Source organism: Nelumbo nucifera, chromosome 1 (genome assembly GCF_055504915.1).
Source record: "Nelumbo nucifera cultivar China Antique chromosome 1, China Antique-T2T, whole genome shotgun sequence".
Classification (NCBI taxonomy): domain Eukaryota; kingdom Viridiplantae; phylum Streptophyta; class Magnoliopsida; order Proteales; family Nelumbonaceae; genus Nelumbo; species Nelumbo nucifera.
The window spans coordinates 131,788,049-131,889,233 of NC_142649.1; the positions used below are offsets into that span (position 1 = coordinate 131,788,049).

Genomic DNA, 101,185 nt, shown 5'->3' on the forward strand with positions numbered 1-101,185 from the left:
TGTATTGGTTAGGAAGTTGGTACTTTTGGATGTTCAACCGTTATAGACCAGAATTGTGAGGGTAGGCCTTCGTGCAAGGGTTGGGTTGCTCCATTGCGACCTGGGTGACCGTGGTTCAAATCATGGAAACAGTTTCTCTGTATATGTTCAGGAGTAAGGCTGTATACATCTGTCCCTCCTAAACCCCGTATTGGCAGGTCCTCATGCACTCGGCTGCCCTTTCCTTATGGTTCAGATTGGAAGGAGTACAAAAACAAATATGTACAGTGCAAAACCTTGTATTTTGAACTATTTTGTGTATTTGCACTGTACATGTTTGCATCTGTACTCTTCCCAAACTGAGCCTATAGATCAGAATTGTGAGACCAGGACTTAGAGTCGTGATTTTTTTTATATCAGAAGTCATCCTTGTGATTATAATATAGTGAACCTGTGAAGGGGCAGGGATTTTTCTTAGTGGATTGCTTGGGGAGGAGGTTGGACATTGGCATGTAAATTGATTCAGCATAGTATTTGGCATTGATTTGAATGCATATGAGCATGTCGAATGATGTTTCATTCACTTGTTACTGGATGCATTTTGGTTGAAAGTAGATATGTTCAGGTTCCTTCCATCTGAATTAAGGTCTTTATAGGGTATTCTAGAAGCTCAAGATAGGTTAGGAAATTGGGCCTACTCTTTGATTGCTCTGGGTCTTGGCAAGTATCTTTGTTAAGCTGAAGGTTTAGTATAATAGAGAATTTGGACAGTTAGTGTGCTAGGAACCAATGAGACCATCAAAGTATATTTTCCCCTTGCTTTATCACTTGTTTATTTATATGGATGTGGGTAAAGTACAATATAAGTGCATTGCTAATGTGTTGATTCTCAATTTATGGCCCCAAGGGTTGGTTTAGATGGTTCTTCAAACTTTGTTCTACATTATGGAAGTCAGCTAGCATTTGGATAGGGCAAAAGGTAAGAAGTCTTAATTATGGATGTTGCTTTGATCTGTTTTAGCCATGTGTTTTCTATGCAATTAAGGCAGAAAGCAAGTTCATTCCTACACCTCTGCCTCTATCCTAAACTAGTCTAATACTTTAATATGTGATCTGTTTCTTTTTTTTTTTTTTTATTTTTTAATGTTTTTTTTTGCATGTCATATTTGACTTTAATCTTAATTTAAGCATTTTATTGTCATAAATTTGACGTACTGGTAAATTTAGCAATGCAATAGGGTGAGGAAACCTTTTTATAGTGTTGCAACATTTTATGTTTCTGTTTGACTGGACGTATAGACCTGGATGGAAATTAGTTTTATTGGCATTGAAGGGGTGTTTTGAGTGCAGGATCATGTCTAAGCCAGTGATAGCTAAGCTTATTCAAGGACATTTTGTGTCCTATGGGATTGCATGGTTTGAGTAAGGTTCCTGTTTGCTTCAACCTGAAGTTCTTGTTTGCTTTGAAAGCAGCAGCTAAATTGTTGATAATATTGGTTTGAGGATTGAGTTTGTGAAAATGTATTCTTTAGTTTTGAATCTGCAACATTTTCATGTAATGTTTTTCTGTTATTGTTATTTTTTTGATGGATTTCTGTTTTTGCTATAATTATGTTCCCTCTGACTCTGATAATGGCACATAATGTGACAATATATTAGGGTTTGCAACACCCCTTTTTAAGAACGTATATTTAATGCTTGGTTACCCTTGTGTTTATTATGTTCGTTTCCCAGATGTTAAATGTGCACGATAATGTTTCATGTGCTTGTTAGAGTAAAACAAATATAATCGATCAGTTTATTATTTATCTATCCATTCTATAGTGAATAATTAAAAATGATTAAATAGCAAAAGTCAAATCCAACATTCCATGCATCCCATGTGTAATACATTTTTTAAATGTTAGCAATTTTAATTAACAGTATTTAATATAGCAGTTTATATTTTAAAAGTTTACACCACATCAATTGGTAGCATTCGATTTAAAGGTGTATTAGTAGGGTTGTTCACAAACAGTACCAAACCGACCAAACCGGCTCGATCCAACCTGATTTAGTCGGTTTTTCTTCACCACTGATTAGTTTCGGGTTGTGAAGAGGGATAAACCGATAATTCGGTTCGGTTTTGATTTTCATGTGTGAAAACTGAAATTGAACCGAACCGAATCGAGTTAGTTTTTGATTACCTAGTCTTTCTCTATCTAGGTAATCCCTATCATAGTTTCTTCTTTTTAGTTACTTATTAACATTAAAGAACAATAAAACATTAGTTAAATGGGAATTACTTTTGTCTTTAGGATTGTTTTCCACTTTTGAATAAGAAATTTTACACCAAAATAGGGATGTTTACAAATAATGCCAAACCGACCCAAACTGACTCTTCATGTTTGGGTTGGTTTTGTTTAATGGCAGGTCGGTTTCGGTTTGCTCTTTAAGTAACCTGATCAGGTTGTATTGGTTGAAAAAATCTATTAAATCAATCCAAGCCGACTCGTGATTTCTTGATAGTTAATCCATGTGAAGTGAACCCTTTTCAAATGTTTTATGAGGTCTCCAGACTCCAATAGACTTTATAACCCTCTTAGGATCTGCTTTCAGGCCCCAAAATTTCCATCAGCTTATAGTCTTACAAGTAAAATTTATCATGACTCAAAGGATATGCACATTGAAATGACTAGAAAATGTGATTTGTTTTGATAGGTGGCTAGAAATTTAATCAAATAATATTCGAAGAACCATTCTAACAAGCGTTACTGCAAGGACAAAATATAAGCATATGATCCAGGGTTTTTTCAAGGGGCCATTGTTTGGCCAGGGTCTCACTTTTCCATCCAATCTGGTACAATTTGAGTCCATTATAAATGGACCAGGTCCAATCCAATTCGATGAATGCTTTATACCATTTTGGACTTATCTGGACCATCCAATCTATTCAAATTGTTTTTAATTTAGATTTATTCCAATCAAAACCTGGTCTAATGAAACTTGTATTCTTATCTTCTATCAATGGACCGGATATTGGTTCAATCTGACTCGATACAAAATAAACCCATCATTGATGGATCAGGTCCAATCCAATCCAATAAATACTTTGAACCATTATGTCTGGACTGTTTTTTTTGGTAGGATGTCTGGACTGTTTTATGTTTAGTAAAATCAATCCTGGAGGATATTGGTGTTAGTGGAAATGCCGGTCATCCAAATATAGAAAACATGCTAGAGATGTTGGAAATATTGCAAAAATTATAGACATGGCTGAACATTGTAAAATATGCAAAATTATAGAATGATATTTTATTAGATGATAAAAGAAGCATAGGCATACATTTTTAAATTATTATCTCATTCCAAATCATTAAACAAAGTTAAAAAATGAAGGTTGTAGAGAATACGTTCTGAAGTTGTCCAATTTAGGCCCTGTTCGCTTTTTGGTAAGTTATTTATCCGGGTAAATGCATTTACCCATGTTCTTTTATTTCTCAGGTAAATAAGGTATTGACCATTTGTCATAAAAATCCATTACTAAAAGGGACATTTTTGTCCCATTCAAGTGTTAGTAACTTTTCTCCTAGGTGGGAAAGTTATTTACCCACCTAGGGGATGGGATACCCAGGAAAATAAACTTTCCCTGGTCCCCACATTAATCTGAAAATGAACATGTGATTCTTGGTCAATGGGAACCAAAATCCCATTGACCAACTTCTCCCCTCTCAAAATCCAATAAAAGAACCCCTCTTAAAGTTACATGATAGAATGAGTTAAAGTAAAAAAATGCAAATGGTTTTAATAGATCAACTAAATAATCGATTAGACAAACAAAAACTAATATTCCACTTAATGTTTGAAATGAAAATCGAGCTGGCTCAAATAAATTATTATGTTAAGTGGACAATAACATTGCTACTCTACATAATATTGTCACCAACTTATGTTATAATACCATCTCTTGTACTTTGCATAGTATTGGTAGTGTTCGTCGGTGGAATATGTTGATTCTAATAAAATTTTTGAAAACGGAAATATGTCGTGGGAATTCTCTTGTACTTCACATAGTGCTAATGGTGTTAACTGGGGAATATGTTTATTTGAGTAAAATTTCATGTTGCTATCCATGGAAATTGAAATATGTCATGAAAATATTAAAAAATTTAGGGACAGTTTAAACCATGCTTCTAAACTCTCAGTTACCAAAACAAATCAAAGTCATTTGTTACACGGGATTACATTACCAGGATTTAGGGGTGCAACTTTTCTAGGTTAGGGTTGGGATTTTTTCAAAATTTCAATGGGCCCAAGCCAAAGCCCGAGCCCATAACAGTGTAAACTTTTAACTTGGGCCAACCCGACTTGCACCCCTACCAGGATTACTCAACTCAGCCAAATGACTCAAATATACGTACGTTTTTAATCATCCATTCTCAAATGAATGTATAATCTTCTCTTTCGACCTTATGAAATTATGAAACTTTTTAATCTACTAGGGACGGAAAATTTTTAGCTCTCATTTTATAGTGCAACCTTGTTTTCTATGACGTAAACAAATTAAATTTGGCGGAAGAAATAGTTGAAATATGTCTGAAAAAAATACCATCACTTTTTAAGCATTAACTAGAACTAATTTGAACTTACGGCTCTGTTTGAGAAGAACATAAATACAAAATGTACAAAGAAAATCAATGTTTTAAAAACTGACCCAGAGGCCGAACCATTTTTGTCTCTGGGTTGCGGATCACCGATTCAACTGGTTGGGTTAAACGGTTCAGACTGTGCCACATCATCGCATATATATATATATGTATATAAACATATATTTTAGCAATAAATTATGTATAAATATGTTTTAGATATATTATATGTTCGTCACCCCAATAGTATATCGGAGTGCAAAGTTATGGCCTCCGAAAGTTTGTATGCATTGAGTATGCAACTTGTGACCCAGTCATTGGGTTGAACAGGTCAAAAGTCGAACTGACCGGTTAAATGGTTCTTGACCAAGTCAACGGTTTTTGACCATCTAGTGGATCATGACTGAACCGGACCCATAATCCTGGCCGGGTGTTGGTTCAAACAGTTTGACCGGCCGAGCTGAAAAAATTGGCAAAAATAAATACAAAATAATATAAAATATAAGATTTTGCACTTCACATATTTGCAAGGCCCAATTTGGGAAGAGTACAAATACAATGCAAAATCTTGTGTAATATTTCTAAAATTTGCACTTGCACAAGTTGCATTGTATATATTTGTATTTGTAGTGTTTTCAAACTGAGTGGAAGGAAATTTTAGTACTATTTGACTATTTGTTGTTGCAATGCTTGCACTTCACCGGGATTGTGGAGTTGTGAGATTGGATCAGCCAACCAGCTAAGCACTTCGGGCATTGCTTAGGTGCTCAATGCTCTGTTATTATTTATCGGTTTGGAAAGCAATTATTGATTATTACTATTATTTTACAAGATAAACAAAATTGCTGGGTTTTGAAATCCAGAGGCCAAATGCACATCATACTCCAGCGTGAGATGAGATTGATAACCAAGAGCCAATATTGCCATATTCGAGCTGGATGGAGGATGATATCAAAGACCAATGGTGTACGAAACATTTAATAAAAATAAAGATTAAGAAAATAGAATAAAAAAGATCCATTAAGAGCAGCCCAATGCACGATGACACTCCCGCCAATGTGGGGTGGTCTGTGGAGAGATAGATATCCGCAGCCCTATTCCTGCATATTTCTAAGATCCGTTAAATGATTCATTTTACTTGTCGATTATATATTTTTGTTGAAGACTAGTTTATAATTGGATTAAATATGGAATCACTCAATCCAATCCAATCTGATATGATTGAATCCATTCAATAGTATTTAATCATATAGGGTTATAATATGAAATTAGTCGGTTTCATACATTCAAATCTAAGGAGTTATTTTTAGTTCGTTTCTTTGCCTTGTCTCATTTTGTACCTCAGCGGCATTTAATGGTTTTGATTGATTATATTCTTCTTTCTTTCTTCTTGTATGTATGTTTGTTTGATTAACATGGACAAGAAGAAAAAGAAAAGAAAGCGGAAAAACGGATTGTGGTCTACAAAATGTGGATTAATTCTGATGTTGAACGAATATCTGAGTCAATGCCTTTCTCATGAGAAGTCTTCACGTGTTCCTTATTCTTTGGTCCAGTTCATAAGGGCCCACCTAAGTTTGTCTTTTAATTTTGGGTATTAACCCAACAAAGTTGTCTTATTGGGGCTAAATCTTTGACAGGAACCGTTCAGCCAATTTGTAGGATCCAAGAAGTAAAATAACTTGATTCTATTCATTTTCATTATAGTTTTCTTGGAAAAATCTATGCTGCTGAAAATGTTGTGTGTTTACAGGCTGTCTGATTCAGAGATTTGACAATGTTGTGTGTTTCATTTGTGAAAGATGAAACATCATTTAGGCCTTTGGTGGGCGCAGTTGGTTGCTTTGGGACCGCAAACCTTATGGTCCTGGAACCACAAACTGACCATTTTGAAGACCCAAAATCTAGTGTTTTCACTCATAAAATAACAAAATCCAGTGTGTGTTTTCAATTATGAAGAGATTATTCTGATGGGGCATGATGTATTAGAGCCTCATATAAGGGTTCCTTGATATGTATTAGAGCCTATTTGACACCTGGTCTAGTATTCAAGTTAGAGAGGTAAGTTGGAAACCTCCTTGGCCAATTCCTATAACTGCAAAAGAAAAATCAACATATTTATGGGGTTTACAAAAAGATAACATGGTGGTGAGATTATCAATTAGGTTAAATTAGATTATGGGTGTAGCACATTGGGTTGGGTGAAGGTTTGATCTCTGCATTAATTAACGATTAATGGTCTCTAATTAACCTCACCAGTCACCACTCACCAGGGTAGTTATCTCATGGACGGACGGGACCAAGCCCATAACCTACGGCAGGACTGACATCAATTATTTTCTCTACGCCGTGACACAAAGGGCCCATAGCTTTAGGGCCTGTGCATTAATGGCCAGCCATTGGTTGGTGTTTCAAGGATCAATAGAATAGACCCAGAATCTACAGCCTAAACTTATCCTGTCACTTCATGAAAATGACAAAATTTTAATTCTAAAAGAAGCGATGGGTGTACTGTTAAATTTTAATTGGTTGCTTTTGATATCGAGAATCTCATAGAATGTGATAGACCGGATGACTATTGCCATACAATTACAATCTGGAACTTCGTAGCGACCCATTGGTTCATTGGTTGGTCTCACTTCTTTCAGAGTTCAGTTGCAGGACCAGAAGAATGCGTTGGATTAATGGAATTGGACGGACAAATATAGAAAAGATTAAAGTTGTGGTGCAGGGAATATCCTGCCGGACTATCACTCCCCCCGTGTTGGACTCATCTCTTCCATGCAGCCCACTGGTCGTGGTTTGTTTTCTTTTCTTTCTTTTTTTTTTCTTTAAACAATTCTAATCTGTTAGCTATTTAGCTTTTTCATTATGGGTTCTTCAATCCAAGGGAGTAATAGCTAATAATAGGGCCACAGCCAACTTGGGGCCTTCAACAGGTGGGATATGGAATCAGTGCCGGTATATCTCAAGCAAGTCTGGTAACATTTATTGGATTTTGAGCTCATTCTAGTATTTTAAAGCTTAGATTTGAATCAAATTCAATAAGATATACGAGTGTCTGAATTTGACTAGATTGAACAGAATTTGACAGATAAAATATGATGACATAAAAACAAAACACACAAGTACAGAATTACTTTTGGGATTAAATTAAATGGGGTGTTTTATTTTGGCAGAATTCTTTCTGGAGAATAACAAAATAAGTTATGAAGCTTGTTGGTGTGTAGTTGAGAAATTATGTGGTCCATTAGAAACCAAGGAAACAGGAGTTATTCATCTTGACTTTAGTCAAGATTTTATAATTGTGCACGTACGCCCAAGGTTTGAGAAAAGAGAGAGAGATAGTACAGGGGGGCTACAATAAGCCCAAACCAAATTCCAGGGTCACATGTATCGATGGGGGTAAAAGTCTGATCCACACTCTCAAACCAGCCTTTGGTTTGGTTAGGTGGTGGAATTGCCAATTTCACTCCAAGCCCCATGGAAGTTACAGTAAAATGTTTTAGTAATTGTTGGTTCAGCGGGGTTCCAGCTGAGCCAAAGCAACTTGCACCGATGCCCACATTCACCAAACTGCCCACCCTGGTCCCCCACCCCAGCCCAGCCCATAATAATAATAATAAGATGAGAATAGTAACAGTGATGGTTGGTAATTAGACCGAATTAACTGCATTTGATGAATCTGGATCATGGATTTTAAAAATGACCCGGAGACTGAATCAGTCAGGGGTCCGGTTACTGGGTTGAATGGTTTGATCATTCGAATCGAATGATTGGCCTGTTCTGAAAAAATTAAAAAATAAAATAAAAACGGTCAAAATCATTCAAACAGTTTGAACAGTTAACCGCTCGGGTCAGCGGTTTACTGACCAAAATCAACAGTTTTGGACAAATTTTCAATTATGGGGAAAACCAGGACCAAAACCGATCACCTGACTGGTTCCTAGTTTTTCCGGTCCAGTCCGATCCAGTTTTGAAAACCATGGTCTGAATTTGCTACCCACACTCTATCCATAATACATTACAGTCGCACATTGGGAACATCTCAACATCAATTGAACTATAACATACACGTGTATGATTGTATTGTATTGTGACTATGTTAGGGGCTGTGTAACTAATAATAATATAACCCCATGTCAACCATCAAGTGTATATGCCCCACAATCACTCCAACACCGTTTTTATTGGTCACATGTACAACCCTAAAACAGCTACAATAAAGTGGAGCTAATCTAGGTTCATTGGAGGCATAGCTGTCTGGGTTATAAATTTTAGTTATTTTTATCTTAATTTTTTAGGTTTATACAGGCCGATGCCCCTTACCTTTAAAAAGTTTGGATATGGACAAAGTTTTCAAAGGGCCATTACTTGGAGCAATGATTTCAAAACCAAACCGGACCAGACTGTTGAATTAGAAAAATCAGGAAACGGCCACTTCTGTTTTACCACAAAACTGTTATTTAGCTAAAAACCGTTGATTTGATCAATAAATTACTGATTTGAGTGGTCAAACCGTTCAACCCAAGAACAGACCATCCATTTGAAAATTGAACTATTCGACCCAGAAACTAAACTCAAAATGGTTCCGTCTTATCCGGTTTTAAAAACCTTGACTCGGAGCATGTCCCTAAAAATTTAAGCTTTGCCTTGAGGGCTTGCTCCCGAGCACACTAGAAAAGAAAAAGAAAATTGGTCAGGGATCTTCTAAACTCTTCAACTCTCAACTTCCTTCCATACCAAGAAAGTATGTAATGTTAACTTGCCGGTGAAATATAGAACTTTGATATGACTAAGCAGTCACGACTCACGTCAATATTCTTCTCTGCTCTACATACAAAACTCTACATCCTACTTGTTTGGCTGGCTGATTCCTCTGCAAAATTGACTGCCTGTTTATATATTCTGTTGTATGCCATATTCATTTACCTTCTCTCACACTCAAAAGGATGCATGGATCATTAATTTTCTCATTGTCATAGGATTCAAAAAACTTTTGTTAAAAAAAAAAAAAGTAACTGACATTAGCTTCTAATTAATTATAGTGTCCTTTCAGTCCATTGATGAGTTCTATTAAAAGGAGAAGCTATACCATCCTTTAGTTTGCCTTTTTCTTCCCTTCCTCTCAGGACTTAGTGGGCTTTATAAAAGTTAATTATATAATTAATTCTATTTTACTATCTATGGTTTAGATAAAAAACGATGACCAGTCATTTTGCTGGTTTGAATATCAAGGTTGTATAACCTAAGAGAAGTGTTTGACTACTCTTTTCTTGATAAGGACAACACGGTTGAGATCATAAATGTAGCTCACCTGTGCATCAATTTGAGGCACCCCAAACTACATTCATATACACTACTGTATAAAGGGTAGCAGTTGGGTCAATTGGAGCTAGTATTCCAATCTGAATAGGGCTGGCTTGCTTCTCATCCTTGTATTTGCTTATTGAGCAATGGTCCAATGTTAATAAAAATAAAGGTATTTAATTTTTTTTTTTCTTTACATGGAGAGAGACTAGGAATTAACAATTGCTACTTACCTACTTTTCTAAAACCACTGAATGGAATCTTTTGTCTTAAGATCTAATATCAAATAGATCAAATCCTAACATCAAAAACTTTAGACATTGTGGACTTTATGCAATTTTGGGATCCATGCACTAAGGTAAAAGAATCAAATTCGCCAGTTTTATCATCTGTTTGCAATATTGGTTTAGAGTCTTGTTACATTGTTCACTCTCAAAATAATTAAGTTAATGCTTAAAGAGAAAAAGAAAGAATAAGTAGAGGTAGAGATTATTAGAGAGAGGGAAAAGGTAGCAAGTGAGATGAATGGATAAATGAAATTGTTGTTGTTACTATTATTAATCAAAAAGGTGCCTTTGTTTGGCTTTTTAAACACCAAAGGAGCAACATCTAAGAAACAAATCAAATAAAAGAATCAGTTTGGGTTGGGCTGATATATTTTAATTTGGTGAAAAAAGACAAAACTATTGAACAGAATAATTTAATGAGGAAAATAGCATCAGCCATCCAATTCAATGTTGGTTCAGCTTTCAAACAATTTTCTATCTCTTTATTGGGAGGCACTTACATGAATAAATGGCAAGACTAGTAAAAACAGAATCACAGATTAATTGCTCTATCCTTGAAAACTTACTAACAGCTAGGGCATATGCTTACAAAATCACCTACTACACTGGTAATAATTAAATACTGATATAGAATTCAAGCTAAGAGCTATTGGAGCTAAAGTAAGAGAGTAGAATTAAATAGCTAGGGCATGTGCCTAACTAGATGACTACCTATGCACCAGTAAGCAGCAGTTACTTTGAAAGTTTTGTGGTTCTAATAGTAATACTTAATAGGGTTAGAATATTGCTATAAAGGCTATAAATTGAGATCTAAACAATTTAACAAATAGTGGAATTAGGTAAAAAAAAGCCATGGAATAGAAAGTAAACCTCATTAAATTGATAGGTTCCTATCTTTGAGTAGGTAGAAGACATGTGGCAAGTCATGAATCCTACATTGTTTTACAGGTCCTATGAAGAGAACGAGGCTGCTTTTTTGTTTTTCCGCCCCTGCGTTGTTTGTAAAAGCTAAATTATTGTATAGGAAGAAATTAATTTGAAAAAGGTAAATTTTTTAATTAATAATTTTTAGGAAAAAAGAATTTACTTAAATAAGTAGAAATTTATGGATAATAATATATTTAATTTAATTTAATAAAATAATAAATAAATTTTTTAATTTTGAAGTCAATTTAATATAAATAAATAGATTTTGTTGTTAAATAAAGAATACAAATCTTTTTTTTTCTCAATTTCTTGGCTGAGCTTTGGTCTTTATATGGGGGGTTAAGCTTGAACTCAAGATCTATGCTCGATGTTCTAGTTATGCTCAAGCTTGGGCCTGAATATGTTCTGTTGATATATATAGGTTTAATCCCAACCTCAGGGCAGAGACAAGGAGACCCCAAGGAGCCACGGCCCTCCTCTAGCCCAACAAATCTCCACTCTTCATGTATATTTTTCCACTCCCCCACTCCTCACCCCAATGGTTGCCCCCCCCAATGGCCATCCGTATTTATTCCCCCCAAGGTTCAAAGTATCGATACATATCGACCTGTATTGATCGATATGTATCATGTCGATGGCTTTCCGATACGCCCCTCCAGGGGTTGTATCGGGTTAGACACTGGTTCAAAGGGTAGCTAGGCCTTAAACCCCTTTGAACCGATTTCTACAAAAATAAATAAAACCTAAAAAAAGTATCGATAAGGCCGATATGCCCTGTGTTGATACTTTGAGCCTTGATTCTCCTACCCCCCAATCCACTTAGATTTTGGCACCCCTCATAATTCCTAGCTCTCCTCCTGCTCAACCCAGACCTAACCTATTGATAGCCCTAAATTACCCCCCTCCCCCCAATCCACTTAGATTTTAGCACCCCCTCGATAAAAAAAATTCCTAGCTCTGCCCTTGCATAACCCAAAGCTAACCTATTGATAGCCCTAAATTATTAGTCTCGAGGAAAAAGTGAAATAATTTGTTAGTAAAATAAATTATTAAATAATTTAATAATTTAGTAAATTAAATAAATAGAAATATATGGATAATAATTTACTTAATTTTGTAAAATAAATAAATAAATTATTTATTGTAATAAAATAAATAAGTAACTATTCATTTATTATTGGGACATGATTGGTCCAAGTTATCTAGAACCAAACTCGGCCCATTGACAACCCTAAATATTGGGTGCATGTTAAATTAAATGAATAAAAATTATGGATAATAATATATTTAATTTAATAAAATAAAGCAATAAATAATTAATTAAAATTTTCACTTTTGAAGTCAATTTAATATATATAAATCAATTTTGTTGTCAAATAACGAATACAATTTTGTTCTCAATTTCTTGGTCGACCTTCGAGGTTTATATGGGGGTCGGGCTTGGGCTCAAGATCTAGGCCCGATGGTTCGGTCATGCTCAAACTTGGACTTGAATATATTTGATTGATATAAAGGCAAAGGTCACATCCCGACCTGACCTGTGAATAGGTTTAATTCCAACCCCAGGGATGGAGACAAGGGGACCTAGGGCCCTAAATATAGGGTCAGGTCTGGGTCGAAACCAGTTGGAACTGGAACCGACCTAACATGAAATGTTGAGGACCTGGATCTGGTCCCGAACCCAATAGGGTTTGTAATTTTTGGACCGAAACCAAACTGATCAGTTCTCAAGACAATCAGGTTTGACCCAACATACCCGATTATAACAAATAAAAAATAAATATTAATGTATAATATATATTAAATATTCTATATATATTATATGTATAGTATATAAATATAATTTATTTATTTATTATATTATGCATTATATATATTCTAAATCGATGGTAATTGGAACCCTATATCTGGACCCAAAATCGACCCGTTGGTTCCAATTCCTGGAATTAAAATCGGCCAAATTGGTTCGAGTCCATCAGGTTGGACCTGACCCATTGACAACCCTACTTAATAATAAAATAAATAAATGTCTATTAAAATCTTCTCTCAATGTCAAATTTCCTTTATTTTACTGATTTATGAATAATTTATTAACTAAATAAATTCTAAGGTAATAATAATAAAATGAATAAATTAAATAAATAATTTAATAAAATAAACAAATAAATATCTATTAAAATCTTTCTCTTAGTGTCAAATCTCTTTTATTTTATTGATTTAAAATAATTTATTAAATAAATAAATGTTTAGATAATAATAAAAAATAAATAAAAGTTGAGATAAAGAATAGGAGGAGAGAGAGAGGGAGAGAGAGAGAGAGAGAGAGAGAGAATTAAGCGAGAGAGAAGATGGATGACATTTTATTTTGTAGGATGACATAATCATAAATAATTATATATGGCATTGTTGTAATTTTGGAATATCATAGAGGCATTGCTGTAAAGAGAGTAATTTGTCTTATATGTGGCAATCCTATAAATTTTGAATGCCTTAGACTCAATTAAATTAGAAGACTTTTCTTATATGTGGCATTTTTATAATTTTTTAATGTCTTAGAGTCAATTAAATTGGAAAATTTGTCTTATATGTGGCATTTCTATAATTTTTGAATGCTTTAGAGTCAATTAAATTGGAAGAATTGTTTTATATGTGGTAGTCTTGTAATTCTCGAATACTGTAGCGGCAATTGCAAGTTGAAAGGTTTGTTTTATATGTGATAATCATGTAATTTTCGAATAACATGGGGGCAATTATAAATCAATCACATAAGGGGGTTTGTCTTTATGTGGCATTCTTGTAATTTTAAAGAAAAAAAGGCAAAAGTTACAATTAGATTCCATTTCTTGCATCCTTACACTTTCCTTCGTATAGATTTCAGCTTAGTATATTTATATAGATAGTTTAGTATTTAATTGTAAACCTTTAAATAATTTACATAGAATAATCCTATAACTAAGGGGATGAGAGATCCATCATATGGATGGCCGAACCTTGTAGGTAGGTTGGGCGAAATTTCAAAAATTTCTCTCTTTTCCAAGAGTGAAAAATTATGGCTGTGAACAACCCCCATCAAACCACAGATTTGGTCCAATCTGGTTCGAATGGGTCTAGGGTTTGATCTTTAATTCAAGATTTAATTCAAGATTATGATCTAAAATTAAATTACTAATAAAAGACATTCAAGAATCAGTGGAAGGGCTGTTCGTAGATCTGCTACCCTACAAAACAGAGGTTAGTTTGCAGTTTCTCAAACTGCAAATCGCAGATAGTCGAACCCTAATCTACGAAACTTCTTCCATCTACGTGATCTGCTTCGAATTTGAATGAAATAAAATAGAAAAACCCTAATTTTCTATTAATATTCCATCAAATTGAATTCCTATACATTATGTCTAAAACTTAAAAAAAAAATAATTACAGACAAGAATGAATAGAACAGTAGGTGCGCAATTTTCTTGTGCCAATCAAGAGTTTGATCTCCACCGTACGAACAATCCATAAATCAAGATAAATATAAAGAACAATTCTAAATATATATCAGATTTAAAAAGATTTAATTTCAGATCAAATGCCCTTAATCTGGGAACCGATTTCCCAGAAAATCAACAATCTGCGCAAATCGGGTAGAACGCCGTCTGCCCATTTGCATAGTTTCATATCTAACCAATTTCGGTTCAAGATTTGAACCTGGCTCTGATACCATTGAAGGGAAGAGAGATCCATCATATGGATGGCCGAACCCTGTAGGTAGGTTGGGCGAAATTTCAAAAATTTCTTTCTCTCCATGTGGGAATCACATTCCCTCTTTTAGACAACTGCATTTTCAAGGATCAATCTTGAACCCAAACCGAACCAGATCTGAAACCAAGAGGTAGGAGAGGGATATACCTGATATGGAGTAGTAGTAACCCCTAACGAAGGTGTTCACGCCTAAGGAGAATACCAAAGACTGCTCCCACTGAAGATGACACATCGTAGGGTGGAGCAGAATCAGCAGGATGGTTCTTCAGTAAGAAACAAAATTTTCAACAAGAACTTGATGGAGGGCAGGTGAGCATGACTTATGATTATCTTTTATCCCAAAAGATAATATCAAGAACTCTTCTTGATCGCTCCTACAGGTGGAGATCGAATTGGTAATGGCGGCAATAGCAGGAGAAGGCAAGAGCAGAAGATGGCGTCCGTCCAACTGTATGTTGTCTTCTCTCTTGAATCAGTAAGACTGAAGGATGATTTGGGGTTCGCCCTTCCGAATCCCATTAGGAATTTCCTAATCCAAATCTTGTATTTGGATCTGGACTCTCTTTAAGAGATAAGGATAATCCCTTATCTTATCTACAGATAAAGATCATCCCTCCTAATCTAATTAGGAGTTTCCTGATCCAAATCTTTATTTGGATCTAGACTCTCTGAGTGGATAGGGGCAATCCCTTATCCTATCTGCTGATCTAAATCCCAGAACCGCCCGTCTTTAACTAATCTAATTAAGCCAATTCGAATTGGGCTTTAGGCCCATTAAGTCCATGTGCTCACTTATCCTCCAAACTGTTGCCCAGTTGGATATCCTTGTATGGCGTGGGACCCAAACATTGATCTACACATCAACCACATGGGTTCAGCCCAGCCTTTGTTACAAGGCCTGGCCGAATTCACTGTAGAAGAGAGTGAACCCCTGAGTCCATCACCATGGGCTCTTAATGGGCCCAACATTTACACTAAATGGTCCTTGGGTCAAGCCACCTTATAAAAACCCAAGGACTGTGGGCAGATGCAATATTAGCCCATCAGGTATTACCCTCAATGGTCTTACACTTAACCTCTTAGCCGATAATGATCAAACACTGCCCGACAAGAGAGGACCTCTCCCTCGGATGCAAGGCACAGTGCTGCACTCTCTACTCACATGGATCCTGAGAATTAAAACCTTTTGTAAACATTTTGAAACCATAATATATATATATATATATATATATATATATATATATATATATATATATATATACATATATATATATAAAAAATTTCAACGGTTGAAATTGGCTGCCGACAACTTTGGTTTCCATTAGAGAGAGTGCATCCCTGATCATTCACTTTGTCCGACAAAGGGGCTGATCCTGTCACTATGATCACCCACTCAGATGAATTCTCGGACTGTCCCAACATACCCAGGTTTTGACCCCCTCTAAGGATCTCACTGATTGACATATGAAAGACAACCTAATCCAACACATAGTGCAGTATCATAATCGAGTCTAGGAGTCAGGTGTAACATTCCAGTTTTGGCCATTTATCTCCAAGGTCCAGGGCAATATTGGAATTCTGGTCCGGTTCTGGGTTTCAAGAAAACCCACACTACATGTACCTAAGGTCTCACCCTAGCAGCTGAGACAAGCCACCCCAACCAACTTGGCGGCACATCAGTATCAGCCTTAGCAAGATAAATCTCCCAGATCTATCCAATGGTTGTGAAGATTCTAAACTAACACAAATCTCAAATGTGTCTAATTTAAGGGTATTACACAGAAACACATCATAATAACATGAATCAAATATGTATTTTATTCATTTACATTAAATGTCATAATGTACATCATTATGATTGGATAGTGATACTTAACCCCCGAATTTGTTTTATGACTAAACACCACATTGGAAATTTTAGATCCCAAAACTTTGCCCCCACATTTAGTATTTTGTAAGTTAAGTTATTGGATATTGTTTTAAACGTTTCCAAAACCCTCGAAATATATACCGTTATATTTTTTTATGAGACCATATATTTTCTCCTATTAACTTAATTTTTCTAAAACCCTAACTCTCACATGCATCTCTCAACTATTTTTCAACGAACTTCATCTTGAGATCATCGTGAGAGAGCGGTTAATTAATTCTGTGAGAACATCTTATACTTGAAAATTTTGATATTTGTTGCTACTAGTCCATAAAATATCAAATGAACAATTTAGTAATTTTACTTTTAGTGTCAACCTGTCACCTGGTCAAGGGGCAACAATTGGGGAAGGGGCTAAGGCTATAACCATGCATCGGCTGAAGATCGGATTGCTCCTCACACAAGGCGCCTCATACTGATCTCACACGTACATTCTACCATGCATTGGGAATATCTTTCGTATTTATAAAATTATTATTTATGGGAAATATTCCCAATGCATGATGGATGTGTATGAGATGCCCATGTGTGAGGAGCAGATCCCGTTCCCCTAAGCACAGGGTGGCTACAAAATTTTGCCTTAAATCTTCCATTTTGTAAAGACTAAACAGACAAGTGACACTTCAGGGTGTATGGAACCCTGAACTTTTAGATTAAGTTAACTTATCTAATATTCCCTTAGAAGTTTCTAAAACCTCAAACTACCCTTATCTTATTTCTTTTAACTTAATTGTTTCAAAATCATAACTCTCTCATTTTACTTAAAAATGCTTATTTTCCATCATTTTGTTATTTGTTATCATTAGCCCATAAAATCTCAAATAGACAATTTAGTAATTTTACTTTTACAGTCAACCCATCGCCAAGTCAAGGGCAACAAAGTTGGGAACCCTCTAAGTATAGGGTGGCTATCAGTAATTTAGCCTATATCTTCCTTTTTGTAAAGATTAAACACAAAGGTCCACAACCTAGCTGTAGTCTCTCTAGATGGACTTCAAATAAGATGATAGATTGAAATCTTTTATGCCATCCATTACCAGTATGGTATGGCTATAGCATGGAACATTTGATTCAACACTCTAATTAGGGATGGCAACAGGGTAAGTTTGGGAGGGTTTTGTAAATTCTAGGCTATTTACCTCCTTAAACCTCTTAATGGGTCAGGTTGAATTTTGAGAATTCAAACCTTACTCAAAATACAAAACCCTCTCCGTGTTCAAGGGTAGAGTTGATTGGACTTAAATCCCGCATCTATTTTTCTATTATTTCTTGTCATATATAAGCAATAAATAAGTAAAATAACACAACTAAACAAAAAAGTTTCCAAATATTTGACTAAGACATGTAGAAACACATGAACCGTAAAATTTAAAATATTATTAAATTTGATACTTGGTACATAAAATTTATATGCTTTCCAATAATATGCGGGTTGGAGAGGGTCGAATTTAGCATAATACCGCACTCTACCTACACCTTATGGGTTGTAGAATCCTAAAACCTGTACCCGCCCCATCGGGTAGGGTAGAAATTACCATCCCTAACTCTAACCCTCAGAGAAACAAGCTCGGTCTAATCCTTTTAGTGTTAAGGCATATTTTCTTCATCCTGTTGTTCTACAAGGGTTTATGAATAGGGGTGTCATGTCAGTGGGTTGAGTTAAGTGGTAAACCCACATTGATCCAACTCTATTAGTTAGGTTATCTAGGGTCGGGTCAAACTTAATCGGGATTCCCAGGTTATGTTTGTGTTGATGTCGTCTCATACCAAACCCGACCTTTTGGCATTTAACATTGAAGCTAGGGCTGTCAATGGAGTGGATATTGGTCCAATCCGACCCAGCCCAATATGACTCCATTAAGATGGATTAGGTGCAATCCAATCCGATAATTACTTTGCACCATTGTGGATTGGTCTAATTTAATGTCTGGACCTGTTCAAATTGGTTTTAATTTAGATTGGGTTCACTTCATTCCTGGTCCATTGACACCCGTACTCTTATTTTCTATTAATGAACTGGATATTGGTTCAATCCAATCTAGTCCAATATAAATTTATTAGGGATGGACCAGGTCCAATCCAATCAAATAAATACTTTGGACCATTAAGTCTAGACCGGTCCAATTCAATATGTCTTATTCCTCTATCTAACCTACTCAAATTGATTTTAATTGGAATGACGTCCAACCCAGATATGGTCCATTGACATGAGAATATATCATGAGAAAAATAAGCATTAGTGTATTACTACGTATATCTTTGTGCATAATTACATATAAATTTCCATATAATGCGAGAAAGACAGAAAAACTAATCAATCAAATGGCATTATAAAAGCCAATCCGGTGGACTTTCATCAAAACTTACAGGGTTTTTTGATTGGTCAAAGTCTTTTTGATATATTGTCTTTCTGGCACCATAGATTAATTGGTTCAGGTCTTAATTGATTGGGTACAATTAGTACCGATCCTAAACAAATCATAATATGTTATATATAGATAGATAAATAGATAGATAGAGAGAGAGAGAGAGAGAGAGTGGAGGAAGAAGGGTTCAGGCAGAGGGTTGGTTAGAGTAAGAAAAATGGAAAATAATAAGGTTAATTTGGTAATGGAGAAGATTTTACCAAAACGATAAGGGTAAAAGACTTAAACATACCTTGAGTTTTCATACATTGACTAAAACGTAATCCTAAGTTTTTCAAAAAGACTAAAACATACCTTGTGGGGTAATCACATAGGACTTAAACATATTCTCCATCAATGAAAAAGATCATTTAAAATTTTAAAAATCCTATTTTGCCCTTGTGAGAAGAAGAAGAAGAAGGAATGTGGGAACAGAAGAGAAAAGGACTCAGTACTTAGTCATGGTGACCAGCAGCTCGTAAAAGACGATAAGGAGCTTGATCAGTTTTATATTATTTCTTACTCTTCTTTCTGTTCTTTTTTGCTTTTGGATTTTGTTTCAAATTGTTTATTATTTGTTTTTTGACGGTGGATTGGTTTTCATTAGTGTTAATATTCTTTGAGGGCTTCCAATCACCTAATTATTTTGAATTATTATAATTAAATTGAGATTTGTTGCTTATTAGGATGGAGTTGTTTGTCTTTTGGGAAAAAGAAATTGTTTATCATGAGTATAAACGAATTTTAGATGAGGATACTGATATTATTATTAAATTTTGTATTCTATTTTCATTATAAATAAAAATAATTTTATTTTAACAATTTTTTATTTAATATGATGAATATATAATATTAGAAATGTCTCCAAATATTTTCGACAAAATTGTATAGTTTTTACTTTTTGTGTTCTATATTTTTTAAATATTTATTATTCAATTATGACACCACCATGAGTTTATTCGAAAAGTTTGATCATTAACCCACCATCTAGATAGGAAAATAGCATTGCTTTCGGATCAATTTTAAATTATATATTTCATCTACATTATATAAATAATGTTTGTTTGTCATATTTTATTTTTATTTGATATAATTAATATATAATATTAGATATGTGTCCAATTATTTTATAACTTTTATATTTTTGATTCGTTGTGCCTTTTTTATTTATTAAAAATTTATTATTTTACTATAACATCATTGCTTAATCCATTTGACCCAAACCACTAACCCATCACTCAAACCATTTATTATTGCTTTTTCATCATTGATAAAATTATATATAATACTTATTTTTGTTCAATATAATGAATGTATAATATTATAAATGGACCCAATATTTTATTTATTTTATAAATATATAACATCAAATATGTACCCAAATCGTTCTCTAATTTTTCTTTATTTTTGTGATTTTTTTTGTATTTTTATTTTAAAAATTTTATTATTTGACTATAACATCATTTAATTTAATTTTAAGGTTTATTTTAGATTTGTAATTCCATTTTCATCGTTAATAAAAGTATTTCTTACATTTCATACTTAATTTTATTTAACATAATGAATATATAATATTAGAGATATGCTCAATTCCTTTTTATGTATTTTTATATATTATTTAATTATGGCATTATTGTTTAACCCATTTTACCCAAATGGTTAAATTGCTTACCTACCACTAGAGGGAAGAAAATAGTTTTATTTTTAAATTATTTTTTGAAATATTTATTTTTATACTTTTAAAATCAATATTTTGGATTTAATTAATAGAATTTAATGATAAGAAAAATATATCTTAAATATAGGATTTAATGAGAGAATATACCTTAGATATGAGAATTAATGAGAGAGAATAAGAAAATAATTTTATTTCCAAGTGGTTTTAAATTTTGTATTCAATTTCCATCATTAATGAAAGTATTTCTTATTTATCATATTTATTCTTGTCTAATATGATGAATATATGATATTAAAGATGTTTCCAATTTTTTCTTTAATTTTTATATTTTTTGCATTTTATTAAGTTTTAATTTTTTATTATTTAATTGTGGAAACAATGCAACATGGGTTGGCCTATTTGACCTAAAATTGTTTAGTTTTTATGTTATTAGAGTTATTTATGTATGGATTTAATTAGTGAAATTTAGTAATTAAAAGAAACAAAAAAGCCTTAAGTGTATGATTAAATGAGGGTGAATGAGAATTAATACCTTAAATGGAATTTAATGAGAAGGAATTAAATGCAATAAATAATAATATTCAAACTACTCTACCCTCAAATACAAAAGGACCCTATTTCAAAAAAAGAATATTTTAATTTAAACCCAATTCGTACTTTTTTATAGTAATATAGATAAATCAGATTGGTTATCTCATGGTATTTATTATGCGTCCAAGGCATCAATCCATTTTCTATATTACTATCTTCTTGGAAATGTTGTTCAGATGTGGCCATGTAGAGAGAGGGGAAAGAGAGGGAGGCAATTCAATATACCCACCATCTACGAGTTTGAAAGAATTTAAGGCATATTTTAAAAATATAAGAAAAATAAAGGATAAAATAGTCATAAAATATATTTAATTTTTTTTTTAAATTTAAGATATGTTTAAGTCAATTTATAAAAAATTAAGGTATGTTTTAAGTCTCTTACCTAAAGTCATGGTTTTAAGAAACGACTCGAAAATGGAACCGTTCTGGCCACTGGTTTCTTGGTCGATGGTTCGATCATCCGGTTCGATCAAATAGTCCGTTTTAATAATAAAAAAATAATAATTAAAAATAAAAAACGATCAAAAACTATTGAATGGATTGACGGTTCTACCACCCAGGTCAACGAGTTGTTGACCGATTCAACGGTTTTTGGCCAGGGATCGGGTTTGGGGTAAAACAGAACCAGTTGGTAGGATGGTTCTTAGGTCGAACGGTCTGACCGTCCGAGTCAATAACGGTTTGAAAACCATGACCCAAACAATAATAAAAGAGAAGATGGTTTTGGAGGACTTTTTGAATTAGAGAATGAGGGGTTAATTAATCAATATATAAAGGCATGGTTTTCAAAATCGGATTCGACTGGAAAACTGGGTGATCGGTTCCGTTTTACCTCAGAACCGTTATTTTATAAAAAACTGTTGATTTGGTCAATAAATCACTAACCTGAGCGGTCAAACCATTTGAACCGTCTAACGGTTTTGACCATTTATTATTATTATTATTATTTATTTTTTGTCAGAACATACTGTCCCATTCGGTTCGAATGATCAGACCATTCGACTTGAAAACCGGACTTCTGACCGGTTTGTTGTGCGGTTCGATTTTAAAAACTTTGTATAAAAGTGGTCCCACATGGAGATACGGTGATGAGGAGGAGGCCGAGGCCACGGGCGGTCAATGCGGAGGATGGGATCTGATCATTTGTTGTTTTGATGATGATTAGGCGATGGATGTCTCGTGGATGGGGCACACTATCCCGCAATCCATGCAGTCGGGCCCCACCCTTCCTTTTTTTTTTTTTCTCTCTCTCTCTTTTATTTATTCCTATTTTCTTTGTTCACTCTGATTTAATTAATTAATTAATTACATTCAGCTCTTACAGTCTTACTCTTACGGTCTTACCTATAAAAGTATAAAGTATAACCCCAACCCAACCCGTCCTCAGTCCTCCCCTCTTTTCTTTATGGTTAACGATGCACCGACTCACTGCCACCGCACGTGGCGCACGTGATACACTAAACCCTAAACCCTTCAGACAGACAATCTACAAAGTTACCATAATGCCCCTCACACCCACCTCTCCTCTTTAACCCTCCTCTACTCTTTCGACTGACACATTTCAGTATTTTATGTTGGGGCAAATGCTTGTGTTTTGATACTTAAACCAAATCTAAAATCCTCAGAAGTCAGAACCCCAACCCCGTCTTCTTTTGACCAGTAAAGATTCTATACCGTCTTTTTCTTTTGCCTACATTACCCTTCATCTTTTGCGTTAAAGACACCAGGACACGTGTCATCATTCCACAGAAATTTGCCTGCCCTAGTCGGAGGAATAGCCTGTCCCGGCCTACTTCTACTCGTACCCTCTCTCCTTGGTCCTTCATCCTTGCCCTAGTCTAAACTCTAAAAGCTGTGGGTTCAGACTTCACACACTGACTGACCCACCAGAACCAACCGTTTTCTGCGGCCCGGGTTAGCTTAATTCTCGGCACATCTACTACCTGTTGCCATGAATCTAGCCAAATTCAGCGGTTCAGCCCCTAATTCTTTGCACTTGTCAAAGAATTGCTTTCTGATTCTCTGATGGTCGATGCATTTGGCAGAGACGCGCCCAGAAGCCAGAATGATGGTCGTTGGGATTGGCCTAACTACCATGCTCTCTCTCTCTCTCGTGAATGAATGATAGCTGCAGCCCCAGTGTCCCACCACCCCCACAGCCACCGGACCACCAGGCCCACCACCACCACCACCGCCACCACCATGGGTGGATGGTGGACCTAGGCAGGCAGGCCACATGGTCAAAGTAGAGTGCCCAGTGGCCCCAGTGGCCAGTGCCCACCCAACCCCTGTAGCCTATTGCAGCCAAACGTCAGACGTGTTCTCTGAGGACTAAACTAGTCTAGAATTAGGTCTGATCAGCCAAACAAATACTGCAGTCCGCCCAAAGGATAAGAAGGTAATTTGGTTCTTTAAACCACCCCCCTCCCCCCTCCCCCAGTCCCCATGTCTTTTTCTTTCCAGTTTCCTCCTTCACTGTCACTGTGCTGTGCTCTGTGAGAAAGAAAGTATAAAAGCTGTCTTAGAGATTGTTTTATTTTATAGTCAAATATTGACAACTAGAACAGCTATCATCATCTCTCTTACACACATTTAGTCACACACAGCACAGACACGGTTTACACATGAAATCTCTCTCATACAAACCAAACCAATTTATTTATTTTTTTTAACTTTTTTGAGTTTACCAAACCTGATTACTTGGGAGAAGCAAAAGGAGAGATGGTAAAGAGAGAGTGAGAGATGAAGAAAGGGTCTTCCCTGAGGACAGTGGAGATGCTGAAGAAGATAAAAGGCCTCGGTTAGCGAAATTCACTTACGTTGGTATTATTGGAGGGCATAGAGAGATAGAAACAGAAAGAGGAGTTATTGTGAAGTGAAAAAAACAAATAACGGAGTTGGGGGCGGGGGGAGAGATGGTGGGCTCAGGAGCATCAGATAGGAGCAAAGAGGCGGTTGGGATGATGGCCCTGCACGAGGCCCTCAGGAGTGTCTGTCTCAATTCAGACTGGACTTACTCCGTCTTCTGGACCATTCGACCACGCCCGTATGTTACATACACTCTGTTTTTCTGTGGAAATTAACTAACCTCAGTACTTCATGTGCTTTTTTCCCTAAGTGGGTTTGTTTCCTGATTGTAGGAGAAGTAGAGGTGGTAATGGTTGCAAGGTTGGCGACGACAATGGCAGCTTGTGAGTATGATTTTTGCACTTGCAGAAACAGAGGGCACAGAACAGGGAAATAAAAGACGAAGATGGATATGTCGATAAAAATGGGCCCTGAGGATTGCATGATCTGGGTTTTGCTTTTTGAATGTTTTCTGAGATGGGTTTTGAATTTTGTAGGATGCTGATGTGGGAAGATGGGTTTTGCCGGGGAAGAGTTGCTGAATGTCTGGAGGATATAGATGGGGAGGATCCAGTCAGAAAGGCCTTCAGCAAAATGTCCATTCAGCTGTATAATTATGGAGAAGGGTGGGTACTGGGTAGGTGTTTCTTTTATTTTTTTTTTCAGATTCTTTTTCCTCTGTGAAAGGAAAAAAATAGGAAGTTAACCCAATTATCTTATGTATGTGGTTTTGATTGGTTCATTGATTTGAGCAGGCTGATGGGAAAGGTTGCTTCTGATAAGTGTCACAAATGGGTTTTCAAAGAGCCTTCTGAATGTGAACCCAATATCTCCAACTACTGGCAGAGCTCTTTTGATGCTGTATGTAGAGAACCCTTCCTAAACCATGGAATTTCTTTGCTTTATTAGAAGGTTAACATTTTAAAAATTTGAAGGCGTAGTAGTTTTTTGGCATGGTTACCTTGATTCTTTCCAATAGTAAATTTGATTCCAGGAGAGAAAAGGTTAATGGCAATAATTTTTACCCGCATAATCTCCATGCCACACACACACACACACACACACCATCCTTTGCTAGTGCTTTATTGTAACCATTGTAGTTATTGTTAATGTACTTCCTCTACTTGATGTAATTGCAGCTTCCTCCTGAATGGACTGATCAGTTTAACTCAGGAATTCAGGTGAGGACAGAATCGTGTTTGCCACTGACATTTTTTTTTCTTTTGTAATTTGCATTTTTTCCTTTAATCATTTTATGATTCTCCTCTGTAATATCTCCTAAACAGACCATTGCTGTGATTCAAGCTGGCCATGGCCTTCTACAACTAGGCTCCTGCAAGATTGTGAGTTTCGTTTTCTTTTTTTCCTCCTAATTGTACATTTGTACCTGCTTGTTTAGCTCATTTTATGATTAAGAGGTTATTTTTTTTTTGTTCTTTTGTTCAAAGACTATTTGAATTTTGAAAACCTTTTATGTCTATAATTGTTGGATCTCACTGGGGCTAATGGCATCTATCCTCAGATACCTGAAGACCTGCACTTTGTACTGAGAATGAGACATACCTTCGAATCTCTTGGCTACCAATCCGGTTTCTACCTCTCCCAGCTCTTCTCTTCAAACAGGAATGCTTCCTCATCCACTGTCGTTCCTTCAAAACAAGCAGCAGGGCCAAGCAGACCTCCAGCTCCCGTTTTCAATTGGAGCCAAAGGCCACTCACACCTGCAACTTCTGTCATGGGTTCCCCCAATTTTCTTAATGCTTCTCGACTTGGATTCCCGCAGACAAAGGATGAAACCCAGCTCTTTCTCCTTCCCCATTCATCTGAGACCCAAATGAATGACATGATTGCTGATCATGATTCTGACATAAAATGGCCAAACGGGCTTTCCTTCTTTAATGCTCTCACCGGCCGTGCTGATGATGCCAAGCTCCTATTTGGGTCTGAGGGCTTAGGAAACAAACCAAACCAACAGCACCACTCAACCGTTCTTGGAGGTAAGAATTCTGTTTCTGCCATAAACCTTTGTGTGAAAACTGATGAATCTAAGGCCATCTCTGAAACTTCTAATTCACAGAGCCAGAATGGGAACGAGAATGAAAATCCTGGTAATGCAAACACCTATGAGTACTTGAGCTTGGAGAGCCAGTCAAACAGTGCAAGGAAGATGGAAAGCAAGTTCAAGAGGAGTTTCACGTTATCCGCAAGAGTGGCTTCATCGTAGTCTTCATCTTCTTTAGATCATCGTCCAAACCACCTAGTGGACTATAGGGGCTCTGAAGCAGGCGTTTATTCTGATATCATGGAAACCTTCCTAGAATAATTTGTTAACGATCTCTGTATGGAAGGACTAAAGGTCAGATGTTGTATTCTGAAGCAAATTTAATGCTCTTCTCTACTGGAATGTCCTGTTGTTATCTCCATGCCAATTTACTTCTTCCAATTTCTGTCATTACATAGAAGTTTTCCTTCTTATGTTGTTGTTGATCAATAAACTTGATCATCAAACCAAATTTCCTCTTCAAGCTTTAAGACAGTAGTAGTAGTTCTCTTGGAACTTCAATGAATATTTAAACAGATTGTCTGCTCTTGTTTTCCCATCGATTTGAAAGAGTTGGGAGGGACCTTTTGATAGAACCCATGATTGATATTGAACAGATGAGATTTCTAAAATACAATGAAAGCAAAGAAGGAAAGGCATAAGAAAATTGCATTAGAATATGTTGGGCTACTTGTATATTTGTAGTAACAAAATTTAGGTGCAATTATCTCTGGTTTCATTTGTACTCGGGAAATTTAAGAGAAATTACATGTGAAAATTTTCGAATACTATGTAAATTGGCCCCATTTGGACAGAGACAACCATGAACATACTTTACAATCTCGAATTTCTAATATAAATTCATGAATACCTCACACATTCAAGAGTTTAAAATTCCATTAGGTCTCGCTAGTGGCTAGCTTGGCATCTATCGTTGGATTGGCAGATGTCCGGTCGTTCATGATACCATATTGTAAATTTATTAGCAGGATAGAATCTGTCGAATCATGAAAATCTGAACTCCTTGCTTTGGTGAAAAGTTTACTGTAATTATTGGAACAACACTGAAATGGAGTTTTAAGAATGTTTTGACCCAGATTCTCAAGGTATTTAATTGAACTTTCGAACAAGTTCATCAACTTAAAAGGCAATTCAACATGGAGGATGAGGAGGAGATAAAATTTTAGAAATCTCTTAGTGTACCATTATAACTCTTGTTCTTGTCGACAATTTAAAAATTTTTATCATGCAGTCCACAATCTATGCATGTTGTGGATGATAATTAAGGAGAGAATTAACGTTATATATATATATATATATATACATAATTGCCATTGGAGGGACTCCAGCTTTTGTCAGTACTCTTCTTTGCTTGAATTCTCACGTAATACTCTTCTTCTCAATGATAGCAGCATGTGCTGGTCTCAAGCTTTTATTATTTTATTCTCTGGTAGAAAGAAAAACACGGGTGAATCATGGAAGCCAAGATTAATCTGTATTGTGCATGCAACGAAGAAATCGCACTGTATTCGCCATTCTCTGTTCATTTCCATCATCTATTTAATTAGAGCGTTTCTGCAAGTATTTGATTGACGTTTGAGAAGAAAAGCTAGCTACCATAATTGATTCCACGATGGCCCTTTAGATTTCCATGCATGGATCACTTAAAGCAACACAGCAGGTTTTTCACAAATAATTAATACTGAAATACCCACCACCACCCTCAGATAGAACTTGACGAGTCTGCTGAAACTGAGGAATTGCGTTTCGGCTGAAATTGAGTTAATTAGAAGCTGGTCTTGATCTCTTTTGGTTCGTGCTGTTATACTGACAGCCCATTATTATTGCTTCCTGGTAATAACCATTTAATAATTACAGCCGTTAAGGCAGTTATTAACCGTTCGTTTGAAGGGGCCGGAGGAAATTAAGAAACTTTTAGGTAAAATAATCAACGTAACTGTGCGATATTGTTACAGCGGGTGAAGATTTTGTTGCAGATTAGTAAACTTTGTTACCATGGAAAAATGAGATCATGTGTCAACAAGAAAGGAGGAAGAAATCATTACAAACCAAATCAAACGAGAATTCACGTAAGTAGTAATGAGAGTTTTGAGTCCTCAGAACTACAAATAGCTCTCAATTAAGATGGATGATCTCTAGTTACCGATCCTCCTCCATGGACGTTTGGAGGGAGTGGCATTCTCTGCAGGATGACACAAATGATCGGAAAAATCGTCGGGCAAACGATGAGCCACCAGTCGTCCGATCCTTAACTTTTTTCTTCGGTTTCGGCTCTTCCTGCACCCTCACTCCGGTTTTCTTTCTACGGGAGATTTCTGTGGATGGGGTCAAAATTGGTGCTGGCGCTATGAACTGCCATCTTTGCGTAGAAGTACTGTATGGTTGAGAGTCTTGAGACCCGACTGGCCTATTTATTTGGTTTCTTTCTCCCGCAATTGGTGATCGAGCTGCCATTCTGTCGGAGATCGATGGTCTTCTCTCGCTGGTTTCGCTAGAGCTGGTTCGCGCACTACAGCAGCTGCTGCTTCTACTGTTGCTGCTGTTGCTACGTGACGACATTAACGAGTCTTTGCTACTAATGCTGCTGGTGCAACTGGTGAGTAGAGACAAATCAGACCTCTCATTTTTAACTGGTTGAAATGGAAAAGCATGTGGTAGAAGCCGACCATTGTAAAACAAAACGTCAGCTGGAGCTGGGTAATTCTTGTTAGGGTCATTAGCCGGAGAGCCTGGGGTAATACAACCAAACTCAAAATCTGATTCCTGATCTTCGGTAGTTTCTGTAGCTGGGGATTCAGGAATGGCATGGCCTAACTCGAACTCTGAGTATCGGTCCCCATCTTGATCTTGCACTTTCACGGCGATGCCCAAGGTTGAGAAGGTATCACAGAAATCTGTCTCGGTGACAACGCTGATAGAATCTTCGTGCCAGAGTTGTTCCATTGAATTCTGTGACAACTTTGCTTGCAGGAAGAGATGATGGGATGGGACCTCTATATACAAGCTTAGGGAGAGCAGAAATGCACAGGCCAAGAGGCCGGGAATAGGCTCTTTGCTCCCCCAAAAGGGTTACACGTTGGGTGATCATCTGGGTCAGTTTGGGACCATCCGAGCAATCTGGGTGGTATGAATCATATCTTCCAATTAACTAGTCAATCTCACATGATTCAAAGAATATATACCTCTACAGTGTTCGAGCTTCTAGTAAACCATTAATGGATCAAGCTATATACAGTAGATAGGGCACCAGCACAGACATCCAAGCATTTGAAAGACCTGGATAGTACGATTTGGTGGGTTATCACCAAAACACTCAAACCCTACTTCCCTTTTCGTATAATTCACCAAAAAAAAAAAAAAAAACTTCCTTTTGGTATAATTTTGAAAAAAACTATTGGATTAACAATCCCAAATCCTTGTTCACTTGCACATTAATAAATTCTGGGAATCTTTTCACCATTTCTGGTCTACATTCCTTTTCCATGTTATAAAAATGAGAGTTGCACCAAAGCAGCTACAGTCCTAGCTTGTAGCTTTCTTTTGGTCTCTCACAAGGGCTTGCAATGATGGAATCAACTTAGCTTTCTTCATTTTCTGAAACAAAGGAATGGTAGAAGCCTTTTAAAAGGAGCTGCCCTAATTATATTCAGCTAGTCACCTTTGATCCATCCCATTTATGCCGACAATGAGTATACTTTTACACATTTTCTGTAATTTCTCCTGTCACCCATTAAGGCCTTCTGTAGGACCATAGATTCATATCTTATGGCATCATGCTCTTGGGACCACAAGATCACCATTTTTAGCTCCTTCAAGCTTAGTAAGGAATTCAGACCTGTTCGTGTGCCCCAAAATGCAGTGTGAATTGTGAATAGTACAGGATAAGTGTGTAATGAAGTGTCAAGATTGTGTACCAAAAACTATCTACTTTCTCCGTTGACATAGTCTCCCAAAGGAGGTTTCTTTGGCAAGTCTTCCTGAGAATTCTATAGATTGGATGGTTATTGTTATCCAATTAAGCTGGAAGTTCCTCTTCATGAGACCCATCAAATTAACAATAGGCTCCATCTCTCTAGCTACATACAAATGCTCCATTTATGTACAATATTGTTCTTATCCTAAAATTCAGTCTTCCGTATTTCGTTTTGTAAAACTAAAACTAGAGAAAATCATGAAAGCAAAGCAACAGAACAGACATAGACACAAGATCTACATATATAGTTCAGCAACAGATAAAACCCTGAAAAATTCACCATAATCTCAACTGGTATTACAAAACCCTATCTAGCTAGCTTCCTCCTTCCAGCTCCCAAGTTCTTTTCTCATAAACCCTAACTCAAAACGTATGTATGGATATTTAAATACCCTTTATGAACACCGCTTATGGGGTGCTACATGCTAAGCCAGACGCTTTGCCATACTCAACTACGCTAAATTAAGGAGGTTGCATGTAAATTAAAATGAAGTTTTTCTGGAATTTGTCACTCTACCGTGATTGAGAAATTTATAGAGCTTTGAGTTGACATCCAATCTTGGATCAGTCAAGAGAAATTCTAATTGGTAGATTAATTGCATAGATGTATCATCAATTATTAATAAATTAAGAAGACAAATTAAAGAAGAATGTCTGTCGATCCAGCATGTGCTTCCAACAATATAATTTGCAGAGTTTGAGAAGTATGAAGTGATAAAAGCATAGCTCCAATTACTCAACTCAACTGAGCCTTTTCTCGAATATATCTGCTTATCTCGACAATATAATTTATAGAGTTTGAGAAGTATGAAGTGATAAAAGCATAGCTCCAATTACTCAACTCAACTGAGCCTTTTGTCGACTATATCTGCTTATCTCGACGATATAATTTACAGAGTTTGAGAAGTTTGAAGTGATAATTTACATCTACGTGCTTCCAACATAGATGTATCATCAAATATTTTGCTGGCATGAACCAGTGAATTGACCATATAGCCAATCCAGAAGGTCTCCTCTAGATGTTGAGAACCCTAGAATGGCCAGAACATGCTTAGCTACATGAATCCAACTCCACCATTAATTTCACTTTTTGTTTAATTAGTGCCCAAATGCATGTTTGGCCATTCTAGGGTTCTCAACATATCTAGAGGAGACCTTCTGGATTGGCTATATGGTCAATTCACTGGTTCATGCCAGCAAAACTAATAATTTATTGGAACATTCCTTGATTTAATTAAAGTTCAATTTTTTTTTTTTTTCCTTTTCTTTCCGAGGGAGGGGAAGACATGGAGCCCTAATGGAACGTCACGTGAAAGATTCCCGGGTCAGACAGGACTAGCAAACTCCTACCCTGTTCATATAAAACAGCCTTAGAAAATGTAAAAGCTAGCTTATACTTTGGACTTCTGTTTATAAGAATAGAGCATAACAGATTTGTCTGGCCGTTTCATCTTTTTGGAATTCTTTCATTTAACATAAGTTTTTATTAATTAATTTATTCATGTGGAGATCGTAGACAGTTTTGCAGGGACGGTGGGTCATTCTTTTTTTGTTTTTCAATGTAATAATACCTTATATATATATGATATACTATGGCGGGAAGCCATGTGACAAGATTGTTGAGTTGCAGATAATTACGCAACACCATTGAAGCGATACACAGGCCCCATGACACTTGTTTCAACACGTTTACAAATTTTGAAGGTCGGCTAGCTAGCTAATATACCCCTTCCCTTCATACAATCACCAGCCATGTGAGAGTATTTTGCATTTTCTTTGACCTCAATTGGCCTCACTATTCATCAATACGTAACACCACCACCTCTCATTTCCATCTCATAGTGATTATTGACATGCAACCTTAGCCTCTGTGTGTGTGTGTGTGGGTGGGTGGATTAGAGAGTAGATGGACGAGGACAGAGAAACTCTTATTCCCAAGCACACGGTTATAAAGTTACGTGCACCCACATGGAAGAACAGCTAGCTTCACTCAACTGTTACCGCATGTTAGAAAGCTTTTTGTGTGCCATTTCAATTGAGATCGATGGGGAGTTTAATTAGAGAGTAATAGAGAATTAAAGAATATTGAAGGTATGATGAGCAGATTCAGTCACTGTCACACCCCATTCTTCTTATCTTCTGGGCGGAATGGAACTAATGCTAGCTATATTATACATATTACATCATGATATATATAGCCTAAAAAATGATGAATTCTTACACAAATTAACAACTAATTAATTGCAAAGCCTATGATATTCCTAATTATATATAGTAACTAATTAAGTAATTAATAGGCACAAGCTTGGGTCTAGGGGGCTAGCTAGCTAGGCTCTCCATATATTATAATTTATCAAGTATTGCATGCTCGATGGATTAGCAAATCCCACGGTGCTATGCCACGTGTCAAGTTATGGCTCCAGACTTCACAGTAGTGTGTCCCATAACCCTAAACCCATGAAACCATCTCTTCCAACTATTCAAAGCACTGTTAATTTTAAAACCCGGCCGGTTCAGTTCATTTTTTTGTTATATCTCTTCTATATATATAACTACTGTACAGCACTAATTAATTATTCTTGTGTAGTTATGTGTATTGTTTGTGAGCGCTGATGTTCTCTACTTTCAGAGGCATCTCGATCCTCTTAGGTTTTCAGATTTTAATGGTTGAAGTAGATGAATTTAGGTCTGTTTGGATAAGTTTCCTTCTGTTGTTTTTTTCCCCTCTCATAAGTCACAAGGATAAGCTTCAGAACTTGTGTTTTTAAAGCCGAAAGCACAAATCCCCAATTTTGGGGATTAATTAAAAGTGTTTTGGCTTCAAGTTGAGGCAACTCTTACCAAAAGATCAAATTAATTCATTTCTGTTTTCTAACAGAGCCTTAATGCCTTATTGCATTATCTTTTAATGAATAAATTAATAAATAAAAAAAGAATATATATATATATATATATATATATATTCAAGGGTATTGCGATCAATCCGGCCAACTTCAGCTTTATCCAATATTTTAAGGAACTTTGATGGCAGCCTCCTTAATAGCTTATTCACTAGAAGAGGGAGGAATAAGTCGTTCAATTCAGCCATTTGAGCTGCTATTAAATGGCCCCCAAGTTACACAAAAAAACAAAAGAGCGAGCCAATTGTACATGCCTTGATAAATAGGCAAATTCAGCAGAAGTGCATTAATTGCACGAAAAGTATTCATAGAATGAGTAAGAACATGCACCAAGCCACCAACAGACAGACAGACTTAGGGTTAGAGGGTCTTTGATGGAGTGGGGGAGGCCATCAATACAAAAGCTAGATAGAAAAGTCCAACTCCTCTTTTTAGAGCCCAAAAGCATAAAGTGAAAAAGCTAAAATGTCCCCTAGCTATAAAAGGGCTTTGTCTTGCTAAAATGCTATAAATGTTGTACAATCGGAGCAAAAGTGCATCTCTCTAAGCCCTACAATACAAAGAGAAGTTATAGATAATAACGTTGGAATTTGCAAATTACAGGCGTAACCAACAATTATTGGGGCAAAGAATGGACGATTCTGATACTAGGAAATGCCAACTGACAAATAATGAAGTTCCTTTTTTTATAATCAATTGCATTGTTTGTTAAGTTGAGCTAGTTCACAACTTTACTTGTTTTAAGGATTGGAAAATTAATCAAAACCCTCTCTGTCATGTTTACTTTCTTTCTTCTTATTTCCTTTCTATAACTTGTCTTATCTCTCTCTTTTCCATAGCTACCTTTCTACTTTATTCCATGTTTCTGAACCTTCTCTGTAGAGGCTTAAAAGATGGATTGGTTTGGTTTGGTGACATGCATGATTATACAGCCCAATTACCATGCACTTACTACAGAGAGCAGTACCGAAATCACGTAAGACTCGGTCTTTAATTTTGTAACCTGGGATTCTGTCTTACTAAACCCCTGTACATATGCTGTGATAGTCTTTGTGCAAAATTATCTTAAGACTAGCTAATTAATTAATCCCATTTCTCACTTATGCACCTACTAACCAAACCCAACTTTTAAAGGGTTGGTTTGGAATAACCCAGATAGGGCTGCTGTTGGGTGGAGTCAGGTTGGGTTGAAGTTCAGGTTGAAAAATATGAATTACACTTAACTTTAATTATTTATAAATATGTGTTTATGCTTTTTAAGTACAACCGAGCCTAACTCTAATCACAACTCATCAACCCAATCCCGCCAATACAAAAACTTCGGATTGGGTTAGGGTTAGAGTTGGGGTTCAATAGCTCAGGTTGAGTTAAGAATGACTTCAATCAATCAGACCTCCTAACCCGACCTAACCCGGACCATGTTGCATTCCTCCGATAGTGCCTTGATCCAAGTAAAATTGCTACCATCGTGTTGAGCTCTATTCCATAATTATATGACTTAATAGCTAAATAGGCTAGCTTCAAGTTATTGGCCATTCTTATTTAGATGTCAGAAAATGACCATGAAGGCAAATTTGGACCGCTAGATGCGTTAAGGACGTTGAATCATTGACAATATGGGCACAATCACTCAGACCATCATATCCATGATCAACTGACAGTAGTGTAGCTTGTCCTAACCCCTAATTCTATTTTCTGCTCTTTGACTCTTTATTTTTGATCATGATAAAGGTTGTTTTAGTGGCTTTAGAGTCAAATGGATTAATTTCTTGATTCTCATGGATTATGAAAATGGTTTGAAAATAATTCTCAAAAGCAATTTCTTTTCTTTTTTTTTTTTGAGTTTTTTAAGTCCTAATTAATTTCAATAGAGAAAGATCAATTAAAGGTTTTGATCATGGCCTATTTTTCTGGTCAAATTTATATTAAGAACAAGGTTTTTAAAACTGGACCAAACAGGGAATCGTTCTGGGGGATCAGTTTCTGGGTCAAACGGTTCGAACGGATGGCCCATTCTGACAAAAAATAAAAAACAAAAAAAAAGTCAAGAACCATTATCCGGGTCGATGGTTCGACAGTTTGATCGCCCGGATCAACTGTTTGCTGACCAAATCAATGATTTTTGACCAAAAAACAATTTGGGGTTAATGAAACCAATCAAGTGACCGGTTCCCAGTTTTCCCAGTCTGATGGTCCAATGAGATCCAGTTTTGAAGACACTGATATATCGCAATTGGTCATCAAATTAACTTTGCTTGCTATTGGCTTAAACCGGGAGAAGGAGAGTTGAGACGAAAAGCGAAGTAATGGTAATTAGAAAGAGGCCCAACTCGTGGGCTACACCTACAACCCTCAACTCTCTGCTGCTAAAACGTAGAGTGGACATTAATTTGCTACAACCAAGCACTTTTGAATTTTGCAATGTAAATCTACAAATTTTGCACTCGGTTTAATTTTACATTTATTTGTTTGAAACTACGATATGATTTACACTCCTACCCAACATAAAATTTGTACAAAATTTTGCATTTCAAAAATTGATGCAAAATTTGCTCCATGCACCTTCCTCCCAAGTCATTTAAAATGGAGACTGCATCGTCTTGCTTCTTATCTCACTCCCAAACAAGCTGAGTAACATTTATCTTACCTCCATTCTCTTTCATATAGAATGCACTTCCATGCATTTACATCAGCGTGAATGAAGTTTGCAAATTAAAGCAAATAAACAATGCCTAAGGCTAAAATGCAAATCACAACATTTAGAAATGCCTATAAAAAATTCATCAAAACCTTAGAAATCATTCCATAATTTCCCAAGTGTACTTGTGCACGTCTCTTAAATTAAATTGCCTTGTTACACATAATGCAATTCTGATACTTTGAACATTGCCCTTATTGTAAAACTACTTTATCGTCCTTATCCTTTTCTATACTTTGGATTGGATGGGGTTAGTCATCGAATTGGAGATTTCAGATTTGTTTTAGCAGGAATAGAGTTAGCGTGGGAAGGATTCTGTGCCTAAATTTCATGAGTTGTTATATCCCACCTTTGGATGGGGTTAGTCATTTTTCCATTTTTCTTATTGGGTGCATGGGGAAAGCACACCTGGGTGTTCCATTTCTAGATTTGGGATATCATCCATTTCATGATCTACCGCCCAAAATTCATCAGTCTCTAAACCTCCTTTGGCTCTCCAGATAATAAGTTTCATTATGTGGAATTAGAAAAATTATGAGTTACAAATTTACAATTTCCATTGATTTTGATTGTGGTTATGATGCGTCTTCACCGAGGCTCACTTTAGCTTTTTACCTAATTGCACTGATCAATCATAGATGGAGAAGATGATCCATTGCAAGTTAAAGGGATTAGAAGGGTTAAGAGCAAGGTTTTAAAAATAGATCCAAAATTAGAACTGTTTTGGCCATCAGTTTTTAAGTCAACGGTTCAATAGTTCCATTCAAATGGATGGTAGATTCCAATTAAAAAATAATTAAAATAAAAGAATGGCCAAAACATTGAATGGATCAAACGGGCCGATGGTTTGACCACCTAAGTCAATGAATCATTGACCAAATCAGCAGTTTTGGCCAAGGACCGGGTTAAGAGTGAAACCAAGGTTTTAAAAATGACTCAGAAACAGAACCGGACAGGGGTCCATTTTCCGGTTTGGCGGTTCAACCGTCCGGGTCAAATGGTTTGACCTGTGACATCATAAATCGATTAAAAATAAAAAAATATCTATAAATAATAAAAATAACATAAAATTTAAAAATATATATAAAGAAAATAAAACTATCTAAATACAAAAATAATAAAGTACAGAACACAGAAAATATAAAAAGAAAACACACAAAAATGCAAAAAATAAAACTATTTAAATACAAAAGTAATAAAGTACATAACACCTAGAAAATACAAAAAAACAAAAATAAAAAATTCTAAAAAACACAAAAAATAAAAAATACAGAAAAAATAAACATAATTAGGATGTGTTGAGTCATACTCATACATGTACAGAAAATACAAAAAAAAAATCCAAAAAAATACAGAAAAAACACAGAAATTGTAAAATATATATATATATAACAGAAAATTGCAAACAAATACAGAAAAAAAAAACATAAAAAAAAGAAAGTAGAATGTTTTAGTGATATGTGTTCAGTCATATGTTTGCAGAAAATACAAAAAAAAAATCCAAAAAAAGGGATTTTATCATTCTTTGACATCATCATCATCATTCTTTGACATAGAAAATAAGCAAAGAATTGAAAAAAAAAATTAATTAAGCAAATGTGAGTATGTGACTCTATGTAACTAATTAAGCAAAAAATTCAGAAAAAAAAATTAAGCAAGATTAATTAAACAAACAATTAAGCAAAAAAACAATAGAATCAATTAAATTCAAAGAAGTAAGCATTTTATACCTTCAAGTCCTTCCCGGTTTCACTGTCGGTAATGGTGGTGTGACGGCGTTAAGCTCCCAAAAATCGCCGCAAGTGGGCTCGGGCTTGGTCGTTGGTGATTGCTGCTGCAACTATTTCTGCCACTTCCAAGCTCCAAGTGTTGATGCAACTATATCTGTTGCAGCATGTTAGAAACCCCCGTCCACTGCTGCAAAATCGTTGGCCACCACTACAAATCGTTGATAAATAGAGTAGACTAAGACTTTAGAGGTTACTGCTAGACTTGCTGCAAAATCTACGTTGGCCACCATAGATGAAGCTCACCACCGTCACCGGTTTCCATGAATAGTTGTTGGTCGCTGTGTGTCACTGTCGATCGTGGCTGCCACAAAGCATCAGTCGGGTGTGAGGGCTGCTAAGAGGAGGGAAGGCTTAGAACGAGAATAACTTTCATTCTAACCCTAAACTTTTGTAAGAGGTGGGATCGATATGGGGGCCTTTTTTGTTTTTATTTATTTTTTTTAAACCAGCAAAAATAAAATTGGTAACTCGCGAACCGTTTCTCGGGTCGAAAGGTTTAGCGGTTCAACCGCTCGAGTTAACGGTTTTCTAACTTTTTCAACGGGCTTTAAGGATTTACCGATTTACAGTATAACCAGACTTGGGAGGCTGAATGGTTACCATTTTTTCTGGTCCGGTTTTGAAAACCATGAGTGAAACGAAACCGATTGCCTAGATAATTTCCGGGCCAAACAATCCAACCATCTAGGTCAATGATGGTTTGAAAATATTGGTTAAGAGTGTACAAAAAATGATAAGTATTTGAAATTTAATTATGAATATGACATTAAACAAAACAAAAATGGCAAAATGGGATTCATATAACCAACTGCATATAATCGGGATTAAAAATGCAACTTGGTATGGTTTGGATGATGATAATTGATTTTGTGTCTTACCCCTACAATAAAGATGCAATGGAATCGAATTTTAATCAAACAATTTATACTCAAATTCAATTAGTCTCGAACTCAAACTGGAATATAGAAATTTTAGTCGAACTGAACCAAAACCAAAACATGCCAAAATTGAATCGGCTCGGTTGCAAATTTGCAATGCACCTCCAACTGACCAACCATACATTTTGATTCATTCTCTATCCTAAATCAGCTTTTACTTTGATTCTTTGATTCTCTATATCTTTCACGTTTTGCACATTATAAGATTAGCTTAGATTTCATTTCTTAAAAGATGACCTCTTACCTAAATAACAAGTCATCCATTTTTTTTATAAACAAAATCCCAAAAGTTCTTTTAAAAAGACAAAAGTACCCTTGTGCCCATTTTACAGCTGGGACCCACCTGTATTGACAGATGGATTACCCACCAGGCACCAAGTGCAGCATATAAAACAGATTTCTATGCTTCGTTTTGTTTTGAAAAGAAATCCAAATTCCGCCGTTGAATCCTCCTCATACGTGGAAATGGAGACGTGGGATTTCACAATTCCTCCTCCACTCCCATTGTGTGTTTGTGTTGTCGGTGCCGCCCACCCCAATTAGTTGCCTATAAATCACTCATATCCAAAATGGATTTGCCCAACTACCAACGGGCCGTTGTTATTGGTTGATGCCAACTAACCGATACGGCGATACCTCACTCTTTCATCTAACATCGATTGAATCAAAGATTATTGGGCCCCACCCTTTCTCAAAGATCCCAATCGCGACGCGGACAGTCTCAAGTCAGCGCCACCGTCATCACCATCATTTAAATATTAATACATGATTACATAATGTCATTAACGCTTAATCAAAGCACTAAGAGAGAGCGAGATGTGATATATACAACAAGTTAGACCTCTTCTCTCGTGGTCGTGGGTCCTACATCTGGAGGCTGTTGGCTTCATCATTTTTCGAACGAACTCAAACTTCATTTTCGTGGTCGTGGTCACGGTCAGCAGGGGTGAGAAAAAAATCGAAAAATCAAACCGATCAAAACCGAACGGAAATTTCAATTAATTAAATTGGTCAGTTTGGTTTTGACTCAGTATTTTAAAAAAAATAAATCAAAAGTATTGGTTCGATTTCGGTTAATTAAAATAGAGAACTGATGGTTAATCGAACCAATCGGTATATATTTATATATATTTTCTATTTTTTATACATTATAAATTAATAAATATGTATTATATATAAATATATATATTTATAATATATAATATATTATTTATTATTTAAAATATAATATTATATATTTCTAGTATTTTATTATATATTCATATATTTTTCAATAATAAATTCTGTAAATAATAAAAAACCGCAAAATTGACTAATTGAAATAATCAATCGATTAACCCATCGACTTCAATTCAATTTCAGTTGCTGATTTTTCAAAAACCGGTAACCCCAATTCCATTTCAAAAATTAGCCCACGGTTCAATTAACTGAACCGTGACCACCCCTAAATTGGTCACCGCGGGTGGTCTTTCTGTCAATACCGTCTGATTGACACAAATCTCTGTCATATGGTTAAATGATGGTACAGTCACATAGAATCTCTGCCTTTAATAGTATCTCAATTTTTAAAAAATAGGGTAAATTATAAAAGACCCCCTGCACCTGTGATAATTATACTATGAACTATTTATTTGCAACAGTGACCTCCCTCTATTATGGGGTCAATGATAATTACCCCTTAAACGTTCGGGCTCATTCAGCCTAGCTTTCAGAATGGAATCATGGAATCGAAACCCAAATTCCAACCTAGGGCTGTTCACGGGTCGGGTTGGGTCGGTTTATTGTGGTTTTTTCAACCGACCCGACCTGGTCGGGTTACCTGAAATAGAAATCAAAACCGATCTAGTGTTAAGAAAAATTGAGTTGGTTGGTTTGAGTCGGGTTGGATCGGTTTCGGTTGGTTTCGGTTCTAAGTTCATCCCTGTGATAAAATATTGCTAATTTTAAAAACAGTCATAAATTGAACATCATTTCAGCCATCTCCTATGATAAAATTTAAATGAAAAGTTAATCACAAAAGTTGTTCATTAATCACTATTCACTAATCCAAAGTTTCTTGCAACCATTCAAAAACTAAGTGGCCTAATGGGCTTTGGAACTTCATGTTTGAACTAGGAACTAAGTCGGTTCGGTTCGGGTCGGTTTCAGTTTTCTTGTGTGAAAACCGAAACCGACCCAAATCATCAGTTTAGGAATTTGCACAACCCGAAACCGACCCGTGCTGATGAAAACCCAGCCGACTCGGGTTGGATTGGTCTGGGTTGGTCGGTTTGGTCGGATTGGGCCTTCTTATGAACAACCCTACTCCAACCTGCATTTTGATGAAATCCCATCGGTATTCAATCTCATTGTGAATTTGTAGTGAGAAGATGAAATCGACAAATTAATTTTGGAAAACTCCATAAAACCTTCATGAAAACTCCCAAAATCTACTCAAATGGATCTATCTCAAAGGAAAACCCAAGATAACTCCCTTATTGCGGATGAAGTTTTGATACAGAGGGAATCGGGTGTTTCAGTATGTGTCAGCCTCACGGTTACACTTACAAGCATGATTTTCAAAACCGAACCGGATCGAAAAAATCGGGAACCGGTTCCATTTTCCCCAAACCCGCTTTTTCCCCCAAAATCATTGATTTTGGTCAGTAAACCGCTGAACCGACCGGTTAACTGTTCGAACGGTTTTGACTGTTTTTCAAATTTTTTATTTTTTTAAATTTTTTAATTTTTTTGTCAGAACAGGCCAACCGTTCGGGTCAAATAGTCGGACCATTCAAACCAGTAACTAGACCCCTGATCGGTTCGGTTTCAAAAACCATGCTTACAAGTTGTACCTCGTCCCTGTGTTTGTATGGGGTTCTACCAATTAATTGCAGTTGTATCAGTTTTAAGGCATGCAAGTAAATACAAGGACAACTGTTAGCTACAAGCAGTTATGACAACATAAAAATCTTATGGAGTTATCACTCAACTTATTTTTAGCGGCAGGATTTGACGCTCATCATGCGTCTGTTTGGCATCGTTGCCGTTTTCTGGAGCAACGACATCAGATCAGCGCCACATTGGAAAAAACGGTGCTCCAGGAAACGAGCATTTGTTTGGAATCATTTTTTCATAAAAAATGGTGCTCTAAGCCATGCCTTGAAAATCGGGAAGCCATGGCTTAGAGCAATGCCAAATTTGGTGTTTCCTGGAGCTACAGCTCGTTGCTACCAACAAGACACTGATGTGGCACTGGATAATGAGTACCAGTGCTGAAAATGTTTCCTGGAGCATTGGTTCCAAACAAAAAAAAAATTGTTGTTACTCTAGGAAACATCCTGCCTGGCAACAACAATTCCAAACAAAAGTAAAGGCACCATTTTCTGAGAAAATAGTGCTTCCAACGACACATCAATAACACCATTTTCTCAGCATCTACAACATCAATGCCAAACATATACCATATCTTCCTCTCAGAGGAGAGGTTTAATGCGACACTCTTCATCATCTAGGACACGTTGCACTTATGTCTCATGCAAATTCAACAAAACTAAAGATCATGAAGTATCTCAAACCCTTTATTTTGGTTCTTGTTGCATGTTTTTGTTACTTGTTGCAGGTTCTCGTTACTTTGTTATTGTTACACGAACTAGTTTTTCAGGCTTCAAATAATTCTCTCCGAAGTAGACAATTTACTTTCTTTTCTTTATTTCTCATCACTCTTTACTTTCGTTATCAAGAAGATTATAATCGAATCCACAATGAAGGTCCTTGGACCCTCAACGGACAGTGAATTCTCATGGAACCCTGGGTTCCTGGTAGGCCCCAATATTCTTAGAACATCCAGCAGATAGAAATTTGGGTACAACTTCATGATCTATCGTTTAAAACCCTTTCAGTGGATGTTGGTCGACCATTGTTTGAAAGTATAGGACCCACTAGGCTTATTTCAATGGTGCAAAATTATATTCGTGCAAAGGTCACCATCTTAGTAGATATGCCTCTCAAGTCTAGTTGTTTTGTTGGCATACATCAATGGGTTACCTATCGTTATGAAGATCTTTCATGGATCTGTTACATCTGCAGAAGGATTGGACATCAATTCCGCCGTTGTTCGCAACCTATGCCCCACACAAACAATCTGTCCTATGATCGGTTTTTCAATAGAAGGACCATGAATCACTTTGGACCTTGGCTAAAAGATGAGCAAACCTTGCGGTGCACCTAGAAAAGGCCTCTGTTCAAAGACTTTGTTGAATTGCCACCATCCACACCTCTTCACAATACAAACCTTCACCAAGAAGATTTCTCCACACCGCCCACTAACTCTGTTACTCTTGCTCCAAACCATGAAATTCCAACAACCCAGTCACCAAACCATTTGGCGGTAGCCTCCTCTTCCAACCCATCTCATGTCAGAGTGTTTATAGCTACTTTTCACTTGGAAGAAAACACCCAATCTCTTCTAAATCGTATTTTAGATGATCATCCATTCCAACCCATCTCATGTCAAAGTGTCTGCAACTACTTTTCACTTGGCAGAAAGCGCCCAATCTCTTCTAAATCGTATTTTAGATGATCATCCTAGGCTTTCATCTGGTATACGAGGTAAGAGACCTTGTGTAGATCTTTTAGGCCTCCAAATTGAGTCAAACTGAAATTTTATCCCAACTTTTGATCGTCCTAACATGTCAGATCATACCGACTCTCTTGATTGAATCATAATTATGGGTGGAGGTGGATGGCCTGATTCAGCCCCACCTGTATCCATGTTAATCATTAGTTGGAACTTCCGTGAGGCCTCTCATCCTAAGGCAGTTTAAGGACTAATGGATTTGGTCTCCCGATTCAATCCAGATATTACTTTTTTATGTGAAACCAAAATCCATGAGTCTAAATTAAATTCTATAATTAATACTTTACGCTACCCTAACTCTTTTATCATTAATCCTGAAGGCCGAGCAGGAGGATTAGTAGTTGTTTGGAAAGTTGCTTTTATGTTTCTATTTTTTGCTCACATGAAAGGTATGTTTTTTCTGAAAATTCACTCATTTATTCAAAACTGGATCTTAGGCTTTATTCATGGACCTTCAGTTAGACATAAAAGGAATGCTTTTGGAAAGTATGAATAGTCTACTACAAATGATTAACTTTCCTTTCCTGTTAATGGGTGATCTTAATGAAGTTGCATCTATAGATGCTTTTGCTTCTTCTTCCAGTTCTAACAGTCATCACCTTACCTCTTCTCAATATAGAAACTTAATTTTTAATCATAATCTATTAGAACTTAATCTCCAAGGGGGAGGCCTTTCTTGGACAAACAAAAGGACAATAGGCCACATCCAAAGAACCCTAGATAGAGCTATCTTATCTCCAGATTGGCTTCAACTATTTCCTGATACCTTTCTCTCCTTAAGATCAAAATGGGGGTTTGATCATCATCCTTTAATCTTAAACCTGCACCCTAAAAAATAGAATTTGCCCAAACCTTTCAGATTTTTTGAAATGTGGCTCTCAGATGATTCTTGTAGACATGTTTTAAAAGAAGGGTGGCAAATTCAAGTAATTGGATATGCAGCTTTTTGTTTCACTAGGAAGATAGATGAGATTAAAAAAAATCTAACCCAATGGTAGAAAGTTCATTTTATTGATCTTAAGACAATAATAGATAATTTGGAGAAACAAATTATTCAGGCTGAACAATTAGAAGACCACCTGTAAACAGTTAGAAGAAGCATCTTGATAGTTAGAAAGCTTTTGGAGACAAAAGTCTCGCCACACATGGTTGCATTTGGGAGACAAAAGACCAACTTTTTTCACAAAAGCACTTTTTGTAGAAGAAAAAAGAATTACATTGAAGGAATCAAGGATAGTTCCAATCAATGAAATCAAATCACTAGGAGATAGCTAAAATTTTGTGGATTATTGTTTGAATCTTTTCTCTTCTCAAGAAACCCAAGAAATTGAAGATCTGCAATCCCTCTTTCCACCAATAATCTCCCAAGAAGACAACACCATGTTACTAAACATCCCCTTTGAAGAAGAAATCAGATCTACTCTCTTCAATATAGGAAGTTTAAAATCCCTTGGGCCAGATGGGATGCCAACCTTGGTCTTTAAGGAATGTTGGGACTTCATGGGATTTGAAATTGTGCAGGTGGTTCAAGAATTTTTTAGGAACAAGAAATTACTCAGGAGATTAAATCACATTTATCGTCTTATTCCTAAGAAAGTTGATTGTACAAAAGTACAAGATTATAGGCCTATTAGCTTATGTAATGTCACCTATAAGATCATAGCCAAACTGATAGCTTCTATGCTTCGGACTATTCTCAATAAATGCATAGCTCCTAATTAGGTAGCTTTTGTCCCTGGCCACCACTTGTCTGATAATACCATTTTAACTTAGGAGGCCTTTCATTACCTAAAACATAAAAAGCAGGGTATAGGCTACATTGTTGTTAAACTAGACATGTCAAAGGCCTATGATCGTCTAGAGTGGAGCTTTTTGTTAACTATTCTGTCATCATTAGGTTTCTCTGAGGATTTCTGTCACCTCATTAAAGAATGCATCTCCTCAGCCTCTTACTCTATCCTGCTTAATGGTACCTCAAAAGGTCATTTTTGTCCCACTAGAAGCCTTCGACAAGGAGATCCTTTATCTCCCTATCTTTTTATTTTTGCCATGGAAGGGCTGAGTGTCTCTTATATCAACCTGAGGCTGAAAATAAAGTTCAAGGAATGACATTATCTTCTCACTCTCCCACTTTTCTCGCATCTCTTCTTTGTAGGATGATATTATGCTTTTCTTAAGAGCCCATAGAGATGAGTTGGATAATTTGAATTTAATTCTTTCAAAATTCCAAAATGCTTCTGGTCAACTAATAAATTTGGACAAGTCTAGGATCTTTTTTAGTAAAAATATCCACCCTCGCCACCAAAGAATGATCAAAAGACAGCTCCATATAGGACCCCTTAATCAGAAATCGAAATATCTTGGAATTCCTCTTCTGTAGTTCCGTAATAGACATAACCAACTTAGCTATATTTTGGATAATTTGAAAGCTAAGTTAAACAATTGGAGAGCATTAGCCATAACTCAAGATAGGAAAAAGGTTTTGATCCAATCAATTCTACAAGTTGTTCCTATCCGTTCAATGAGTTTAATCCAATTCCCCCATAAATCTCTTCATCAAATAACTAAGATAGTTACAAACTTCTGGTGGAAGATTTTAGACTCTCGTAAACACTGCCATCGCTAGTGCTCTTGGAAGACATAACCTTACCAAAAACTTTTGGTGGATTAGGGTTTAAAAATCTAACTATGGTTAATCTTGCCCTATTAAAGAAAATTGCTTGAAAATTTTTGAATGAACAACACAAACTCTGGGCACAAGTCTGGAAATCAAAATACCTTAAACCAGAGAATATTTTCCCTTACACCACGTCTTTTAATGCTTTTGCTTGTTAGAAGTTAGTCTATGCAAAACTTCGCGAATTGGTGTATGAAGTAGGTTATCTGGTTAATGACAACTCTAACTTCCTAATTTCTCAATATCTCTGGATCCAAACTAATTAGAAATTCCACTGGATTCCCTTTCCCATCTCTCTTCAGCTGAGGAATCTTCCTATTCCTCATTTTTCTTGGACAACATATTTTTCAGAAGGTCATTGGAATCCTCTCATAATTCAGCAATACTTTGATAAGGAAGAAGCTATGAAAATTTTACAAACTCCCATCTTCCCCTCCTCTAATGATCTTCATTGGATTTGGTTACATCATAAGCCAGGAATCTTTTTTGTTAAGGAGGAGTATAAAACCAAACAAGCTCTCTTTATTCCTACAGTTTTTGATGATTTTAAATCCTGCCTATCCAAAATTTGGAAGCTACCAGTTCCGCCAATATACCAACTTTTCTTGTGGTAAATTCTCAACAATTTTATCCCAGTCAGAAGTATTCTTTTTTCTGATCCTGCAAATAAACTGCATATTCTTTGTGACCAATTTGAAGTGACTACAAAACATCTGTTCCTGCATTGCTCCTTTGCTCGTGTTGTCCTCTTTGGCAATCCTTGGAATCTTGATCTAAGCCTTATTCCTCATTTTTCTTGGACAACATATTTTAATCATCTCTATAATCAAATCCAAGATAATCTACTTTTTCTCAAATTTTTAAATTGGTTTGCAATTGCCTGCTATTACATTTGGACTACAAGAAATAGAAATATTTTTGAAAATAAACAGATCCTTCGTATGCACATCCTATCTACAGTTAACAAAGTTTTTCAAAAATCTTCTTAGCCTACTACTATGACAAATCTTTTGTCCTCTCCCTCTCCTAATGATTTAAATCTTTCTCTCAATTGTACTACTGATCTAATCATTTTCACGGATGCTATAGATCATGCTGAACTCTTTGCGATTTTACAGGTCTTTTTGAAGCTACAAGAATGGAATCACAAAAACATTTGTATCTGCTCAGATAATCTTCAAGTGATCTAGGCGCTCCAGAAGGATTCTCAGTTACCTTGGTTCTGCCGTTGGCTTTTGCAAAGAACCAAGTTTTTAATTTCCAATCTAGAGTTTACTATATTGTTTAAACATATTAACCGTACTTTTAATATTCTTGCTCACAAGGTATCCCAACAAGCAAAAACTCATTCTCTATCTTATTTTGAATATAATAACTTATCCTGAAGGGATCCCAAAGGTAAAGCAGTTTGTAAATATTTCTTTGGTTTAATATATATTTTGTTTATCTTCCAAAAATAAAATGTTTATTTGCAACAAATACTTCCATCCGTTCAAAAAAATTCATATAATTGTTTAAATTCTTTAAATCTCCAAATTATGATTTTCTTATTTATTTGAATAATTTATGATTCTATTAATTTTTTAAATATAATATTGAAATCCTCTCGGGTGCTCTAATAGATCTTTATAGATTTTTGGTTGGATTCATTATTCAAATGAAATGGTAGAGATTTCTTTTTCATGGATGTAAATTTAAAGTTGTCTTTTGTTTGGTTTTTCTTAATTTATTGAAGAAAGAAATAGATAATTTTTATATTTTAAGAAAGTTTTTCTTAATTCATGTCAATAAAATGAAACATGAATTAAAAAAAAAACTTAATTTTATATATCAATAAAATGATTCTTTTTATTTTAACTAATTTTCTTTGTAGAAAATGAAGATAATTTGGATTGATTAGGGTTTAAGAGAAAAGTGTGGAAAAAGGAAAATAAAGAAAGTTCAAGTAGATAATTTCAAGGTTTTTAAAACCGACTCGAACAATGACCCAGACAACCCGTTCTGACAAACAAAATTAAAAATTAAAAAAAAATCAGCCAAACCGTTGAATGGTTCAACGGTTCGACCACCCAAGTCAACAATTTGTTGACCAAATCAACGGTTTTGGGGGAAATAACGGTTCTAGGTAAAACAAAACCGGTCATCTGACCGATTCCTGGTTTTTCTAGTCCGACCGTCCGATCTGGTTTTGAAAACCATGGATAATTTAATGCCTCCCATCATCAGACTTAATGCCAGGTATTTGTATTTGTCACAGATTCACAATGTCTTTGTCCCAAATGAAATTTCAAAGGGGTAATTATAAGCGAGTTCCGATCTACTGACCACAACACATTGATGGCCATGCTCATCCAATCACGCATTGAGAATATCAGTGACCACAACACAACCGATGTTTCGCATACATGGCTGTGTGAACGCTGCCAACAATGTATTGTGGTCAGCAGATCCGGACTCATTACTAATTGGTAGGTAGGAGTGACAACGAGTCGAGCTTTTTACAAGCTGTTCGAGCCCAATTCATTGGCTCGATTATTAAACGAGCCGAGCTCGAGCCTACTAAAGCTCGACTCATGAAGCTCGTAAGCCGGCTCGAATATATATATATATATATATAATAAAAATATTATATATATAATAATTATCAATTATTATAATTCTTAATTTTTTAAATATCAAATAAAAAATATTTTTATATATAATTTTTTATTTTTATAAAATATTTTTCTTCAAAATCGAACTCAAATTTAACCGAACTCGAACCTCGTAGACCAGTCTCGAGCCGAGCTCGAACCTGGTAGTATTCGGCTCGGCTCGAATCCCCCTATTGTACGTGGTGGTATTTGTCGCAAATGAAATATAGCCTAAGAAATATATAAGGCAATTTCTAGTTTCTACGATACCGGAAGCTTTGACCAATCGGAGTGATGACTCACGACTCACGAGGCACAATTTAAATGTGAGTAAAGGTGAAGGAAAAAAAAAAAAAAACAGTAAAAGAGAAATGGAAGGGAGAAAAGTCGTCGGCGGGGTCGTCTAATCGTCTTGGCGTTCCGCTGCCTTTACGGCTGGCTGTACGAAGTTGATGATGATGATGAACCTCAACCTCGTCTATTAATAGACACCTGTCTCCCCTTCGCCGTCCATTTCGCCCTGTGATCTCGCTTTTGACGATCGTCTTCCCGATAGCAACCATGACTGGAAGGGAAATTCTCCACAAGATGAAGGTCAGTGAGAAGACCCCTTCTCTTCCGTTCCTTTGCTTTTTTCTGTAAAATTGCGATCCAATTGATTTTTGTATCCTGCAATCTATAATTTGAGACAAATTATGGGTGTTTATGCTCTGATCCGATCGCTTATCTGGCCTTTCCACCAGATTGTTGATTGCTCATAGTTAGAGTTTAACTTCTAGTGTGTCTGGATTCTTGTGGATCGGCATGAGAAATAAATTGGGATGAGAGTAGATAAAACGTTAATTATTGAGGGATTCTACAGTAGTTATTTTCAACTACTTAATTATGGTTCATCTTTCATTCTCCGATCCCTCCATTTTTTGAGTTGACTCGGAAATGGGTTTTGTTGGAAAGTTGTGACCTCCCAACTATCATTCCAAGTAGTCAGACATCAAGCTATATGCTACTCTTCCAGAATTATGAGTTGACTTAGGAAGAAAGGAACAGCCTTCATGGCTTGAGTATGATGAACCTGAGGCCTAATACGAAGCTTCAACTTATTCTCCTCCTATCTGTTGTGGAAGTTACATGTTATATTATACTATTTAAGATATGTGATTAGATTGGATCGGGGTGTATCCATATTCAGCACAATTATAAAAACATCTGCAATTTTCTGTCAAGTTTCAATTAGAGAGATATATATATAGGGTCGAAAGTTTTACTTATTTGGCTCAGATTTACATGTTGTTTTGATCCCATTGGCATCCCTATAACCAACTATTGACTTCGCTACCTGTAAATTTCTAGTATGTCCATTTTGTCCTTCTACTATTTGTATGGTGATTGCAAACTAATGGGGGCTTTTGCAATTCATGAAATTGATGTCAGTTTCCATGCTTGTTGCATTGATTTTATTTTTTTTCAGTGACTACAATGCTTGCTATACTATCTCATCCTCTAAATCCCAATTCTTGTATTTAGAAATACAACCTTGAAATCCATGCCTTCAAATGATTTCATTTACAGATTCTAGGTCATTGATTATGATCTTTCCACACGTATCAGATTGATAAATGCTAATGACAACAGGTCTTAGTATTAATTTTGATATAATCAATTTTCTTGTGTCAACTTGTTCAGTGCTTTATTTGTTATATGAATGTTACTCCATTGCAGGTTTTATCGGTGGTTTTCTGGAATCTTCTTAGATTAAGGAATCATTCCTTTGACCTGGGTTTCATTTTACTTAAAGAGTTGGATAATTCTTCAGTATGTAAAATTTCATTTATATTATTTGGCTGTTTTATGGCCAAAGTGTTGTTTTCCACCCATCATAATGGAAAAAAGGAAGCTTTAATGTTTATTTGTCCTTCAAATGTGAGCGTTGTGGTAGAATGCAACTAGAGAAATAATTAAAACTCTAATTGGAGAAGGCCATATCAGGTACCTTATAGGAAAATTAAACTTCTTTAAGTTAAGATAAACAAAGGGCTCTAGTGAAGTTTTGTATATGGATAAATACAAATCAAGAGGATTAGATTTATTCTTTGGAACAAATTAAACTTCATGCTTTCTGGGACGTTAAACAGGTCAGTTACTAATTTAGAATTAGTGAAGAGGTAAGACTCCACGTATGAGAACTAAAGAATCTGGTCTTAAATGTGTTTGGTTGCAATGCGAATTTATTTGCATTGATGCAAAGCCATTGTAGTGCAAATTATGATTTATTTTTATTTCAAAATTTACCTTATTTTGTTTGATTGCAGTACAAATGAAGTAAAACAAGACGTGAAGAAAGATAAAGTAAAACCCAAAACCAAATTAAACCAGAATTTGCATTCTTTGCATTTGCACTCCCATGCATTTGTACTAGTGCAAACAAAATTGCACTGAAAGCAAACACAGCCAAGGAGGAGCATCAACAAGAAATGTAGAACCAAACTGATGGGCAAAAGCAGTAACTACTAACCAATATTAGTGTAAGTTAATTACAGCTAACTGGGAAACCATGCAGATCATCTCATCAGTAAATAAACTCTTTTATGGAGACTTAAAATGAGAGAATAATGGTTGGCTTAACTGATAGTTTTTGCTGAAAATGCTAATAAACTTGGTTGATTTCTTTTTTTATAAGGAACTGTAAATCTGGCTGCATTTACTCCTGAAGGAGTTAATCATTAATCTCTTTTTGATAGCAAATTGATGCATGGATTTTACCAATGTTAATATTTTTGCAATTAGTAATGCATAACATCTTTAACCGAATCTCACTTGTTTCACTGGTTTCTTTGGCTTACTATATTTCACATAGGTAAAAGCTGGTTTCGGTTCATCTGCATCAGATACAGGGAAAGGCAAGAGCAAGATGTCTGGAAGGCACATTACACATGGTTTCCACTTGGTTAAGGGAAAATCAAATCATGCCATGGAAGATTATGTTGTTGCAGAATATAAGAAAGTACATGACAATGAATTGGGGTTATTTGCAATATTTGATGGTCATTCGGGTCATAATGTTCCAAACTACCTGCGTTCCCACCTTTTTGACAATATTCTAGAAGAGGCAATATACTAGTATTCCCTTTCCTGTTCTTATTTATTGATGGATAATTCTATTGTGTTGCTATCATAACACCAACCCTTTCATTGAAGTTTTACTTTATGAATATATTGTGACCTTACATCATTGTCTCTTGTCTTTCTGAAATCAGCCTGACTTCTGGACTGAAACAGAGACTGCAATCAAGAACGCATATTCCAAAACTGACTCTGTGATTTTAGAGAGATCAGGTGATTTGGGAAGAGGAGGTTCAACTGCAGTTACTGCAATATTAATCAATGGTAAGAAACTGGTGGTAGCAAATATTGGAGATTCTCGAGCTGTGATCTGCAAGAATGGTGTAGCCAAACAGCTGTCAGTTGATCATGAGCCAAGTAGGGAGCGAAAAATCATTGAGAGAAGAGGGGGGTTTGTGACAAATATTCCAGGTAATCAGAATTATGTTGTTTACTCCCTGCCTCCCTCAACAGTGTGCTGAATCTGCAAAATTTCCATTCTTTTTTAATTGATGTTTGTATTGATGTAATTTTTGGAAAACAAATTGGTATTAGTAGTGAAGACAGTAGATAAGCTTGTCTAGTCTAGACTCTAGAGTAATCTGTAGTGTCATATCATTACTGTTCTAAGTTTGCCCATAGGACTATAATTTCTACTTTTTATGGGTTCAGGAGATGTCCCGCGAGTTGATGGACAGCTTGCGGTGGCAAGGGCATTTGGTGATAAAAGCTTGAAGGGCCACCTCAGTTCAGAACCAGATGTTGTGACAGAGATAATTGAGGATGACACAGAGTTTGCTATATTTGCAAGTGATGGGTTATGGAAGGTTGGTCTTGTTTAAAAGTACCATTTTCATTCATTTTTTTAATTTTATGGTTGGAGAAAAATAGAAAGAAAAATTTTTAATTATATGGGACTAAGAAGGTGAAGGATCCAGGCGTTTAACAAGCCATTTTCTATTTCATTGCCTCTCCTTTCTTTTATAATATTTGAATTAAGATTATAATTCATGGTTTCTGACTTATCTCGCAATGTTTCCCTAGGTTATGTCAAACCAAGAGGCTGTGGATGCTATTGAACAGACAAAGGATGCCCAATTGGCAGCCAAGCGTCTGACTGAAGAGGCTCTTTCTAGGAAAAGCAAGGATGATATTTCCTGCATAGTTGTGAGGTTCCACTAGCTAATCCTTTTGGTTTGGACTTCTTTTTTTTTTGACAAAGCTGTGCTTCAGAAATAAGAAGGAAACCCAATTATCCCTCTTCTTTGTCCTTGTAAAGGTTTTCATGGTATTGTTGTTTGTCTTGTTAGTGGTAGAAATCCGCATGGATTGTAACAGTCTTTGTAAGTGTAAATGCATTGAAAATACTACTGGTTGGATGAGCAACTATAATTGTAGTTTACATGCTCTCAATTGGGCTTGTCTTGTGAACAAATGAGTCCAGAGTCTGGTTCAATTAAGCAGGATGAAGCACTGTGAATGAACATTTGTGGTTCATTTTCTTAGTGGGTGGTGGGTATAAAAATAATTTTGCTGGCTTCTCTGTAGAATGGTGAACAGGATTCACTAATACAGTTACTTGAGGGACAATCAATGACTCCCAAAATCCATTGGGGTTCAAAGGAACAGGATATTCCAATCCAAGGAGCATGAGCATCCAGTTACTGGCAAGTGGCAAACATGGATCCCCTAGGCTGGGTCCAACTGGCCATTGCAGGGGATAAGAGACCTGCTTACTAGTTACTACTTCAAGACCACTACAACTGACAGGCTATTGGTAGAATCCATGTTCCCAAATCCCAACTTCTCAGTGGCTCTTTCTATCCGTTTGCCAATTCAGCAATCGTTCTTATGATGGATTCAAAACACTTCAACTACATTGGGCTCAGGCCTTTAAGCCAAGCCCATTCAAAATATAACAAAAGCTCAACCCGAGCCCGTTCAAGTTACACTCCTAGTTCTCTTTGGTTCATGTACCTGATCAAGATTCACAGTGGCATGCTGTCAGGCTCAAATCAGACCTGATTCTTAGACATGTTGACTTGGTTAATGGATAAGCTTATTTTGATGTAATCATATAAAATAACTTTAAAATGAATTGAATATGGGCAACTATAAACAATTCTCTTCTACACGCATTACTAGTTGAGTCATGGGTGGCACATGATGCAAGTGATGAGAATAGGAGGGAAAGATGAACAGAGTGAGGAAAGATAGAAGAATATAATTTTTAAATTTTTAAATTTTAAAGTTTTAAAATTTGAGCCGCTTTTTATGAAAGCAATTTTGAATAGTTCTTATTTTTTGTGGAAAAATAGAGTCCTTTTTAAACCACGTGGAATTATGATATTAAAAAAAGAAAACTCATAAGTAGGGGCGTCAATTGGATTGGATTTGGTCTAATCCGACCCAGTCCAATGTGAGTCCATTTAGGTCCAATCCAATCCAATGAATGTTTTGAACCAATTTGGACTGGTCCAATTCAATGTCTGGACTGTCCAATCTGTTTAAATTCATTTTGATTTAGACTGGTTTCAGCCCAAACCCGGTCCATTGACACATATATTCTTATCTTATATCAATGGACCAGATATTGGCTTAATCCAACCCAATCCAATATAAATTTGTTACTGATGGATCAGGTCCAATCCAATCTAATAAATAATATTTTGGACTGGATTGGTCCAATTCAATATGTCTTGTTGTCCATCCAATCTGCCTAAATTGATTTTGGACTGGACGGAGTCCAATCCAAAACTGGTCCATTGACACCCTTACTTATAACCGATCAGCCAGAATTTTGCTGAGATCTGCTACCCACAATACATTATAGCCACACATTGGGAACATCTTGCCATGAATAACAATATACAAGAATCATAGAAGTGATAAGAAATTTGCTGCTTGTGGGTTGTGTGGGTAACAGACCCTGAGTCCAAGAATCATAGAAGTGATAAGCAATTTGCTGCTTGTGGGTTGTGTGGGTAACAGACCCTGAGTCCAAGAATCATAGAAGTGATAAGCAATTTGCTGCTTGTGGGTTGTGTGGGTAATAGACCCTGAGTCCAAGAATCATAGAAGTGATAAATAGGGGTGTAAATAGATCGAATTTGAATTGGATCAGGCAATATCCGAATTCGAATCCGATTAAAAAATTCGATATCCAACGGATATTGAAAATTAATATTCGAATTTAAATTGGATTATATATTTGAATATTCAATTTGATTCAAATTTGACTAATTAATTGTTTTAGGTAATTAATAAATATTTTATTTATATAAAGTATATAAATATATAAATTATTTATATACTTTTATTATTATATATATACATTATATAAAACATTTAAAAATTTTATATATTATATATAATAATTTAATAATTGATCGAATTCAGATATTTATCGAATCGAATCAGGTCATATCCGAATTCAAATCCGATTAGCTATTCGGTATGAATAGGATATCCAAATTCGACCAATTGGATATTCAAATTATTCGAATTTGATTCGATTATATCGAATCTCGAATTTGAAATCGGATTTTCAAATACTGTTAACAGTGATAAACAATTTGGTGCTTGATTTTTCAAAGTTCTGCCAATACATAAGCCCCCCCACAAGAAAAAAAAAACCCTAGCGTAGGCTGGATTCAATCTCAAGTCTTCGCTACAACCAATTGTTAACCAACTTGTAGCAAAGGTGTAAAACAAGTTAGACCAGCCATGGTATGGCCACGACTCATGTCAGTGCTAGGCATAGCATGGCCTACGGCCCGGGATATGCCATGTATAGCCATTATAAGGGGGTATAATGGCAATAATACCCCCCCAACAACTTAAACAACTATTTGGGTGGGTATTTGTGTATTTTACCAAAGGGATGCAAAAAATGTAAAATGCCCCCTAATAGCTATAAATAGCTAGTTTATGGGGGACTTTCAAGTAAAGTGATAAATACTTTTGTAAATGACTAAAATACCCTTCTTAACAACTATAAACCACTAGTTTATGAGGGTATTTTGGTTAATTCAATTTTTCTAATCCCTATAAATAATCTAGCCCTTACTCATTTTCATCACAACAACAATTATTCTCATTCAATCAAATACAATCTCCCATTCTCACTCTCATACTATACTCCCATACTACTCTATAGTCTACTCACATATACTCTTTCTTTTTTTTTCTTTTAGTTTCAACAAAAAGGAAGGCTTAATCAACTGTCTCAAGTTGAAGTTGGCAATTTGGGATGCTTAAAATGTTTGCATTCAAGTTAGAATATCAAATCAACAACCAGACTCCAAGGGCTGAAGTACAACTACCAAGTTAGTTGAATTTTTTTATATAAATTTTAGGTTTTAATATTTAATAAAATGGTTGGTTCCTATTAGACCCCCTCTCAAATCCAATTCAATGCTGGCCCTAGTAATTTTAGGGTACCAAGAAAGCAAACTAATGATGTTTGGAATTATTTTACCATGAAGGATGTACCGGAAAAGGGCATGAGAGTAATTTGCAATAAATCATGAAAATGTGACTTTTACTATCAAAGTATTAGTAGTTTGGGCACTAACCATTTGAGAAGACATCTAGCAAATTGTTAGATGTCCAACATAGAAAATTTTAATATTTTAGCATGGTGGAAAGCATAGCAAAATAATTATCCTATGCTTGCCACTATGGCACGTGATCTACTCACCCCTATAGTGTTTTTGATGCAAAAGATAGACCGTAAGATAAAAAGAGGACATGACATGCCATCCAATGTATCACCACTTAGTGGGAGTTGGAAAAAAAAAGATTATTTTAAAATTTGAGATTTTCATCAAATTTATTTGTACCTTGTAAGTTGTTTGTAATTTTTTTTCAACTTCATTGTAAATTTTTACGTTCTATTTTGTTATAGCACTTTTCCAATTTCATTGTAATTTTTTTCAATTTTATTTAATCACTCTATATATTTATTGTATGAATTGATTATTCATATGGAATAAAAGTTTAAGATGATCTTTTTAAATTGTTGTTACAACTTACAATCATTGAATTTGTCATTTTTTCCTTTATTTTTTTTTTGTTTTTTGAGTTTTTAATTTTTATAGTGAAAACAAAAAGAGAAAGGAAATGAAGAACATGAACCAGGGCTTGTGGGCCACGAGCCCAAGCTCGTGTTGGACCCCGCCCTCAACCTTTATGGGCCGTATTGGCACAACCTGCTACACTAGAGCCCAAGGTTTTTAAGGTCTAAAGGTGGAGGCAAGGTGATTGGGTCTCTTAGAGGCGACGTGTAAGCCTCAAGGCATTTTGATGTGTGCCTCGAATAAAAAAACAAGGATATAATTTATAAACAATAAAGAAATGAAAAATATAAAATTAAGATCTTATATGGCTTGTTTGATATATTAGACACAAAATTAGTATCAATACATCTAGTACGTCGAAAGGGGTGTATCGAATATCAACACTTTGAACCATGCACATCTTTGTTTTTTTCAAAATTTGGACCAAAAGCATGGTTAGTTTTATGTTAAAAAAGAGTTTTTTAAATGCCTTCAAAATGGGTATTGGTACCCCCAAGATACGATGGCATATCATATTGATACTTTGAACCTTGTATGGTTAGAATCTTAAAATAATAGTTTTTCCCCTAAAATCTAAACAGTAGAACAAAGCCATATAATCAAACCTTTCAATTCAAGGTTATGAATCAAAAATATTTAAGAATAAAGCGTTCTTGTTTCACTTCTTGCACTTGTATGCATTATTGAAGAATGACCACCTATGTGATGCAAAATAGATCATCAAGTATGGGGTGAGTGGGCAAGTGGGTAAGAATAAAGTATGAGCAATATAGATTATGAACAATAAGGCAAGTTATTTTCTTACACATTTATTTGTTATTTGTATGTTTATTTATTTGTTCAATATGCCAATCTTTACAAAACAAAGCATTATTTTTTCTTAAATTTCTACCCCTATATAAACCATCATATTTAACATTAGTATGCTAAACAGTTGAAGGCCAAAGGCCCAAAGGCGTAAGCCTCAAATAACTCAAGGCCTAAGCCTTGCTAGTGGGGTGTGAGGCTATTGAGGTTAAGGTGGCGTTTGATTTAACTTTTCAAATGTCTGAATCTAAAAACGTTGCTTTTCAAATGCCACCTTCGTTTGATATGCCCTCTTATTACAAATCTGTAATTGGATTTCAGATCTTAATTTCTAAGAGGTGGAGAGGCTGCTTAATGCACTCAAACGTAATTGAGAGGTGCGTAAAAGACATAAATTCCCACAAAGAAATTTTAATATTACATGTTTTTGTCCTTCATGTAACTCGATTTGAACCCTCACTGCAACCTAACGAAGATCTACCACCACCATTGCCGCTGCGCTCTCTCTCTGTCTTGTATTCCCACCACCACCACCACTGCAACTTGCAGCGGCAGCGATTCCTTCTCTCTCGCTCTTTGTCTCTCTCTCTCTCTCTCTCTCCCCTGTCTTCCTATCGCCACCACTACAAGTTGCAATGGTAGCGGTTCCTTCTCTCTCTCTCTCTCTCTCTCTCTCTCTCTCTCTGCCCCATGTCTTCCCGCCACTATTGCTGCAAGTTGCAACAACAACGGTTCCTTCTCTCTCTCTCTCTCCCCTATCTTCTCGCCACCATCACTACAAGTTGCAGCGGCGGCGGTTCCTTGTCTCTCTCTTGCTTTCACTCTCACTCTCTCTCACTCTCGCTCTCACTGTTACTCACTTACTCACTAACTCACTCTCTCTCTCTCTCACACACACACTCTCTCTCTCCCCCTCATATCTTCTCACCACCGCCACTACAACTTGCGGCGGCAGTTCAATGAGTAGTAATAATTATATTATTATTAATTATGAATTATTTTTATTAATTATTAATATTTAATATTTAATAATTATTTTTATTAAACATTACTAATTATTAATTATTTTAATATTTTTATAGTCATTAATTATTTTTTAATTTTAATCATTTCATTTATTAATTAATAATTAATAATTAATATTTATTTATTTATTATTTTTATTTGTAATTTTTCAATGTTATTTTCAGGTTGAAAATTATTTTTTATGAGATAATGCAAATTTAACTCAACATTTCCAAATAGTATGTTCTAGGGGTAAAATAGTAAAACCAATAAATTTCAGATGGTAAAGGATTGATCCAAAACAAACAAACTTATGAATTTAGAGCCTCTAAAAAGTAAAGAAAGCACATATGCTTCTTTTCAGATTTCAGACACAAAAAATACCTTTTTAACTTTTTTGATCTAAAATTTCAGATTTATCAAATGTCACCTAAGCCTTCTTTTCATAGTCCGGCCTCTGACCTATTGGCTCCATGCCTTTTAAATAATAATGAGGTTTATATTGGTCTTCTAAGGCATAGACAATACATGCATATTTTAAATCTTCTCCCGTATTGGCAACCTTGAATACCAATCAAATGTATCATATCAATGATGTATACCTTTGATACATTTTTTTTTTTGTGAAATTATACCTTTGATATACAGTTGTACATACAAACAAGTGAAGTCAGGTACATACAAACAAATGTATCATATCTTCCTTTAAGTTGAAAAAGATCACTTCTTATGTACATACAAACAAGTGAAGTCAGGTCCATGTTTTCAACCCTATCCCTAACCCAACTTTTGGGCTAACCTTGCCCAAGTTTCAGGTTTTGCTCTTTTAAAGCCCAAATTTCAGGCATTAGGCAAAAAAGTGTTATGGCTTTTAGATCATCATGACTATTAAAATCAACCTTTTACCAAAATGCTCACAATATTCAGGGTGTTTGGTTCCGTTTACGTTTATTTAGTAAATGTTTATTGGCGGTGCCACATAGGCACCATCTCAGCATTTTCTCTCTCTTGCTCTTTTGCATGCATCGAAAATGTAAAAAGTGAATTTTGGATTTTGTGCATGTCAGCCGTTTGTGAAAGTTATTTTTTAAAGCTTCCACAAATGACCAGACGTTTATTTACTATTACGATGGTGTAACGCCTAGTTGTCATAAACAGTTGCAATTATTGCATTTCATAGTTTTATCAGCAAATAAACTACAAACGTTTATTCAATAAACATAAACGGAACCAAACACATACATTATTTTGCCCAATTTTAGTTTTTCACAACCCAAAGCTCAAAATAAAAGCTTGTCCAAACAGAGCCTTATTTATTTCAACTTTCAAATAATATATTTTTTCAGATTTACCAAAGTTTTAATGGATATATATATATATATATATATATATATATATATTAATTTCTAAATATATCCTTGTGTTTCTAAAGTTTGGTCAACAGTCAACCAAAAAATCTATACATCAAGCAGCTAAATTTTTAAGCCATTTTCATAATGATTCAATATAACGAATGACAAGGCAACCAGTTTATTAGAGGGCCTTTTCGTCTATTTACACGAATGAAATATTCGGGGAGCGTTCGGACCGTCAGATATAGCCGTTATAAAGACAGACCTCTAAGCAGAGTCGCTTTGACGCCTTCCTCCTTAACGCCGTTTGTGTGGGTTGGCCCCCTTTTCAAATATTTGACCGTTGGCATTGTAACGTTTGATACTTTCGTCTCTTCAACCTCCGAAATAGAAACTTCCAAGAAGCTGACCGTTTTTCCTCTTCCCGCTCCGTTCCTGTTTCCGCTCCCTCTCCGCGAAATCCTTCATCCATCAAAACTTACTCTGCACTCGATCCATCAATGGCAGTAGAAGACCTGAACGCCATGATAGACGAGACCTACGAGTTCTCTGCGCCTCGTTTCTATGATTTTATTAACGGCGAATCTGAAGAGGAGATGCGAAATGCAGAGCTTTGGTTTGAGACCGCGCTAAGCTATGCCCCCTCGCGTATGTTTTCTTTTCTTGTTCAACTTTCTTAGTTTCTGCTGAGAAGGGAGTCATGAGCCTTTTTGACAAGAATGGATGCTTGGAGAAATATTTCTATATTTCTTAAGGAAGAAGTGAATGAATTTTCTTCATGTTATCCCCCGCCGACCTTGTTCCAAGCATGAAAACGAAATTCAACCGGAGAATGTGATCTTTCATAGTCTTATTTGCAATTTCAGTTCCTCCTGGTAGGTTTTAATCTTTCTGGATTAATTAATGCAGCTTTCATGCCAAGAATCAAAACGGGTAGATCCATTCAAATTGAAACCCTCTGTGATCTTAGTAATGAAGACAATTCTCAGAAGGTAAAATCTTCCTCCTCTACATTGAAACTAAATCCTTGAAGATTCTTAAAGTTTCTGATCACTTTTTACCGATAGGGATGAGTGAAGGAACAACTGATCACTCTTTTGTATGCTGGTTTAGGTTTCGGGACCATCATCAGACACTACAACTACCTCCACTCCCACTGAAGATACAACTTCGGTACCAGCCAAGGAAGCAAACAATACCGAGTTCATCACTGAGCCAACTGCAAAAGGAAAAGACGAGACCCATCAGCTTGAGGAAGAAAGTAAAACATGCCACATTGAACAGGTACTCAGATTAATAACGGAAGCAATGCACACAGACTTCAATTGCTTTCTAGTTCTTCAACTCCTCTAACATCTTTCACTTGATTTGATTCCTCTTGCTGAGCAGATTAGTGAAGACAAGAATGGTGTAAGCAGCACTCAGAATAGTGGAGGGTTTGTTCTCTGTTATTGCCAAATTATATTTATCCTGAAACTACTTAGAATAGAGGAATTGAATTGTTAATTTAATTCGTATCTCTTACTCTGGTTCTGGCTTGCTGTTGATTTCAGTATTCTGACTGGAACTAAGTCTACAAGTAAGGAGACCACAAAAGACTGTGCCAATGAGACTACTTCCTCTGTGGCCTCTGTCATCCAAGGTAATTCATAATTTTTTTGAGCAATTACATTTCTCCCAGAATTTTTAATGGGATCACAATTTTAATTTCTTGAGTTTTTCAACAGGTTCAGAAGCCTGTACTCCCAAACCACAGACAATATGTAAGAAAGCAGAACCACTGACCGCGAATTCAAAGAAGAATTTGACAGCCAAAAAGATAGCTAGCTTAGTTAGAAATCCATCTGCCCTAAAACATAAAGATCAATCCCAGTTACCACACGCTAAAAATGTAAAACCAGCTAGTTCTAGAAGGTTGGTATTCTATATTGCCTTGTGGTGGTTATTTCCAATTTCTTAACCACTATCTATCTAATTCTACCACTCATTCCGAATTTGCAGTGTCACAAAGGCCAAGAGCACTGCTTCAGCACCAGATTTCGCCCAAGAAAACCAAGCAATTAAGAAACAGAGGCTAGAAGGTGGAAGATCTAGACAGGTTATTGTTGCAACTGTTCTCATCTTCTTTTTTTTTTCTATTTTGTTTCTTAATCTGCAATTTCTATGGACGAATTGTCAAGGAGTATTCTTAAAGGTAACTGATTTATTATTTAAAATTCAGATTCTTAGTATCAAACCCCAGAATCTCCCTCACAAGTCAAGAGCAACTTTAATTGGTGGAGATAGTAACTTACGCTCCTCAACGACTAAAACTTGTAAAGGGGACAGAAAGGTCTGCATTATAATCAAGTTGTCTTAGATTGTAAAGTCAAAATCGTCTATTGTTTACTGACTCAACTAACTTGTTCTTATATTTGTTTAGATCTATGTTCGAGAAGTGGCTACCCCTTTTGTTTCAATGGCAGAAATGATGAAGAAATTCCAGTCTAACACAAGAGTTATGGAGATTCCACGTAGCAGCAGCATATCCCATGTAACAGGATTCCTCTTCTCTTTTAATTTTCCTTTATATTGGATCATACAATGTTTAGCTAAATTTTGCGGATGTTATATTATAGGACGATGCTGGTTCTATCATTCAAAGAAAGCCAAAACTGACTTTGACAAGGCCCAAGGAACCAGAATTCGAAACAGCCAATCGGATTCGTCCAACAAGGGTGAAGAGTACAGAAGAGCTCGAGGAAGAAATGATGGCAAACATTCCAAAGTTTAAGGCCCGGCCTGTAAACAAAAAAGTCAGCTTCTTGCTCATAATTCTTGATTGTATTATTTTTATTTATATATTCAGATTTATGCTCTCTAATTGGTTGAATATTCATTTACATATACTCTTTGTTTAGATCCTGCAAGCACCAACTCTGCCTGCATTGCCAAGAAGCACCCCTCAACTACCAGAGTTTCAGGTAACTAGATTTTGAAATATAGGAGGATGATTAGAACAAAAACACTAATGTTAATTACACTAACACTTGAAAATTTATCAGGAGTTTCATTTGAAGACAATGGAGAGAGCAAACCAGCATGCTGAAACATCAACAGTTGTATCCTCAACTGAATCTTCTTGTCAGGTTAAGAAAAGAATTCTTATTTTGTTAAACTCATTTTGTTTTTGTAACCATGGTGCTCTAGCATGTTTATATTGGGAAATTAATAGTAACCTTGTTTTACAGAATCTGGACAGACCCCATAAACTCACTTTACCTAGGACTCCTCATCTTGAGACATCGTTACGAGCTAGGCCACCAAAGTAAGTTCTGATTTTTGAGTATCCGTTTCTTCTTTCCCAATATTTTTGATATCTTTTGATCAGAAAAGAATCTGTATCACTGATTGGAGAGCATTACTGTCACAGGGTTAAGAGTTCCCAAGAATTAGAGAAAGAAGAACTTGAAAAGATGCCAAAGTTCAAGGCAAGACCATTTAATAAAAAGGTAACACTTGTAATGGCATTTTGTTTAGAATACTATATCCATGGTTGATTGTGCCCAATGAACACTCGAAATAATGTTTCTTCAGATATTTGAAAGCAAAGGAGATTTAGGCATATTCTGCAATCCAAAGCGCAATGTAACGAAACCTCAGGAGTTCCATTTTGCAACTGATGAACGGATACCACCAGCATCTGCAGTCATTGATCTCTTTAACAAGGTAGGTGCTTCCAATACAGAAAGATGTTTCTTTTTTTCCTCATTGTACGGTTACTGACCTGTTATTTATGTTTTACAGCTTTCTTTGAATTCAGAACCTAGCCATGAAAATCAAATTCCAAAACTGACCACACCAAATCCATTCCATCTCCACACAGAGGTAAATCATCCATCTTCACCTACCTTACACCTCCTCCCCACAGACAATTTTACTGCAGACTAGATGATTTACTCTTTTTTATGTTACATTACAGCTCCCTCCTACAGACAATCTTACTGCAGACTTGATGATTTACTTCTTTATGTTCTATTTTCCATTTAATAGGAACGTGGAGCAGATAAGGAGAGGGAGTTTAAACAGGAACTTTTAGAGAAACAGTGGGAAGAGGAGAAGGCTAGAATCCCAAAGGCTATGCCATACCCTTACACTACTGACTATCCAGTGGTAACAAAATATATTTGCTTTCCTTGTTGTCTTCCTTTCTTCACATTTTTTTAGCTTAAGATTACGCAACATAATTGTTTCTTATGCCAGATACCACCAAAGCCTGAGCCAAAACCATGCACTAAGCCAGAACCTTTCCAATTAGAAAGTCTTGCAAGGCATGAGGAGGAATTACAAAGAGAGATGGAAGAAAAACAGATGAAGGAGAAAGAAGAAGCTCAGATGAGGATTTTCAAGGCACAACCAATCATGAAAGAGTAAGATTTGAATGAGTTTCAGTCTTATATAAATTCTCCTACAAGTACTTTTACCAAAGAAAGTAGATTTGTAACTTGTCTCATGGATGAATATGCAGTGATCCACTTCCACTTCCTGAGAAGGTGCGGAAACCCCTCACACAGGTGCAGGGGTTTGCACTCCATGTTGATCATAGGGCTGTTGGTAGAGAAGAATTTGACAAGAAGGTAATAGAAAAAAGCTCCTTGTCTTTACTTGGGTAAACCGTCAACATGTAGAAAAAAAATACATATACTTAAGAAATTGGACATATCTGAACAATTGAATCATAAGTTTGCCAATATTTGCAGATCAAGGAGAAAGAAATGATGTACAAGAGGTACAGGGAGGAGTATGAATCTGCTAAAATGGTAATAGCAACTGTAATTCTCATATTATTATTATTATTATTATTATTATTGTGATGATGATGATGATGATGTATGTGTTTTACAGATGGAAGAAGAGAAGGCACTCAAGCAATTGAGGAGGACCATGGTACCCCATGCAATACCGCTGCCAAATTTTGATAATCCCTTCCATCCACAAAAGTAAGCGATCTTTTTAACAACAACCATGTTTATTGTCTAAATTTTCTTCATTGCTAATTGATTTGTGTTTTGCACACAGATCATGCAAAGAAACAACAAAGCCAAAATCTCCTAAGTTGCGTGTACTCCAGAGAAAGGAAAGAAGGCAACTGGTCTGTGTTGCTACTGCAATGTCCAGTGCTGCTGCGAATATGAGATGATTGAGGCTCATGGACTTTGTAACGTGTTCAAGAATTCTTGAACATAATCGTTTAATTTTTTTGATTTATTCAGATTATTTATACCAATTAAAGAAAGATCATCAGAAGGCCATGAGTCCACCATCATGACTTTGTCTGCATGATTTGTCTTGGATCTCCATCGAGATGTGTCAGTGCTTCCTCAACGCCAAAGAACTACCAATAATGCTTGAATCAGTAGTGGCTACTTCTTTTTTGGTCTTAAGCTCAATTGGTACATGTTTCTCAATAACCACCGCAAAAATGTAGGATGTCTGTGCACTGCAATAAGCCTAAATCATCAGGCCCCACTGCCTGAAATTATTCTAGGCATATTGCATTCCCATTTTTTTTTTTAAATGGACACTGCCAAACATTTTTTTTTTACATAAATGATGATGTGGCAAGTTTATGTTTTTGACAGCACCTGTGCTGTTGGGGCTCTCTACAATGCCTCTCCTCCTCCCTGTGTGACACGTTGTAGAAAGCAATAGTAAACCAGAATTTACATTCAGCCCATTTGCACTCCCATGAGAGTGGCTCTTCATTTTATTTTGTAGTGTAATCAAAAATAAAATCCAAAACAAGAGTGGAGCAGGATTTACACTTTCTTAACCCCTGGGTGCTGGCTCTTCATTTTTGTTATCTCAAGGATCAGGTCCATATTGGGCCTAGCAGCCCCATATCAATGCAGGTTGGAACATGGAATGGGCCACGACAAAGAAATCAAGGCACAATTCAATACCTATCAATCAAAACAGACCATATTAAGAACCCAGTGGATGTTGAAAGTTGAATAGCATCAACAACAAACCACCAATTTTGCAGCTTTTGGTGAAGGACTCTTTTCTAAGAGGCTCTCCCATACTTACAATGACTAGTATTTCAAGAATCCTACTACTAGTTTTGACCATACTTCCCGTAGAGAAGCTTAGTAACATAACGTGGCCCATGACCTTTCATGGGAATCATCTATATTATAAAATCAAGTGCAACTTCTCTTTATCTTTATTTATAAATGCATTAACTCGATTGCTTTGGGGAAGTCAGCTATGATTCCATATTTTGCAATATTTATTGGGTAAACATGTTTAGGCATGTTTACTATTGTTGGGATGCACGTGAGTGTATGGAATGAGAGTCCCCCACATTGGAAAGAAATAAGAGGTTTAAGGGACTTGCTTATATACAAGAATCGACTCACAACCTAGTGGCTTAAACTTTTAGGTTAAAGGAGGTGGGGTTTAGCTCTTGCGTGTATTTCCTACAAACAATGGTATATGAGCTTTGGCAACTCCCCTTAATGCACAACAATGGTATCAGAACTAGCCAAAAGTTTGGTGGGGTTTAGCTCTTGCGTGTATTTCCTACAAACAATGGTATATGAGCTTTGGCAACTCCCCTTAATGCACAACAATGGTATCAGAACTAGCCAAAAGTTTGGTTGGGCTCAAATGTTGACAGATGCACTAGTGATTCCCATGGCTTTGTTGGCTTCCCCATGGTCAAGTAGTCTCCCATGATGGTGCCATCCATGGGAATGGGATCCCTATAGTTGGCTCCCCTATGGTCAGCAAAGGGCTCTTGATTGGTGTATTCCAAGCTTTATGATCATAGATTCTATTCAAGGGATGCATATGTGAGTGTGTGGAATGTAGAGTCCTATATTGGAAAGAAATGAGAGGTGTAAGGGGACAGCCTAATGGCTTAAGCTTTTGGGTTAAAAGTAGTGTCCAACTCTTGTGTGTAAGTCTTATGCACGTATATGAACTTCTCAGTTTTGACAACTCCCCTCAATGCACAATTATTAATCGAAGCATGACCCTTCCTCCTTTCTTGGGATTGCTTCTATGTAGAATAATAAGACTAAACAATTTTTTGGTGCCATTAATTTATGCTTAAGAATAGAATTAATAAGAAAACAAACAAAATGAACCACTTAATTTGTACAAAAGGGAGCAATGCAAAACAATTAATACAAATGGTTCAAATTTACATGGAAATAATAGGCATCGATTATAAGCATCAAGAAACACAACCATAATAAACCATCTTTTCCAAGAGGAAGAAAGGAGAAGAAACTTAAGAAGAATTATAAAAAATATCAGAAGTAATATTTAAGAAATTCATACTTTACAAGCAACCAAAAGTTTCTGAATTATTTATGTATAAGCTTACATATAATCAACTTGAAGATGCTTTTTTTTAGTCTTCAGTCATCTACTTTTTTTGTAATTCTTGAGTAGGATTTTCTCCTCTGCCCTATGTAGTAGTAGTTAGTGATACACACGGCACCTAATGTTTTGTATCTGATTTCCATTTTAGAAAAACTTCTATAACAATAGGGGCTATTCTTTATTGCATGTTTTCAAACATACTCACCACACCTGAACATACTGTGAAGAGCAAGGGAAAAGAACTTATAAACATTTATGCACACTACATTGGTTGAACACGTTTGTATGCATGAAGATGTATGTCTAGGGATGGCAATTTTATGGGAATTTTAGGGTATTTGATCTGTTTTGTTGAATGTGTTTATCAAAATCCTATAGGGTTTGGGATGTTATATTAAAACCCTATAGGGTTTGGGTTTTAACCTTATGGTACTCAGTACCCAAATCAATTATACTTAACGCTGATACCCGTTTATCTATCTATCTTTATGAATTTTATATAATCTACAGCTGTAATAACTCTATATATACATAAGAAAAATGTATTTTAATAGTTTATGACTTTACGTGAAGTGTAATTTCACCATAAAAGTGGGATGTATAACCCATCAGAATGTCCCAAGGAAACATTGATATACACATATATGTATAGCTTAACAAACTAATACTATAAATCTCATTAAAAGGTTACAAGATTTAAAACGAACAAAGTTTAATAAATAAAGGTGTTATTTGTAGTAGAAAAAGTACATTCTCTTAAGAAATTAGTCATCAAAACAAGTCTCTTAAATAGATAATTGAGATTATAGAGACAAAAGAATTCAGAATTGGTTTGATTATGGGTATTAGTTAAGGTAACTAAATTTGGTTTTAAAATTTGAAAAAATGATAACAATAAGGAAAGGCAATTTTCACGGGTGGGACCGGTCAGGATGGGTTAAATGGATTTGAAAAATTGGGAGGAAAAGGTAAACAAGTTTGGGATGGGTTTAGGATCAAGGGTACCTAAACGGGTTCGGGAATAAGAAAGGCAATTTTCACGGGTACCCTACCTGTTGTCATTCTTATGTATATCCAAATGTATTTGTCTGCACGTTTGTATACAACTAAATTAATGTATATATAGAAAAATACAGTTTAAGTTGCTTTACAGATCAAGGAGATCATGGACCTGAAATCTGGAACTTCTGTATGAGCACATCCAAAATTGTAGTTGCATAATGGTTGATCAGAGAGAGTGTGTGTGTGTGTTTTGTACAGGTGAGAAGAGAAGGAACTCAAACAATTGAGGCTAGGGGTACCTCATGCAAGGACCCTTGTACAATTTTGACAACCCCTTCCATATCCAAGGAAGCAAGCAATCTGATATTACATTAATAACCATATTTTCATATCAAGATAATTTCAATATGGTGGTGGTGGTTGTTTGGTTGAATGGAATAACAAAGTTAAAGTGATGTAATATGCTTATGGTTCATAGAAATGGTGGTGCAGATACAAAAGCATCCAGTACCAATGCTGTCAGACTTATGGTAGATAAAAAGCCATCTTGACCACTGAATTTGGGATTGAACGGTTTAAATTTTCAACACAATACAACCAATACGGAATGCATTGTATTGTATCTTTGAATATATTTAACCGATATGGGGAATGGTAAGCAATGATGGGGTGTTTCTTAATTTCTCCACCGTATCTCCCCGTATTGGTGAGTAATGAAAGCATATTACCTACAAAAATGGTACATATACCGACAGAAACTTTTGCTGATGGTCGGAATCCGGAATTTTACTGATGGGTACATATATCTATCAGTAAAAAGATTTCTCTTCAAAGACCCTAAAGGTGACCTTAATGAACACATAAAACAATAGAAAAGAAATTTATGAAAAAAAAAAGATTAGAAGAATTCAGCATATCATGATGAGGCAACTTGAAGTATCTTGTATATCTTGATTTTTCTCTGATAAACATAAATATTCAAGGTATATCCGGATACGATCTCTTAAAATCAAGTTTCCAATTCCCACATATACTTTAAGCCTTGGTCATGCAGTGCGCAAATACATAGTCTTTGACCTAACGAGGACACTGTTTATTTATACAAGTGTGGGGTTTTGTACTTTAATTTGGGGTTTAAAAGCACAAATCTTGAACTTATCCAAACAAAACCTTAATGTGTAATTACTTCAATTTCATGAGCAAATAGACCTGGTAAAAGATTTACTTTCTAATAGTTCCGAGACACAGAATGACTATCTTAAAAAACAAGAAAGGAAAAAACGAAGAAGAAGAAAAAAAACTAAAAATTAAACAACAACAACTGATCGAGAGCAGTTAATATAGTTGTCAAACGGATGTAACGGCAGTAATCAAGTGAAAGAGAATGATGTCCATGGATTGTTGGTGAGCCATCCATGCATGTAAATGTAATGGCCTTGTTCGAGGATAAACCGGGGCAGCGGCCTGCATTGCATTTCAAAGGAAACAACTGATACGTAAACACCATGGTCCAGCTGCCGCATGTAGCCTCTAAACTAAAGCATTCAGTAAATTTAATTATGATGGATTACATACATAAACAAGTGTCAATAGGTCAAGGATAGGCCTGAATTAGAGAGTGCATAGATGAGTTGATTCGTTCCATTGTGCAGCGCCTAAACCCAGCTCGTTCAACCAGACTCTGCCATTCTTTGGCAGTCCTCTCTTTACCCCCGAACAGCAACATCATTTCCATGTCCATGATAAGTCTACAAGGTGTAAATTCATCATCATGGATCTCCGCTGCAGTTTCATCATTGTGATCACCCTCCATCACAGTTTCAACGATTACAACCTTTCCTCCTCCCCTTTCTGGCAGTGCTTCCTTGCACCGTTTGAGGATAACCAGACAGTCTTCGTCTCCATAGTTATGCAGGATCCACTGCAACCAACAAATTAAAGAGGATATTATAATTATTAATATAGAGACAGCACAGACAGACAGAGAATCACGCGCCAACCTTTAATAGAAGATTATCTGCACGAGGGATGAAGTTGAACATGTCGCCGGAGACCTTGGCCACACCACCAGAGTCTGATTGATCGTCCACTACCACATGTGGATGGTCAAAGACGGTGCACTTCACATTTGGAAAGGACTTGGCTATGGCCATAGCAGCCGTGCCAGTCCCCCCACCAACATCTACGACTGAACTCATGTCTGCAAACACTTGATTGAATTGTTGGAGTAGTGTAGGCATCGTTGAGCTTGTATCACAAGCCATGGCCTCATTCAGCTTCTCACCAAACTCCAGATCCTGCCCTGCATAATCCCAAAATTTTGTCCCATAAACTCTCTCAAATGCTGTAACGCCGCTTGCTCTGCCATCCAAGCTCCATGTCAAGTGATACCATGGCTCCATTAACACCTTGAAGTCCAACATGGAGAATGGAACCATATTGTTCTCCAGCTTTCGTACTAGAAGTTTTGATAGACAAGTTAGTCCAAACTTGTCTTCTTGATCATCTTCATCATCAGCGCTACCATGTTCTCGACTGAAGATTCCTATGCTCACCAGATATCGCATTAAGCGATTCAAGCGATCTGGGTTGGCATAATCGATCGGGAGACATGCAGAGAGCTGTGATAGTGTGATGGGACGCCCCTGACTATGTATGATGTCTGGGATTCCTAGTTCAACTGCAGACCTCAGAGTAAAGGAATCAACAAAGGAGAAGATGTATTTCCATATCTGAGCCTGAGCCTCCAATTCCATCTCGTCGCCTTGCCCCATGTCTTCCGGCCGGCCGCCTGAATTTCACTTAGCTCTCTCGTTATACTTATTATTGGCCAATTTTAAATTTTTGCATAGCTTAGCTTGCACGTGGGCATGAGATACCATTTTGTCTAAGCCCACGCTTTCCATGTGGCACAACGGCTGTGGCTTTGTTTTTTAATTAATGCTAGTTCGTCGCTAGAGTTAATTATAGCCGACTTTACCAAATACAAACTTGAACGTATCATATGGATGGTCCAACGTTATATGAAGGTTGGGCGAAATTTCAAAAAAAATTATTTATTGTCATCCGGGAATCCTATTCCCAATTTAGAAAACTATATTTTCAGTATTCGTTCTTATAATTAAATTGGGCCAAATCTAAAACCAAGAATAGGGAGGGATATACTTGATACGGAATCCATGCAAGAATGCTCCTCCCAACATAGGTTTTCACGCCCAAAAAGTGTACTAAATCTTCCCTCTACTTAAAATGACACAACTTAGATGAGGCAGGATCAATAGGTAGTTTTTCACTAAGAACTTGTGATTCTTCAATAAGAATCGAATGAGATAGTGAGCACAACTTCAAAATTGTTTCTTCTAACAAGAAACAATATCAAGATCAAATCTTGATCAGATCCAAGAATTGGAGATCGAACAGGATAGGGCGGCAAGAGCAAGAATAAAAAGAATTAAAGGCAAGACCAGTCTAACTAAGTCGCCTTCTCTCTGTGTTGTGTGCCTTTTTTAGGTTCATCATGCTCTCTATTTATTGCCTTAAAAAGACAACCTTCTAATTTGATTAGGAGTTTCCTAATCAAAATCTTTATTTGGATCTGAACTCTTTAAGTGATAAAGACCCTTATCTTATCCGTAGATAAAGATTAACTATTCCTAATCAAATTAGGAGTTCCTTGATCCAAATCTTTAGGAATAGTTAAGAGTTATCCTCTTATCCTTATCTGCTGATCCAAACCCAGATTCGCCCATATTTAATTAATCCAATTAACATATTTTGAAATGGGCTTCAGGACCATTAAGCTTTCAGGCTCACTTCATTTTTTAATGCTAGTTAGTTTGGTTCTCTTTGTATGGTGTGGAACCCTATCATTGATCTACACATCAGCCACATGGGTTTTGTTAGACAGTTTATGTATGCCCTTAGCTTCAATCTGATTTGATGTACTTGTTATTTAGTGGAAATAAATAAAGTGCATGTTTTGATTCATGTTGTTTGGTTTAATTCTGTGTAAAACCCTAAAACTGGACATTTATAGAGATTCATGTTAGTTTTAAATGTTCATAGCCGTTGGATAAGTCTGGGGAGATTTATCCTGCCAAGGCTGATGCTGGTGTGCCACCAAGTGTTGGGATGGCCTGTCTCAGCCATCAGGGTAAGACCCGAGGCACATGCAGTATGGGATTACTTGAATCCTTGAACCGGACCAGATTTCCAGTCTTGCCCTGGACCTTGGAGATAGATGGGCAAAACTGGAAAGTTACACCTGACCCCTAGACTCGACTATGACACTTCACTAGGTGCTGGATCAGGCCGCCTTTGATATGCCAATCAGTGAGATCCTTAGCAGGGATCAAAACCTGGGTATGTTGGGGCAGTTTGAGAATTCATCTGAGTGGGTGGTCATAGTGACAGAATCAGCCACTTTGTCGGACAAAGGGTAATGATCGGGAATGCACTCTCTCTGATGGAAACCAAACTGCCGGCAGTTGATTTCAATCGTTGGAATTTTGTTTTGCAAAATTAATATACTTATATTATATGTACGGTTTCAAAAATGTTTGCAAATGGTTTTAATTCCCGGGATCCATGTGAGAGGGAGGTGCGGCGCTGTTTCTTGCAGCCGAGGGAGAGGTCCTCTCTTGTCGGGCAGTGCTTGATCATTAAGGGCTGAGAGGTTAAGTGTAAGACCATTTAGGATAATACCTGATGGGCTAATCTTGCACCTGCCCACAGTCCCTGGGTTTTTATAAGATGGCTTGGCCCAGGGACCACTTAATGTAAGTGTTGGGCCCATAGGGTCCATACGATGGACTCAAGGGGTTCATTGAGCTTTTCAGTGAATTCGGCTGGGCCTTGTTTTAAAGGCTGGGCCGAACCCATGTGGCTGGTGTGTAGATCAATGCTTGGGTCCCACGCCATACAAAGAAGCCCAACTGGGCAGCAGATTGGAAACTAATTAAACACTGAATACTTAATGGGCCAAAAGCCCATTTCGAACTGGGCTGATATGATCACCCAAAAGATGGGGCGAATCTGAGATTAATGTTAGTGAAAAGGATGGGGCTTTTAACCTTATCCACTCTGGGAGACCAAATTCAAATCAGATTTGAATCTGGTAACCTCCTGATAAGATCAGGAGTAAACTAACTTTATCTGCAGATAGGATTAAGATGATCCTCTATCCAGATACTGATTTGAATTGGGATAACTCCTGATTAGGAGGTTTCTTAATCAAGAAGGAAAGAGGAGAAAAAAAAATACATCAGATTTCGAACCATCCTTTGGATACACAAGGGATACCTTATGCGATTTTCAGATAAGATCTCATACTCTCCAGAAAAGAGAAAAAGCAGTTCAGTTTTTTTTTTTTTTTTGTTTTGGTTCTCTCCTCCTGCCGCCGCCATCTGCCATTGCAAGATTGGATCTTTGCAAGAAAAGAAAGTCAAGAAATCTGTTCTTGACATCAGTCTTGCAAGAAAGACTGAAAAGGTTACAGTGTTTAGTTCTTCCAGAGGATTCTTGTGAAGGATCCTGTGTGTAGGACGCACCCTGCTGGTTCTGTTCCATCCACAGCTGTGTCATCTTCAGCAGGAACGGATCTTGGAGCGTTCTTTGGGCGTGAACACCAACTTTGGGAGATAGTGCTTCTCCGGATCAGGTATATTCCTCCCATTTACCTTTTTGTACAGAGCTGGTTTGATTATGGTTCAAGTAGGATCCTTGAATAATATATTCTAAATTTAGGGAATATGATTCCCAGTTGGGAGAAGGTAGGAAATTTTTGAAATTCACCCACCCATTCCGCAACCTTTATGGCGTCCATTGGATGGATCCTACCATTCTTTCAGTGGTATCAGAGCCATAGGTTCGAATCTTGAACCAAAAGAAAATCAGATCTGACCCTGCGCAGATGGATAGAAGGTGTTCTTTCAAGATTTGCGCAGATTGTTTTCTTTTTCAAGAAACTGGTTCTTGTTAAGGGCGATTGATCTGAAATTAATTTTTTTTTAAATCCAAAATTTTATTTAGAATTGTTCTTTATTTATTTTGATTTAATGGACTGTTCAAACCTGGAGATCGCAGTGCAGTTTTAGCGCAGATGGTCTGCGCACCCTTTTTCTTTTATTTATTTTATACAATTCGGTCTGTAAATAAATTTTTTTATTTTTCCTAGACTGAATGTGTAGGATTTGATCAAGAATGTAATAAATTAATAGAAATAGGATTTCTGTTTTTATTTTTCTTGATTAAAGAAGAAGGAAGAAGAAGGCGGCGTTGGAGGTTTGCAGATGGAGAAATCGCTTTCTGCGATTTGCAGTTTATGAAACTGCAACCCTAGTGATTAACCTCTGTTTTGCAGGTGGTGCGAACAGTCCATAATTGTTTTGTGTTTGTTTGAAATCAAAACTATTAATTTCAGATCTTTCAATAATTAATTCTTGAATTGAAAATCAGTTTTGGACCATTTCGGACTAGATTGGACCAAAACTGTTTGGACCGAATCTGGGGTTCGAAAGGGGCTGTTTTCAATCCAATTCTCTCACACTTATTGTTCCTAATCTGATGTTCAATTACAGGGATTAATTCGGCCCACCTGTAAAGCCCAGTTTTAAAGGGTTAAAACTGCAAAAGCCCATTATTGTGAGATGAGCTGTATGGGCCGAACTGCTATCCGCGATTCAGCCCATACACCTAGTAGACATTAATTGTTAATGACTTGGATTTTAAATGGGCTGTTCAATGGGCTTTACAGTAGTTAATTGATTAGATCAATTCCTCCTTTACATGTGATGTTTGGATGTTTGATGTGCTGCGACCATGGGCCATAAGTACTTGGCCCATGATGACTCGTTAGTGGCTCTTGCGCACACCATGGCTGAATGCACATCATTGCCATGGTGTCCCTAGAGGTCATTGGATGATCCCCTCTTTGCTTGGTGGGCCCCACAACCCTGAAAAGGGATGCGTACGGAACCCCTAGCCGATTAAGGCCCACCAGAAATCTGACTTTATGAAAGTCAGTGGGAGCCACTCTGGTTTGACCTAAATTAAAAATAGGGCGTAATTTTGTTCCCTCCGGCAAATTAAAAATAGGGCGTAATTTTGTTCCCTCCGGCAAATATGGACTCTCTAAAGGCCTTCCGTCATTAGCACAATGATAGGTCCTTTAGTAATGAGGAAACGCACCGTAAAATTGGGCTATCCATTTGCTGTTGGATCTGTTAGAGTGTTTCATAAGATGATAGGGGCGTCATAGACCGATGTGGGAGAGGCTTCACCAGAAAATGGGAACTCTCTCACGGTACCTTGGCGTAACCTGAATATGATGGGTGTGCACTCACTGGACAGAAAGGTTTACCTGAAAACGGCTCTGAACCTTGTTTGACAGAGGCCAAAGGGAAACTCATTTGATGAGTGGATATGATCCGTTACAGAAAGGTGGTGGGGTTATACAGCTGAAACAGTTGGCTTCACGCACCCCATGTGATTTCCCACATTTCCAGAGACATTTCGTCATCTCCGTCGCTGAGAAAGGAGGGAAATCTCAGAGATGAACAAATGGGAATGGAACATAGATTAAAAGCCATATCTATGTAGGTAACATGAATCAAACTAAGGTTGTGGACTAATGATTTTGCCGTTTTATCAGAAAATGGCAAACGGTCAATTTGCAAAGCTTCTAGACGATAACAAGCTTAAGGGCCCAAACTATGCCAACTGGTACAGAAATCTTATGCTGGTCATAACTTCCGAAAAGTTAGACAAGGTGGTGAAAAATCCTGCCCCGGAACGTCCGGGTGATAGGGCTTCTGAGGCCCGTAGGAGGGACTACCAAGATTGGGAGGATAAGAACTCCCTAGCCCACTGCTTTGTCATTGCCTCATTAGACAACTCAATACAGAGGCAGTTCGATCAGATCGAACTAGCCAAGGACATATTGGACAGTCTAAGGACAATGTATGAAGAGCAGAACCGTTCTACTCGACAGAAGGTCCTGAAATTGTTCATGACCGCGCAGATGACCAAAGGGCAGAAAGTTCATGACCATTGTCTTCGGATGATGGGATACATTAACGAACTTGAAGCCCTTGGATCCGGGCTAGATCTTGGCACACAAGTGGATGCCATCCTAAATTCTTTGCCCTCTTCCTTCAATGCGTTCACTATGAACTACAATATGAATAAGCTGAATGTCAGTGTCCAGGAACTCAGCAATATGTTGCAGAGAGCCGAGGATTTACTCAAGAAGGATGAGCCTGTGGTTATGCTTGCTGAAGCTAACAAATCGGGCAAGAAAAAGAGAAAGGCAAAGAAGCCTCAGAAGAAGGCTGCCAAACCTAAGAAGCAGAAGAAGAACAAGGCATCTGATGTCTGTCACTTCTACAAGCAGACCGGCCACTGGAAGAGGAATTGTCCTGCCTACCTGGAATCTAAGAAAGGTAACATCGAAACTTGTGTCATAGAAACTAATATGTTAGTTACTTTAGTGTCCTGGTGTGTTGACTCCGGGGCTTCCACTCATGCGTGTAACTCACTGCAGGGGTTCAAAATTAGCAGAAGGTTAAGTGAAGGTGAAGTGACATTGTTCTTGGGAACGACTGCAAGTGTTGCAGCTGCGGCCATAGGAACCGTAGAATTAGTTTTTAAAGAAGGAATACTTGTGCTTAAAGATTGTCTTTATGTACAGAACTTGAGAAGAAATTTAATTTCTGTTTCAAAACTGTGTGCTGATGGATATACTGTTTATTTTAGTAATATGATTACTGTTAAACGGAATAATAAATTCATCGCATGTGGAGAACTAGAGAACGGTCTCTATGTTCTACATCCTTCTCTGGAAACTAACTTAACCGAAACTACGTCGGTCGAAAATCCCAAGAAAAGGAATCGTGATACAGTAAGTCCCACGTGCCTCTGGCATTACCGACTTGGCCATATCGATAGACCGAATCACAAGGCTGGTAAAGGATGGTCCTTTGGATTTTCTAACCGTAGAAAATCTTCCCACTTGTGAACCTTGCCTTCAGGGTAAGATGTCTAAGCGGCCATTTGACGGTAAGCCTGAAAGATCTGAAGGCACACTTGACCTAATACATACTGATGTATGTGGTCCCCTGAGTGTTAGGACACGGAATCAACACGTGTATTTCATCACATTTACAGATGATTTTTCACGATATGGTTACGTGTACCTAATGAGACATAAGTCTGAGTCATTTGAAAAGTTCAAAGAGTTCAGGCAGGAAGTCGAGAAACAGTTAGGGAGAGAAATTAAGGCCCTTCGATCAGATCGAGGTGGCGAGTATCTCTCTGACGAATTCAGGGACTACTTGAGGGACAATGGGATAGTGTCACAACTAGCTCCTCCTGCTACACCTCAACTCAACGGTGTTTCAAAGAGGAGGAATAGGACCTTGTTGGACATGGTCCGGTCACTTCTCGTATGCTCACAATTACCCACATCCTTTTGGGGATACACATTAGAAACTGCTATCTACGTGCTGAATCGGGTTCCAACCAAATCAGTTCCGAAAACTCCATATGAGCTTTGGACCGGAAGGAAGCCAAGTGTAAGACACTTGAAGATTTGGGGTTGTCCTGCACACGTTAAAAGAACAAGTGCGGACAAGTTGGAATCTAAAACCAGCCGTTGCCTGTTTATAGGCTACCCAAAGGATTCAGAGGGTTATCTATTCTATGACCCAAGTGAGCAGAAAGTGTTCTGCAGTCGAAACGCCCAGTTCTTAGAAACTGATTACATCCTGGACACTCATCGTCAGGAAATAGTTCTTGATGAGGAGAGCTCAGGAGCAGTGGGAGATGTCCCACAAAATCCAGGTAATGACCGACCTAGAAGAACCACCCGGGTATCTACACCACCAGTCCGATATGGCTATGACCAGGATAGTTACCTGGTGGAAGCCTTGACTAGTGAAGAGGATCCCGTGACTTACGCGGAAGCTATGTTAGACATAGACTCCCAGAAGTGGGTGGAGGCCATGAGAGCTGAGATGGACTCAATGGAGACCAACGGAGTCTGGACTCTAGTGGATCCGCCCTCCGGGGTAAAAGCAATTGGTTGCAAATGGATCTACAAGAGGAAGAAGGGCCCCGATGGCAGGATTGAGACCTTTAAAGCTCGTTGGGTGGCGAAAGGGTATACTCAGAAAGAAGGCATCGACTATGAGGAAACCTTTTCGCTCGTGGCCATGCTTAAATCCATTAGGATCCTGCTAGCTGTAGCAGCGTGTTCCTGAATGGAGATCTTAGTGAAGATATCTACATGCAGCAACCGCAAGGCTTCATTGCTGCTGGTCAGGAACACATGGTATGTAAACTTAATAGATCCATATATGGACTTAAGCAGGCTTCTAGGAGTTGGAACATCTGTTTTGATTCTGCAGTCAAAACGTTTGACTTTGAGCAGAATCCGGATGAACCCTGTGTTTACAGGAAATCCAGTGGGGATAAGATCACCTTTTTGGTCTTGTACGTGGACGATATCCTACTCATTGGGAATGATGTAGGAATGTTGACTTCGGTCAAGGTATGGCTATCACAGCAGTTCTCCATGAAAGATCTTGGAGAAGCTTCGTACATACTGGGTCTTCGACTCTATAGAGATAGATCGAAGCGGATAATTGGATTATCCCAGGCTGCTTATATTGACAAAATTGTCAAAAGATACAGCATGGAAAACTCCAAGAAAGGAAACGTTCCTTTCAGGCACGAAGTCACTCTCTCCAAGAAGATGTCTCCCAAGACTTCTGAGGAGATTGAGAGCATGAGAGACGTTCCCTATGCCTCAACCGTAGGGAGCATCATGTATGCCATGCTGTGCACTCGCCCGGACATAGCTCAGGCGGTGAGTGTCGTAAGCAGATTCCAGGCAAACCCAGGGCAGGAGCATTGGACTGCTGTGAAGAACATACTCAAATACCTTCGAAGGACAAAAGAGTTTTGTCTAGTATTCGATGGTAGTTCACTGCAAGTTTTAGGGTATACCGATGCTGATTTCCAGTCGGATCCAGATGATAGAAAGTCTACATCTGGGTATGTTTTCACGATAGGATCGTGTGCTATTTGCTGGAAAAGCAGCAAACAGGGGTCCACTGCAGACTCCACAACCGAAGCCGAGTACATTGCCGCAAGTGAAGCTGCCAAGGAAGCCGTGTGGATGAAGAAGTTCATAAACGAATTGGGAGCGATCCCAACCAGCACATCACCCATCCCGTTGTTGTGTGACAACAATGGAGCGATCGCCCAGGCTAAAGAGCCTCGGGCTCACTCGAAGTCAAAGCACATCGAGAGAAAGTACCATGTACTGCGGGAGATCGTTGGTAGAGGGGACGTCCTAATTCAGAAAGTAGCATCAGCGGACAATGTGGCAGACCCATTGACTAAGCCACTGACACAGAAGGTGTTTGAGAAACACGTGGAAAGTATGGGACTCCGGCTTGTATCAGATTGGACCTAAGTGCAAGTGGGAGCTGTTAGACAGTTTATGTATGCCCTTAGCTTCAATCTGATTTGATGTACTTGTTATTTAGTGGAAATAAATAAAGTGCATGTTTTGATTCATGTTGTTTGGTTTAATTCTGTGTAAAACCCTAAAACTGGACATTTATAGAGATTCATGTTAGTTTTAAATGTTCACAGCCGTTGGATAAGTCTGGGGAGATTTATCCTGCCAAGGCTGATGCTGGTGTGCCACCAAGTGTTGGGATGTCCTGTCTCAGCCATCAGGGTAAGACCCGAGGCACATGCAGTATGGGATTACTTGAATCCTTGAACCGGACCAGATTTCCAGTCTTGCCCTGGACCTTGGAGATAGATGGGCAAAACTGGAAAGTTACACCTGACCCCTAGACTCGATTATGACACTTCACTAGGTGCTGGATCAGGCCGCCTTTGATATGCCAATCAGTGAGATCCTTAGCGGGGATCAAAACCTGGGTATGTTGGGGCAGTTTGAGAATTCATCTGAGTGGGTGGTCATAGTGACAGAATCAGCCACTTTGTCGGACAAAGGGTAATGATCGGGAATGCACTCTCTCTGATGGAAACCAAACTGCCGGCAGTTGATTTCAATCGTTGGAATTTTGTTTTGCAAAATTAATATACTTATATTATATGTACGGTTTCAAAAATGTTTGCAAATGGTTTTAATTCCCGGGATCCATATGAGAGGGAGCTGCGGCGCTGTTCCTTGCAGCCGAGGGAGAGGTCCTCTCTTGTCGGGCAGTGCTTGATCATTAAGGGCTGAGAGGTTAAGTGTAAGACCATTTAGGATAATACCTGATGGGCTAATCTTGCACCTGCCCACAGTCCCTGGGATTTTATAAGATGGCTTGGCCCAGGGACCACTTAATGTAAGTGTTGGGCCCATAGGGTCCATACGATGGACTCAAGGGGTTCATTGAGCTTTTCAGTGAATTCGGTTGGGCCTTGTTTTAAAGGCTGGGCCGAACCCATGTGGCTGGTGTGTAGATCAATGCTTGGGTCCCACGCCATACAAAGAAGCCCAACTGGGCAGCAGATTGGAAACTAATTAAACACTGAATACTTAATGGGCCAAAAGCCCATTTCGAACTGGGCTGATATGATCACCCAAAAGATGGGGCGAATCTGAGATTAATGTTAGTGAAAAGGATGGGGTTTTTAACCTTATCCACTCTGGGAGACCAAATTCAAATCAGATTTGAATCTGGTAACCTCCTGATAAGATCAGGAGTAAACTAACTTTATCTGCAGATAGGATTAAGATGATCCTCTATCCAGATACTGATTTGGATTGGGATAACTCCTGATTAAGAGGTTTCTTAATCAAGAAGGAAAGAGGAGAAAAAAAAAAGAAAATACATCAGATTTCGAACCATCCTTTGGATACACAAGGGATACCTTCTGCGATTTTCAGATAAGATCTCATACTCTCCAGAAAAGAGAAAAAGCAGTTCAGTTTTTTTTTTTTGTTTTGGTTCTCTCCTCCTGCCGCCGCCATCTGCTATTGCAAGATTGGATCTTTGCAAGAAAAGAAAGTCAAGAAATCTGTTCTTGACATCAGTCTTGCAAGAAAGACTGAAAAGGTTACAGTGTTTAGTTCTTCCAGAGGATTCTTATGAAGGATCCTGTGTGTAGGACGCACCCTACTGGTTCTGTTCCATCCACAGCTATGTCATCTTCAGCAGGAACGGATCTTGGAGTGTTCTTTGGGCGTGAACACCAACTTTGGGAGATAGTGCTTCTCCGGATCAGGTATATTCTCCCCATTTACCTTTTGGTACAGATCTGGTTTGATTATGGTTCAAATAGGATCCTTGAATAATATATTCTAAATTTAGGGAATATGATTCCCAGTTGGGAGAAGGTAGGAAATTTTTGAAATTCACCCACCCATTCCGCAACCTTTATGGCGTCCATTGGATGGATCCTACCATTCTTTCAGGTTTAGCCTAACCAAATTCACTATTGAATACAGTGAACCCCAGAGTCCATCACTATGGGTTCTTAATGGGCCCAACATTTACACTAAATGGTCTTTGGGTCCAACCATCTTATGAAAGCCTAAGGACTGTAGGCAGATGCAAGATTAGCCCATCAGGTATAATCCTCAATGGTCTTACACTTAACCTCTCAACGCTTAATAATCAAACACTACCCGACAAAAAATGACCTCTCCCTTAACTGCAAGGTACAATGTTGCACTCTCTGCTCACATGAATCCCGGGAATTAAAACCTTTTGTAAATATTTTGAAACCATAATATATATAAGTATATCTTTATATAAATATATTTTGCAAAACCAAATTTCAAACACATTTGAAATCCACTACCAGTAGTTTAGGTTTCCATCAGAGAGAGTGCAATTCCCCGATCATTCACTTTGTCCAACAAAGATGTTGATCCTGTCACTATGATCACCCACTCAGATGAATTCTCGGACTGTCCCAACATACCCAGGTTTTGACCCTCTCTAAGGATCACACTGATTGACACATCAAAGACAGCCCAATCCGACGCCTAGTGCAGTATCATAATCAAGTTTAGGGGTCAAGTGTAGTATTCCAGTTTTGCCCATTTATCTCCAAGGTCTAGGGCAATACTGGAATTTTGGTCCGGTTCAGGGTTTCAAGAAAAATCACACTGCATGTACCTCAGGTCTCACCCTGGCTGCTGAGACAAGCCACCCCAACCAACATGACGGTACATCAGTGTCAGCCTTGGCAGGATAAATTTCCCTAAATCTATTTAATAGTTGTAAAGATTCTAAACTAACACGAGTCTCATATGTGTCCAATTTAAGGGTATTATACAGAAAGCATATCATAATAACATGAATCAAATATGTACTTTATTCATTTACAATAAATGTCGTAATGTACATCATACTGATTGGATCTAAGGGCATACACTGTCTAACAAAACCTTCCCACCGTGCATTGGGAACATCTTCTATACTCTTATGTTATTATTTATGGGAGATATTCCCAATACACGGTGGATGTGCATATGAAGCACCCGAGTGTGAGGAGCAGATCTCGTCTCGTATCTATGGTTTATGGAGATGCTTGAACCGGGTCTATATATTCGATCGAAAACATTATTGATCGATCGTTAGACAATTGGGTTGAGTACCGGTTCTAAATTTGGTCCGTGTCTTGAAACACTGATCTAAAATATGGCTCTCTCGAATTTCTATCAAATATTAAGCTTTGTGGGTGCATGAGCCCCACCGGCCCACCTCACATAGCCAAATTAATTCACTTGTGAAGCCCTTCCAAGGTCCAAACGGGCACAAAGTCTTCTCCAGATCAGTTGCATGCATCTTGGTGAAGGATCATTAGTCCCCTCTCCTATAATCTGCCACTTGTCAAATGTTTTAAGTATCAAAACTCACAACCATGTTGGTCTTATTTAGAAGATCAATCCCGCTCAAGCATTTCCATGGATGATGGAGTAAAGTTCCTCCCACACCCCAATTGGACCTAGTACTCAGTTCAGATCCTTAATTATTGTGTTTTTTTTTTATTATACAAAACAAATGCTACTTATACTTGTGGGGAACTTTTGAGAGATCGGTCCTGAGAATCTGAGACAGAGACAGGTGGCTAGTTATGAAAGCCTTGGACTCATATGCAGCTCCCAAGTGTCCAAGAATGGCGCATAATCCCCACACCCAAAGACTCTAGAGGTTTCTTCAAGGTAACTTTTTAACCTCTTGGCTATCGGGACGCTTTTAAACTGCATTTGGCATTACTTATCTCTTAAAAACTCGTTGTTTATAGGGGCATGCATTTTAATGTAAAAAGGAGAGAAGTCCTTAAAATAAGAAATACCAAATGCAGCTTTGCAGCCTTAGTCAATCTATTGGCAGTTGGTGGCTGAAGTGTCCTTTAGAGAATGATCATAGAACGTTTGTGTTAGGTTTTTTGAGTTGGTAGTCTTAAAACATAAGAGAGGGAGAGAGATTACATTTAAAGAACAAAAAAGGGATAAATAGATTGTACTCCCCTTCATAAATTTGAAATTACAACCTGGCCCCTCTTACTCTATTAGTAGCCCCCTATAAATTCTATTCTACCCATAGATTTGGCATCGATCCACGGTTAGGATTTATTCCACCATACTGCAGTGGAATTAAGAAGTAAGATCTGTAGGAGTATACTGAACAGTAAAAACACTATAAGAAATATGACCTTTAACTATAGACAAAACCGTGGCTAAAGATTAAAAAAAATCGTAGCTATAAGCCTATAGCTAAGGTTTAGCTACGGACAGAAAACTGTAGCCTATGTTTGCATGGCTATAGCCTACAGCTATGGTTCAACTAATCCGTGACTATAACCCATGTATAGCTATGGTATCTGTCCGTAGCTAAAGGGCGAATGCAAATCATATGAACCTTTAGCCACGGGCTGAACCGTAGCTAAAAGATGCATATAGCTACGGTTTTTAAATTGTCCGTAGTTATAAACCCAAATCTATAACCACAGATTTTTATAAAATCGTAACTATAATTCTTCCATTTATAGCTGTGGTTTGCTACAAAACCGTAGCTAAATGTACTAACCTATAACCATGGTTTTTTTGCAAAAACCGAAGTTAAATACTCTAACCTATAGCTACCGTTTTTTGACAAACCTTGGCTAAAAGATGTAATACATGCCCACAATTTCTTGGAAAACCATAGCTAATTGTTTCAATCTATAGAAAAACTGTGGCTATATTCCAAATAAAATAGTAAAATAATGACAATTAGGACTGCTACCCTAAAGCAACACCTATTTTATTCATTCATCGCATAAATTTGAATACATCCATTGTTCTACCAAAAAAAAATACATCCATTGTTTAAAATGTATTAAAAATGTCAAATTTCCCTCAATACATATTAAAGTCTAGATGACTTTCAAAAAAAAAAATAAAGAAATTTTAAATATAAAAGAATTATGCATTGTCTTCAACTATGCTTTAAGAGTCGTTCATTGCATCTTTAACCTACAAAGGAAAACAAAAAATAAAAAATAGAACAATGATTATTTTGATGATCTAATTAAATATACAATATACAAAGAAAAAATGTAAAGAAAGATAGGTAACAAAATCCAATAATATTTTGTTTAATGCAAGATAAATTTTGAAATTCTAATTAAATGGCATGAATCTTCAACTACCCTTGTTAATGTTGTTTTTTTTTTTTGAAATAACAAAAACCTTACATTTAATATTATCATGCCACTGGAATGATTGGTATCAATCGTCTGGTAGTAGGTGAGGGAGCCGGAATGACACGGGAAGTCATGATAGTGTTATTGGATGGGATCTAGCTACATTTGCATCTGATCCAATTTCAAACCTTTGGATCCAAATCCAATCCATCCATCTCACTGTATGAATCCTCTGTAATGTGTATTAGGAAAAAAATAAAGAAAGAGAACTCCCACTAAGGTCCACATCCATAGGACATACACACTCATACAGGTACAGCCCTAGTGCGTTTGTGCAATGGGAGTGATGCCGAACAACAAGCTCAAGTGCTAGGACTTTTACAAAGTTTTAGAGAATGAAGCTAGATTCGGAGTTGCTGGTGACAAGGTGGCTTGATACTTTTGGTTCCAACAAAAAGCTACCCAACAAGTTACATTCCAACTCAATTATGTACTAAATGGACACCAACCCAAAAGAGGGAATTTCTAAACTTTGTACACAAGTTAAGGACAAGGGGGAGGAGGCTGACTATGTTAAACTTTACTCCAGTTAACATCAGTTAACATTGATCTTCAGCTACATTTTGTCATCCTGTGTTATAATGAAGTAGGGGGAGATTATGGGCCTTAGGCAAGGCTGGCTTGGCTAGCCAGGCAGCTGGGCCAGGACCTCAGTTTTTATGTAAAGGCCAGTGAACACATTTGTAGGATACCTAGTAGGACCTTTGATTGTTCAAATGCATATAGAATAAAGTGAACACATTTGTAGTCATGTTTCAACGTTGTAGGTGTCCTTCTTGAAAATTGGATGAATGACAATTTTGGGTCCTATGGCCCTAAAACTAAGCATTTTCCTTGAATTATTTTTCTATAGGTCTTTTCCTTGAATTATTCTATGCTCTTGCGCTGTTGTTGGCTTTAGAACTGCAATGATATTTTGGTGCATTTTATTTTCTTCATGGAATCCATTATTATAAAGGTCAAATGATCAGATTGGATTACCAAAAGGGGGAGTCCATTATTGAGTATTATTAAACTGCTTCTCTATTCTGAAAAAAAAAGTTATGCTTTCAATTATTAGATTATTATTATACCATATAAGCTATTGGGCTCTTGTCTTGAAGTAATCTTTCATAATTTCTATTCTGTTGCTGCATGTTATGAGAAGTGGCTCTTTCATTAAATTATATGAAGGTATTATGTGTGATGTAGCGTGGAAGCAATGGACACCGGAGCTGGCTATGCAAGCATCGGGCGTTCGCTAATTCCTAGCGAATAACACCGATTTCTCTAAGAGAGAGAAAATGTGGCGAAAATTCAAAGAAGAGAATTTGAAGAAATTCTGAAAATATGAAGTATGAATTGATGAATAATTCTGGGAAAATAGCAGTATTTATAATACATTTGGAAATTGTAAAAGAACTAGGAAATAACAACTAGGATAGATCCAAATATCTAATCGGATAGGAATGAACTCTTCTTGGTTTGATCTCCACCGTCCGATCTCCCTTGATGCATGAATCTTGGATTATTTTGCTAATCTTGATGCTTCTTGGAGTCTTGTGGAATTCTGATCTTGATTTCTTGATAATCTTGGAAGAGTCTTGCTTTATCTTGCTAATCTTGGAAGAGTCTTGCTTTATCTTGATAATCTTGGAAGTTCTTCTTATTTTAACCTTATCCTAGGAGCTGCCGCCCCTAGGGGTGAGATGGGCCTTGTGATGGGCCTCCATCATTCTCCCCCACTTGGAGAGAACTCGACCCCGAGTTGTGACTAGGATAGGCAAGTGTTATTTCTGGCAGGTACCGGTGAAAGTCAGCAACGTTGAAGGTTTGGATATACCCATATGATCCGGTAGGTCCACTACATAGGCATTACCATTAATCTTCTTCACGATCTTGTATGGACCATACTTCCGAGGCTTCAACTTGTCGTAAGTACCTACGGTAATTCTTAACTTCCTTAAAAAGACCATAACCCCATCACCTACATCAAACACTTGAGGTCGGCGGTGCTTGTCTGCGACCATCTTGTACTCGGCGTTGGATTGCTCTAGCTTCTGCTTCACGACCTCTTGGACGGACCGGATTTGTTCTGCCATCTGTTCTGCTGAGATACTGGCACCGGGTATTCTAGGTAGCTTCACTAAATCCAGTGCATGGTTAGGGACTTTCATGTATACGATGGAGAATGGGGATCTGCCTGTAGAACTGTGCACTGCATTGTTATAGGCGAACTCGGCCTGGGCTATGGCGAAGTCCCACTGTTTTGGCCTCTCCCGACATATGCTGCGAATTAAATTCCCTAAGGTCCGGTTTACCACTTCTGTTTGTCCATCTGTCTGCAGATGGGCTGTACTGCTGAAATTAAGTGATGAATCAAACAACCTCCACAGGGTCATCCAAAAGTGACTGAGGAATCATGTGTCACGATCTGATGTGATGGTTTTGGGTACCCCATGCAAGCGTACAATCTCCCTGAAAAAAAATTTGGTTGTAGCGGATGCATCTGTTGTTTTCTTGCATGGGAGGAAGTGAGCCATTTTTGAGAATCTATCAACCACCACGAAGACGGAGTCCATGTTCCTCTGGGTCTTTGGCAAGCCTAGCACAAAATCCATGGACAAGTCTTCCCATATAGCAGTAGGAACGGGCAGGGGCATGTAGAGACCTGTGTTCTGGGTTTGTCCCTTAGCTGTCTTTTAGGCACTCAAAACCCACAATCTCAACACTGAGGGTCTTGATGAGAGCTACATGCCTGCTAAGTGCATCAGCCACTTTATTTTGTTGTCCTGTCTTATACACAATTTTATATGGGAACTTGTCTAGGAAGGCAAACCATCTAACATGCAAATCACTTCTTAATTGCTTTTGCCCACTAAGATATTTTAGGGCCTGATGGTCAGTGTAGAGAACAAATTCTTTTGCAGTTAAATAGTGTTCCCAAGTCTTCAGGGCTCTAACCACAACATAAAACTCCTTGTCATAGGTGGACCACTTTCTTCTGGATTCACATAGGTCTCTACATGCCCCTGCCCGTTCCTACTGCTATATGGGAAGACTTGTCCATGGATTTTGTGCTAGGCTTGCCAAAGACCTGTGTTCTGGGTTTGTCCCTTAGATGTCTTTTAGGCACTCAAAACCCACAATCTCAACACTGAGGGTCTTGATGAGAGCTACATGCCTGCTAAGTGCATCAGCCACTTTATTTTGTTGTCCTGTCTTATACACAATTTTATATGGGAACTTGTCTAGGAAGGCAAACCATCTAACATGCAAATCACTTCTTAATTGCTTTTGCCCACTAAGATATTTTAGGGCCTGATGGTCAGTGTAGAGAACAAATTCTTTTGCAGTTAAATAGTGTTCCCAAGTCTTCAGGGCTCTAACCACAACATAAAACTCCTTGTCATAGGTGGACCACTTTCTTCTGGATTCACATAATTTTTCACTGAAGAAAGCAATGGGCCTCTTTTCTTGGGACAATACAGCCCCTATGCCAACTCCACTGGCATCACATTCAACTTCAAATAATTTATTAAAATCTGGCAAGGCAAGAACAGGAGCAGTACATAATTTTTCTTTTATGAGAGCAAAACTTTGCTCTTGTTCTTCTCCCCATTGAAATTTACCCTTTTTCAAACATTCAGTAATGGGAGCCATGATACTACTAAAATTCTTAATAAAGCGCCTATAGAAGGTTGCCAACCCATGAAAACGCCTAACATCTGTGACAGTAGATGGGGTCGGCCACTCCCTAATGGCTTTCACTTTTTCTTCATCTACTTTTACACCATCCTTGCTTATAATAAATCCTAGGAATAATAAATTATCACTCATAAAGATGCATTTCTTCAAATTAGCATATAATTTATTTTCCCTTAATGTTTTCAGGACCTCCCTAATATGTCCCACATGCTCAGTGATAGATTTGTTGTATATCAAAATATCATCAAAATAGACTACCACGAATTTACCAATGAAGGGCGCAATACCTGGTTCATCAGCCTCATGAATGTGCTGGGTGCATTGGTTAGTCCAAAGAGCATGACTAACCACTCGAACAAACCATCTCTAGTCTTGAAGGTTGTCTTCCATTCATCTCCGGGACGGATCCTGATCTGATGATATCCACTCCTGAGATCAATCTTTGAGAAAACTACAGCTCCATTAAACTGGTCCAGCATGTCGTCCAGCCTGGGAATAGGAAATTTGTACCCAATGGTGATCTTGTTAATTGCCCTGCTGTCGACACACATTCTCTAACTGTCATCCTTCTTAGGTGTTAATAAGGCAGGTACTGCACAAGGACTCATGCTGATTTGAATGTCTCCCTTTTTCAATAATTCTTCTACCTTTTCCGTAATATTTCATTCTCCTTAGGACTCATCCTTTAATGTGGGAGGTTAGGTAGACTGGCACCTGGAACAAAATCAATATGGTGTTGTATATCCCTCAAGGGAGGGAGTTCATTTGGTAACTCCTCTAGAACTACATCATTGAATTCATCCAGTAGTCCATGTACTTCTGCTAGGATTTTATTTTTATCATTAACATCTTCTCCTTTTACTACTAACAAATGTATTTCATGAGTATCCTTACATTCTTTAACAAATTCAGCATGATGATGGGTGATGGTAAAGAAATTCTTCTCATGTGCCTTTGGAGCATTTGTAATGTTTTTTTCAGCTATGGGTAATAAAGTATAACGTGTACCCTCTTTTTCAAGTTGGTAGGTATTCTTCCTACCCATGTGCCTTGCATCTGTATCAAACTACCAAGGCCTCCCTAACAAAATATGGCAAGCATCCATATCAACAATATCACAATATACTTCATCATGGTACTTACCAATCGAAAAATGTACCTTGCAGCGTTCTTCCACTCGTACGCCGCCTCCTTCCTTGATCCACCCAATTGTGTATGGGTTGGGATGTTTTTCAGGAATCAGCTGTAATTGTTGGATGGCATCCCTACAAATAATGTTTTCTTCACTGCCACTATCAATAATTAAATTAAATAATTTTCCCTTGACAGTACATCTGGTACGAAATAATCTGTGCCTTTGAGAAGTATCTTTATTCTTCTGGGACAACATTAATTTTCTTACCACACAAGTATACTCCTCATATTCATATGGACCCTCTTCATCCTCCCCATCAGGTCCACAATATACCTCCTCCTCAATATCTTCTTCTTCCTCCCTTTCTACCATATTAACTGCCTTCCTCTTGGGACAATCACTAGATCTATGTCCAACCTCATTATATTTAAAACATTTAATAGGAGCAGGCCTTGCATAAGGGTTACTGGGTTTAGGAGGGTTGGAAGGATTATCTTGAGTATGTCCTCCTGCAGTAGCCTTATCGGCGTTACTTGTGCTTGCCGGGTGAGAGGGTTATACTGTCGGGACTGATTTGTTCCTGTCGACAGTTGCCGGTCTGTTGTCGCTCCCACTGTATCGGTGGTAATTATCACTGCGCGCCTTGTCTTGGAACATTAATTCTGCTTTCAAAACTAAGTTTCTTGCTTCCTGCACACTAAGAACCATTTGTACACCAATTTTTTCCCTGATGGATGGTCTTAACCCGCTCAGATAACGGGCTGCCTGCTAGTTATCACTTTCAAACAACTGGTTTCTTTCTGCTAACCTTAAAAATTCTGATGTGTGCTCATTAACACTACGTGAACCCTGCGCACACCGCTGGCAAGATTCAAACATATATTGTTCATAGTCAGGAGGTAAAAATCTACCTCTGATTAATTGTTTCATGTGCCTCCAGGTTCGAACAGGACCCCTTCCTTCTCTGATCCGAGTCTCTCTCATCCGTTCCCACCAAACAGATGCGCCTCCCTTTAATCGAAAAGTTACCAATTTTACCCTTCGTTCCTCTGGTATCTCCATGTAATCAAAGAATCTGTCGACTTTTGTGATCCAATCCAGAAGTCCTTTGATGCCAAGATCTCCAATAAAGGTAGGAATATCTACTTTAAGTTTGAATTCATCATTATTCCTACGGGGATTGAAATTACCTTGGTTATGCCAATTTCTGTCGTTTCTGTCATTGCCGGGAAGAACTGGAGCACCACCAAATTCTAAATCATCATCACTGTCGTCATCTAGGACTGGTCGTCGGAACGTAGTATGGACGGGTGGTCTATCGTGGTCGTCTCCCTCGATTTGTTGTGGATGTTCCCGGTTCCGTGGAGCAACCTCCCGTAACAAGGTTCGCAGTTGTTCAGCCATCTCTGCCAACTGTTACTCGATGTTACGTATGGCCGTGCGTTGTTCTTCGATTGCTCTCCAAACAGCTGGAAACCCCTGATCTCCGTCACAGGGTGGGTTGCGACTGCTACCGTCTGGTTGGCCATCTGACTGGGCGAATTCCCTGCTCTGATACCACCTGACGCAGCGTGGAAGCAATGGACACCGGAGCTGGCTATGCAAGCACCGGACGTTCGCTAATTCCTAGCGAATAACACCGATTTCTCTAGGAGAGAGAAAAGGTGGTGAAAACTCAAAGAAGAGAACTTGAAGAAATTATAAAAATATGAAGTATGAATTGATGAATAATTCTCGAAAAATAACAGTATTTATAATACATTTGGAAATTGTAAAAGAACTAGGAAATAACAACTAGGATAGATCCAAATATCTAACCGGATAGGAACGAACTCTTCTTGGTTTGATTTTCACCGTTCGATCTCCCTTGATGCATGAATCTTGGATTATCTTGCTAATCTTGATGCTTCTTGGAGTCTTGTTGGAATTCTGATCTTGATTTCTTGATAATATTGGAAGAGTCTTGCTTTATCTTGATAATCTTGGAAGAGTCTTGCTTTATCTTGATAATCTTGGAAGTTCTTCTTATCTTAACCTTATCCTAGGAGCTGCCGCCCCTAGGGGTGAGATGGGCCTTGTGATGGGCCTCCATCAATGTGGTATATACACTTCCTATGAAACAAGCTTACTTCCTTGCAATTTCTCAACCTAAAGGGTTGCCTTTAAAAGTCCAGGATGCAAAAGGCAAGAAGTGGGTATTCCAATTCAGTTTCTGGTCAAATAATAACAGTAGGATGTATGTTTTAGAAGGGGTTACACCTTGTATTCAGCCAATGCAGTTGCAAGCAGGTGATACAGGTATTTATTAACTTAAGTGGAAACTAATTCTTGGGAATTGTTTCTTAGAACATTGGGTTCCGATAATAATTGGGACTATATCTGGAACCAGATGAGTCAACTCATCAGTTTCGATTCCGATAACCATAACCAACCTAATTAGTTCATGAACATTGGGTTTGTCGAGTCGAATCTGACTCATTAAATGTCCTATTTCTATCTAATATAAAATAACATATATATTATCTATAACATACATATAGTTAAATATATATGGGTCAAGTTAAGCCCAAGGCGGGTTTAAAGTATTAGGCCTATGCCCAACCCTAAAATTTGGGGCTCTAATGAGGGCCCGAGCCTCAGCCAGGGCTTAAACACAAAATCTAGGTCCAAGAGCGAAATTTTTCAACTCACTAAAATGATTACCCTTGTTTATGGCAAAAATAGCATAAGTTGCCTTCAGTACTTAAAAACACATAGGTAGCAAAAAAGTTACCCAAGACCGAATCATTAGTTCTTGGGTTAGACCAGTTTGGTGGATGGTTTTGGCTTTTTTTTTTTGAGTAAATAAAGTTAGGTGTATTGTCGAATTTGTTAAGGGTTAGGTCATGGTTTAAACATTGGTTAGAGTTATATGTTTTATTATATATAGAATAAACAATGTTGTTTTGAAATATGTAGAGTATATATATATATAGATTTATTTATTTATATTTTATTTTAGTTTCTCATCAATCACAAGTAAAAAAATTTAAAAAATTACACTTTGAGGCAAAAAATTGGTAAAGTGGTTGAAATAATTTATTAAACAAATTATTAGTTATTATTTAATTAATAAAATAATAATTAATAAATATTTATCTATATTGTATAATTATTACTTTATTAATAATTTATTTATGAAATTAAATAATTTAGTTTAACTATCAATATTATTTTCATTCATTGGTAATTAATTAATTTACTATTAGTGGTTTTCATATTTATTTTATTATTTTCTATTAATTATTAATTTACTTAATTAATTAAATTATTTTTTTATGATTAGTTTTAATTAATCAAATAATAATTAATACTTATTTATTTCTATTTTAGAAATTACTTTATTTTTATTAATGTACTTATGAAATTATTAGCAATTTATTTTCTAGTTTAATTATTATTAAAATAAAATCATTAATTATTATTGTTATGCAATAGTAATGAGCTAATAATTTGTTAACTATTAATTATATTCATTTACTTTAATAAATTCTTAATTATTAATTTACTATAAAAAAGTAATTAATTAATAATAAATATTCTAAATGAATTATGATTATCCGTAGCTATAGTGATAAATAGCTCTTTAGCCACGGATAGAATAACTTTTAACCACGAACAAATTGTCCTAGCTAAAGCTCAACTTCTGATTTTGTAACAGATGCATTATAACCGTGGCTATAAATATCTTTTAGCCACGGACAGAGTAACTTTTAACCACGGACAATTTTTCCGTAGCTAAAGCTCAACTTCTGCTTTTGTAACTTATTGCCACAGATACATTATAACCGTGGCTATAAATATTTTTAGCCACAGACAGAATAACTTTTAACCACGGACAGATTGTTCGTAGCTAAAACTCAACTTTTAACCACGGACAAATTGTCCCTAACCAAAATAACTTTTACTTTTGTAACTTATAGCCACGGATACATTATAACCGTAGTTATAAATATCTTTTAGCCACGGGCAAAATAACTTTTAACCACGCATAAATTGTTTGTAGCTAAAACTCAACTTTTTGCCATGGACATCAGATTGTCCGTGGTTATATCCCATGTTTTAACTATGGTTTTTTTTACCGTAGCTAAAGTGTCGTAGCTATAGCCCCATTTTCCTGTAGTTAACCCCGAAGAAAAAATAACGCAACTTTCCAAATTCCCTATTTGGATAGAGATGGATTCAAGCACATGCCAGACTGAATAATTGGCTATTCGAATTCAGCTTGATAAAAAAAAAAAAAAAAAAATTCAGTTCAAGTTTAATAGTGAGCCAAGCTTTAAAAAAATTAAAATATATGAAAAAATATAAATATTATATATAATATAAACTTGACTAGATTTATGAGCTTCACAAGTTGAGTGTTATTAAACTTAAACTCTACTTAATTAGTAAATAAATCTACATACTAATTATGCTTAAAAAAAAAACTCGACTTGAAACACGGTTTAAATCAATTCAAATTAATCAAACTTTTTACAAGTCAAGCTCAAATAATTTATCAAAAACTCAATTCGTGCCCACTCTGAGTTGGTTGGAGTGGTATTTGGAAATTAGTGGATTTTAAACCTCCAAAGTTAGACTTTTTAGGATTTTAAAGTTCTTTTATTTATTTTTCTAATTGAATAAAAACATTATCTATTAATGTTTAAAAAAAAGTGAGACATACAATCCATTTATGGGCCAAAATAGACAAAAACCAGTATAGATGCAGCTAATCCATAAGGTCTCCCATCAAGTGGAATTGTCTTTGAAATTTCCATACCATGTCCTCTAAAACTCGCTGCAAGAGGGGAGAAAAGACCAAAACAATTGGTGAGATATGATTATATGGGTGTTAGTCCATCCCTGTGTTAGAAAGTGCTGCAACTTCCATCCAAACACAAACACCACACTAGACCTGACAATTGGGTTGGGTGTGTCAAGTTACTTCGGGTTGGGACAAGGTGCCTCGGGTTGAATTTTGAGTTGGGTTGTCAAATGCTAGATTTTAACCCTAACTGTTCGGGTTAGAGTTGACTTATGGGTTAATTCGGGTCATCCCAAAAAATAATTAAATTTTAAAAAAATAAAGAAAAATTATATGAAAAATGTCAAAACTAAAAGAATTAACCTTAAAATTTTAATTATAAAATAAAAAAACTTGAACATTTAACAATTTAAAAGATAAACAATAAAAAGTAAAGACTAAATAAAAAATTAAAGAGTAAAAACTTCTAACAATACATTAATAATCCTAATTAGACCGTTTTCACATTCGGATAGCTAAATATGAGACCTTGACCCTATTCTTTCAGATTGGATTGAATCGGGTTCACAGGTTAAATCAACTTTTTGCCAGGTCTAACCACAACCAGAAAAAGGAGATAGGAAATGCCAAAAGGCTACCTTTGTTCTCCAAACCCAGTGGAGATAGATCTAATCAAATTCATAGACTCTACATCAAATTGGTGATTCCCTCTACATCGCCAGATGTCTATTCCCCTCTTTAACCATCTGATCATTTCCCATTAAATCCAATTTTCTAAATCAAAGTTTAAAAAGGAAAAGTAAAGAACAAAAGAGGTTTCCTTTTTCTTTTTAACCTTGGTGAGTGGGTAGATCCCATATTCCTTCGCCCTATCCAGAACTTTCAGATGCCATTGCCTTGTCTTTTTCTCCCTTGAGAAGGACAAGTAAGTTCGTTCACATGGTGTACATATATATATCTACAGTCAGTCGGCACTGTAATTAATTCTTTGCATTTTCTCTAGGATTACAGAACCCAATTAACTCCTAGAAGGGTAAGGCTCACGTGTCCATTCAGTCACGAGTGTGGGCCCCAAAAGAGTGGAAAAAGGAAGGAGGACGTGGACATTGGAGAGTGACTCTTGGGAAGCGACCCTTAATCTTCTACCCATCTGAACCAGTAGATATTATTAGGGGAGGACGAGTCTTCATCCTTATCCTCCACCTCTTCACCCATTTTCCTATTTTCAGTTTGTTGGAGTGGGAATAAAGAAACGGTAAAACCTCAGACAGATTCTTTAGGAGAAACTTAAATTTAGCTCTTTTGAACCCCGCCCCCCCCACACACACATCCCTCTCCACTCCTATATATATAACCTTAGTGAGGCAAAGCGGAGAGATCATCAGAGAAGCGCTCAGAGATAGAAGAAGAAGAAGGATCGCCATGGTTCTGCTAGAGAAGCTCTGGGATGATGTGGTCGCCGGGCCTCAACCTGACAATGGCCTTGGCAAGCTCAGGAAGCTCACTACTAGGCCCTTGAACCTCAAAGGTACTCTTCTTCTTCCTCTTCTTTGTTGTTGTTGTTGTCGTCTGAACTCTTAAGGGTGAAGAGTTTGGTGGTGTGTTTGGTAGATGCGGAAGGAGAAGGAAGCAAGTACCAGAGATCACTGTCGATGCCGGCAAGCCCAGCAACGCCGAGCACCCCTGTGACTCCGAGCACACCGTCGACATCTCGGAAGGACAACGTGTGGAGGAGTGTGTTCAACCCCGGGAGCAACCTGGCCACCAAAAGCCTCGGCACTGAGATGTTCGACAAGCCCCAGCCCAACTCCCCCACCGTTTATGACTGGTACGTACGTACGTCTGTTACCATGCATGCGTGCAACTCCCAGTAGTAGTAGTAGATCTAGATCCTTCTTCCTAGCCGTTGGATCTGGTAAGCTTAGCAGGATTTCATATTTCAACGGCTTGGGTCGTCTGTCTTACTTCGATAATATGGGTTGTTGTTGCTTTGTCACTTATTGTGTAGGCTCTACAGCGGTGATACCCGAAGCAAGCATCGTTGATGGGTCATGGGTGGGCCTGGGGGCCACCTCCAATCCAAGAACAAGAGGATGCACCCGTGCACCGTGCATGTAAATATTTTGGACGCCAGCCTGAACTAGTCCTACTCCTGGTTTTATGTTAATTAAGCACTGGATCTTATCTCTAACTAAGCGATGATTATGTATGTTAAGAGGACTCTGTACTCTGTAGTAGAATACTTAATACTAAATGAAAGAGAAATGTCTACTTTTATTCCCATGACTTTGTTTCTTTAGATCAGTCGGAGCTTGCCGCCTGATCCACCGACTTTTCTTTCTCGTCTAATCATATGGTGAAGACTTGAGTCCAAGGCCTTGGCCCATCTAAGGCCCATGATGGTCCTCGTATTATTCCTGTTGTACAGATGGATGGGTGGATGGATATACAACATGAGCACCATCAACTCGGACCCTGTCACAAAACAGAAGTGATTCGGGTTCGGGGCTTTGGTTTGAGCTAACCTTCCAAACCGAAAAGGAACCCATGGGCTCGAATGGGCCCCACTTAATGCATGTGAACCGGTTTCTTTATTATAAACAAAAAAAGGGGGGTGTGATTAATATTTGATAACAAGATTAGTATAATCTGATTTATTGGAGCTGTTTGAGTCATCATTCAAAATTTAAATGGGCTTATGGGCCTCCATTGATGGATGAAAACATATGGATGTGATTGAAATAGCGGCATTGCTTTGATATTTGCGTTTTTGGTTGATTAATACAAATTTGTGTGAGACTTTGTACTCTTAATGTTTTAAAAATGTTGAGTTAGATCACCTAAAACGTCAAATTTGATGTTTATCACACATTTTTTTAGTTGAAATGACATTCATATTTGTCACAAATTTGTATTAATTAATCCCATGGCAATACAACACAACTGTACAAAACATCCCCTAAGAGCGACTCCATTGCATTGCACATAGTATGATCGTTTATTTTGTATGGAAGTGCAAATTCTGATTCGCTCATGCTCTGAGTTTCATTTTGCTTCAGGGCTTATTTTACTTGATTTGCATTGCAAATGCCAAAAAAAAAACCAAAGCATTGCAAGCAAGCATAACTAAATTGTCAATTCATTTGCACTGCACTCGCATAATTTGCACCAGTGCAAATGATAAATGAGGCCCACGAACCACGAGGGTAAAAACGGAAGGCAATCATAGGCAACAAGACTTTAAATTGATATTAAACCAAATATAATACATTCAGAAAGTCCCCTGGAACATTAGGAAAATAAAAATTTTAATTAAAAAATAAAATTAAAAAAATCAATCCAAAACAAAGCTTGAAATAAAATCATTTCCCAATGAGGTTCTACCTAGGGGTGTCAATTGGACTGGATTTGGTCCAATCCGATCTAGTCCTATGTGAGTCCATTATAAATGGACCAGGTCCAATCCAATGAATGAATGTTTTGGACCAATTTGGATCAGTCCAAATCCAATCCAATGAATGTTTTGGACCAATTTGGATCAGTCCACTGGACCGTTTAATCTATTCAAATTCATTTTGATTTTGATTGATTTTAATCCAAACCCGGTTCATTGACACAATATAAATTTCTTACGGACAGACCAGGTCCAATCTAATCTAACAAATATTTTGTACCGGATTGGTTCAATCCAATATGTCTTGTTGGTCCATCCAATCTGAATAAATTAATTTTGGACTGGACGGGGTCCAATCTAAAACTGGTCCATTGACACCCTTAGTTCTACTTCTACCGGAATGAGGAATTACCAGGTTTCCTTCATTCACATCTTCACAGGTTTGAAGATCAAAAGATGAATGAACAAGAAATTAATATACAAACACTACATAGTAATGATGAGTTTGAATTACAAACACTACAAGAACATACAACGTGTTGGGGATTGGGGGAGGTATTGAGAATTGAGATACGTTAAAATTTGTTGGGTTGCTTGATGGAAGAGGTCTTCTCTTTCTATGTTCTTGATCGTCCCGACGGGTTATAACTCAAGTCACTTTTCTCTTGTTTGCTTCATATAGTGTGTGGAAGCCGGAAGGTTTAGAGTGATGAGCCCTTCAGAAATTTCTGACTTTCCTAAGGTCCCTCTGCCAGTTTCTTTATGCGAAGCCCAAGGTTGCCTGGGCTTGTATTTTTATTCCTCGGCCTGGGCCCTAAAGTTCAAACTTTCATTTTTCAGGCTGAACTCGGGCCTTTACCTGTAGTTAGCACAAATCCAGCCCAACCATACCCCAAACTAAGCCCGACCCGATTGACTAATCGGGCCTCAGGGCCAATTCTTGGGGTTTGGCCTGGGTTGAACTCAAACCTGACCCAGCCCGACCGACCGACTTGCACCCCAAAGTCCCTACCCGGTTAATGGGAGGCTCAATCTAAGCAAAAATTTAAAGTCCAATCGCACTCCAGAAAAACTGTTAAGGCTTAGTTTGGGTCCTTTGGGAGGAGTACAAAGTGGAGTTTCAGTCCAAAACGATAAGAACCAGGAAGTAGGGGTTAGGGCTGTTCACAAATAAATCCAAATCTACTAAACTGATCAACCCGGCCCAACCCAACCCAACCCAAGTTGGCCGGTTTTTCTTCACTACTGGTCGGTTTCAGGTTGCAAAGATGAACAAACCGATAATTCGGTTCAGTTTCGGTTTTCTCGTATTTGAACCAAAATCAAACCGAATCGAACCAAACCAAATTATGTGAAAAAATATATATTCTGAAAAAATATCTGTTAAATATAGATGTTTTAGTTTTAAATAATAAATATATATCTGAAAAAATGTATATTCTGAAATATATCAGATATTCTGAAATATATATTTCCAGAAATTAGAAAATATATATTTCGATATATTTGTATATATGTTTTGGTTTTAAATATATATTTCCATAAAATATATTCTGAAATATTATATATAATATTAGCACTTTGACTTCATGTGCATTGTGCAAGCTTGGAGTTGATTAAAACCCAAACCGACCAGGTCGGTTTTACTTAATAGAGGGTTGGTTTCGGTTTGGTCTATAAGTAACCCGACCAGGTCGGGTCGATTGAAAAAATACTACTAAACCGATCCAACCCAACCCATGAACAACCCTAGTAGGGGTGGATTCAAGCCAAGCCGAGCCGAATAGTACCAGGCTCAAGCTCAAGCTCGAGCTCGGTTCGAGCCAGAACCTTGATCTCGAGCTCGGCTTGAGTCAAAAGTTTATAAGCTCGGGCTCAGCTCGGCTCGTTTTATATTTTATAAAAATATTTATCATATATTCTATAAATATTTTAAATATTAAGAATTATAATCAATAATAATTATAATACTTTTATTATATATATATATATATATATATTATTTTCTATAATTTTATTATATATAATATTATATATATTCGAGCCAGCTCGAGAGCCTCACGAGTCGAGCTCTACTAGGCTCAAGCTCGACTTGTTTATTAATTGAGCCACTGAATTGGGCTCGAGCTCAAACAACTCGTAAAAAGCTCGGCGCATTGCCACCCCTACCAGGAAGTATCAGAGTTGTCAAACAATAGTGAACCTCAAAAGAGGCTCCCACTAAGACCAGCCAACCAAAAACTATTCTTGAGCTCTTGGTGCCAAGGTTCTAAACATCAACACGGGCCGGTATATCGGCCTGTGTCAGTGCTTTTTTTATGTTTTACTTTTTTTATTTCAAAATCAGTTCAGAGGAGCCGGTTTAAGGCCCGACTACCCTCTGAACTAGTGGCTGACCCGATACAACCCCTGTAGAGGTGTATCGGGAAGCCACCGGCATGATACGTATCTGCCGATATGGGTCGATACTTTGAACTTGGTGCATTGGGATTTTGGAATTTGGATTGATCTTAGTTGCAACCGATGAGAAGGTTAGTCGTGGATATATCCCAGCATCAATTGATGTCCAAGGTTTCAACATTCAAGCAGGAAATCTCCTTGCCAAACAAACAATCAGAACGTATTCATCTTTACCAATATTTCTACTGTTACTAAAAGTGGCCACGGAAGAGAAAACAAAGATGGGTACAAAAGTTAACTTAAAAAGCACTAGAGGAATCATTAACAGAGAGGAAGCCAAGAGTATAACATGGAAATGGAGGAAATGCCTTTCCGCTAGCTAAACTGTTACTCTTTGTATTCTTCCAGACCCACTCAAACCGCTCTTCACTCTCAATAACTCCACAAAACAATTTTCAAGTATGAGAACAATCCTCGTTGAGAACCAGATTGCTCCAGATCTCTGGGTATGAGTATTTATATACACCTACCTTCCAAAACACAGAATGTGATGGCCTCAACTCCATGCAAAAAGATGGAAAGCTCAGCATGAAACCTATCTAACTTGACACCTTCTGCCGATACACCAGAACCTGACAATATAGCAAAGCGGAAGGGATTGATAAGTGTAAAATATGCTACAGCATTTGGATAGCTAACCCTACAAGAACTCACCAGATG

The 101,185-nt window shown here is 37.1% G+C and overlaps 6 protein-coding genes and 1 pseudogene across 10 annotated transcripts in view; 4 read left to right on the forward strand and 3 right to left on the reverse strand.

Annotated features, from left to right (window-relative positions):
- The first annotated feature begins 24,248 nt into the window (after nt 1–24,248).
- LOC104608176 (protein RICE SALT SENSITIVE 3-like) lies at nt 24,249–26,741 on the forward strand (annotated as a pseudogene). The gene is made up of 7 exons (XR_016080154.1): nt 24,249–24,519; nt 24,614–24,664; nt 24,818–24,946; nt 25,076–25,181; nt 25,460–25,501; nt 25,607–25,663; nt 25,843–26,741. The product of XR_016080154.1 is annotated as a protein RICE SALT SENSITIVE 3-like (transcript).
- A 1,780-nt stretch (nt 26,742–28,521) lies between these two features.
- Nucleotides 28,522–29,325, reverse strand: LOC104608177 (uncharacterized). Its single transcript, XM_010274078.2, has one exon. It carries the CDS (start codon nt 29,323–29,325, stop codon nt 28,522–28,524), a length of 804 nt encoding a protein of 267 aa, XP_010272380.1.
- A 19,599-nt stretch (nt 29,326–48,924) lies between these two features.
- LOC104608178 (putative protein phosphatase 2C 58) lies at nt 48,925–53,121 on the forward strand. Of its 2 annotated transcripts, XM_088894262.1 has the most exons (6): nt 48,958–49,203; nt 50,329–50,421; nt 51,464–51,715; nt 51,864–52,140; nt 52,381–52,535; nt 52,753–53,121. In XM_088894262.1, the coding sequence occupies exons 1-6, from the start codon at nt 49,171–49,173 to the stop codon at nt 52,888–52,890; spliced, it is 948 nt and encodes a 315-aa protein (XP_088750388.1). In that variant the 5' UTR covers nt 48,958–49,170; the 3' UTR covers nt 52,891–53,121. The 2 variants fall into 2 exon arrangements, with proteins under 2 accessions (XP_010272381.1, XP_088750388.1); XM_010274079.3 differs by lacking the exon at nt 50,329–50,421 and having other exon boundaries at nt 48,925–49,203.
- A 7,197-nt stretch (nt 53,122–60,318) lies between these two features.
- On the forward strand, nt 60,319–65,345 carry LOC104608179 (protein TPX2-like). Its single transcript, XM_010274080.3, has 22 exons — nt 60,319–60,601; nt 60,863–60,945; nt 61,067–61,237; nt 61,343–61,389; nt 61,507–61,595; nt 61,681–61,867; nt 61,955–62,051; nt 62,175–62,285; nt 62,376–62,486; nt 62,572–62,748; nt 62,854–62,916; nt 62,998–63,081; nt 63,184–63,260; nt 63,366–63,444; nt 63,530–63,661; nt 63,740–63,820; nt 63,986–64,105; nt 64,196–64,362; nt 64,461–64,569; nt 64,693–64,752; nt 64,838–64,932; nt 65,012–65,345. The coding sequence occupies exons 1-22, from the start codon at nt 60,454–60,456 to the stop codon at nt 65,130–65,132; spliced, it is 2,409 nt and encodes an 802-aa protein (XP_010272382.1). The 5' UTR covers nt 60,319–60,453; the 3' UTR covers nt 65,133–65,345.
- Nucleotides 65,346–69,528: 4,183 nt separating this feature from the next.
- LOC104608180 ((RS)-norcoclaurine 6-O-methyltransferase-like) lies at nt 69,529–71,235 on the reverse strand. 2 transcript variants are annotated; one of them, XM_010274082.2, is made up of 3 exons: nt 70,330–71,229; nt 69,905–70,250; nt 69,529–69,793 (listed from the first exon to the last, which is right to left on the reverse strand). In XM_010274082.2, the coding sequence occupies exons 1-2, from the start codon at nt 71,101–71,103 to the stop codon at nt 69,924–69,926; spliced, it is 1,101 nt and encodes a 366-aa protein (XP_010272384.1). In that variant the 5' UTR covers nt 71,104–71,229; the 3' UTR covers nt 69,529–69,793; nt 69,905–69,923. The 2 variants fall into 2 exon arrangements, with proteins under 2 accessions (XP_010272384.1, XP_010272383.1); XM_010274081.2 differs by having other exon boundaries at nt 69,529–70,250; nt 70,330–71,235.
- A 24,744-nt stretch (nt 71,236–95,979) lies between these two features.
- DYL1 (dormancy-associated protein-like 1) lies at nt 95,980–96,954 on the forward strand. The gene is made up of 3 exons (XM_010274084.3): nt 95,980–96,199; nt 96,283–96,499; nt 96,680–96,954. Exons 1-3 carry the CDS (start codon nt 96,094–96,096, stop codon nt 96,714–96,716), a joined length of 360 nt encoding a protein of 119 aa, XP_010272386.1. The 5' UTR covers nt 95,980–96,093; the 3' UTR covers nt 96,717–96,954.
- Nucleotides 96,955–100,660: 3,706 nt separating this feature from the next.
- LOC104608182 (putative E3 ubiquitin-protein ligase RING1a) overlaps nt 100,661–101,185 on the reverse strand; it is a 12,206-nt gene continuing 11,681 nt past the window's right edge. For both annotated transcript variants that reach the window (XM_010274085.3, XM_088894263.1), the window contains 2 exons: nt 101,180–101,185; nt 100,661–101,097 (listed from right to left, as the gene is read on the reverse strand). The exon at nt 101,180–101,185 is cut by the window's right edge and continues 228 nt beyond it. In XM_010274085.3, coding sequence (XP_010272387.1) covers nt 101,065–101,097; nt 101,180–101,185 — 39 coding nt within the window. In that variant the 3' untranslated portion in view covers nt 100,661–101,064. The remainder of the gene's footprint in view (nt 101,098–101,179) is intronic.

What these genes read in the sequence shown, in the direction of transcription:
- LOC104608177 (XM_010274078.2), bottom strand. Translation starts at nt 29,325, where the DNA reads ATGGAACAACTCTGGCACGAAGATTCTATCAGCGTTGTCACCGAGACA.
- LOC104608180 (XM_010274081.2), bottom strand. Translation starts at nt 71,103, where the DNA reads ATGGGGCAAGGCGACGAGATGGAATTGGAGGCTCAGGCTCAGATATGG. An exon ending in CAGATAATCTTCTATTAAAG is followed by an intron (nt 70,251 to 70,329) that starts GTTGGCGCGTGA and finishes TGTTGGTTGCAG; the next exon opens with TGGATCCTGCATAACTATGG.
- LOC104608179 (XM_010274080.3), top strand. Translation starts at nt 60,454, where the DNA reads ATGGCAGTAGAAGACCTGAACGCCATGATAGACGAGACCTACGAGTTC. An exon ending in TCATTGATCTCTTTAACAAG is followed by an intron (nt 63,662 to 63,739) that starts GTAGGTGCTTCC and finishes TATGTTTTACAG; the next exon opens with CTTTCTTTGAATTCAGAACC. An exon ending in GCACAACCAATCATGAAAGA is followed by an intron (nt 64,363 to 64,460) that starts GTAAGATTTGAA and finishes ATGAATATGCAG; the next exon opens with TGATCCACTTCCACTTCCTG.
- DYL1 (XM_010274084.3), top strand. Translation starts at nt 96,094, where the DNA reads ATGGTTCTGCTAGAGAAGCTCTGGGATGATGTGGTCGCCGGGCCTCAA. An exon ending in TAGGCCCTTGAACCTCAAAG is followed by an intron (nt 96,200 to 96,282) that starts GTACTCTTCTTC and finishes TGTGTTTGGTAG; the next exon opens with ATGCGGAAGGAGAAGGAAGC. An exon ending in TCCCCCACCGTTTATGACTG is followed by an intron (nt 96,500 to 96,679) that starts GTACGTACGTAC and finishes CTTATTGTGTAG; the next exon opens with GCTCTACAGCGGTGATACCC.
- LOC104608178 (XM_088894262.1), top strand. Translation starts at nt 49,171, where the DNA reads ATGACTGGAAGGGAAATTCTCCACAAGATGAAG. An exon ending in TTGACAATATTCTAGAAGAG is followed by an intron (nt 51,716 to 51,863) that starts GCAATATACTAG and finishes TTCTGAAATCAG; the next exon opens with CCTGACTTCTGGACTGAAAC. An exon ending in GTTTGTGACAAATATTCCAG is followed by an intron (nt 52,141 to 52,380) that starts GTAATCAGAATT and finishes TTATGGGTTCAG; the next exon opens with GAGATGTCCCGCGAGTTGAT.